Consider the following 135,812-nt stretch of genomic DNA (forward strand, 5'->3'; position numbering starts at 1 on the left):
GTTCGGTTCTGGGTTTACCCGACCTTCACCAAATCAACGGAATTTATTCACAACAGTTTCCCTCCTTGTGTTTGAATGTTTGGTTTTTTTTTTCTTGAGATAGAATAACTTTCTGTTTCCAGCCTATCATGGATGGGAAAAGCAGAGCACAAAAGTCTGTAATGAGCTGATGAATATGACTTTGTGGGGGCGTTATACATGAGGCATATTTAAGGGTTTTAAGGTGGGTCGGTTCTCGGTTCGGTTCTCGGTTCCGGGATCCCAAACCCAGAACCGAACCGAATTTCCATCGGTTCCAGGTTTTTAGAACTGGAACCAAACCATATAACTATGGAACCGAACCGAACCGAACCATATGTGCCGGTTCGGTTCGGTTCCTCAGTTCGAACCGGAACCATGTCCACCCCTAATACATACTGAGTATGAGTACGTTAACCACTATCAATACACTCATAATCACTTATAAAGTGTATGAAAGTCTATTTACACTCTTGGAACCACTACTTACACAATTGGAACCACTAAATTTTGGTTCCAAGGTCTACATAATGGTTCCGATTGTATAAATTGATTGTGTACATAAAGCAACCAAATAGGATTGATAATGGGATTGATAATGGGTTTGATATTGGATTTACAAACATTGAACGATTTAAAAACTTTACAACCATGGAACCATTGAGAGAGAGAAAGAGAGAGGTCAAAAGATTCATCTAAAACCTAAGCAAGAGAGGATGAGAATAAACCAAAAAATCACACAACATGAAAACAACATCTTTAACCTAATCAAGAGATGACCTACCGGCACACACGAAGAAATCTCACGTTTGGGGAAGAAGAGGGTGTTCACAATGGAGGTTTTTATCAAAAGCCAATGGAAATGGAGCTTAGAACGTTTGGCAATGGCAAGCTTCCATGGGGTTTCATGGAGTTTCTTACGTTTGGGGAAGAAGAGGGTGAAAAGGAGGAGGGAAAAGGTGATAGGGTAGGTGAAAATGCATAGGGAAGTGAGCTAAAACGGTGAAGGGAAAAAGAGGAGGGAGAGTATTCTTGTCCTTTGGGATTTCTAGAAGCACCTGACAGCCCTTATTTCACAAAAAAAGAGAACGTACCCTTACTTGACAATTTAACCAAAACTTTGCATTTTTCTAACAAATTTTCCAAGCTATTACAATTCTCAAAAGCTCTCCGTAGCCGATTAAAAAGAATAGAAACGACTCGGCGAGTTCGACCCATTGTCAAAACATGGTAGTACAAATATTAATAGCCTTATTTAAAGGGAAATGATAAATGCGCCCCTTCTCATCACTTGGGGCACCCGGCTGCATTGTACGTGGCAATCAGGTCACTTCATTCCTTCAAATGTGAAGTACATCAGCCCCTTTGCTGTCATAGATACATTGTAGCCGGGTGTCCCAAGTGATGAAAAGAGGCGCATTTATCATTTCCCTATTTAAATTGTAAAGATAAAATTGTTCATCTAACCACAATTCCTCATTTGAAATCATAATTTGCTAGTTTTAATGAATTATGTTCCTAATCAGTCTGCAATACAATTTGGTGCTAAGCAAATGAGGGAACCAAGAAATGTAACCGTAGGTATCATCACTATATTATTCTTAGATCATCCTTCTGGTAAGAGGCTGGCCCAGACAGGGGTATTATTGTCATATTAGTAAACGCCCGTTTCTACGTCCATTTCGATGAGGGGTATTTTAGTCAATTAAATTTCTCTGCCGTCTCTTTCACTCTCTGTGATTTTGACGCCCTGAAAAAGAGGACTCTCTGAATTCCTTGTTCCGGGCCCACATTTCATAATCACGTGGGGACACTTAAACGTGGCTAACTACAATTGGCTAAAAATTTAATGAGCCACGTGACGAGAGTGCCCCCATCTAAACACGCACGTCATTAGTGTGTCAAGATATTGACGTCTATCGCTTTCGCTTTCCCTTTTCTTGCCGGAAAAAGGAATCTCGCTTTGGAACGTACCCCTCTCAAATTGAGAGAGAGAAAGAGAGAGGTCAAAAGATTCATCTAAAACCTAAGCAAGAGATGATGAGAATAAACCAAAAAATCACACAACATGAAAACAACATCTTTTTTGGTTAAATATGTTGTTTTCATGAAAACAACATCCTCTCTTGATTAGGTTAAAGATGTTGTTTTCATGTTGTGTGATTTTTTGGTTTATTCTCATCCTCTCTTGCTTAGGTTTTAGATGAATCTTTTGACCTCTCTCTTTCTCTCTCTCAATTTGAGAGGGGTACGTTCCAAAGCGAGATTCCTTTTTCCGGCAAGAAAAGGGAAAGCGAAAGCGATAGGCGTCAATATCTTGACACACTAATGACGTGTTTAGGTGGGGGCACTCTCGTCACGTGGCTCGTTAAATTTTCAGCCAATTGTAGTTAGCCACGTTTAAGTGTCCCCACGTGATTATGAAATGTGGGCCCGGAACAAGGAATTCAGAGAGTCCTCTTTTTCAGGGCGTCAAAATCACAGAGAGTGAAAGAGACGGCAGAGAAATTTAATTGACTAAAATACCCCTCATCGAAATGGAGGTAGAAACGGGCGTTTACTAATATGACAATAATATCCCTGTCTGGGCCAGCCTCTTACCAGAAGGATGATCCAAGAATAATATAGTGATGATACCTACGGTTACATTTCTTGGTTCCCTCATTTGCTTAGCACCAAATTGTATTGGAGACTGATTAGGAACATAATTCATTAAAACTAGCAAATTATGATTTCAAATGAGGAATTGTGGTTAGATGAACAATTTTATCTTTACAATTTAGATAGGGAAATGATAAATGCGCCTCTTTTCATCACTTGGGACACCCGGCTACAATGTATCTATGACAGCAAAGGGGCTGATGTACTTCACATTTGAAGGAATGAAGTGACCTGATTGCCACGTACAATGCAGCTGGGTGCCCCAAGTGATGAGAAGGGGCGCATTTATCATTTTCCTTTAAATAAGGCTGTTAATATTTGTACTACCATGTTTTGACAATGGGTCGAACTCGCCGAGTCGTTTCTATTCTTTTTAATCGGCTACGGTGAGCTTTTGGGAATTGTAATAGCTTGGAAAATTTGTTAGAAAAATGCAAAGTTTTGGTTAAATTGTCAAGTAAGGGTACGTTCTCTTTTTTTGTGAAATAAGGGCTGTCAGGTGCTTCTAGAAATCCCAAAGGACAAGAATATTCTCCCTCCTCTTTTTCCCTTCACCTTTTTAGCTCACTTTCCTATGCATTTTCACCTACCCTATCACCTTTTCCTTCCACCTTTTCACCCTCTTCTTCCCCAAACGTAAGAAACTCCATGAAACCCCATGGAAGCTTGCCATTGCCAAACGTTCTAAGCTCCATTTCCATTGGCTTTTGATAAAAACCTCCATTGTGAACACCCTCTTCTTCCCCAAATGTGAGATTTCTTCGTGTGTGCCGGTAGATCCTTTCTTGATTAGGTTAAAGATGTTGTTTTCATGTTGTGTCATTTTTTGGTTTATTCTCATCCTCTCTTGCCTAGGTTTTAGATGAATCTTTTGACCTCTCTCTTTCTCTCTCTCAATTTGAGAGGGGTACGTTCCAAAGCGAGATTCCTTTTTCCGGCAAGAAAAGGGAAAGCGAAAGCGATAGACGTCAATATCTTGACACACTAATGACGTGTTTAGGTGGGGGCACTCTCGTCACGTGGCTTATTAAATTTTCAGCCAATTGTAGTTTGCCACGTTTAAGTGTCCCCACGTGATTATGAAATGTGGGCCCGGAACAAGGAATTCAGAGAGTCCTCTTTTTCAGGGCGTCAAAATCACAGAGAGTGAAAGAGAAGGCAGAGAAATTAAATTGACTAAAATACCCCTCATCGAAATGGACGTAGAAACGGGCGTTTACTAATATGACAATAATACCCCTGTCTGGGCCAGCCTCTTACCAGAAGGATGATCTAAGAATAATATAGTGATGATACCTACGGTTACATTTCTTGGTTCCCTCATTTGCTTAGCACCAAATTGTATTGCAGACTGATTAGGAACATAATTCATTAAAACTAGCAAATTATGATTTCAAATGAGGAATTGTGGTTAGATGAACAATTTTATCTTTACAATTTAAATAGGGAAATGATAAATGCGCCTCTTTTCATCACTTGGGACACCCGGCTACAATGTATCTATGACAGCAAAGGGGCTGATGTACTGCACATTTGAAGGAATGAAGTGACCTGATTGCCACGTACAATGCAGCCGGGTGCCCCAAGTGATGAGAAGGGGCGCATTTATCATTTCCCTTTAAATAAGGCTATTAATATTTGTACTACCATGTTTTGACAATGGGTCGAACTCGCCGAGTCGTTTCTATTCTTTTTAATCGGCTACGGAGAGCTTTTGAGAATTGTAATAGCTTGGAAATTTTGTTAGAAAAATTCAAAGTTTTGGTTAAATTGTCAAGTAAGGGTACGTTCTCGTTTTTTTTGAAATAAGGGCTGTCAGGTGCTTCTAGAAATCCCAAAGGACAAGAATACTCTCCCTCCTCTTTTTTCCTTCACCTTTTTAGCTCACTTCCCTATGCATTTTCACCTACCCTATCACCTTTTCCCTCCACCTTTTCACCCTGTTCTTCCCCAAACGTAAGAAACTCCATGAATCCCCATGGAAGCTTGCCATTGCCAAATGTTCTAAGCTCCATTTCCATTGGCTTTTGATAAAAACCTCCATTGTGAACACCCTCTTCTTCCCCAAACGTGAGATTTATTCGTGTGTGCCGGTAGGTCATCTCTTGATTAGGTTAAAGATGTTGTTTTCATGTTGTGTGATTTTTTAGTTTATTCTCATCCTCTCTTGCTTAGGTTTTAGATGAATCTTTTGACCTCTCTCTTTCTCTCTCTCAATGGTTCCATGGTTGTAAAGTTTTTAAATGGTTCAATGTTTGTAAATCCAATATCAAACCCATTATCAATCCTATTTGGTTGCTTTATGTACACAACCAATTTATACAATTGGAACCATTATGTAGACCTTGGAACCACAATTTAGTGGTTCCAAGAGTGTAAGTAGTGGTTCCAAGAGTGTAAATAGACTTTCATACACTTTATAAGTGATTATTAGTGTATTGATAGTGGTTAAGGTACTCATACTCAGTATCTATATAATCGGAACCATTATGAACACCTCCGAACCACAATTTATTGGTTCCAAGAGTGTAAATAGTGCTTCCAAGAGTCCGACTCGGAAGTCCGAACAAAGCTTCGGACTTCCGAATGGAGTCCAGTAAGATGGCCATTCTACTGGACTTCATTCGGAAGTCCGAAATTTGTTTCGGACTTCCGACTCGGACTTCCGACCAATGTTCAGTAAAATGGCCATTGTACTGGACTTCATTCGGAAGTCCGAAATTTTTTTCGCCCTTCCGACTCGGACTTCCGAACAAGGATTCGGACTTTCGAATGGAGTCCAGTACAATGCCCAGTGTGCTGGACTCTATTCGAAAATTTGAATCTTCGTTCGGACTTCCGAGTAGGGCTACATACACATTGTTGTCCACAGATGGAAGGGTTACGATGATCCGATGGAGCTGATTTTTTGGGCACACCCTATATATGTGAGGGCCCATCAAATGAACGCTTTGGATGATCCAAACAATGTGGGCCCACTGAGTTTTAGGTAGTGTTTAGATTCGGAGGGGTGTATGGAGTCTTCATTATTGATTGTGTTTCAAAGAGGGGGCCTACCTTATACAAATTAAAGCTACAATAATTTAACTCTTCGAACCCCAATGATATTAGAATGTCCCAAACACAACTTCCACTCTTGGAACCAATTTCATACTATTAAAGAGAGAGAGAGAGAGAGAGAGAGAGAGGGAGAGAGAGAGAGAGGTAAACATAAAATCAATGTACAATTCCGACCAAATAGTGGCTACAATAGCGTTTAATTTCTACCAATTCCGTGTGAGTAAGTATCATGTGCAGTAACAAGTGTCCCAAAATCAATGCCACTTTGTAGAAAAAACCAACAACTCTATTCCCAAGCAAAGAAAGGAGGTGCGAAGGACACACCAGACCTACAAGAGAAACTTGCAACAATCAATAAAATAATGGGTTTTATACCCCGGAACCAGTACGGAACCACATTTTATACCTTGGAACCACTACGGATCCACATTCTACACCCCGGAACCACTCGAGAACCACATTTTATACCCCGGAACCACTATGGAAGCACCATTTATACCTCAGAACCACTAGGGAACCCCATTTACACCCCGGAACCACCAGGGAATCACATTTTATACCTCGGAACCACTAGGGAACCACATTTTATTCCCCGGAACCACTAGGGAACCACATTTTATACCCCGGAACCACTACGGAACCACATTTTATACCCCAGAACCACTACGGAACCACATTTTATACCCCAGAACCACTACGGAACCACATTTTCTACCACAGAACCACTAGGGAACCACATTTTATACCTCGGAACCACTAGGGAACCACAATTTCTACTCCGGAACCACTTGGGAACCACATTTTATACTAGGGAACCACTAGGGAACCACATTTTATACCTCGGAACCACTAGGGAACCACATTTTATACCCTTGAACCACTATAGAACCACCATTTATACCTCGGAACCACTAGGGAACCCCATTTACACCCCGGAACCACGAGGGAATCACATTTTATACCTTGGAACCACTAGGGAACCACATTTTATACCCCGGAAACACTAGGGAACCACATTTTATACCTCGGAACCACTAGGGAACTACATTTTATACCCCGGAACAACTACGGAACCACATTTTCTACCACGGAACCACTAGGGAACCACATTTTATATCTCGGAATCATTAGGGAAGTGAGCTAAAAAGGTGATAGCGTAGGTGAAAATGCATAGGGAAGTGAGCTAAAAAGGTGAAGGGAAAAAGAGAAGGGAGGGTATTCTTGTCCTTTGGGATTTCTAGAAGCACTGACAGCCCCTATTTCACAAAAAAAAAGAACGTACCCTTACTTGATAATTTAACCAAAACTTTGCATTTTTCTAACAACTTTTCCTTTTTTTTTTTCAATAAAACTTTATTGTTTGAGACATATAGAAACTCCCCATCGGCTCATTTTTTTAAAAACTGATTAAAAAGAACTTTGGAGTAGGCTGGTGTCTAGGGGTGTCAATGGACCTAGACGGTCTGATGGATAGTCCAAATCCGAACCTTAGTAGACAGGATCTAGGCACATTAGAAGGATCCATGGACATATTTTGGATCCTCTTTGTAAGATCCGAAAAAATCCGGATCGTGATCATGGCATGGTAAAAAAATCCGATGGATAGTCATGATCCGAAGACCTTTTACTAAAATACCCTCAAAATATTTCTTATATTAAGTCGTAAAGGAGGGGTATTTTCATAAAAATATGAACTAAATATTGCTTAGCTTAGGACTTTCAACTCCCCCTCCTCTTCAAGACATCTTTTTCTCTTCCTTTTATCAATCGGTTTTCCTTCATGTAAACTTGCCACTCACCCTCAACAAGGATTAGTTACTAGCTAGAAAGTTTCATTGTCACGCAGCCTTGAACATTGGAGTTCTTTTCAACAAAAAAATCATATTCTTCATCAAAATCATGGGTCGTGACTAATTCTTTTATGAATTGATGAACTTTTGGAGTTCATTTCAAATGAAGAAAGCTAAGATTTTTTGTTGTTTTGTAAGTACCACCAACTAGGATACTCCAATGGACGGACCAATTTGAAATGGATCTTGACCGGGACACAAGAAGTAGGATGTGAAGAGCACTGCGAATCCGATCCGACCGATAAGGGATTTGAATGGATCATGACTAAGACATAGGTGGATCCGATCCGAAGTTGATCCGTTGACACCCCTACTAGTATCTCTCTACTTAAGACATATTTTCTTCTCTTTTTGCTCTTTTGCTTTTGCTGGACCTCTTCCGATTGATGAAATTCAATAAGATCAAGAGAGGGAGGAGTTTCGTAAACTCGCGTAAAGGCCTTGAAGACATGTTTGGCAACCATAATTTTTTTTTTCATTGAACGTTAGCTTACAAAGTGTTGAGAGAAGCGTAATGAGAATGGGAGAGGGAGAGAATTATAGAAGTCAATTTTTGGGTCCTAACTGGGACTTTAGTCGCGTGGGGTATGTTTCTGAAGTCAAGCATCACTAGGCAACTCACATGGTCTGGTCCCATCTCGAATGGACATCCATGCGACTCCGAGTCGCTTTGAAAAATCTCGTTGTTTGGGCATACTTTGGCGTTAAGTCAAAACATGAGAAATGAGTTTTAGTTAGATTGAACTTTTTTTCATCTCCGCAATGGAAAATTCACATAAGTAGGGCTGCAAATGAACCGAGCAGGCTCGCGAACATGTTTGGGTTCGGCTCGTTAAAAGCTCGGCTCGGCTTGTTCGTTTACTAAACGAGCTGAACCCGAGCCCAATAATTAGGCTCGTCAAATAAATGAGCCGAACTTGAGCTTTGTATAGTTCGGCTAGGAAAAGCTCGTGAGCTTTTAGGCTCAGTTCATAAAGCCGAGCTTAGCTCTAAAGCTCGGATTATGTTCGTTATATATATATATATATATATATATATATATATATTACTTAATGGTATTTATTTTATTTTTTAGGCTCGGGTCATTAAAAGCTCGGCTCGTGCTCGTGCTCGTTTCGTTTACTAAACGAGCCGAGCCGAGCCGAGCTTGAGCTTTGTGGAATTTTGGCGAGCCGAACATGAGCCGAAAAAAAAAAAAAGCTCGTCACGAGCCTCGCCTCAAATTTAACGAGCCGAGAGCCCGAACACCCCAAAGCTCGGCTCGGCTCGTTTGCAACCCTACACATAAGTCATTCAATGAATGGTTGAGGGATGTATAACTACGGATTACAAAAATCAAAAGTTTAAGTTTTCTTTGTAGAACCCGGCCTAAACAAGGCTCCATGGATCAAGGGTCAAGGATTATCTGATCAAAGTGTTCTCAATAGAATTTGGCTGGACTTATATGTTAACCCTTTAGATCAAAGGATGTAATCACGTAAAATCAGCATATAATCAATGAATAATACTAAAAATGTCACTTCTAACCACCACTGTTCCAGCGTATTTCACGGAAAAGATAAACGTTCACTTTCGTGACTCACGACTTGCCTCTTCAAAAAAGCAAGTGAGGTCTTTTGTAGAGTGTCCTCTATATATTACCCTAACAACAAGAGTCTCAATGTGCCAAAGCTTGAGATATTTCTGAGTTAAGAGACTTTAAGAGAGTGAAAAGAAGTGGAGGAAGATGGAACAATCCGCCCTTGCATTGGCTTACATATGTGTCATGGGTCTAGCCCTGGTCCAAGTTTGTAGAGCCCAAAACTCCCCACAAAACTACCTAGACGCCCATAACGCGGCTAGGTCACAGGTTGGTGTGGGCCCTATGACATGGGACAGCACCGTGGCGGCCTACGCCGAGAACTATGCCAACCAGAGGAGCGGCGACTGTGGGCTCGCCCATTCTGGCGGACCCTATGGCGAGAACCTCTTTGGCGGGTCCGGATGATTGGAGTGCGGCCGATGCCGTGAACGCGTGGGTCAGCGAGGGTCAGTACTTTGACTACAACACAAACACTTGTGCAGGTGGGGAGGTCTGTGGACACTACACCCAGGTCGTGTGGCGTGACTCGGTCCGGCTCGGGTGTGCCCGTGTCACATGCAGTAATGGTGCTATATTTATCACGTGCAACTATGACCCACCAGGCAACTACCTGGGTCAGCGCCCTTACTAGAGGTCTTAATAGGGCTATTGGTATTTAATTAAGCAACTCTTCTATAGACTACTAGTACTAAGTAAGTTCTTGAGAGGAAATGATGCTGATCAGGAAAAAGATAAGAACAGTGTAGGAGTTGATTGCTATTAGTTTGTGAGCTTAATGTGTGTGTGTGTTTCTTTTAATGGTCATATGTGTTGTCGTTTCTTTACTTTGAGTTGTGAGCTTGATGTTTTTCTCTTTGTTCTCCTATATATCTGAACTTAGCTCTTTTTTAATTTATTTTTTTGAAATAACAATCTCGAACATTAGAACATTTTTAATCTGAATGTACTAATTTTAAGAGAATGTTCTATCTTAAAAGAAAAATTTGTTGAGCAATCATTGCTTTTTAAAGCTTGGAGAGAATCTCTCTCAATGTAAAATGGGCGTAAAACAGATTTTACACCCATTTTAAGTGGAACAATGGGTGTAAATTTTTTTAACCCCATTTTACTGTGAAAGAAATGAAAAGAAACAGAGTCCCAAGGAAAACAATCATGCTGGGAAAGTTGGCTTGTTTCCCAGCCGGCTATGTTGGGAGGCAAAAATAGAAACAGAAACATTTTTAGGCTTTTGGAAAAAGGCCTAGCTATAAAGTCTCTGTAACCTTGTGTGAATGGTGTTACGGCAAAGGGAGGCTTGGGCGGAGAGGCTCTTTGTGTGCGCAGAGAGGGGGGCAGGGGGTTCTCTGGTTCCTCTTGGGTCTTCTCTTGGGGTTTTCTCTCAGGTTACTCTCGGTACGTGTACGGTCTTGGATGAGAGGAGCAAAGAAAGGGTTGCGGGTTTGTCGGTTTGGGTTTAATCCATTGTAATTGAAATACCCCAAGCGTATTTTCGTTTTTAATGAGGGTATTTACATAAATTTCCTAAAATTTTGTATTAGGGTTGTTTAAAATTAGTATAAATACTGGAGCAAACCAAGAACGGCCGGAGTTGTTCCCACCATCGGAATAAGGCAAATCGAGGTAAGAATAAGTTTTGTTGGTAGTTTCGTATTGGATCTGTAGGAGTTTATGTTCTTGTGCCAATTAGGGTTTGTGGAGAGTTTTTTTTTTTTTTTTTTTTTTTTTTTTCTTCGTTCGGCGAAATTGCAGCCAGTATCCGAAGAGTTTCTTGGGGTCTTTGTTAACCTTTTGTCACAAGCTTTCCAACGGATCCAATCTTGCTTGATTTCGAAGAGAAACGGAGAAGTTATGGCCATTTTAGATTTGGTGTAAATCGGGTAAAAATCGCCCTAAAAAGAAAATTTTCTGTTCGACGATTCGGACGCCCTAACATTCTTCGGACGTCCGAAAGGGTACCTTCGGGCATCCGACTGAATGGACTGATAGAAATCAGCTCTCTAGTTCCAAGAGTCCAGAATGATTAAGGCACCCGAGGGGTTCCATCCGGACATTTGAACCATGTCGCTTGGGCGTCCGAAGGGGACCCCGTCGGACATCGGAACTTGAAGATTATGGGGCTTTAATAAATAATTTTGTCTTCTATGTCAGCTCCCTTAATGTATCTATAGAGTTCATGCAGTCTAAGGATTCTCTTAAATCTCTTATATCCTGTTAGGCCTAAAATCGGTAACAGGTACAACAGTGGCGTAAGAGCTGAGCTGAAGGATCAAAGTAGCTAGGTTCTGAGAGACCGAAGTGAGAGCGAGGGAGGTGGTGGAGAGTGAGTCCTGCACAAAGCAAGCGAGGTCAGAAGACCGGACCGGGTTTTACTCCGGACAGGCCCTTCGACACTCAAGTCAGTATGAGCAAGAGTGAAGGGGAGAAGTCTAAGAGTTTTTAGGGAGGAGAGAGGATTTTTCACATTACCCCTTGGTCTGAGCTCTGATTCCCTATTTATAGGGAAAAACTGGTGAGGTGTCCAGGACAGGTGGCGGCCTGTGAGAGGCTGCAGCTCACCTACCCTGGGACAGGTGTCAGCCTGTGAGTGGCGACAGGTGTCAGCCAGTGAGTGGCTGGTGTTTTCACACCCTATCAGTTTGCCCCCCAGTTTTCCAAGTCATTGAGGGACTTGGGAAAGTGCGATCAGTCGGTCTTCTGGATGAGCAGATGTTGTTCGGAGGTGAATCGAAGAATTGAGTATGGAGTTCGGAGATCGCAGTCCGGAGTACGCAGTCCGGCGTTCGCAGTCCGGAGTCCGGCTCAAACCGGACTGGCTTCTGATGGAGAGTACGCCACATCCAGTTCGCAGTCCGGAGTCCGGAGTTCGCAGTCCGGAGTCCGGCTCAAACCGCACTGGCTTCTGATAGAGAATACGCCATATCCAGTTCGCAGTCCGGAGTCCGGAGTTCGCAGTCCGGAGTCCGGCTCAAACCGGACTGGCTTCTGATGGAGAATAGACTGCGTCATATTCAGTTCGCAGTCCGGAGTTCGCAGTCCGGAGTCCGGCTCCAACCGGACTGGCTTCTGATGGAGAATACGCCATATCCAGTTCGCAGTCCGGAGTGCGGCTTCAACCGGACTGATTTTTGTCGTTTTATGAGACGCGTTATATCCAGTTCGGCTTTTTCCGGACTGATTTTTGTCGTCTTGTGGGCAGTCCGGTTCGTCCCGAACTGATTTTTGTCGTTTTGCGGGCAGTCCGGTTCGGACCGGACTGATTTTTGTCGTTTTGCGAGAACGCGTTATATCCAGTTCGGCTTTTTCCGGACTGATTTTTGTCGTCTTGCGGGCAGTCCGGTTCGGACCGGACTGATTTTTGTCGTTTTGCGAGAACGCGTTATATCCAGTTCGGCTTTTTCCGGACTGATTTTTGTCGTCTTGTGGGCAGTCCGGTTCGTCCCGAACTGATTTTTGTTGTTTTGTGAAGAACGCGTTATATCCAGTTCGGCTTTTGGAAATCCAGTGCGGAGTACGGAGTGCGGAGTGCGGAGTGCGGAGATCTGTTCCGGAGACGTGAGTGTCCACGCGCGTAGGGGCATGCGCGTGCTTGATCGTACATGAGTGGGAGAATGTGTCCGTCATAAATAAAGGACACGTGGCGCCATCCAGGTGCTCTCGAGATGCGAGCGTCGTATTTATTACCCAACCGTCTCAGAAAAACTATAAAAGGAGGTTTACCCCTTCTCATTTTTTACTTTTCACTTTTTATCTTCTTTTCTGTTTTTGCTCGGGGAGTGTGACTTCCCAGTTCTCAGTTCGCAGGTCGCAGTCTCGTGCAAAGGTCTTTGCGAGCTCCACACACCGATATTCCTCTCAGCCCTTCTTTTTACTATGTCTGGTAGTTCTTCCGATTCCGAGTCCAGTACGGGGTCCTCCACTAGCAGTAGTTCAGAGTTTAGGCCGCCTCAGGAGCCTATAGTGGCTAGGACGTCCGCTAGGATAGATCTTGTAGATAGCGACGACGGAGGGGACAGGGATGAAGTGTTTTTGGACCTGAATGCCACTCCACCCCTGACTGGCAGTATCCCCCGAGCAGAAGGGAGTGTTGGGAGCGACGCTGCTGAAGCGTCCACAACATTCCTTCCTGGCCGGGCGGTGGAGGTGATCGCTAGAGCGCGGATGGATGCCAATCCAAAATACAACCTGCGAGCTCTAGTCGAGGAGAATTACCTCTCCAGGTCCATGCTGGGAGACATCAGGGACAAATACTGTGTGCCCCCAAGGTTTGAACTGCGGGCGGCTATAGAAGGAGATAGAGCCTGTAACGAGAGTCAGGATCTCTGTATTTACGAGGAGTCACTGAGGGCGGGACTCCGATTTCCTTTGCATCCCTTTTTCACAGCGGTGCTTCGATACTACGGACTTGCCCCAGCCCAGGTAGCTCCGAACTCTTGGAGACTACTGACTGGGTTCTTGTATCTCGTCCACGGCCGGTTAGAGAGGAGCGTGACTTTGTCGCTGTTCCGTGCTTGTGCACATCTGAAGAAACATAAAGAAGGGGGCTGGATCTACATTAGCCAGCGCCCTGAAGGAAAGATAATCACTGGCATCCCGTCGTCGATTCACTCGTGGAAGAATAGATTCTTCTACATCATGGATCAGGAGACCAGTGAGCCCTGGCCTGTCCCTCTAGTGTGGGACACTCCAGATACTTCAAAGCTAAGCCGAAAGCCGCTCCTCGAAGGTGAGGATGCGGTAACATTCGCCTTGATGCGGAAGGAGATTGAGCAGTCTGGCCTCATCCGCTGTAAGGAATTTTCAGAAGAGGAGATTCTGGTCGGGCTGGGCGTGAGTGCCCCGACCCCAGAACGTATGTAGCTAGACTTATCTTTGCAATCTGTTCGCTTTTGTATACTTGTTTCTGACTGCTTGCTTATTTTTGCAGAGATGAAGAAACAGTCACTCGTAGAAAAAATAAGACAAGAGGCCCAGCCGAGGGCAGAAGAAGGTGCTAAACAGGCACAGCAAGAGCGCCAAAAAAGAAAGGCGAGTGACCTGGCCAGTCCGGCTCCATCTGAAGGTACTGCTCCGCCCCTAGCTCCGAGGGCGAAGACTACGGTGAAGCTTGTAGGGCCCTTCTCTCAGGGCGTCGGCTCTTCAAAGTCCGGTGGTGCCTCCACTGGTACTGGTTCTGGAGGCCGTCCCCCAGTGGGCTTGAGTGATAATGTTTTCCGGCCTAATTGGGCCGTTATGAGGGATGACACTGCTCTGGGCGAGAGCCGAGTAGCTGGAGAAATCATGAGTAAGTGCCTGTTGCGAAGGGACAAGCAACAGATTCTCCGTGAGCCGCCAGCTACAGGAGAGGAGGCGGTGCGTTCTTCTCTCTACCAGGTAAGGAAAGAATTTAAGTTGCTGGCTTCCTGTCCCCCCTTTTTTTTTTGTCCAAATATTGCTGATATTGGCTCCTTTCTGCAGATCGCTTTGTACTACGACGATCTCCTGGCGAAAAGCAGGAAATTCTCTGAAACCATTACTAAGTCCGAGGAGGTGAACGGGAAGCTAGCTCTTGAGGCCCAGGAGCTTCAAACAAACATTGGGAAGGTACAGGAGGAGAAAAAGCTGCTCATGGAGGACCTGGCCTTGGAGAAGCAGAGATCAGCCAAGGCTGCGGAGGCTCAGAGAAAGAGGGCCAGAGAAAGGCAAGAGGCTGCGGTGAAGGAGGCAGCGACAGAGGCCGCAGAGGCGAAGGAGGCTGAGCTCTGCAGTCTTTCTAGTGAGGCGTATAGCCTAGGATACTATGACTGCCTTCAGGAGCTTCAGGCATGCAATCTTAACCTAGTGATGGAGAAGATGAGTCTTCCTGCCAGGCCGAAAATTGGTGATGAGGAGCCAGCCCCTATTGCTGATGCTTCTGTTGTTACCCCCTCTCTTCCGAATGTTTAGTTTCCTGAATCTTTTTATCCCATTTTGTAATGGTCCTTGAGACCCCACAGCTCTTTTAGAGTACATTTTGTAATGGCCTTCGAGGCCCCAAGCTTCTGATTAATGAAATCGCATTTGTCTTTCTGTCTCTGGTATCTCTTAACTGAGTTGTTTACTTGTCTTATCTTTTAGTTTTGATATTTGATAACCTAGAATGGAGTTTGTTGAGAGCCGGGTCGTGACGAGCTGGGATTTCAGTGAGTACCCAAGTTTGGGAACTGGGTTTCCAATGAGTGCCCAAGTTTAAGAACTGGGTTTCCAGTGAGTACCCAAGTTTTGTGAACTGGGTTTCCAATGAGTACCCAAGTTTTGTGAACTGGGTTTCCAATGAGTACCCAAGTTTTGTGAACTGGGTTTCCAGTGAGTACCCAAGTTTTGTGAACTGGGTTTCCAATGAGTACCCAAGTTTAAGAACTGGGTTTCCAGTGAGTACCCAAGTTTTGCGAACTGGGTTTCCAATGAGTACCCTAGTTTTGTGAACTGGGTTTCCAGTATAAGAGTGAAACTGAATCTGCAAAAAGGTTATTTATTCATAACAACAAATATACAAACTTAGTCACCTTTTTATGCCGGATATCTTGACTACTGATAATAGTTCCTGAGATTTTTAGAGTTCCAGGCGTGAGATAATAAGTGCTCCTCCAGTGTCTCTAGCTTGTAGCTTCCTGGCCGGATAACTTCTTTCACTCGATATGGCCCCTCCCAAGTTGGAGAGAGTTTCCCGACTTTTGTCGGTTGGGAGACGGCTGCCCTTCTCAGGACCAAATCTCCAGTCTTGAATTCTCTGGGGCGAATCTTGGAGTTGTGATAATTTGATACCTTCTGCTTATAAGCGGCGACCCGAATTCGGGATTCCTCCCGGATTTCTTCTAGTAAGTCGAGATTGGCACGGAGTCCGTCGCTGTTAAGCTGCTCGTTGAAACTAGTGATTCTGGGAGATGGGGTGCCTATATCAACTGGTATCACAGCCTCAGTTCCAAAGGAGAGGTTGAATGGTGATTCACCAGTTGTCGTGCGAGGAGTGGTGCGGTAAGCCCACAGAACATGATAGAGCTCATCTGCCCATCGGCCAGCTTTTTCATCCAGCCTCTTCTTTATCCCTTGAAGCAGGATTCTATTAGTCACTTCCGTTTGCCCATTGGTCTGGGGGTGAGCAACCGAAGTGAATCTCTGTTCAATCTTTAAGTCAGAGCAGAACTTCCGAAAGTTCCGGCAGTCGAACTGTTTGCCGTTATCTGTGATTAAGGCACGGGGAATCCCAAATCTGCAGACCACTGCCTTCCAGAAGAAATTCTGTATATTCTGCTCAGTGATCTGGGCTAGAGGTTCTGCCTCCACCCACTTGGTGAAGTAGTCGATTGCCACTACTACGAATATGCGCTTTCCGGAAGCCGGTGGAAAAGGGCCCAAGATGTCCATCCCCCATACTGCAAAAGGAAGTGGACTGATAATTGGGGCCATCGCCACAGCAGGCTGGTGGATGGTGGGGGAGAATTTCTGGCACCTCTCGCACTTTTTAACCAGGTTCAGCGCGTCTTGTCGTATGGTGGGCCAGTACAATCCTCTGAGGAGTACCTTGATCGCCAGGGCTTTGCCCCCCAGATGTTCTCCACAGATTCCTTCATGAGTCTCTTGCAATGCGTACGCGGCGTCGCTTTGTCCCAGACACTTCAGGTACGGGAGAGTGTAGGACCTTTTATACAAAATGTCACTGCTGAGGGAGAATCGGGCGGCTCTCTGTATCACCTTACGGGCTTCCTTCTTATCTTCGGGAAGTTTCTCGTCCCGTAAGTAATGAATGATCTCATCCATCCAGCACGGATCGTTCTCCACCTGCATTATTTCTGCGGCTTCTCTTTCGATGCTAGATCTTTGTAGGAATTCCATACGTATGCTTCCAAGAGTGGTGTATCCAGAGGCAGCCAGCTTCGACAGTACATCTGCTTTGGCATTTTCTGTTCGTGGTACTCTGATGACCTCGAAACTGGCAAACCGGCTGGAGAGTTGATGAACCTTGGCAAGATACTTAACCATACGCTCATCTCGTGCTTCGTAGACCCCTTGGATTTGGTTTGCTACCAGCTGTGAGTCGCAGTATGCTTTTAATTTCCGGGCGCCGGTCTGAATTGCTAGGTTCATTCCGGCAAGGAGGGCTTCATATTCTGCCTCATTGTTGGATGCACGGAATCCGAATCTCAGAGCATAATCCGCAGTGAACCCCTCAGGCCCAGTGAGGATGAGGCCTGCTCCACAGCCGTTTTTATTTGAAGATCCGTCGACATATACTTCCCAAATTGGTGTGCTGGTCATGGAGTCCTGCTCTGCCGGCGGTTGCAAGATTTCTGTCTGAGTTTCTGCTATGCATTCTTCAGGAACCGCTTTCTCTGCAACTGGGAGTTGTACCGTTTCAGGGTCGGCGACTTGCTGGGGGATGGTGCACTCTGCTACGAAATCTGCCAGTACTTGGGCCTTGATGGCTGGCCTTGGAGCGTACTGGATGTCGAACTCGCTCAGCTCTACGGCCCATTTCACAAGTCGTCCGGAGATATCTGGTCGATGGAGTACTTGCCGAAGCGGCTGGTCAGTCAAGACCTTTACAGTGTGAGCTTGAAAGTACGGTCTTAATTTTCTTGCAGCCATTACCAGCGCGTAAGCCAATTTCTCGACCCGCTGGTACCTTGTTTCTGCGTCGTGAAGAACCTTGCTGACAGAATAGATTGGTTTTTGCTGGCGGTGCTCTTCGCGGACGAGGACAGCTGCCAGTGCCGTGGAGCTAACGGAGAGATATAGAAATAACTCCTCACCTGGCTCCGGCTTTGTTAATAATGGCGGGGAGGACAGATACCTTTTCAGCTCGTCGAAGGCAATCTGGCATTCTTCCGTCCAGGGCGCAGTTTTGAGGCCCTTAACCGCACTGAAAAATGGCTGGCATCTCTCCGCTGATTTGGAGATGAAGATACCCAGCGCCGCTATCATTCCCATGAGCCGCTGAACTTCTCTGATGGTTTTTGGGGCGGTAAGCTCCATCACGGCTCTGATCTTTTCTGGGTTTGCTTCTATCCCTCGCTGGCTCACCATGAATCCTAAGAACTTCCCCGAACTGACACCAAAAGTGCACTTGGTGGGGTTGAGTTTCATGTTGTGCTTCTTTAGGACCTGAAATGTTTCTCTGAGATCAGACACGTGGTCTTGTGCACTTCGACTTTTGACCAGCATATCGTCCACATAAACTTCCATGTTTCGGCCGATCTGGTTCTGAAAAAGTCTGTTCACCAGCCTTTGGTAAGTAGCTCCAGCGTTTTTGAGGCCAAAGGGCATAACTCGGTAGCAATAAGTCCCTTGGTCTGTGACGAAGGAGGTCTTTGGTATATCCGACTCGAACATCCTGATTTGATTATATCCGGAGAAGGCGTCCATGAAGCTCAGCAGCTCATGACCTGCTGTGGCGTCAATGAGCTGGTCTATCTTCGGGAGTGGATAGCTGTCTTTTGGACAGGCCTTATTCAGATCGGTGAAATCGACGCAGGTTCTCCATTTTCCGTTGGTCTTTTTGACCAGGACTACGTTTGCTAACCAGTCCGGGTATCGAATCTCGCGAATGAAGTCAGCCTTCAGAAGCCTCTCCACTTCTTCTTTTATTGCCTGTCGTCTTTCGAAAGCAAAATGTCGCCTCTTCTGCTTCACCGGTCTACAGGTTGAATCAACACCAAGCCTGTGTATGCTGACCTCTGGATTAATGCCGGGCATATCGGCCGGAACCCATGCAAAGACATCTGCATTGGCGTGGAGAAACTCGGTGAGCTGGTGCTGAATGCTGCTGCTAAGGGAAGAACCAATCAAGGCGACTTTCTCACTGTCCTCAGGGCACAGTGGGATGGAGAGGAGGTCTTCAGCAGGTTGAGTCCCTCTGAGCTCGTCCCTAACATCGAGCAGTTCAATTGGTAGTGATTCCACTGCGTTTTTGCCTTTCAGTGCCATTGCATAGCACTCTCGGGATTGAGGCTGATCTCCTCGGACTTCCCCCACACCATTGGGGGTTATGAACTTCATCTTTTGGTGGTAAGCTGAGGCCACCGCACGGATTAGGTTCTGGCCAGGCCGTCCCAAGATAGCATTATAGACCGAGGTGGCCCTTACTACCAGGAAGTTAACCATGGCGAATGCTTGACAAGGTGCGTCCCCGACAAGAACGGGGAGCTCGATCTGCCCCACTACTTTTACGACTTCCCCGGAGAAGCCAAATAAATCTGAGTTCGCCGGCTTCAATCGGTCGTCGCCAATCATCATTTTCTCGAAGGCGTGGTAGTATAGAATGTCCGCTGAACTCCCGTTATCTACGAGAATTTTCTTCACCTCCCAGTTGGCAACGAGCATGGTTAAAACCAGTGCATCGTCGTGGGGTAGGATCAGGTTGTCCAGATCTGCGTCTGAGAAGGAGATCTCATTCTCCGTTCTCGACTTCTTGCTGGTTGTGTGCACGGCGTTAACTCGCCGTGCATAAGCTTTGCGAGCGGTAGAGGAGGTGCCCCCAGCGGCAGGCCCACCCATAATTGTACTGATGACCCCCCTTGGCTGAGATCGGGGTGCCTCAGGCTGTACATTGGACGGTTGAGGGGTCTTGTCCCGAGCAGGGGGCTGTTGTGATCTCCGAGGGCTTCGGCCCCGAGGGCTTCGGCCCTCGGGGCTCTTGCCCTTGCGCTCTTGCTTGCGGCTGTCGGTTCGGATATACTTTTTCAAATAACCCCGGCTGATAAGCTGCTCAATTTCTTCCTTGAGCTGCCAACAATCATCTGTGTCGTGGCCGTGGTCCTTGTGGAACCGGCAGTACTTTGAAGGATCTCTCCTGTTTCCTTTGGAGATCATTCTAGCAGGCCACTTTATGAACTCCTCTTCACTGATCGCTGCCAGTATATGTTTTCTGGAGGTGTTGAGAGGCGTGAAGTTTTCTTCTCTTCTCTGAGGAGGCGGAGACTTCTCTTTTCGGGGAGGTTTATCCTCCCTGCGCTGCTTGGGGAGATTCTTCTCTTCAGAGGTTATCCTCCGATTTGAATTAAGAGCAGCCAACGTTTCCTCCACCGTTATATACTCTTCTGCCCCTGTCATAAGATCCGCTAACGAGTGCGGATTTTGTCGAGCCACCGCTCGACGGAAATCATTAGACCTGGCGCCGGCGAGAAGCGCGTTCATTGCTGCTGAGGGATCTAGATTTGGCACTTGAAGTGCCTCCCTGTTGAATCGGCGGACGAACACCTTGAGAGGTTCATTATCCTCCTGTCGTAGAGCCATCAGTGATGCTGTTGTTTTCTTTGGCCTGCGGCTGCTCATGAAGTGGCGGACCAGATCCTCTCCAAAGTCATCGAAATTGCTGATGGAGTTCGGTTTGATCCTGGAGTACCAGTCTCTCGCCGCGCCGGTGAGCGTCGTTGGGAAGGCTCTGCAAATGAAGCCATCAGAGGCGCCGTGGAGGAGCATCATTGTTCTGAATGTCTCCAAGTGGTCCACAGGATCGGTAGTGCCGTCATACTGAGGAACGGCGGGCATTTTGAATCCTCTGGGTGCTGGAGCACCTAGAACATCATCGGTGAACGGCGTTCTACTTGAGAACACCCTGGAGGTAGGCCGGCTCTGGTCCTTCGCCAGCTCCTCTATTTTATGGTTCATGTCCTCCATTCTTTGTAGTAACGGATCCGCCCTGTGGCCTAAGGACCTCATTCTTCCCACAGATTGGCTCGCCGCGGAGCCGGACTGACTCTCCGGACTCCTACGACGAGGTCGAAGTTTTTCTGGTGGCGCACGATCTTCATGAGCTCGGCGCCTCTGTGTGGAGCGAGACCGTGACCTTTCACGGCGGTGAGGCTCTGTTTGGGCGTGCCTCGTTGTGGGGTAATGAACTTGTCTAGCGGAGTGATGAGTTCTGCCATCTCCATGGCGTGATGACTCTCCCCTATGGACTCCTTGGGCAGATCGCGGGGCCTCTGGAGGAGGTGGAGGGGGTGCTTGAAGTAGTTGTTGGTACTGACCAACAAGGGCCGTCATCTGCTGGAAGAGAGCTTGGACTTGCTCCGAGGTGGGCACGGGATTGTGGTGCTCCGAGCGAGGAAGGCTTTGCTCGGCTGTAGCAGAGGCTGCCACTACCATCGAGGCGATTCTCCCGCTCCGGGTCCGACGAGGTAGCGCGGCTTGGTTGGTCTGCGCGGAAGCTATCCGCGCACTTTTGCGCCCTGCCATTTTTGTGTGAGATGTCTGAGAACAGGCTTTAGTTCTAGGGTCCCACGGATGGCGCCAATCTGTTAGGCCTAAAATCGGTAACAAGTACAGCAGTGGCGTAAGAGCTGAGCTGAAGGATCAAAGTAGCTAGGTTCTGAGAGACCGAAGTGAGAGCGAGGGAGGTGGTGGAGAGTGAGTCCTGCACAAAGCAAGCGAGGTCAGAAGACCGGACCGGGTTTTACTCCGGACAGGCCCTTCGACACTCAAGTCAGTATGAGCAAGAGTGAAGGGGAGAAGTCTAAGAGTTTTTAGGGAGGAGAGAGGATTTTTCACATTACCCCTTGGTCTGAGCTCTGATTCCCTATTTATAGGGAAAAACTGGTGAGGTGTCCTGGACAGGTGTCCAGGACAGGTGGCGGCCTGTGAGAGGCTGCAGCTCACCTACCCTGGGACAGGTGTCAGCCTGTGAGTGGCGACAGGTGTCAGCCAGTGAGTGGCTGGTGTTTTCACACCCTATCATATCCTATTGCTCAAGATCTATTGTTGTGCGATAATTTATACTCACTGATTTCTAATACTAAATGAGAGGATTTAGTGACATAAGATATAAGAGAATGCGGGAAACATTGTTCAAAGTTGATACAACTAAACAATAAACATGTTCAAAGTATATATTGTATGTAGGTATATCGGAAACATCTTTTAGTCTCCTTAGTAGAATTTGTTTTACGCAGTCGCAATGGCAAATAGACTCTAGCGTGGTAGTGGAAGGAACACCAATGACGATGTAAGCAAGGTGGCAACACCAAACTCCTCCTTATCATTTTGTCAAGAATAATAACATAGATACACTACTAAATCCAACGTCGGTTTGTTTAGATCTTGGGTAAAAAATTCTTGGAAAAAAGTTTACCTAAAATTAATTTTTAATTTTTATAGAAATCCCAAATGTTGGCCGTGTAAAACATCATTAGGCGACCCACATGGTCTTGATCCTATCCCTAATTGACATCATGCACGGCATAGAGGGCTACAAAACCACACAGTTTAGCATTTCTCGGTGGGACACTAAGGTCATGTTTGTTTGGATTTTGAGAACTGATTGTCAACCCAATACTGATTATTGGATTGACTTACAATCAGTTCTCAAAATCCAAAATAAACATGTCCCAAATGTAGAATTGAGTCCAATATTCAGTTTTTGACTCGCAATCAGTTCTCAAAATCCAATACAAACAGAGCCTAAATGAAGCTTGATGAATAAAGGCCTAGAATTATATCCGACTAAGGTGTTCTCAATGGCATTTGGCTGGACATATGGTTGTTGTTCGGTTCAATGGATAGGCCAAGTACCTGAAAGTCTGGTAGCAGCCAGTAACCAGGAGTAAACCGAATAAGGCTTTGTCCTTGATTGGTGATTCAAACCGAGGCACAAGTAGGGCTCAATAAATGTCTTTCAGGAAGGAGCCTAAGAACCCCGGGTCTTCTTCTTTTTTTTTTCTCATTTTCCGTACAAACTAGTTGGAGACCTGTGCGATGCACAGGGCAGCCCAAAAAAGAAAGCTTTATAATATTTTTTTAAATAAAGATTTTCCCAAATTTATGGTAGATATTCTTTAGTATGCAACTTTGTGAATGATTGTCATCTGTGTTAGTATTTTGAGTCCAAAACTGAATATTGGACTCTCAATCGGTTCTTAAACTCCGAAACAAAAAGGGCATTGGTGAATCAATGTCAAGAACTGAACATGTTAATAGCAAAGCAAACTCCTTGATGGAACCAGACAACAAACCTGGAAACTATGGCCTAAACAAATTCTTATAAAATAATGAAAACATAGTATAACTAAGTAGCGAAACATAGAACATGACATAAACTAACTATTTCATGTTTGAATTGGATATAGAGGCTACAATCATTCTAGGAAATTATGGTCATTTGTGTCAGCTAACTTCCCATCTCCTTTAGCTGTTGGTTTTGGCCCAAGCATCTCCAAGTGATGCATCCGGATGGTTTTAGGATGATGATCATGCCTCGCAGGGATAAGGAATTGTTGAAGTTCTTTTTATTTTTTTTGCAAGTGTCTTGAATAGCATGGTACTTTTGTAAGAAAATTCTTTTTATTTTTGGAAAGGGATATCACATGACGATTTTAGGTATCTACCCTTCATGACGATTTCAGTTTCACTGGATTATTCTCGAGTGGCTTAAAGGCCTACTTTTACATTACATAAATCATCATCAATGTACTGCATGATTATATTTCTGGAGTAGATGAAGCAACAATGAGGGCAATTAGAAACTTCACAACAACAAAAGATGGACAAAGTGACCATCCTGCTGGCCAATATTTCCAGGCACCATAGAAACCTTAACTCTGCATGCTCTTCTAATGGAAAAGTCTTTTAGAAGACTGTGCTTCAGGGACAGAGCTCGACCTGTAATACATACCTTATATGCATCTCTGCTATTTAAAAACAACAGGCTTGCTGCCATTGTTCTCAAGTATTATATGGCAATCGACATCACCAGGAGATGTTGCAATCGGCATGGAGTCCAACTACAAAATTCGGGTGGGATCAGGAAGATGAAAAGGCATCAATAATCACTATAACATGAAAAGACACAACAAAAATGAGTCGATAAGTTGTATTTTTCTAAAAAGGAATGCTAAGGGATATTTGCAACCCATGTAATTAATTCAAAAAACTTTGAATTGATATTTGATAAATTCATCCTCCTCTTTCCCAGTTGCCAAGCCTGCTCATCCCAGAACACATAGAAGATATTTAAAAATGATATACAATTTTAAGGTTTAAATAAAAGTCATGACACATTAAAATTGGGAAGAAAAAAGCTGAGAAGAAAAGGAAAAATAAACAAGTCCTGAAAAAGACCCAAAAAACTTGCATGATCGCCATCACAGGAAAAATACCACCTTAAGAAACCTTGAACATTAAGAGTGTTAAAGGAAAAAAAAAGAAAGGTCCCAAACTCACAGAACCTTGGAGACAAATTTTACAAAATAATTACACTCAGCTAATTTATAACTAACTATATAAATTTCTTTGCCTTTACCTGAAAGAAAGAGAAACCGTTGGAAGTCCTGTATAATCTTCTTGCTTCGAGGAGCTGCTCCATATAACATCAGCTTCAAACATTAGGAAAAAATCAAGAGAAATTAATAGAACATAGAGGTTTCAAACATGATCACATGATCAGAGAAAAAAGAAAATGTGAAATCATTTGCGATGTCATAAATGGGTTTCAACATAAGGTGCAGAGAGAAAATATATGGAAATATAGAAATTTTTGAATAGAAATATGTGAAATACCTTTGGGAAAAAATCAGCTACTTTTTTTTTTTTCTTGATTGTGAATCCTAAGGAAAGGAACTAATAGAGAGTTTTACATTTGTGGAGGAGGAGTGCCACCTGGCGCAACCACGTTTCTTAACACGTTTTTAAATTTCGTTATTAAGGTTACGTGTGATAGAGGAATACATGTGAAACGGTGTGCCACATCCCTTAATGCGTTATTAAATTTCGGAATGCAGTGGGGGTGACATGTGGCGCAGCCTCAGCTTCCCACATTCAGCTTTACTTATATATATATATATATATATATATATATATATAGATAAGGGTAACATTTTTTCCTTTCTTCTCTCAGAGAACTTGGTAAACCATAGTCACTAAATTGGGTTTACTTGAGATAAGTTTACCAGATTGGGTTTACTTGAGATTTGTTTGAAAGCTTGTTAATGATACTATTCTGTGCTTATATATACAAACACGAAATTGTCAATAACTCTCAGGCACAACCGATTGTGGGCCCCAAACCGATTATTTTACTTGGTGAACTCATTTTCCGTTGTTTTTTTTTTTTTTTTTTTTCTGTCAGAATTAAAAAATTTCCATTTTTCAAGTGAAGTACAAACGTACTAGACCATGAACTTATGCTTTCCATGGAATAATTTTTCATTGCTATTTTCTATAATTTTCTTTTCCCTAGATCCAAATGTCCCTGTTATGTTGATATGGGTCTCGTTCTTTTCCTTTTAAAACGTTATTTCCTATTGTGGCTGTTCACTACAGTGATCGAAATCCTTGGATAAGTTGTTCTTGAGACTAGCTATTTTGCTTAAGATATGTTTCTCTTGAAATTATTTTGTTTTTTGTTCACTAATTTTGTTCTTATGAGAATATTTTATCTAGGAAAAAAGGTTGAAGTGAAAGACATCAAGCTTGTACAAGGATAAAATAAAACTTGGCTAGCTATCCCTCGGCGAACAACCCCAATATATAAAACAAATAAGGAGAGTCGTTCGGACCTTAAGATTGTTTCTCAGTTCCCTTAGTCTAGAGTAAAGTAGGGAACCTAGTGCAATATGTATAGTAACTCCACTTAGGATATGTCGTAAGTTTTGTGAAATGGCATGCTTAGTTGTATTTGGTGACACATAATATCCCTTCATTTCACTTGTAGTCTTACCACGACTCCTTAATTAATTATATGATCAGTTTCGTCATTGTTTGAAACTTCTGATACGATTCATGATTCAGTAATATTGTTTGAAGTTCTCCATGTAATGAAAGTAGTATTCTTTTTCTTGATAAGATTACTAATAATAACGCAACCCTGGCCATGTATGGCAGAGCCCAGGGGTGCAACTTGGGTCGGGGTCAACCCGAAACCGACAGGTTCAACCAAAATTTGGCTCGGGTCGAGTTGGAAAATCTAACCTGATTTAATTTTGGGTTGAGGCCCTGGGCAACCTGACCCGACCTGTTCCCGACCTCTCCCCTCTAATTTTATCGCGATTTTCAAATTTTTAGGGTTATGTTTTTTCTTCGGTATTTTTTTTAATTTTTTTTCCTAGCCTAACCAGAACCCAACCCGATCTAGGAAAAAACGGCTGAGGTCAGGGTTGAAAGATTTAGAGGCTAGTTGGGTTAGGGTTGACCATCCTCAAACCAAGCCTCCGTTTGGGTTGGGTTAGTGTTGTGGGAATGCTACCTTGGGTTGTCATAGGGTTGTCATAGTGTTGTGGGAATGCTACCTTGCCTTCATCAGGTAACACGAACTTATGCAAATAAATGCACTATACTCGTGGTGCACGAGAAGTGTTCCACAAATGGTTTTGTGTTCACACATATTTCAGCCCTTTCTTCCTTTTTTATATACTCAGTCTTAAAGAGCATCAGCCCATGTTCGAGTGTTAGTATTGGTTTTTTCTCTTTTTCTAGGATGCAGTCACTGGCCCCACCACGTGTTCATGTCGCGTTATTTATGCAAAACTCATAAGAAAGCTCGAAAAATTGTCATTTGAATTTTTCAAAGAAAACTCTGTGCTGGATCTAAATGAATTTTGAAAGAGTTTCACAAAGTCAGTCGTTCTCTCTGTTTTATTATTATTATTTTTTTTACAAAAGATACGTTTTAAATTCGTCTTTATTGTCCGAAAATGTATTATTGACGTTTTTTTTTTCAATAAAACTTTATTGTTTTGAGACATATGGAAACTCCCCATCGGCTCATTTTTTTAAAAACTGATTAAAAAGAACTTTGGAGTAGGCTGGTGTCTAGGGGTGTCAATGGACCCAGACGGTCCAATGGATAGTCCGAATCTGAACCTTAGTAGACAGGATCTAGCCACATTAGAAGGATCCATGGACATATTTTGGATCCTCTTCGTAAGATCGGAAAAAATCCGGATCGTGATCATGGCATGGCAAAAAAATCCGATGGATAGTCATGATCCGAAGACCTTTTACTAAAATACCTCAAAATATTTCTTATATTAAGTCGTAAAGGAGGGGAACTAAAAATTGCTTAGCTTACGGCTTTCAACTCCCCCTCCTCTTCCAGACATCTTTTTCTCTTCCTTTCATCAATCGGTTTTCCTTCTTGTAAACTTGCCACTCACCCTCAACAAGGATTAGTTACTAGCTAGAAAGTTTCATTGTCACGCAGCCTTGAACATTGGAGTTCTTTTCAACAAAAAAATCATATTCTTCATCAAAATCATGGGTCGTTATTAGATATAGTGACTAATTCTTTTATGAATTGATGAACTTTTGGAGTTCATTTCAAATGAAAAAAGCTGAGATTTGTTGTTGTTTTGTAAGTAGGACCAACTAGGATACTCCAATTGACGGACCGATTTGAAATGGATCGTGACCGGGACACAAGAAGTAGGATGTGAAGAGCACTGCGAATCCGATCCGACCGATAAGGGATTTGAATGGATCATGACTAAGACATAGGTGGATCCGATCCGAAGTTGATCCGTTGACACCCCTACTAGTATCTCTCTTCTTAAGACATATTTTCTTCTCTTTTTGCTCTTTTGCTTTTGCTCGACCTCTTCCGATTGATGAAATTCAATAAGATCAAGAGAGAGAGAGAGAGAGAGAGAGAGAGAGAGAGAGAGGAGTTTCTTAAACTCGCGTAAAGGCCTTGAAGACATGTTTGGCAACCATAATTTTGTTTTCATTGACCATTAGCTTACCAAGTGTTGAGAGAAGCGTAGTGAGAATGGGAGAGGGAGAGAATTGAGAGGGTTGGGTGAAAAATAAATAAATAAAAACTCTATTTTGGGTAGAGTTTTTCTTTTCTCTATTTTTCAGCCTGGCTGAAAATAAGGTAAAAAAAACACTCTATTCTGTATAGAGTTTTTCTTTTCCCTGTTTTCCAGCAACTTCTCCCCCTCATGTAAGATAACATTCGCAGAACTTTCATGGCTGCCAAACATGGCCAAAAGTGAATTTTTAGATGCGTAGAACTGAGATCTAGAAGTGTTGATGTACATAAAAATATTGTTTAATTATCTAAATGGATATACGCTTATGAATAATCTAATTCTTTTACGGGGAAGGCCATGTAGAAAGACACTTTTATGATCAATTATAGAAGTCAATTTTTGGGTCCTAACAGGGACTTTAGGCAACTCACATGGTCTGGTCCCATCTCGAATAGACATCCCACCCGACTCCGAGTCGCTTTGAAAAATCTCATTTTTTCTACATACTTTGGCCTTAATTTAAGCCAGAATATGAGCAATGAGTTTTGGTTAGATTCTAATTTTTTTCATCTCCGCAATAGAAAATCCGCATAAGTCATTCAATGAATGGTTGAGGAATGTATAACTACGGATTACAAAAATCAAAAGTTTAAGTTTTCTTTGTAGAACCCGGCCTAAACAAGGCTCCATGGATCAAGGGTCAAGGATTATCTGATCAAAGTGTTCTCAATAGAATTTGGCTGGACTTATATGTTAACCCTTTAGATCAAAGGATGTAATCACGTAAAATCAGCATATAATCAATGAATAATACTAAAAATGTCACTTCTAACCACCACTGTTCCAGCGTATTTCACGGAAAAGATAAACGTTCACTTTCGTGACTCACGACTTGCCTCTTCAAAAAAGCAAGTGAGGTCTTTTGTAGAGTGTCCTCTATATATTACCCTAACAACAAGAGTCTCAATGTGCCAAAGCTTGAGATATTTCTGAGTTAAGAGACTTTAAGAGAGTGAAAAGAAGTGGAGGAAGATGGAACAATCCGCCCTTGCATTGGCTTACATATGTGTCATGGGTCTAGCCCTGGTCCAAGTTTGTAGAGCCCAAAACTCCCCACAAAACTACCTAGACGCCCATAACGCGGCTAGGTCACAGGTTGGTGTGGGCCCTATGACATGGGACAGCACCGTGGCGGCCTACGCCGAGAACTATGCCAACCAGAGGAGCGGCGACTGTGGGCTCGCCCATTCTGGCGGACCCTATGGCGAGAACCTCTTTGGCGGGTCCGGATGATTGGAGTGCGGCCGATGCCGTGAACGCGTGGGTCAGCGAGGGTCAGTACTTTGACTACAACACAAACACTTGTGCAGGTGGGGAGGTCTGTGGACACTACACCCAGGTCGTGTGGCGTGACTCGGTCCGGCTCGGGTGTGCCCGTGTCACATGCAGTAATGGTGCTATATTTATCACGTGCAACTATGACCCACCAGGCAACTACCTGGGTCAGCGCCCTTACTAGAGGTCTTAATAGGGCTATTGGTATTTAATTAAGCAACTCTTCTATAGACTACTAGTACTAAGTAAGTTCTTGAGAGGAAATGATGCTGATCAGGAAAAAGATAAGAACAGTGTAGGAGTTGATTGCTATTAGTTTGTGAGCTTGATGTGTGTGTGTGTTTCTTTTAATGGTCATATGTGTTGTCGTTTCTTTACTTTGAGTTGTGAGCTTGATGTTTTTCTCTTTGTTCTCCTATATATCTGAACTTAGCTCTTTTTTAATTTATTTTTTTGAAATAACAATCTCGAACATTAGAACATTTTTAATCTGAATGTACTAATTTTAAGAGAATGTTCTATCTTAAAAGAAAAATTTGTTGAGCAATCATTGCTTTTTAAAGCTTGGAGAGAATCTCTCTCAATGTAAAATGGGCGTAAAACAGATTTTACACCCATTTTAAGTGGAACAATGGGTGTAAATTTTTTTAACCCCATTTTACTGTGAAAGAAATGAAAAGAAACAGAGTCCCAAGGAAAACAATCATGCTGGGAAAGTTGGCTTGTTTCCCAGCCGGCTATGTTGGGAGGCAAAAATAGAAACAGAAACATTTTTAGGCTTTTGGAAAAAGGCCTAGCTATAAAGTCTCTGTAACCTTGTGTGAATGGTGTTACGGCAAAGGGAGGCTTGGGCGGAGAGGCTCTTTGTGTGTGCAGAGAGGGGGGCAGGTGGTTCTCGGGTTCCTCTTGGGTCTTCTCTTGGGGTTTTCTCTCAGGTTACTCTCGGTACGTGTATGGTCTTGGGTGAGAGAAGCAAAGAAAGGGTTTCGGATTTGTCGGTTTGGGTTTAATCCATTATAATTGAAATACCCCAAGCGTATTTTCGTTTTTAATGGAGGAATTTACATAAACTTCCTAAAATTCTGTATTAGGGTTGTTTAAAATTAGTATAAATACTGGAGCAAACCAAGAACGGCCGGAGTTGTTCCCACCATTGGAAGAAGGCAAATCAAGGTAAGTATAAGTTTTGATGGTAGTTTCGTATTGGATCTGAAGGAGTTTATGTTCTTGTGCCAATTAGGGTTTGTGGAGAGTTTTCTTTATCTTTTTTTTCTTCATTTGGCGAAATTACAACGAGTATCCGAAGAGTTTGTTGGGGTCTTTGGAAACCTTTTGTCACAAGCTTTCCAACGGATCTAATCTCGCTGGATTTCGACAAGAAACGAAGAAGTTATGGCCATTTTAGATTTGGTGAAAATCGGGTAAAAATCGCACTAAAAAGAAAAATTTATGTTCGACGATTCGGACGCCCTAGCCTTCTTCGAACGTCCGAAAGGGTACCTTCGGGCATCCGACTGAATGGACTGATAAAAATCAGCTCTCTAGTTCCGAGAGTCCAGAATGATTAAGGCGCCCGAGGGGTTCCCTTTGGACGTTTGAACCATGTCGCTTGGGCGACCGAACTTGAAGATTATGGGGCTTTTAGTTTCAAGATCCGAGCGACCCAACCCTCAGACGAACCATGTCGCTTGGGCGACCAAACTTGAAGATTATGGGGCTTTTAGTTTCAAGATCCGAGCGACCCAACACTCAGGCACCCGAACCCCTTTAGTAAAGGCTCTTATACGCCGTGTTAGTGATGTTTATGGTTTTGTATACCCCGGTTTCACCCAACCTTGGATTGGCCCCTTCTCAATGGCATCTTAGGTATACTTTGTAAGATTAATATTAATGGTGGGGTTGATTGGGAACACTTGCACAATTGATTGTAGGTGACTGAAGTATAATGTGACCAAGATATTGAACTTCAATCGTGAGGTGAGTAATAAGGAATTTCTCTAGTAGCTTTTGATCAAACTCCTATGCTATCGTATTGATTCTGTGCCTTTATGTATACACAACCTGAACTGTGCCCTTCATTGACAATCCTTGGGTCTAGCTGCACCTGTTTGCCCATGATTCATAATGTTTACTTTGTAAGATTTGGCCTACCACTTGGGGATTTGCTCAGTTGATTTATGAGATTTTAGATCGAGAGCCAAGATCATCCATCTCCTCTCAGCATGTTTGAAGGTCGGCTAATAGTGAGGCCTATTGGCTAGTTAGGGAGGGAGCTTGCAGGGAGTCATTAAAATCTCAACAACCTTCCCTCTTAATAGGTCTTGGATTGGAACTTTCTTAAAACAACAATAACAAGAAAGACAAATCTCAGGGAGGAAGGAAGTCAAACCACTCCAACTCCAACCCCCTAACCCCACTTCTAGCCAAGGAGTCCGCCTCCCCATTAGCAGATCGCCGAACATGATTGAAAACAATAGATGAGCCCGCAATTAAATCATCTATTTCATCAAAAATAGAAGAAAATCTCCAAGGAGGCGAGACCAACCCCTTCAACCATTTAATCACATTCAAAGAATCTCCCTCCACAATAGTGATATCCATGCTATCTCTCTCAAGCCTTTTTATGCCATGATAAACCGCCCTCACCTCGGCCTCCGAGGCATCACAAACTCCAAGAGGGCCGGCAAAAGCCCAAATAACTTCACCACAAGCATCCCGACACAACCCACCAACACCGGCCGGGCCCGGGTTCCCAATACTCGACCCATCAAAGTTAATTTTGAACATTTCAATAGGCGGAGCCTCCCATCTCTGAACAATCGGATGCCAGATCTTCCTACTAAAGCAAACAATCCTCCAACCCTCCCATAAGTCAAAGGCCGATACAAAACGGAAAGCCGGTAAACTTCTCGCCCATGAAATAGTGAGCGCAATAATTTTCATATATATCCAATACAGAGATTTTGCAACCCCTTCAAAGACACGGGAGTTTCTCTCACCATGTTGCAAGAAGACACAAATTCCACAATACTTTGCCCTTCTTCTTCCATGGCACAAAGGTCCAAAGGAGAATCAACTCTGGAATAGAAAATGGAAAAATCCAACATATGCCAAATCTCAGAAATATCAAACTCCATACCTGACGCGTAAAGGAGCAATGCATGAAGAGATGATCCACAGATTCACCATCTTTCAAGCAGAGGGGGCAATGGTCAACAAGCATCATACCGCGCTTCCGGAGGAAGTTAATCGTTTGAATCCGATCACGACATACCGCCCATCCAAAGAAACCAACTCTAGGCGGGCAATGAAATTTCCATACCTCGGCTGAAATGGAGGATACACTGCAAGGCAACAAGCTGAAATAGAAAGATTTGACAGAGAAAAAACCAGACGATTCCGCAGTCCATACTCTTTTATCCATACCGCTTCTCTTAATGTAGCAACCATCTAAAAGCTTAAGAAATTGGGCAACCGACTCTCGCTCCCGATCAAAGAAGTTCCTTCTAAACCTAGGGGACCAAACTAAACTACCCCCATCTCGAGCAAAGCATTCAGAAACAAAACTCTCTTTCTCAGCAGCTACACGATATAAAGTTGGGAATAAACTCATAAGAGGCTCATCAGCACACCACACATCCCTCCAAAATTTTATTCGATCCCCCGAATACACTCTAAATCTAACCCTCAAAAGAAAAGCAAATGACATTTTCAAAATGTCACGCCACACAGTCAAACCTTGTTTCTTGAAATGGTTTTTAGATTCCCACTTCCCCGGCTTGCACCCATATTTACTCCCAATTACCCTAACCCACAACTGAGAATTTTCCTCCCCGAACCTCCATAACCATTTTCCTAACAAGGCATGATTAAATTCTTTCACTCTCCTAATACCCAAACCACCATTCCTAACAGGTAAGCACACACTCTTCCAACTGACCAAAGAAATACCCTTTTTCTTTTCATTGCCTCCCCATAAAAATCTACGTTGGATTTGTTCAATACGCGAAACAACACTGACCGGGCATTTAAACAAAGACAAAAAATATATGGGAATATTGGCCAACACCGCCTTAACCAACACAAGCCTTCCCCCTCTAGAAACAAGATTTCTTTTCCATGATTCCAACCTCCTTTCAATTCTCTCTACAACAGGATCCCACAAAGATTTTTTTGGTCTCCCCACCCCCAGTGGGCTCACATTGTTTGGATGATCCAAAGCATTCATTTGATGGGCCATATCATAGATAGGGTGTGCCCAAAAATCAGCTCCATTGGATTATCCTAACCCTTCAATCTGTGGACGAACCGTCAACTGAGGGGGTCTACCTTACACAAATTGCAACCACAGGGGGTCTAAGTGTATTTTTCCCTTTGTTTTTTGTTCTTTTTCTCTTTGCTTCACCTTATTTTTTGGGAAGTGATAAATAGACTCCCCAAATTAATGAATCGACTCCCCAGGTGTCTTTCTCTCTCCTTCGATTTATCACTGCCCTATTTTTTTTTTATCAGCTATATCACCAGGTTGTTGCTATGTTTCATTATTTTTTAATATAATTTTTTGCCATTCCAAAAAGAAAAGAAAAGACAAAAAGGGAGAGTGGGAGATGCTGAAAAAGGAGTGGAAATATCAATCCCTTGATAAGATTCAGATAATAAAATATGGGGTGCATGAAATCTCATGCAAAATATACAAGAGGCATACGACCCTCATCTTCACAAAAAAACATCAAAAAACAAAAGCCAAAATCTAAGAGAAAATGTCCCAAGGAGACCCTTAACTCATCTTCATAGAACTAGATCCCAAAATTAGATCCAATTGAGATCTTATTTATCATAAATGTCTTAAATAAGGCGTATGTAAGAGATTAACAAGAATTCTAACCAAGACATAGGGATGCAACTCGGGGTCAATTTCAACCTGACCCGACCCAAGTTGCATTCCGACTAAGAAATCTAATACGGTTTCGCCCCGATGTAGTTGCCAGGAGGGCTATAGTTGCATGTTATGAATGTGTTACCATTGCCACAAATGACATGAGCGCACCCTAAATGAGTCGAATCACGCCACACCACTTGAGTGTAGTGCCGGCATTCTTGCCCGCTTGTGCAAGTGTTAGAACCATAATCATAGTATTTTTTCTCCCCGACCCACATATCCACGGCCGCTTTCGCAGTGGTGTACCCATCTCCATAACCCCAATAGAGGTTCTCGCCGTAGGGTCCACCCGAGTGCTGAAGTTGGCAATCGACGGCTCTCTCCGTGGCGTACCTTTGTGCATAAGCCTCTACGGTTTTGTCCCATGACAGGGGCCCAACTCCTACTTCAGCACGAGCTGCATTGTGAAGGTCAAGGAAGTCCTTAGGCGTGTTTTGGGCCAGGCCAACATGGACCATGGCTAGACCCACGACATAGAATATGGCTAAGGCTAGGCTAGAAGACTTCATTTTTCTCTCTATTTCTTCTCTCTTCCTCTTCTCCTTTTTCTTCTTCTTTTCTCTTACAATACTTTGTAAGGATCTGTTGGTTGAAGAGAGCTTTAATATTGGGTAGTAATGGCATCAAACTCGCAGAAAATGGCGAGAGATTTGAGTTGAATGAAGGGAAAAAACAGAAGAAAACGAACTTTGAGTGTTGAAAGTTTCTCTTTACTAAGAATATACTAGGACCGTTGCGCTTTATATAGAAAGAGGTCAAAAATAACATCAATGTTTTTACATCTTCAAAATGCATGTCGTTGTAAAGGACACTGATATATTCGCCCCTTTTATTTACTTGGGACATTCCCTTCTAGTCTATTAATGACTACTCTTTTACACTAGAGGTGGCTGTCCTAAGTAAAAATAGGGAGCCAATATATCATTTCCCATTGTAAATGGTAATGCCACCCGTAAGTTTAGGCACTTTCGCCTGTGTCGGTTTCTTATTTAACGCAAATATATACTACGGTATAAGACAATCCAACATGAATGGATCGAAGTGCCTTCAATTTTAAGGGTGGCAAGTAGCCTTGCTAGCTAATCCAATTAGGCCATGTGTCCCGGCTTCATATGACACCCTTAGAATGCTAAAATGTATAAGAAGAATGATAAGCTTAAGGGCTCCCTTGCAAAAAACCAGCTACAAGGCGCCCCCATGGGTCCATCCCATCTATCTATCTATATCTCTCTCTCTCTCTCTCTCTCTGACCCAATAGCGACAGGAAGTGGTTACAAAAAGACCATTAGTGACTGTTTATGTGGTAATCCATCACGATACATTATTCCGTTACTCGTTAGTGACTGTTTATGTGGTACTCCGTCATTATAGACATGTAAATACCTGGGACTCTCGAGTATAGGAGGTGTTCTTAGAGATGAAAATAGCATCATAAAATGAGCTTTCTCAGGCCTGATAAGAATAAAAGATTCTAATGAAGCGGCATGAGAGCAATCCTCGAGGGCATTAGATTTATGTCGGAAAGAGAGACGGACAATAGTATAGTGGAGAGTGATTCCCTAGCTAAATGTCATTACAAAGATGGTTGGAAGGACATTAGTGGAGGGTGATTCCCTCCACACAATCAAAGATATCATCAATAAACTCTGAAAATATCTAAGGATGTGAGATCTCCCATCTAGCCATCTAATAACCACTATGAGGTTGTCCATGTCTCTGCCTCCAAACATTCCTATATACAGCCATCTAATAGTGGGACATCTTTAAATATAATTACTAAAAAGCTCTAAAGCTAGAGAGCTTGTGTTCATTGTATTCTATGCTTTCCCAACCTTAAGTTAAGCCTGAAATTGTCTTAAACTCCTTCCATGTTGCCTAACGACAAAGGCATTGACCTATGTTGATTTTTGTACTGCCTATTTACGGTGTGGCCCATCAAATGAATGGTCTGGATCATCCTAGGAAGTGGGCCCCACTGTACAGTATGAAAAATACTGGACTACACGCACACATCACATAAAATCTGCAAAATTCTAAAGATGATTATTAGTCTAGTTGAACTCATTTTCTTAAATACAAGTTATTTCTGCAAAAGAAAAATAGAATAATTAGCTTTTTATAAGAAACAAATTAAAAATCTTTTTGCTTATAAAAGCTCTAAAGCTTAGGGCCGCAACTCGAGCCGGGATTTACCCGACCCGCATCGACCCGACTCGAAAATAGCCTGGGTTGGGTTCAGGTTTTATGGGTTTCGGGTCGAGCCGGGTTGAGCATTCAAAAGCCCGCATGAATCTCGGGTCGAGCCGGGTTTGAAGGGGCCCAACCCGAGTTACATAAGTTATAGTATGTACATTTTTTTCTATTGTTAGTTAAAAGTTAAAAGTGAAAACCCACGCACCCACTGTTATTGTATGTGAGTGTAATTTCTGCTTCTATGAGTTGAGTTGATTCAAGTGTTTGATTCAGCATTGTTTGATTGTAATTACAACATTGTTTGATTCAAGTGTAATGTGAGTGTAATTACATCATTGTTTGATTCAAGTGTAATGTGAGTGTAATTTCTACTTCTATGAGTTGAGTTGCCTTGCCAAACAAGAATTTTCCTTAAAAAATTGTGTCAACGTGAAAAAACCCAACCCGACCCGAGATTTATCATGGGTAGGGCCGGGTTTGGGAATCGTGGGTTTTCCGGAAAAAAACCCGACCCGACCCACCCAAGATATTTCTCGGGTAGGGTTGGGTTCTCCAAAACCCGACCCGCTCGACCCGAGTTGCAGCCCTACTAAAGCTAGAAGGATTGTGTTCATTGTATTCATGGCTTTCCCATCCTCAAGATACGCTATAATAATCTTAGACTTCTTCCATGTTGCCTAAAGGCAAGGCATTGGCTTATGTTGATTGAGGATTTGCTGCAATTTTATCGTATATGGTATGGTGCCATACATGGTAATTTGTTTCACTGAAATAGAAACTTTATATAAAGTTTAAGATTTCACTCAGATTTTATCCAACACAAATCCATGGCATATGATCGAGAGACACTACTCCTATAAATACCCACACAACATAGCTCCATTTCATCAACAGAGAGACAGAGAGAGATGGGATCATGGAGTCTTGCATTAGCATTCCTATGCATCAGTGGCCTAGCCCTGGCCCACATTGGCCAAGCCCAAAACTCGCCTCAAGACTACCTTGATGCCCATAACGTGGCCCGTGGGCTCGTGGGTGTGGCCAAAATGACGTGGAATAGCACGGTAGCCACATACGCACAAAACTACGCCAATCGACGAATCATCGATTGCCAGCTCATCCACTCTGGTGGACCCTACGGTGAGAACATCTTTTGGGGCTACGGGCTCGAATACATGGCCACAGATGCCGTGAATTTGTGGGTCGACGAGAAGCAAGACTACAACTATAACACCAACACGTGTGTGATTGGGAAGGTGTGTGGGCACTACACTCAGGTTGTTTGGCGCAATTCGGTCCACCTTGGTTGCGCCCGTGTCAAGTGCAACAGCGGCGCCACCTTCATCACTTGCAACTATGATCCCCCAGGCAACTATGTGGGGCAACGCCCTTACTAGAATCTAAGCACTCTTTTTTTCAGAAGCTCTTAATGCTAAATAAGCCATATATATCATATGTCAATGATTCATGTTTGGTAGGATATATTTTGTCGAGGTTAATGAATTCAAGGGGAAGTGAGGTACTGATATTCGTTGTTTATATTTGTGTAAACAAAATCGTCTTACACAATGTACACTTAGTGTTATGGTGATGGGATCACAAACACAGAAACTGGAATGTACATTGACTGAAATGAGCCAGATCGATAGTAGGATTTGGGCCCTAGTGTTTTCTCAGTCAAATCACTATTTTGGTAGCTATGAATTCGGGTATCAAGTCAAATAGAAGGAACCCATCCTACGGCTTATCTTTTCCTAGTAGAAATTTTGGAGACTTCTTGTTCCAACAAGAGTTCAGGCTGTTTATGTTATGTACCCAAGATTAGCTAGAAGATCTTGATTTCCTTAATTCTTGCTATAGCTAGGATATTCTCCTTAATATTAGTTTCCTTTTATTTTTATCTTGTTTCCTAAGTATCCCTTAGGATTTGGGAAGTTTGGATTGTTTCCTAAATGGTAGAAATGCTAATTTCTTGCTATAGCTAGGATATTCTCCTTAATATTAGTTTCCTTTTATTTTTATCTTGTTTCCTAAGTATCCCTTAGGATTTGGGAAGTTTGGATTGTTTCATAAATAGTAGAAATGCTAATTTTATAAGAATGTAATCTCTTTCTTTTTAATGTGTGAATGAAAAAGCAAGGACTGTTTTAGGAGATTTGGCCATCTCGAATAGGCCTACGTTGTTTCTTTCTCTTTTATTTTTACTTTTATCCAAGGGGTCGTATCAGTTTATTGGATGTGGATAGCTCTAAATAGAATGATTTCTGCCTCCAAGTTGAGGACTTCCCTTGCTTTTCTCATTTCATTTCTATATTGAAAAGAAAGAGATTATGTTTAGATTTGTCATTAGGTTGTTTTGTCAATTAATAAAGAAAAGGTGTCAAACAAGTTCTGTAATAGATTTTTAAGGGATTTGAGTGAGATATATTGATGAAAAATAAGAAATATATTAGGAAAGAATTTAAGGGAGGGATTTTAGGCTTTTATTACAACGATATCAAGTGACTCGTAGGTAGCAATCTAAGATACAAGGAAATCTTTGAATTTGTCACCAAGTTCGTTTTTGGGGAAAGAAAATATATGATGGGTGGCCATCCAAATCAGTATTTTAAAAAAAAGTAGGGTATGACCCACTCCATAAGATGATCCAAACCGTCCATTTGTTGAGCCACAACATAAATCTGTTGTGCCTCAAAAATCATTTCCATAGGATGATCCACTTAGGTTACTCTCTCTTTTCGGGCTAATACGGCACTCACATAAAGGGCACATAACACTTTATGGATAGACGGCCACCTATATATTTCAAGATTTACATTTCAATCACGATAAGGATCAAAACCATTCCATATATAAGGTATTTTCAAAATATTAAAGATATATAGGGATATTAATGTAATCTTTATAGACGTTACGGGGCGGGGCGGACCCAGAGCCGTCCCCGTCCCCGCTTAAATTGAAGAATTCCCGCTCCGCACAGGACGGGGCAGGGCGGATCCTTGTTTTCACGAGTAGATACAACGGACAGAGTGGGGATATGATAAGAAAAGGCTGAAAAAACAAGGAAACAAAAAACTCCATCCAAAATATGATTGATGTTTTCCTTGTTTTTAGCCACTTCTCACTCTCCCGCCATTCGTGCCTTCTCAAGTCTCTCTTTGCACCCGACCTAGCCTCTCTCACCACTTGGAGAAACTAATTTATTATGAAAAAAAAAAATCATGGTTGCCAAACATGGCCAAAGTCATACTTGCTATGCAAATTGGAAAAAATATCAAGCACAATCAAGCATAATGATAAGTGGTAAAAGAAAGAGTAATGCTAGGGAAACCTCTAATGGATCTGTCCCAGATCTGTGGCTGCTCTCACATAGTCACATGCAACAGCCCATCTGCGAAATGTCTTCTGCGATGGAAGCTAGCAAATCCCATTTAAAGGAATTGTCTATGTAGTTGTTTAAATTAATTCCTTATAAAGGGCCAGGAGTTTAGGACTGAAGAATCAAAATTCAATGTGGGACTAATATTGACAGTAAAATTCAAATTTACTTTGTAAATATTGAGGTTTTATTTGGGTGATCGTAAAGCCCCAAAATCCTTGTATTAGGTTTGTACCATATAAATATATAATGCAAACTTGTACGAGATTCTGGAAGGCTAAACCTTAGTTTTGAGATTCCTTCGAATATGGCTGATTTAGATAGTAACCCCTTTGTAAAAATGCTCTGAAATATTTTATAAAAACTTCAGTTTAAGCTTAATGTTTTACTAATGTAAAATAGTTAGAAAGAGATTTTGAAAAGTCAGTATGTAAAAGTTAGTATAATTTTGAAAACAATTGCATCTCATAAATAAAACCACTTCATCAATGACTTTTGAGAGCATAATGTTAGTACAAAGTTGGGTATCTAGCTACAATATCATATGATCAGTGAAGGAAGCTCATACTTATCATGTTTTTGGCACTAATCTCTATGTTTTAAACTCTTTTCTTATGACACCAATTACCACTTGTTTTCCACAACTTGTCACCTAAAAAAAAAAAAAAAAGCCCTATATAAGGGTGCAATAGGCACGTTTCTCTTTATTTTACACGTTACTCATTGGACTGTATGATTCCTAACAAGCTAAAGAAATCCTATTAGATAAAGTTCAAAAATAAAGAACTAGTAAGCCCTAAAAACTATTTGTAACGTGGGCGACTAGTGAGAAGCAGTCTTAATACGTAATGTAGAAAAAGACTTGGCCCATGAGTCTTCCTTGGATTGAGTTTGAGATAAGAATAGAGACTAATGGCCTCCTTTTATGCGAATATACTTCTACATTTTCAAACCATGTGAAACGTGGGCCACTAGTTAGGACCAGTCTTGTACTAACATAGGAAAAACTAGCCACATGAATGTTCCTTACGCTTAAGTTAAAGATAAGATGAGAGACAAGTCTCCTCACTTTACACAAATTTCTGTTAACTGTCCTCAAGTCTTCCAAAACTAAGGGCCATTATTCCTCCCTTATTTTTCTTTCCACCACTAAGAACCAAGGTGAGAAAGATTCTAGGTTTCTAGTTTCAGTCTTAAGGAAGGATGCCCAACTTATCTAAACCTGCAAACGTGCAAATAATCAAGTATACCCCAATATTCACGTTAACAGACTAACTGTAACATCTAAAATGATATTTCCACCACTTTCCCAGAATTTCTACCCTTTTTTTTTTAATCTTTTCCTACAAATACTTAAAAAGACAAACAAAAAGAATGAAAATACTCAGAGTATTGAAACTCCCCAGCAGCATCGCCTACTTGCCCGAGTCAACGCCCTTTTACCTTGGCCGAGTTCTTCTCGAATATGGGTTTTGCACTATATAGTAAAAAAGGCACGCTCCTTTTGACTCTCCCGAGTTATTTCTGTGTCTGCCTAGTACTCAGCCATGTCAATTGAGTACTCACTTGAGCCGCATCGAGTTGAATATGATTTGCTTTGGCTGGCATTCACATTTTAAAACTATAGAAATATTGTCGGTTTTATGAAAAGAAAACAAATAAGAGACAGAAATTAATGCTAAAAAAGTGGGTGGAAATATCATTTCCCTTGTAAGATAACTATGCATGCTCTTAATTAAGTCTATGTGAATACATAGAATTAGGTGCACTATAGTATCCAAGAAATTCTTTAGTAGAGCACTACTACATAGTGGGTCCCACCTTCGATTGATCTGAACCGGCCATTTGATAGGCCTTGTTAACTGACCAACTTCTCCAAAAGCTTAAGCTGTTGGAGAAAGGATTTATTTGTTATTTATCTTTTATACTTTAACACTCCCCTGCACGTGTGGTCCACTCGGCAAACACGTGGCACATGTAGTCCCACTTCGGGCCGACCATCGCATGTGGATTTTTGCTATCTGGGAGGTTTGAACACGAGACCTTTGCCTCTGATACCATGTTAACTAACCAACTTCTCCAAAAGCTTAAGCTATTGGAGAAAGGCGTTATTTATCTTTTATACTTTAACAGGCCTCTCTTTAAATCTCTTGTGGCCCAAAACTTATGACAATCATGCACTCATAGGATTTAATAATTTCTTATATTTAGTTTTTGGCCATCCAATTTCACCAAAAAAATCACATGTATTTCATGTTAGGATTGGATGATTGGTGTTATTTTTCGGTAATAGGAGATCCAAAGCAATTCCTATCAACTGGAGCATTCAGATCAATCAAAGATGGTAACAACTATGCATAGTGGTGCTCATTGTGTTACAACGGGTTTAAGCCCTACGCAAGCATTCTTCATAGTCATTCCTTTCTTTGTTTTAAAATCCCTTTATAAATTGGCTTATGTTGATTAAGATAATTTGGACATATTAATTTTCAAAGTATGGAAAGAAATAACTTGAAAGTTCAAACATTGACTTTTGAATTTTCCATCGCAGGTACGTGATGAAATTTCTTTCTAGGTTATTGGTATAAATACCCCATCATTAAGCCTCTTTTCATCAACAAGCCATATAACATAGAAGAAGAGAAGGAAAATAAGTAGAAAGAAAGATGGGGTGCTCAAGCATTGTATTAGCCTTCATGTGTGTCATGGGCCTAGCCATGGCCCATTTTTGCCAAGCCCAAAACTCCCCTCAGGACTATCTTAACCCCCACAACGCCGCTCGGGCCCAGGTGGGCGTTGGTCCTATGACATGGGACAACACGGTAGCGGCCTATGCCCAAAACTATGCGAACCAAAGGATCGGAGATTGTCAATTGGTGCACTCGGGTGGACCTTATGGAGAGAACATCTTTTGGGGGTCCGGACGTGACTTTACAGCCGTCGATGCTGTGAACTCGTGGGTGAACGAGAGGGGGGACTATAATTACGCGGCCAACACTTGTGCGAGTGGGAAACAATGTGGACACTATACACAAGTAGTGTGGCGCAACTCGGTTCGCCTTGGTTGTGCTCGAGTGAGGTGCAACAGTGGTGCCATCTTCATCACATGCAACTATGACCCACCAGGCAACTTTGTGGGCCAACGCCCCTACTAGATCTTCCTATTAGTTTTGGTGCACCCTTAGCTAGTTTGAAATTACTACTAAAATAAGCACTTAAGAACATGTTAAATAAGCATTTTGTGATCCATGTTAATAAATTCTAAGGGGAAGGTAAGTGTTACTTTGTGTTTTTGAATGGTTATTGTTTTTCATTAAGAACTTGGGTTTTGACTAGTACTTTTTTTTACCCCAGAACTTGACTGGGTCCCGGTAGAGCCTTTAAATTTTATTAATGAGATATAAGAAATTATACAATTGGAACATAGCCTGCCTTGTCTCGTACCCAAATAAAAGCTGAACGTGAAGAAAGAACTTTCTTTCTTTTGTGTTTGTGTTTATGGTGTTCCTTTTTATTTTATGGGTCCTGTATTGAAAAAGAAAAAGGAGAAATGCTTATAACCATTCTCCTTCCATCTTCTCTTGCTTATGTTTGTACAGAGGAGACTGCTTCTAGAGTGGATAAAAGATATGCTTGAGGCATACTTTACACTTTCAACAAGAATGGCGGAACCATATAAAGTCAATAAAAACTTTCTTGTTTGATGAAAAGCTTGCTGCAGAAGCTAAGTTCTTCTTGTTTTATACACCCTTCCTGCGAGAAATTAAACATAGCCCATCGGGCATGCTCGTGTAAGGGGGAGGTACCGATGATATTTGATCCAACAGCAATCCCTTTCAAAGATGAAAAAGGGGCTGCTGTTGGATCAAATATCAAGGGCACGCGCATGCCCGATAGGGCACCATATAAAATCTCCCTTCCCTTCATATTTCCTCTTAATTAAGAGTATGTTTCTATTTATGTGATTATTTTTCCTAAAAGAGTATTTTTTTTCCTTCTGATAATGTTAAATTAGCAGCATATTTTAAAAAAAGGGAATGATATTGGCACTTTCATGGTTTTATAATTGTACTAACTCAAGTTGATTTCTATTATATAAATAGCTATCAAAGGTTATTATAGTTTCCAAAAAAGAAGTCCGAAGCCGATTAAAATTGGCACTACCGAGCTGAATTTGTGCAATTATTAAAACCAGGTAGTGCCAATGTCACTAGCCTTAATAAATATATTTAGAACCTTAAAAGTCATCTTAATTCTCAATTGAAGCTTACCCATCAAAAATATTTGAAATAGAAGTTGTATGAATCTTTTTATACTTTGGCAATCTTCAAGGGTGTTTCCAAATTTTAAAGAGTCCGATTGAATGGGCAGTCATGATCGGGTTCAATCCTAACAGTCTCTTTAGCTTTTCTTTATGAAACCCTAACCCTAATCGAGGCTTAGATGAATCAAAGGGCTAAGATCATCCCATCAAGATGGAGCCTAAGGTAATGGGCTGGACTTGTGATCACTGAGGATCTATTCATTTTGGATTTTGAGAATTGAATTTGAGTCAAAAAATGATTATTGAACCGCTAAAAGAATTCGGTTGGCCGTTCCATCTAGACCTGGCAATCGGGTGGGTCGGGCCGGGTCAACCCGCAGGTGATGCGGGTGCGGGTCACACGGGTCGGGTCAGGAGATGACCCTCATTTTTGCGGGTCAGAATTTATGTGACACGCGCGGCCCGCGGGTGGGCCGGGTCAACCTGCAGGTCACCCGCAAATTCACACAGTTGTTTATTTTTGAAAATGTTATCACTGGATTTTGATGAGGGGGGTATGGCCGGCACCGTGGGATGATCCAAACCGTCCATTACATGGCCCACAGCCTAAATAGGTTGTGCCCCAAAAATCATTTCAATAGGTTGATCCTAACCCTCTGATCTATAGAGGGTTAGGATCAAGTGATCAACCCTCTAACATTCAAAACGGAGGGTTGGGATCAACCTATGGTGCTAGCCACAACCTATTTATATTCTATGGTGCCAGCCATAACCTATTTAGGCATCAAACCCTTAAAAAATAGATTAGCATGACAAAATCACAATCCTTTACATTAGAAAAAAAAAGCCATCTAACTAGATTAGCATAACAAAATCACCACCCTTTAAATAGCCAAGTGACTTGCGGGTGGGTTGACCCGACCCGTGTTTTTGCGGGTTGGGTCACCCGAGGGTTAGGGTCGCTTTTGTCAGGTCTAGTTCCATCCATAGACTTGTATGGAGAGAAAAGTCAAATCACAAGAAAATCACCAATAAACAATTTAAAATGTGGGCTTAGTCAAAACACATGGGAGTTAGGATGGATTCTGTTGGAGAAATAGAAGAAAAAGCATTTATTATGATTTATCTACTACACCTCGCTTCATTGTTCTGATTAGCTAGTAAAGTTGTCAAAAAACTGCAGGACCCAATTAAACAAAAAGGCTACTTATATTGGCACCACCATATTTTGATAACTACGCTAACTAACCTCGTCCTTTTCTTTTTTAATTGGCTTCTTAGAGCTTTTACGGGAATTGAGACAAATTTGTCAACAGATTAGATGGTAATAGACAAGGCGAGTTAGTGCAATTATCAAAATACGATATTGCAAATATCATTAGCGAATGAAGAAAGGGTGTCATTATCAAAATAAAAGAGTGCAGTTATCATCTTCTTATCATCATTTTTCTATAAATAAAGGGCAATTAACACCTCTCTCCCTCCTCCCTAGATCAGAGAGAGAGAGAGAAGAAAATATGTGCTATGCGGTGAGGTGTTCTACATGTGGAAAGACCACATGGAATGGGTGTGGGAGACACGTGGCGTCCGTTTACCGGAAGATCGAGCAGGGTCAGCACTGCCTCTGCCGGGAGTGGCCCGGTGTGAACGTTTCCGGCCAAACTTCCGGTGAAGATGTCGCGGCCACCTCTGATCAACAGTCCTCTTTTGGCTGTTCCATCCTTTGATACTTATGTAATCTATTTGACAGAGTCTAGTTGCACCCCTTGTTTCGATATTTTTAAGCCTTTTAATTTTCAATGTTTCCTATTCCTATTGCAAGCTTCGGATGAAAGATTCACGGTTGATTGTAAAAGTCTTTCTGATTGAATCGATGGGTTTGCTTTATCATTAGTAGCATTATTTATGTGTAATTGTTGTGGAAAAACCCCAAATAGCAATATTTGATTTCAATGGTAAAGTAGAACGAAAGAATAAACACAAGCAATTACACAAAGACACAAAGATTTACATGGTTCGGCAAAATCCTGCTGAGGCGACGACAAAATCCCTCCATCAACTCTCCATTAGTTTAACCCAACGGAATGGCCCAAACTAACCTAGGTTAAGATTTTGAGGACAGAAATACCCTCACTAGTTTTAAGCCATTTGCAGAGGGATTAAGGTTATGTCATTTCCTTCGTCACGGCCGCCGTCGCAGTCTCCGGCACAACCCATTTACGTTTTGGCATGGTTAATCTCAACCTGATCTAGTTCTAAGAGATGCTTTCCAACGAATTCATACAATTTCTCTTCCTTGTTCCATGACTCCCAATTAAAACCTTGAAAGCAAAAAGGTCATGAACCTTAAAAAAACCAGGAAATAAGAAACAGGGATAAAGGCAAATGAATGGGCTTTTTTATATACCTGAAATAAGATCTGTGATAGTGTGAAGGAATCAAAATGGGTTTCGAAGTTGGGTGGCTGCGAAGGTGGGTTCTAGCGGCTATTGATTTGGATTTCTGGATGGGCGAATTGGGCTCCGAGAGATGTATTTCAAGAGGGATGGGATATTGAACCTGGGTTTGAATGGGTTTGGCACTGAATCTGGGCATGAATAGATTTGGAAATGAGATGGGTGTGGTATTGAGTCTGGGTTGGAATGGGTATAGAAATGAGATGGATATGGTATTGAATATGGATTTGAATGGTTTTGAAGATGAGTGAAGTGGGGTTGGAGCTGGTTCAAAGTGGATTTTGGGCCTGCACATTTGGAGCATATTTTTAGGTGTCCAGGTTGAAGATGAGTGAAGTGGGCTTGGAGCTGGTTCAAAGTGGATTTTGGACCTGCACATTTGGAGCATATTTTTAGGTGTCCAGGTTGAAGATGAGATGGGTTTCATGTTTTTGAGATAGGGATTTTCAACAATTCGTTGAAGTGTTTTGGTGATTCAAGTTACGTTGGATTTAGATCCAAGTTACTGTATTTTGATTTCAGTTCGCCTATTAAGGCTCAACAGATCCAAGATTCAATACCCAACTTCGCAGTCACCATATCCATCTCATTTTCAGTTGGGGAAGACGAGGACATTTTGGTCATTTCCACCTCGCCGCCTACTCCGTCATCTAAAAAAACCCATTGTAACTTAAGGGTATAGTTGTCATGCTTTGAAAGTCAGGGCTAAAAGTGTATGTGTCAGAAACTAGAGTGGGGTGTAAATGTATTTTTCCCTTTCTAACTGTCCTCAAGACTTTCAAAACTAAGGACCATTATTTCTCCCTTATTTTTCTCTCCACCACTAATAGCCAAGGTGAGAAAGTTTCAGTCTTAAAGAAGGATGCAACGTGTCTAAACTTGCAGCCGTGCAACTAGTCAAGAACACCCTTGCTTATGCTCAACACATGCCACTATCACCCGGAAGGGTGTGGCTCTTTGGCGTAAAGTCATGGGTTTGCTCCCCAGTGACAAGCGTCAGTATCCCCCCTTGCTTACCCAATGCGCGTGGTTTCCGGGTGATTGCGTGCATCCATAGGGAAATAGTCCTACCCCCGAAGGGGGTGGGGACACCCTTCGTTAACAAAAAAAAAAAAACACATGCCACTATTCCCCAATATTCACCTGCAGTCTAATTTTAACATTGAAAATGATATTTCCACCCCTTTTCATTTATCTTTTCCAACAAATGCTGAAAAATATAAACAAAATAATGAAAATGCTCATAGTTTCAAAACTCCCCTTCTTAGTCATCGTTGCCTTAGTCGATGTCTTCTCCAAGTACTGGTTTTGCACTATGTAGTCAATAAAAACTCCTTTGCCTCTCCTGAGTTATTACCATGTCGACCTAGGTACTCTACCGCGTTAAGTCAGTACTCGATTGAGTGGCACCAAGTTGATTAAGATTTGCTTTGGCCACATTTTGACCGGCATTCACATTTTGAAACACTAGAAATATTGTCGGTTTTAAGAAAACAAAACAAAGCAAAAGGGGCATAAATTAATGCTGAAAAAGTGGGTGGAAACATCATTTACCTTGTAACAAAACTATGCATGCTATTAAGCCATGTTAATACATACAATTAGGAGTAGTGTAGCATCCAAGAAATTCTTTAGTAGACCACCACTACATAGTATGTCCCACCTTTGATCGATCTGAACCGCCCATTTGATAGGCCTCTCTTTGAATCTTTTGCACATTTCCCCAATCATAACATTCAATAATTTCATATATGTAGTTTTTGGCCATCCAATTTCAACAAAAAAAATCTTATTAGGATTGGATGATCGGAGGAGAAATTCTTATAACCATTCTCCTTCCATCTTCTCTTGCTTATGTTTGTACAGAGGAGACTGCTTCTAGAGTGGATGAAAGATATGCTTGAGGCATACTTTACACTTTCAACAAGAATGGCGGAACCATATAAAGTCAATAAAAACTTTATTGTTTGATGAAAAGCTTGCTTCATAAGCTAAGTTCTTCTTGTTTTATACAGCCTTCCTGCAAGAAATTAAACGGAGCCCACCGGGCATGCTCGTGTAAGGGGGAGCTACCGATGATATTTGATCCAACAGCAATCTGATGGAGCTAACCCTAATCGAGGCTTTGATGAATCAAAGGGCTAAGATCATCCCATCAAGATGGAGCCTAAGGAAATGGGCTGGACTTGTGATCACTGAGGCCCTATTCATTTTGGATTTTGAGAATTGAATTTGAGTCAAAAAATGATTATTGGACCGCTAAAAGATTTCGGTTGGCCTTTCCATCCATTGATATGTATGGAGAGAAAAGTCAGATCACAAGAAAATCACCAATAAACAATTTAAAATGTGGGCTTAGTCAAAACACATGGGACTTAGGATGGATTCTGTTGGGGAAATAGAAGCAAAAGCATTTATCATGATTTGTCTACTGCAGCTCGCTTCATTGTTCTGATTAGCTAGTACAGTTATCAAAAAACTGCAGGACCCAATTAAACAAAAAGGCTACTTATATTGGCACCACCATATTTTGATAACTACGCTAACTAACCTAGTCCTTTTCTTTTTTAATTGGCTTCTTAGAGCTTTTACGGGAATTGAGACAAATTTGTCAACAGATTAGATGGTAATAGACAAGGCGAGTTAGTGCAATTATCAAAATACGATACTGCAAATATCATTAGCGAATGAAGAAAGGGTGTCATTATCAAAATAAAAGAGTGCAGTTATCATCTTCTTATCATCATTTTTCTATAAATAAAGGGCAATTAACACCTCTCTCCCTCCTCCCTAGATCAGAGAGAGAGAGAGAGAGAGAGAGAGAAGAAAATATGTGCTATGCGGTGAGGTGTTCTACATGTGGAAAGACCACATGGGATGGGTGTGGGAGACACGTGGCGTCCGTTTACCGGAAGATCGAGCAGGGTCAGCACTGCCTCTGCCGGGAGTGGCCCGGTGTGAACGTTTCCGGCAAAACTTCCGGTGAAGATGTCGCGGCCACCTCTGATCAACAGTCCTCTTTTGGCTGTTCCATCCTTTGATACTTATGTAATCTATTTGACAGAGTCTAGTTGCACCCCTTGTTTTGATATTTTTAAGCCTTTTAATTTTCAATGTTTCCTATTCCTATTGCAAGCTTCGGATGAAAGATTCACGGTTGATTGTAAAAGTCTTTCTGATTGAATCGATGGGTTTGCTTTATCATTACTAGCATTATTTATGTGTAATTGTTGTGGAAAAACCCCAAATAGCAATATTTGATTTCAATGGTAAAGTAGAACGAAAGAATAAACACAAGCAATTACACAAAGACACAAAGATTTACATGGTTCGGCAAAAGCCTGCTGAGGCGACGACAAAATCCCTCCATCAACTCTCCATTAGTTTAACCCAATGGAATGGCCCAAACTAACCTGGGTTAAGATTTTGAGGACAGAAATACCCTCACTAGTTTTAAGCCATTTGCAGAGGGATTAAGGTTATGTCATTTCCTTCATCACGGCCGCCGTCGCAATCTCCGGCACAACCCATTTACGTTGTGGCATGGTTAATCTCAACCTGATCTAGTTCTAAGAGATGCTTTCCAACGAATTCATACAATTTCTCTTCCTTGTTCCATGACTCCCAATTAAAACCCTGAAAGCAAAAAGGTCATGAACCTTAAAAAACCAGGAAATAAGAAACAGGGATAAAGGCAAATGAATGGGCTTTTTTATATACCTGAAATAAGATCTGTGATAGTGTGAAGGAATCAAAATGGGTTTCGAAGTTGGGTGGCTGCGAAGGTGGGTTCTAGCGGCTATTGATTTGGATTTCTGGATGGGCGAATTGGGCTCCGAGAGATGTATTTCAAGAGGGATGGGATATTGAACCTGGGTTTGAATGGGTTTGGCACTGAATCTGGGCATGAATAGATTTGGAAATGAGATGGGTGTGGTATTGAGTCTGGGTTGGAATGGGTATAGAAATGAGATGGATATGGTATTGAATATGGATTTGAATGGTTTTGAAGATGAGTGAAGTGGGGTTGGAGCTGGTTCAAAGTGGATTTTGGGCCTGCACATTTGGAGCATATTTTTAGGTGTCCAGGTTGAAGATGAGTGAAGTGGGCTTGGAGCTGGTTCAAAGTGGATTTTGGACCTGCACATTTGGAGCATATTTTTAGGTGTCCAGGTTGAAGATGAGATGGGTTTCATGTTTTTGAGATAGGGATTTTCAACAATTCGTTGAAGTGTTTTGGTGATTCAAGTTACGTTGGATTTAGATCCAAGTTACTGTATTTTGATTTCAGTTCGCGTATTAAGGCTCAACAGATCCAAGATTCAATACCCAACTTCGCAGTCACCATATCCATCTCATTTTCAGTTGGGGAAGACGAGGACATTTTGGTCATTTCCACCTCGCCGCCTACTCCGTCATCTAAAAAAACCCACTGTAACTTAGGGGTATAGTTGTCATGCTTTGAAAGTCAGGGTTAAAAGTGTATGTGTCAGAAACTAGAGTGGGGTGTAAATGTATTTTTCCCTTTCTAACTGTCCTCAAGACTTTCAAAACTAAGGACCATTATTTCTCCCTTATTTTTCTTTCCACCACTAATAGCCAAGGTGAGAAAGTTTCAGTCTTAAAGAAGGATGCAACGTGTCTAAACTTGCAGCCGTGCAACTAGTCAAGAACACCCTTGCTTATGCTCAACACATGCCACTATCGCCCGGAAGGGTGTGGCTCTTTGGCGTAAAGTCATGGGTTTGCTCCCCAGTGACAAGCGTCAGTATCCCCCCTTGTTTACCCAATGCGCGTGGTTTCCGGGTGATTGCGTGCATCCGTAGGGAAATAGTCCTACCCCCGAAGGGGATGGGGACACCCTTCGTTACCAAAAAAACAAAAACACATGCCACTATTCCCCAATATTCACGTCTGCAGTCTAATTTTAACATTGAAAATGATATTTCCACCCCTTTTCATTTATCTTTTCCAACAAATGCTGAAAAATATAAACAAAATAATGAAAATGCTCATAGTTTCAAAACTCCCCTTCTTAGTCATCGTTGCCTTAGTCGATGTCTTCTCCAAGTACTGGTTTTGCACTATGTAGTCAATAAAAACTCCTTTGCCTCTCCTGAGTTATTACCATGTCGACCTAGGTACTCTACCGCGTTAAGTCAGTACTCGATTGAGTGGCACCAAGTTGATTAAGATTTGCTTTGGCCACATTTTGACCGGCATTCACATTTTGAAACACTAGAAATATTGTCGGTTTTAAGAAAACAAAACAAAGCAAAAGGGGCATAAATTAATGCTGAAAAAGTGGGTGGAAATATCATTTACCTTGTAACAAAACTATGCATGCTATTAAGCCATGTTAATACATACAATTAGGAGTAGTGTAGCATCCAAGAAATTCTTTAGTAGACCACCACTACATAGTATGTCCCACCTTTGATCGATCTGAACCGCCCATTTGATAGGCCTCTCTTTGAATCTTTTGCACATTTCCCCAATCATAACATTCAATAATTTCTTATATGTAGTTTTTGGCCATCCAATTTCAACAAAAGAAATCTTATTAGGATTGGATGATTGGAGGAGAAATGCTTATAACCATTCTCCTTCCATCTTCTCTTGCTTATGTTTGTACAGAGGAGACTGCTTCTAGAGTGGATGAAAGATATGCTTGAGGCATACTTTACACTTTCAACAAGAATGGCGGAACCATATAAAGTCAATAAAAACTTTATTGTTTGATGAAAAGCTTGCTTCATAAGCTAAGTTCTTCTTGTTTTATACAGCCTTCCTGCGAGAAATTAAACGGAGCCCACCGGGCATGCTCGTGTAAGGGGGAGCTACCGATGATATTTGATCCAACAGCAATCTGATGGAGCTAACCCTAATCGAGGCTTAGATGAATCAAAGGGCTAAGATCATCCCATCAAGATGGAGCCTAAGGAAATGGGCTGGACTTGTGATCACTGAGGCCCTCTTCATTTTGGATTTTGAGAATTGAATTTGAGTCAAAAAATGATTATTGGACCGCTAAAAGATTTCGGTTGGCCTTTCCATCCATTGATATGTATGGAGAGAAAAGTCAGATCACAAGAAAATCACCAATAAACAATTTAAAATGTGGGCTTAGTCAAAACACATGGGACTTAGGATGGATTCTGTTGGGGAAATAGAAGCAAAAGCATTTATTATGATTTGTCTACTGCAGCTCGCTTCATTGTTCTGATTAGCTAGTACAGTTATCAAACAACTGCAGGACCCAATTAAACAAAAAGGCTACTTATATTGGCACCACCATATTTTGATAACTACGCTAACTAACCTCGTCCTTTTCTTTTTTAATTGGCTTCTTAGCGCTTTTACGGGAATTGAGACAAATTTGTCAACAGATTAGATGGTAATAGACAAGGCTAGTTAGTGCAGTTATCATCTTCTTATCATCATTTTTCTATAAATAAAGGGCAATTAACACCTCTCTCCCTCCTCCCTAGATCAAAGCATATGAGAGGAGAGAGAGTGAGAGAGAGGAGAAGAAAATATGTGCTATGCAGTGAGGTGTTCTACATGTGGAAAGACCACATGGAATGGGTGCGGGAGACACGTGGCGTCCGTTTACCGGAAGATCGAGCAGGGTCAGCACTGCCTCTGCCGGGAGTGGCCCGGTGTGAACGTTTCCGGCCAAACTTCCGGTGAAGATGTCGCGGCCACCTCTGATCAACAGTCCTCTTTTGGCTGTTCCATCCTTTGATACTTATGTAATCTATTTGACAGAGTCTAGTTGCACCCCTTGTTTTGATATTTTTAAGCCTTTTAATTTTCAATGTTTCCTATTCCTACTGCAAGCTTCGGATGAAAGATTCACGGTTGATTGTAAAAGTCTTTCTGATTGAATCGATGGGTTTGCTTTATCATTACTAGCATTATTTATGTGTAATTGTTGTGGAAAAACCCCAAATAGCAATATTTGATTTCAATGGTAAAGTAGAACGAAAGAATAAACACAAGCAATTACACAAAGACACAAAGATTTACGTGGTTCGGCAAAAGCCTACTCCACGGCAGAGGTGATGAGAAAATCCACTATAAGATTCAGAGATTACAAGAGAAGAGCAGTCTCTCTCTCACCAGACCCACTAGAAACCCTAACACACCCTTTTCCCCTTTCTTTTGAGCTCACAACCTTCATTACAAGACTTGCTCTCTCAAATAAGCCCTAAAAGCCCCTTCATATAAAGTGACCAATCGGTGGCTTTTTAAGCCACTTGTGCGCAGGGAGCTCCCTGCTCACGTGCGCAGAAACACTTTTCTCTATCAAGATTTTTAATTTATTTTAATATAATTGTAGATGTGTTAGATTAGGGTTGCAACTCGGGTCGGGTGGGTCAGGTTTTGGAGAACCCAACCCTACCCGAGAAATATCTCGGGTCGGATCGGGTCGGGTTTTTTTTCGGAAAACCCACGATTCCCAAACCCGGCCCTACCCATGATAAATCTCGGGTCGGTTCGGGTCGGGTCGGGTTTTTTCACGTTGACGCAAATTTTTAAGGAAAATTCTTGTTTGGCAAGGCAACTCAACTCATAGAAGCAGAAATTACACTCACATTACACTTGAATCAAACAATGATGTAATTACACTCACATCACACTTGAATCAAACAATGCTGTAATCAAACAATGTTGTAATTACAATCAAACAATGCTGAATCAAACACTTGAATCAACTCAACTCATAGAAGCAGAAATTACACTCATATACAGTAACAGTGGGTGCGTGGGTTTTCACTTTTAACTTTGGGATAATTACATTTACACCCCCTCTAGTTTCTGACACATCCACTTCCACCCCTATAGTTTAAAACGTGAGAAATACACCCCTGTAGTTTCAATTTGTTTAAGGTTTGCCCCCTCAGCTGAAGGTTCGTCTATAGATTGAAGGGTTAGGATGATCCGATGGAGCTGATTTTTTGGGCACACCATATCTATGTCAGGTCCCATCAAATGAACGCTTTGGATCATCCAAATAATGTGGGCCCCTACCCGAATCCAAACACTACCAAAAAATCATCCAAATAATGTGGGCCCACATTGTTTGGATGATCCAAAGCGTTCATTTGATGGGTCCTGACATAGATAGGGTGTGCCCAAAAAATCAGCTCCATCGGATCATCCTAACCCTTCAATCTATGGACGAACCTTCAGCTGAGGGGGCCTACCTTAAACAAATTGAAACTACAAGGGTGTATTTGTCACGTTTTAAACTATAGGGGTGGAAGTGGATGTGTCAGAAACTAGAGGGGGTGTAAATGTAATTATCCCTTTAACTTTTAACTAACAATAGAAAAAAATGTACATACTATAACTTATGTAACTCGGGTCGGGTCGGGTCGGGTCGGGTCGGGCCCCTTCAAACCCGGCTCGACCCGAGATTCATGCGGGTTTTTGAATGTTGAACCCGGCTTGACCCGAAACCCATGAAACCTGAACCCGACCCAGGCTATTTTCGGGTCGGGTCGATGCGGGTCGGGTAAAACCCGGCTCGAGTTGCAGCCCTATGTTAGATTAGTATTAAATTTTATGTTGAAGATGGAAGAAGAAGAAGAAATATTTTGCGCAATTGGAGGCTTTGTCTGGAGAAAGATCTTTGTTGCTTTGTTCCATTCAATTGAACAATTTTCCATTCAATTGAACAATTTTGTGGGAATGATTATCTATGGTTCTAATATATTAAATTAAGATTTTACATAAACCCTATACCTCAAGAAATTTCACTAGTAAGGCTTGGTAATCTCCCAATCTTTAATCTAAAAGACATGAAAAACCCAATTTTCACGTGTAATCAAATTTCAAAAAAATTGGGTCTATTTTATTTTTTTTGGAAAGGGAAATGATATCAGGACTGCCATGTTTTCATATTTACGTGAAAGCTTCATGAAAAACCCCGGTAGCCGTACCTAATAAATATACCAGGCTCCCTTGTTTTAATGTATTGGCATGTTTCTCTTTATTTTTACACGTTACTCATCAGAAAAAGTTCAAAAATAAAGGAATGCCAATATCAAAACTAGTTAGTCCTAAAAACTATTTGTAACTTGGGCGACTAGTGAGAAGGAGTCTTAATACGTAATGTAGAAAAAGACTTGGCACATGAACCTTCGTGGTCATAAGTTTAAGATAAGATGAGAGACTAATGGTCTCCTTTTATGCGAATATACTTTTACATTTTAAAATTATGTGAAACGTGGGCCACTAGTTAGGACCATTCTTATACTAACATAGAAAAAACTAGCCACATGAACGCTCCTTACCCTTGAGTTTAAGATGAGAGACAAGTCTTTTCACTTTACACAAATTTCTTTTAGGCTCTGTTCACTTCTTTTCCTTGGTGTTGTTTTTCTTGGAAAACAGTCATTTTTTTCCCTGACAAGACCTTGACAAGATGGAATTTCTGTGTTTACTTCTTTTCTAGGGAAAAATATTCTCAGATATGGAATTTCTTATTTAAAAGCTGAAAATGACATGGAAATTGACTTTTTCCCCATTACTTTGGTTTCCGATTAAATATATCAGAAAGAGGCTTTCCAAGGAAAACGAAACATTTTCCTTGACAGTTTCCCTGGATTCCTTTTCCTTCTGCCATGTGTAGACACCCCATTTTGACAAGGCCCTAAAATCCCCAAAGTCGAATAAAAACTCATGAAGTTGAATAAAATTTTGAGAAAGTTGGTCCAAATGAAGAGAGAACCTGAATTTTTACCAATCCATTGTATTCCTTAGTTGGTGCAAAACTCCCAAAAGATTGTCATAACCCCAAGGAATGCGCCCGCAAAATTTTGCGGAAATCGAGTGAGAAATGGCAAACAAGACGAGCTAAATTGGTGTGAATATCAAAATCTGGTGTGTTGATATCATGTTCCTTCTTCAGGGCGAAAAGGGGATTTGCTATCTTTACAAGGGTAATTTTGTAAGTCTGGTATTACTTTGGGTGTAAGCAACCCTCAGCAGCCATTGGATCTAATTAGAGAGTTAGGATCAGTTGAAGAGAAGAGAATTTTCGCCCTGTTTTCTACTTGCCCCCCCCCTCCCCCTAGGTTAAAAAATTATCACAAATACACTAGGTGGTGGCTGTCCATGGAAGATGGAGGGAGGAAAAATTTATCATTTCCCTCTATATGTATCGATTTAGGGTTTTCTAAAAAAGGAGGAGGGGGTCTCATTTTCGTTGAAAAATAAAACAGAGAGAGAGAAGCTCTGAAGAGAGAAAGCCTACCCCATCTCCATCTTCTCCGGCAAGCTTGCCGGAATCCGGCAAGCCTATACCATCTCCATCTACAGATTTCTTCTCCACTCATCTACATCACCTCCATCCAACCCTCTCTCAGCCACACTCAAAACCCACCCCATTTCTCCATTTTTTTCCACCTCCGGCCGGCCTCTTCCCATCCACACCTCTTCATCTTCGCCTCTCCCCATCCACAACCTCCATTAATCAAGCCACTACCACCATTCCAAAAAAAAAAAAAAAAAGATCGAGAGAGCAGAGGAGAGAAAAGGAAAAAAGAAGAAGAAAAAGCTCCGGCCGTGCCTCCCCCTTTGCCTCCACCAGCCACCATCCATTAGCGCCACTGTCATCATCTCTACCCATCTCCACCCAAAACCCATTTCGTAACCCACCCCAAAACCCATTTTCAAGACCAAACCCTCTTCCATCAGCAGCCGGCTCCACCAACCCCCAACGGCCATCCTCTCCGACCACGACCTCTGCATCTCCTCCCTCATCTCCATTGGCCATCGTCACCACCATTCCCGACCACCTCCACCATTGCAGCCACCCAAAACCCTCGAATCCGACCACCACCTGATTCTTCCTCTCCCACTCCTACTCCCCTTGAAACCCATCCCCAAGTCCATCATCTCTGCAACTTCCGACCACCATCCCTATCTCCTCCACAACCACCCATTTTTTTTCATTTTTTTCCACCTTCACCTCTCAAAACCCATTTCGATTTTCATTTCAAAACTCATTTTAAAAACCATCTCAGCCACCATACCCTGTATTCTCTTCCTACCCTAAATCCATCTCCATTAAACACCTTCTTCTTCTCCTTTCATCTCTGCAACTCCCAACCTCCAGTCGTTCCTCCTCCTCCGGCAACCTTGCCGGATTCCGGCCAAGATCCGGTCACCATCATATTCTCCTCTCAATGTCCAGATCTTCTACTCCATTTTCATGTATTTTCCAAATTAAATCACCTCCAATCAACCATCAGATCTTCACTTTCGTTCTATTCAAACCCTCTTCATTTTTCTTAGTTTAGGCTACGGAACAGAGAGAGAGAGAGAGAGAGAGAGAGAGAGAGAGAGAGAGAGAAGGGTAAGTGGTTCATCTTCGTCTGGTCACCAACCGGATTTTTACTTTGCAAGTCATGCCTTCGACGTTGCAGGAATTGGTTTTCTGTTAAAGAACTCCGGCAAAGGCGATCCAAGGTCGTTCCTACTCGGTAATCTCTTTCCTTGTCCTCTAATTTCATTGGTAAAATGCTTTGATTTCTAGTTAAAAGGCGTAAACTCAGCTTGTTTCCTCTGTTCCAAGTGATTTCCTGTCTGGACATTTATAGAAACTGTGATACTCTTTGAGGGAAATGCTAATAATGTTAATGTCATTGGTTAATTGCATAGGCAAAGGCATCAAAATCTTAATACCCCCTTCACATTCTTGATTTCTTGCACTGCTTGAGTTAAATGGTTGTACAGGATCTGTTATGCATCTTATGACCAATTGTATTGCCTGTGGACTTTGGAAGCAAAATACGCGAGCTATTAATTCAAGGTATTATTGCAAGGGATAATTTGTTGGCCTCCATTTCCTTATAACAAGGCTTTTACTTGTATTGTGGTTGGAATCGGAAGGTGCCCTGTTTGGATTTGCCAATTCGAAAATTCACTGTTTGGGCTCATTTGGGTTAGCGGAATTCAGGAGCATTTCGCTTTAGCGAAGGGTATAATAATGTATGCGTGCCAAGTGCTGTTGAGACGTGCGTGAAGGCCCTATGCGTATGTCAAGTGTTTTGATTGAATGTGCATTTATAGCTCGAATGCTTGTGTCAGGAAGTTCTTCATGTTGAAGTGGAATTGCACTTCTCTTATTTGATGGAAATGCTATATTGATTTACAGCATGTAGCGTATGACTTTGCTTAAACTCTGCACTCATTAGATCTGAGTTATCTTCCCTCAGACAATCCATTAGTTATTCCATTGCTGGCTATTTATTCTACTGCAAGTTTCCAGTATCGAAGCGTATGACATATAGGGATTTTGGATGTAGTCCCTTGTTGTAGCTTTTCATCTTGATTTGTGTTCCTCAATGTGAATATTCGAACGATGCAGACTTGGGGTATTTCCTTGGGATACTCTTTGCATCTCGACATCCTGTCAATTTTGGGAACGCCTCACCGGGTCAAGGCTATGACGGAACGTATCTTGAGCCAACCCCTTCCCTTCCTGCCTTAGAGTTTTCGCAAGTTAAGGGATTTCTTCCTCTTTAGAGTCAGTCATAGAGAGTTTAGGAGTGTGTCCTACCCTTGTAGAGTTTAGGATTCTGTCCTATCCCTTCAAAAGTTTAGGATTCCCTTCCATCTTTCAGAGTCAGTCTTCAGCATAGGAGTCAATCCTTCAGTGTCAGGAGTCTGTCCTATCATCATAGGGGTTAGGATTCTGTCCATCCTCTCATCAAGTCATGTGATTTTTATCCGCTCTTGCAAGGTATAGGATGCTGTCCAACCCTTGCAGAGTCGTGATTCTGTCCAATTCCCCCGCAAAGCATAGGATGTCGTCCAACCTTTGCGGGATATGAGGAGTCTGTCCTACCCTTATGATGATAGGATTCTGTCCTCTTGTGTCAAAAATAACAAAAAACATCTGAAAAACCAAAAATCTCAAAAATCTTGAGTCATTAAGAGTGTAGTTAGGAAAATTTAGGCCGAACTACGGATGGCTTGATCCCTAGCTGAGGGGTACCTACGCAGCTCAGGCGTGCAGCTGGCATCCTGAGTTCAGTCACAACTTCAAAAACTTCCACAACTTTCACAATTTCAAAAACTTCTATAAGTTTCAAAACCTTTCAAACCTTCCAAAACTACAAAAATTCTTCAAAATAACCTCACCAACAATTTTCAAAAGATCCTCCCATAGAGTTAAGAGTCTGTCCTAGGCGTTTGGGGTGTCTTAGAGTTAGGAGTCTGTCCTGCTTTTGTGGATTTGCCACGTCTGGTTGTGTGAGTGTCCCTGGAGTTAGGAGGCCTCAAGTCGTGGTCGGTTGGACACCTAGTCGATCCGATGGCTAGACTAGAATGCGCTTAGATAGCCCGTGATTTTTCTTAGGACACACAGCCTAGTCACACATAGGGTGTAGGGCCCACCTGTATTAGTTAGGGCATATAGGGAGTCATAAAAATCACCATTCACTTGAACTTAAGCAATGGCGCAAGAAGCTTTAAAAACTAGTCAGGTCTAGTTGATCGAGTCTATGATAGCGGTCCTAGAGGGTTAGGCATTGTAATTTAGCATAGGTCGCCGAACTACGTTGACTCTGATTCTTCCCGAGGCCGGGATACATAGTGCAGCCAGGATGGGTGGCCATCTTGGTCCGAGTCAAGTCTTGCATTAGAGTCTTAGGATTTGTCTTGTCTAGTCGTGTATAAAGCTGAGTTATGTTGTGTCTTTTGCTGTATTTTCTTACTTTCATGTGCAGATCCTATACCTTTAGCTGTAGCATGCGTGTGTTTGTCCACCAGAACTTAGACACCAATTAGGCATGTCATTCATAACCTAGCTATTCTTAGGTGCCATGTCTTTCATTTCTTTTGTGTGTGCCTCTTATTCATCTCCGAGACATGCATGATTAGCTAGACGTTATCTCGGAGATATTCGTTCCCATTTCGCATGATTTTCGCCCAAAACTCTTCAAAGTTAATAATAAATGGCATAAGAGACTAGGTGCTTGCACTTGGACGAATTGGGGGTGCCTAACCCCTTCCCCATTCGTCATCAGGCACGGACCTTTTGTATCTCTGGTTATCTGTTGTGACAGAGCACAGCATGGGATCCATGGCCCATTTTCTTGGATGGCGACTCTTTCTTTGTTTAAGGTACGCCTCGAATCCAGGCTAGTCCCCGAATCGAGAGGTATCTCACTTTGCATCGCCACTCATGCTGTGAGGGGCACTCTTTCGAGAGTTCCTTGATGGAGCTCTCCTTTACGTGGATGATCTAGATACTTCCTGGGGGGGCCGTCCCCCCGCCTCTCTCGGATCGGGGTCCACACCATGTCACCTGGAAAGGAAAGGAAAACAAAATCATTTCCTTTCGTTTCTTGGGAAAAGAAGTGAACAGAGCCTTAGGGAAAAATACATTTACACCTCCTCTAGTTTCTGACACATACGCTTCTAACCCTGATTTTCAAAACGTGACAACTACACCCCCTGAGATTGCATTTTGTTATAAGAATACCCCCTCCGTCAACTGTCCGTTAGTTTAACCCGACGGAATGGCCCAAACTAACCTGGGTTAAGATTTTGAGGACAGAAATACCCTCACTGGTTTTAAGCCATTTGCAGAGGGATTAGGGTTATGCCATTTCCTTCATCACGGCCGCCGCCGCAATCTCCGGCACAACCCATTTACGTTGTGGCATCGTTAATCTCAACCTGATCTAGTTCTGAGAGATGCTTTCCAAGGAATTCATACAATTTCTCTTCCTTGTTCCATGACTCCCAATTAAAACCCTAAAAGCAAAAGGTCATGAAACTTAAAAAAAACAGGAAATAAGAAACAGGGATAAAGGCAAATGAATGGGCTTTTTTATATATGTGAAATAAGATCTATGATAGTGTGAAGGAATCAAAATGGGTTTCGAAGTTGGGTGGCTGCGAAGGTGGGTTCTAGCCTGGATGGGCGAATTGGGCTCCGAGAGATGTATTTCAAGAAGGGTGGGATATTGAACCTGGGTGTGAATGGGTTTGGCACTGAATCTGGGCATGAATAGATTTAGAAATGAGATGGGTTTGGTATTGAATCTGGGTTGGAATGGGTATAGAAATGAGATGGATATGGTATTGAATCTAGATTTGAATGGTTTTGAAGATGAGTGAATTGGGCTTGGAGCTGGTTCAAAGTGGATTTTGGGCCTGCACATTTGGAGCATATTTTTAGGTGTCCAGGTTGAAGATGAGATGGGTTTCATGTTTTTGAGATAGGGGTTTTGAACAATTCATTGAAGTGTTTTGGTAATTCAAGTTACGTTGTATTAAGGCTCAATAGATCCAAGATTCAATACCCACCTTCGCAGTCAGCATATCCATCTCATTTTCAGTTGGGGAAGACGAGGGCATTTTGGTCATTTCCGCCTCGCCGTCTACTCCTTCACGTGAAAAAAAAAACCATTGTAACTTCATGGGGTATAGTTGTCACGCTTTGAAAGTCAGGGTTAAAAGTGTATGTGTCAGAAACTAGATGGGGTGTAAATGTATTTTTCCCTTTCTTTTAACTGTCCTCAAGACTTCCAAAAGTAAGGACCATTATTTCTCCCTTATTTTTCTTTCCACCATTAAGAGCCAAGGTGAGAAAGTCTCAGTCTTAAAGAAGGATTCAACGTGTCTAAACTTGCAGCCGCGCAACTAGACCTGGCAAACTCAACCCGTGCCCGCGGGTCGACCCGACCCACCCGCAAATTTGCGGGCACGGGTCTGAGTTTTAGTGACCCGTCAAAACTAACCTGCTGGTGACCCAACCCGCAAAAACACGGGTCGGGTCGGGTCAACCCGCGAAAAAGACAGGGGGTCATCACAACCGGATATAACAGGTTAAACATGGATAAGAAACACGGTATAAAGGGTTATTTTCAGTTTCTGCTGCTCATATTTCAGAAGAAGCCCTGTCTAGCTGCTCATATTTCAGAAGAAGCCCACTCGTAGACAGATAGAGAGAGATTCGAGTTGTTTAAGAGTTGAAGAAAAGAGAAGAAAGGGAACGTTAGAAAGGATCCGTTCAACGTACGATGATTTCCTCCGCCCTTTGTCTCCCCTTATCTACAGGTCTGTGATCATTTCTCCTTATTCATATACCAAACAGAAGAGAAGAATAAAATGATTTCTCTCTCTCTTCCTATTCCTCTTCCTTCTCTTAAATTCATGTTGATCGTCTGCAACACACATCGATAAAATAAAAAACACAATAAACCCACCAAACCCACACCCTAAAATTAAGAAAAGGCGTAAAAATCAAAACCCATAGTTTGTTCAAAGATGGTGTCTCGATCGTGTGCAAATCTGTTAGATTTGGTCTCCGGTGAGGATTTCCCCAATCTGGGCCGGACCATAAACCGTCTCCCTAGAGTCATGACCGTACCCGGAATCTATAGATCGGAGGGTTAGGATCAACCTATTGAAATGATTTTTTGGGGCAGCACCTATTTAGCCTGTGGACCATCTAATGGACGGTTTGGATCATTCCACGGTGCCGGCCATACCGCCCGCATCATCCAGTGATAACATTTCCCAAAATAAGAAACTGTTTGAATTTGCGGGTGACCCGCGGTTAATCCGGCCCACCCGCGGGCCGCGCGGGTCACCTAAATTCTGACCCGCAAAAATGCAGGTCATTTCCTCACCCGACCCGTGTGACCCGCACCCGCATCACCCGCGGGTTGACCGGCCCGACCCACCTGTTTGCCAGGTCTACGTGCAACTAGTCAAGAACACCCTTGCTTATGCACGACACATGCCACTATTCCCCAATATTCACGTCTGCAGTATAATTTTAACATTGAAAATGAAATTTCCACCCCTTTTCATTTATCTTTTCCAACAAATGCCGAAAAATATAAACAAAAGAATGAAAATGCTCATAGTTTCAAAACTCCCCTTCTTAGTCATCGTTGCCTTAGTCGATGTCTTCTCCGAATACTGGTTTTGCACTATATAGTCAATAAAAACTCTTTTGACTCTCCTGAGTTATAACCATGTCGACCCAACATTAACTCCGTACTCGATTGAGTCGCACCAAGTTGATCATGATTTGCTTTTGCCACATTTTGACCCGCATTCACATTTTGAAACACTAGAAATATTGTCGGTTTTAAGAAAACAAAACAAAAGGGGCATAAATTAATGCTGAAAAAGTTACTTGGGTGGGAAAATCATTTACCTTGTAACAAAACTATGCATGCTATTAAGCCATGTGAATACATACAATTAGGAGTAGTGTAGCATCCAAGAAATTCTTTAGTAGACCACCACTACATAGTGTGCCCCACCTTTGATCGATCTGAACCGCCCATTTGATAGGCCTCTCTTTGAATCTTTTGCACATATCCCCAATCATAACATTCAATAATTTCTTATATGTAGTTTTTGGCCATCCAATTTCAACAAAAAAAATCTTACTAGGAATGGATGATTGGTGTGATTTTTCGGTATTAGGAAATCCAAAGCAATGCCTATCAAATGGACCATTCAGATCAATCAGAGAATGGGACCCAGTGTGCATGGTGGTGCCATTGTATTACAACGGGGGTTTATTCCCTACACAAGCATTCCCTCGTAGCCATTCCTTTTTTTGCTCTAAAATCCCTTTAAATTGGCTTATGTTGATTAAGATAATTTGAAGATATTTTCAAAGTATTGTGGTGACGTTTCTATGGAAAGAAATAACTTGAAAGTTCAAACATAAACTTTTGAATTTTCCAACTCAGGCGATGGAATTTCCTCCTAGGTTATTGCTATAAATACTCCATCATTAAGCCTCTTTTCATCAACAGGCCATATACAATAGAAGAAGAGAAGGAAAACAAGTAGAAAGGAAGATGGGGTACTCAACCATTGTATTAGCCTTCATGTGTGTCATGAGCCTAGCCATGGCCCATTTTTGCCAAGCCCAAAACTCTCCTCAGGACTATCTTAACCCCCACAACACCGCTCGGGCCCAGGTGGACGTTGGTCCTATGACATGGGACAACACGGTAGCGGCCTATGCCCAAAACTATGCGAACCAAAGGATCGGAGATTGTCAATTGGTGCACTCGGGTGGACCTTATGGAGAGAACATCTTTTGGGGGTCCGGAAATAACTTTACAGCCGTTGATGCTGTGAACATGTGGGTGAACGAGAGGGGGGACTATAATTACGCGGCCAACACTTGTGCGAGTGGGAAACAATGTGGACACTATACACAAGTAGTGTGGCACAACTCGGTTCGACTTGGTTGCGCTCGAGTCACGTGCAACAGTGGTGCCATCTTCATCACATGCAACTATGACCCACCAGGCAACTTTGTGGGCCAACGTCCTTACTTTAAGCCTCTTAATTCTCAATGTTTCCTATTCCTATCGTAAGCTTCGGATGAAATATTTATTGTTTATTGTCTGAGTCTTTGTGATTGAATTGATGGGTTTGCTTTATTATTACTAGCTTTATTTATGTGTAATTGTTGTGAAAAACCCCAGATAGCAATATGTGATTTCAATGGCAAATAGAACGAAAGAATAAACACAAGCAATTACACAAAGACACAAAGATTCACGTGGTTCCGACAAAAGCCTACTCTACGGCAGAGGCGACGAAAAAATTCACAATAAGATTCAAAGATTACAAGAGAAGATCAGTCTCTCTCTCACCAAACCCACTAGAAACCCTAGCACACCCTTTTCCCCTTTCTTTTGAGCTCTCAACCCTCATTATAAGACTTGCTCTCCCAAATAAGCCCTAATACTCTGTTTGGTTGCTGGTAGATGTGGGGAGGATTTGGAGAAGAAGTCAAAGGGAGATCAAAAGGAAATCAAATCAGTGCAGTCAACCGGTGGATTAGCAGGAGATTTAAAATTCATTGTTTGGTTGCGTTGAAGATGGGTGGGAGATCTCTGAAATTAAGCCAGAGATTTGATCTCCCGAGAATTTCTCCACAAATTTTTTTGATTTGGTGAAATTTCTCAAGTAGATCTGGAGAGCACCACGTCAGCCCACAAGACTCTTACAAAGGCAGTGGTCAAAGTTCCCTAATTTGCTAAAAAGGCAACCAAACAAGCTTCGGCATTTCAAGAGATCATCCCCAGCTATTCTCCTCAAAAATAGGTAACCAAACAGAGCATTAAAGCCCCTTTATATAAAGCGGGCCATAAGTTAGTCTTATCGGGCCGAAAAACACATAAAACAGGCCGGGCCAAGCGGCCGGGGCTTCTCTCCCGGACCCCCAAATAAACGGGCCTAATCCGGATCGTAGACAATATTTCAGACCCTAAACGGGTTTGAATTCAAGACACCCAACTCAACAGTAATCTAAACCGTTCATCTCGTGGGCCACCTTGCCATGTGGTCTTGGCCACATGCTGAACAAAATTCTCATCCCTCATGATGTGGCATACCAGCAGCCCAAAGTCATAAACTCGAAAAATTCACCACTTTGGTAATTATCACTCTAATAATGCATTGTCGCCGCAGTGTGCAATAAATAATAAAACTTTTTTTTTCCGAAATTTTCAAAATACGTTTCAAAAATTTCCTACCATTGCTGGATATTTGTCTCGCTCAATTATTCCCAAATTAGAACTTTGCAACTATGACTATAAGGAGTTTCTGTGTGGGGGACGGATATGCAGGCATGTGTAGTGGGCTTGGAGCTGGTTCAAAGTGGATTTTGGATAAACATTTGGAGCATATTTTTAGGTATCCAGGTTGAAGATGAGATGGGTTTTATGTTTTTGAGATAAGGGTTTTGAACAATTCGTTGAAGTGTTATGGTGATTCAAGTTTCGTTGGATTTAGATCCAAGTTACTGTTTTTTTTATTTCAGTTCACGTATCAAGGCTCAACAGATCCAAGATTCAATACCCACCTTCGCAGTCATCATAACCATGTCATTTTCAGTTGGGGAAGACGAGGGCATTTTGGTCATTTCCGCCTCACCGTCTACTCCGTCAGTCCGTCACGTTAAAAAAACCTATTGTAACTTCCGGGTTATAGTTGTCACGTTTTGAAAGTCAAGGTTAGAAGTGTATGTGTCAAAAACTAGAGATTTTTCCCTTTCTTTAACTGTCATCAAGACTTCGAAAACTAAGGACCATTATTTCTCCCTTATTTTTCTTTCCGCCACTAAGAGCCCAGGTGAGAAAGTTTCAGTCTTAAAGAAGGATGCAACGTGTCTAAACTTGCAGCCGTGCAACTGGTCAAGAACACCCTTGCTTATGCACAGCACATGCCACTATTCCCCGATATTCACGTCTGCAGTCTAATTTTTACATTGAAAATGATATTTCCACCCCTTTTCATTTATCTTTTCCAACAAATGCCGAAAAATATAAACAAAAGAGTGAAAATGCTCAGAGTTTCAAAACTCCCCTTCTTAGTCATTGTTGCCTTAGTCGATGTCTTCTCCGAGTACTACTGGTTTTGCACTATATAGTCAATAAAAACTCTTTTGACTCTCCTGAGTTATTACCATGTCGACCTATGTACTCTGCCGCATTAACTCAGTACTCGATTGAGTTGCACCAAGTTGATTAAGATTTGCTTTGGCCACATTTTGGCCGGCATTCACATTTTGAAACACTATAAATATTGTCGGTTTTAAGAAAACAAAACAAAACAAAAGGGGCATAAATTAATGCTGAAAAAGTGGGTGGAAATATCATTTACTTGTAACAAAACTATGCATGCTATTAAGCCATGTGAACACATACAATTAGGAGTAGTAGGGCTGCAATAGGGACGGGTTGGGTCGGGTTTTTCAAAACCCTAGCCCAACCCTGGATCCCATTATCTCGGCCTTGACCCGCCCTGATCTTGAGTCAGGGCCGAAAAACCTCAACCCATTACCCGTCCTACAGGGTATTGTGATGGCCCTGGCCCGCCCTGATTGGCCCTGATTGGGCCGGGCCGGCCCTAATTGACCCTAGTGCAAATACCTGTTAAGAGTGCCAAAAATAAAGTAACCACTTATCATATAGAACAAAATGATCAATAAACAGAGAAAGGGAACAAAATAAGACAATATGAATTCAACAACATGACGGGCAATAGAGACAATTAATAATAATAATCTAAAAAACAACAATCCAAGATAATAGAAAACATTAGCAAAAGAAACATGCACAGATGGTTCAATTCTATAATAGAAAACTCAGGGTCGGGCCGGGTCAGGGTACCCGAGGCATTAACCCAAAACCCGCCTGACCTGAGTCAGGGTCTAAAAAAATGAACCCTCACCCGCCCTCAGGGTTAGAAAATCCAGTCCTGACCCTGTTCGAGCTCAACGCGGGTCAGGGCTGACCGGGCCAAACTTGCACCCCTAAGGAGTAGTGTAGCATCCAAGAAATTATTTAGTAGACCACCACTACATAGTGTGCCCCACCTTTGATCGGTCTGAACCGCCCATTTGATAGGCCTCTCTTTGAATCTTTTGCACATATCCCTCTCATATTTGAAAAGCCTTGGTTCCCCTTCTCGCTTGTTCTGAGTTAGGGTTGGTTTTCGCTCTTAATGTATCATCTTTTCTATTTCTAATAAATCGGTAGGGGTTCCGTTAAACCTCAGCCTACGCATCAAAAAAAAATATCCCCAATCATAAAATTTCTTATATGTAGTTTTTGGCCATCTAATTTCAACAACAAAAATCTTATTAGGATAGGATGATTGGAGTGATTTTTCAGTATTAGGAAATCCAAAGCAATGCCTATCAAGTGGACCATTCAGATCAATCAGAGAATGGGACCCACTATGCATAGTGGTCCCATTGTACTACAACGGGGGTTTATTCCCTACGCAAGCATTCCCTCGTAGTCATTCCTTTTTTTGCTCTAAAATCCCTTTAAATTGGCTTATGGTGATTAAGATAATTTGGAGATATTTTCAAAGTATTGAGGTGACGTTTCTATGGAAAGAAATAACTTGAAAGTTCAAACATAAACTTTTGAATTTTCCATCGCAGGCGATGGAATTTCCACCTAGGCTATTGCTATAAATACTCCATCATTAAGCCTCTTTTCATCAACAAGCCATATACAATAGAAGAAGAGAACGAAAACAAGTAGAAAGGAAGATGGGGTACTCAACCATTGTATTAGCCTTCATGTGTGTCATGGGCCTAGCCATGGCCCATTTTTGCCAAGCCCAAAACTCTCCTCAGGACTATCTTAACCCCCACAACGCCGCTCGGGCCCAGGTGGGCGTTGGTCCTATGACATGGGACAACACGGTAGCGGCCTATGCCCAAAACTATGCGAACCAAAGGATCGGAGATTGCCAATTGATGCACTCGGGTGGACCTTATGGAGAGAACATCTTTTGGGGGTCCGGAGGTGACTTTACAGCCGTTGATGCTGTGAACGCGTGGGTGAACGAGAGGGGGGACTATAATTACGCGGCCAACGCTTGTGCGAGTGGGAAACAGTGTGGACACTATACACAAGTAGTGTGGCGCAACTCGGTTCGACTTGGTTGCGCTCGAGTGAGGTGCAACAGTGGTGCCATCTTCATCACATGCAACTATGACCCACCAGGCAACTTTGTGGGCCAACGCCCTTACTAGCTCTTCCTATTAGTTTTGGTGCACCCTTAGCTACTTTGAAATTACTACTAAAATAAGCACTTAAGAACATGTTAAACAAGCTTTTTGTGATCCATGTTAATAAATTCTAAGGGGAAGGTAAGTGTTACTTTGTGTTTTTGAATGGTTATTGTTTTTCATTGAGAACTTGGGTTTTTACTACTACTTTTTTTTACCCCAGAACTTGACTGGGTCCCGGTAGAGCCCTTAAATTTTATTAATGAGATATAAGAAATTATACAATTGGAACATAGCCTGCCTTGTCTCGAACCCAAATAAAAGCTGAACGTGAAGAAAGAACTTTCTTTCTTATGTGTTTGTGTTTATGGTGTTTTTTAATTCGGTTGGCCGTTCCATCCATAGACATGTATGGAGAGAAAAGGCAAAGGAAACTTCTTCTTGTGCTTTGTCCCACGACAAATCAACTTCTTCTTGTGCTTTGTCCCACGACAAATCAACTTCTTCTTGTGCTTTGTCCCACGACAAATCACAAGAAAATCACCAATAAACAATTTAAAATGTAGGCTTAGTCAAAACACATGGGACGTAGGATGGATTCTGTCGGGGAAATAGTAGAAAAAGCATTTACTATGAGTTACTTATATTGGCACCACCATATTTTGATAACTACGCTGACTAACCTTGTCTTCTTCTTTTTTAATTGGCTTCTTAGAGCTTTTACGGGAATTGAGACAAATTTGACAATAGATTAGATAGTAATAGACAAGGCGAGTTAGTGGAATTATCAAAATACGATAGTGCGAATATCATTAGCAAATGAAGAAAGGGGTGTCATTATCGAAACAAAAGAGTGCAGTTATCATCTTCTTATCATCATTTTTCTATAAATAAAGGGCAATTAACACCTCTCTCTCTCCCCCTAGATCAAAGCAACTGAGAGGAGAGAGAGAGAGAGAGAGAAGAAAATATGTGCTATGCAGTGAGGTGTTCTACATGTGGAAAGACCACATGGAATGGGTGCGGGAGACACGTGGCGTCCGTTTACCGGAAGATCGAGCAGGGTCAGCACTGCCTCTGCCGGGAGTGGCCCGGTGTGAACGTTTCCGGCCAAACTTCCGGCGAAAATGTCGCGGCCGCCTCTGATCAACAGTCCTCTTTTGGCTGTTCCATCCTTTGATACTTATGTAATCTATTTGAGAGAGTCTAGTTGAACTTCTTGTGTTGATATTTTTAAGCCTTTTAATTTTCAATGTTTCCTATTCCTACTGCAAGCTTCGGATGAAAGATTCACGGTTGATTGTAAAAGTCTTTGTGATTGAATTGATGGGTTTGCTTTATCATTACGAGCATTATTTATATGTAATTGTTGTGAAAAACCCCAAATATCAATATGTGATTTCAAGGGCAAAGTAAAACGAAAGAATAAACACAAGTAATTACACAAAGACACAAAGATTCACGTGGTTCCGGCAAAACCCTACTCTACGGCAGAGGCGACGAGAAAATCCACTATAAGATTCAGAGATTACAAGAGAAGATCAAGCTCTCTCTCACCAAACCCACTAGAAACCCTAGCACACCCTTTTCCCCTTCTTTTTTTTTGAGCTCTCAACCCCCCTCTATATAAAGCGGGCCATAAGTTAGTCTTATCAGGCCAAAAAACACATAAAACAGGCCAGACCAAGCGGCCGGGGCTTTGCCCCCGGACCCCCAAATAAACGGGCCTAATCGGGATTGTAGACAATATTTGGGACCCTAAACAGGTTTGAATTCAAGACACACAACTCAATAGTAATCTAAACTGTTCATCTCGTGGGCCACCACGCCATGTGGTCTTGGCCACATGCTGAAGAAAATTCTCATCCCTCATGATGTGGCATACAAAAGCAACCCTCTAGCAAAACCCAAGCAAAAATCCACCAAAAATGTGTTTTTTACTAGGCTTGTAAAGGTTTGTGTATATAGGAAGTCATAAGCTTGAAAAATTCACCACTCTACTAATAATCACTCTAATAATGCATTGTCGCTGCAGTGTGCAATAAATAGTAAAACACATGATATCTTTTCCAAAATTTTCCTACAATTTCTGGATATTTGTCACACTAAATTATTCCCAAATTAGAACTTTGTAACTATGATTATAAGGAGCTTCTGTATGGAGGACGGATATGCAGGCATGTGTAGCAAAAAAATCCACTGGGCCCACTGCCCATATCATTGGGCATTTGGTGATCTAAACCTTTTGTAACGACCCGATTTCCGACGAGTCGCTACGAGCAAAAGAAAGCAAAACTCATGTAACTATTTTTTTTTTTTTATACAAGCATCAACCACGATAGAATCTTATTACAACTGAAAGATGTCTTATCATAACAAAGTATTGATAGACATGGTAAATGACGCAAGGCGTCAAAATGTAAAAACTCAGGAACAAACTCTCTGATAACACAGTCCCTTATCCCATGGTTCCTTCATTTGCAAATGCTCCACCATCTAATGCCTCAACTCCTGTGGTGGAGGAATCAACGTCAGAGCAGGGTCATCCAGAGACCGAGCAAAGTAAAAGAGACAATAATAACAGTGCATACAATATAATCCACATCCTCAATAATGTCTAGAAACAATATAATAAAGATTACAATGCCCATGGCAATATAAATAAAAGGAATGACAATAATTTCAATGTATGCTATGCATGCAATAATTATGAGACAGCACATTCCCCAGGTACATCCGGCTTTTCCCCCATTTATTTTTCTGTCAGTTCTTTTCTGACTTTTTCATTTTATTTTATTTTTTTCTGCCGGTGTCCTTGCCGCACGGCTACCCACTACCCCTGTCTGAAGGTAGTGACGTTATGGACTTGGATTACGGTCTCGCATTTGCCGAGCCGGGGATACTATCCCTCGGGGATACTTTCCCTTTTTGGTTGGTTTGCCAACGAAAGGCAGTACACGCTTCTCGCGTTGGCCTTTGGACCTTAGGTCCCAGGATGATTCCACCACACCCTTAAGTTCCCCTTCACTTTCCCCATGTATGCAACATGTATGCAATTACTTACCTTTGCCTTTCTTCCTGCATTCATTTCAATTCATTTGATTCCAGGCAAGCGAGTATAAATTCACTAAGCAGGTATTTATCAGGCAATTTATAAGCAGAGCTACATTGCATAGACAATTATATTGAATACCATTACAAGACAAGGTCTAGCTGTCACCTGCTTACATTGCATAGACAATTATATTGAACACCATTACAAGACAAGGTCTAGCTGTCACCTGCCTTTTTAATTTCTGAGTGAAGATAGTAACCGAAAAGTCCCAACAAGAATAGGAATGATTAACCTGTAAATAATTCTAAGTTTTATCAAATTCATGTCCTTTCTGTCCAGTATGCACTATTTATGTGGGCCCCGCATATTACTATGCATGTGGGCCTCGCATGTTACTATTCATGTGGGCCCCGCATGTTACTATTCATGTGGGCCCCGTATGTTACTATTCATGTGGGCCCCGCATGTTACTCCTTCATGTGGGCCCGCATATTACTTCATGTGGGCCCCGCATGTTACTATTCATGTGGGCCACCATTCTTTGGCTACTATGCTCAGCAGTTCGCCTTTTTTCGCCTTTCTTTCCTTACAGTTTACTTTACGGTTACTATGCGAGCATTTCACCGTTCAAATATGATGATAAAGTTTGCATAATCGATAGCGAGTTATCGCCTCATATGCAAGCTTTATCCATAGGTGGTAGAACCAACCATATCACCGATATTTCACTGTTTAAATAAATAACTATTGACCTTCGCCTTTCTTTCTTTACAGTTTACTTTACGGTTACTATGCGAGCATTTCACCGTTCAAATATGATGATAAAGTTTGCATAATCGATAGCGAGTTATCGCCTCATATGCACGCTTTATCCATAGGTGGTAGAACCAACCATATCACCGATATTTCACTGTGTAAATAAATAACTATTGACAGACTTACCTTCTCCTCTCTCAGATTTCCTTTTCCTTCTCCTCTCTCAGATTTCCTTTTCCTTCTTCTATCTGATTTCCTTTTCCTTCTTCTCTCTCAGATTTCCTTTTCCTTCTCCTCTCTCAGATTTCTTTTTTTCTTTTTCTTCTTCTTCTCTTCCTCTCTCTTTCTCTTTTTTTTTCCTTCTCCTCGTCTGCGAGCCTCTATTTATAGCCTTAACCTGAATTATTATATTATTATTTTATTTATTATTTTATTTGCATGAATAGTAACTTGAATTATTATATTATTAGTTTATTTGCTTGAATAGTAACTTGAATTATTGTGTGGGACTTACTTGTTGTGGGACCTACTGTTGGTAGGACCCGCTGATGTGGGACCCGCTTGTGTGGGACCTACTTGTGTGGGGCCCGCTGATGTGGGACCCGCTTGTGTGGGACCTACTTGTGTGGGGCCCGCTGATGTGGGACCTACTGATGGTGGGACCCGTTTGTAAATAGTACTCGGTGGGTCCTACTGTGAATAATACTTTTAAATAGTGTATCTCAATAGTGAACTTGCATAGTATTTCTGCATAGTAATCTCGCATAGTGACTATTGTGAATAGTAATTGTGAATAGTGACTATTGGAAATTTTTAACATATATATATATCTATTCCGTTTTTGTTGACATCTGGGGCGGTGGCTTAGTGGTAGGAAGCCGTTCAATCTTAGCTTAGACTTGGGTTCGAATCGTGTACGCCCCATTATGCCAGATGTCCTCATGCCCGATTAACTTGGGGAAAATGAGTAATGGCCGATGATTACCCACCTATGAGGCAATTTTTATATTTATATATATATATATATATATATATATATATATATATATATATATATATATATATATATCTATTTTACCGGTTCTTACACCTTTCATTTGTTGGCCCCAACATAGATTGGCTTAAACGCTGGAAGTGGGCTTCCAATATCCACATGTGTAACACATTGAGGTAAAATACAAAAGAAGGTGATCTAAATCTAACCCACTCACTAGCGGCCTGTACCCAAATTGATAGGAAAGGAACCTAACTTGGACACAAACCACGTTTTCCGTGTGATACCATATGATGTGTTATTAACCGTTGGATTTCAACCATGTTGGACTAGAGATTGAGCATCTATCATCACTTCATAGATAAATTAACCCCTTGCATTGCATCTATCATCACTTCATTCACTACATTGCATTGCATCATCTTCTCTATGTGGATTTTCATCCCATAGATTTTATTTTTCTTCTTCTTCTTCTTCTTATTCCATGGTGGAAACAGCTTTGTGGGGGAACCCGGAGATCATTTTCCTGATCTGGGTTCAATGGCATTTGACAAGAAGTGGTGCAACTTGTGCAATATCTTAGAAAAAATGGTTGTTTCTACAAATTGCTCTCTCATACCTCTGTCAAACTAAGCCTTTAGTTTAGTATCATGTTATTTATCTTTACTTTTCTTTTTGTTGCCCTTGTTTATGGCTGTTGGATTGGATGCAAGAAGTTACTCAATGGGTTCTTTTAAGTATGTTGTTAGTGATTCCAATATGAAATTGCTTTATGCAGAAATGAAGTTGATGATAGAAGGAAGTACCAAGATGATAAAATGGAAAATTGAATTTTCAATTGATCAGAGAGCTACTATCTTTTTCCTGTTTTAATATGGATTTTCAATGGCTTGAGTCATATAAAAAGTCAGTTTCCATGCATTTCTTGATTGATTAATAGCTTCTTGTTGTGCTCTCTGTTTTTCTTTTCCCTTTTTAATATGGGGTATTAACCTATAACTCTATAAGTCTGTCCTTTGGAAAGTATATTCCAATTATTTATTAATAATCGTGACTAAGACAAAAGGTTAAAACTTTTTACAAAATATTTCCATCAAGTATCTAAATAATAATTGTGTAACACTTACTATAAGCTTTAACTTTTTTTAAAAAATAGCCTTTTAAGTCTAAAAACACCATATTGTTTGCCCATAAACATGTTATATTCTTATGAAAACTTCAATATTTTAATGAGAAACACAGCCTAAAAAGGTTTTACACAAAGCTTAACATGATTTTAGAATGGGTTGAAGGTAGGGGTGGCAACGGTTCGGTTTGACCCCCAAGCCGAACCAAACCGAAATTTGAATCGGTTTGGTTCTACCGAACTGAAACCAAACTGAAATTTGATTTTTCGGTTCGGTTCGGCCAATTTCGCCACCCCTTACTCATAATCATTGGAAATCGGGAGCAACGGTTCGGTTTCAATTTTGATTTGAAATTTGAATCGGTTTGGTTCTACCAAACCAAAATTTCAATCGGTTTGGTTTTACCAAACTGAAACCGAATTTTCGGTTCGGTATCGGTTCGGTTTCGGTTCGGTTGGATTGCCACCCCCAATTGAAAGGCATTTGGTAACAATACTTGGAATATCATTCAAAAAGTTAGAGCACATTTTGGCAACCATTCTAGTGCGCAAAATCCAGAATCTCGAAAATCTTCCTGCAGAGCACAGAATCACAAGAGCAAAAACATTTTGCTTTGAAAAACTCCCCTAAATATGCTTTCAAAATTAAAAGCCAAGATGCATATTTTTACCAGATGCCAATCCTTTAATTTTCCATCATCTGGAGCGATATAATAAAAAGAATCAATCGAAAAAAGGTTACAATACGAACCCATAGCTTCTTTTTTTTACCATTGCTTTGGGTGTGTGTGCACGCATGGGATGGGCTAGAAAACAGGAAAAACAATAACCCTATTTAGACAGTAACTTTTTTTATTTATTTACCAACCCCATCACATGCTCTACTTGCTCACGGCTCTCCCAACCCATCTCCCATCTTGTGTAAACAGGTATTCCATGAATTTTATTTTTCTTTATTTACCAACCCCATCACATGCTCTCTTTGCTCCCTTCTCAAACCTTTGGTAAACAAAATATTCATGAAATTTATTTTTTCATGGTTGCCAATCATGCCCTTCATGCTTTCTATTTTTATGTTGAGGATATTATTGTTTCTTTAAGCAAGAGTTCTAATTTAGCACACATACCTCATTCATTCTATTTCTATATCCACTTTTTTATGTTTTCCAAGCCTAAAAGCTTGAAATTTGTAGCTTATGGCCGACTTCGTGAACTTTTTGATAGAATTAGTATTTTCAGATGACCTTGGTTTTGCCTCATACCCACTGTTAGAACAAAACTGATTACTGAACTAATCAATTCTCAAAATCGAAAAATACAGAACGAAAACAGCCATAGATTTAAGTAATCAGTTTTGTAATGAGGCCTAAATTCATTTATCTCTTGGAGTTCTTAAAATGATCTTCCACCCTTTTTACTTTGGAGCAACCAATGGGACCTAAACCAAAACAAATCTATGCACAAATGATAAGAATAACTCAAACCCAGATAGCACTAATTAATCTAGAAGAAAAGAGGGCAAAAATAGCTTTTCTATGTCTGTAAAAATAGAACTCTACAAGAGGGATCTAACTAAATTTTCTTTGTTCTAATGACCAAAATCCCATAACATTCAAAAACTTTGGAAATAAACAATATACAGTTTCATAGAACCCCTTCGTTTAACACCTTAATGCTTAAAATTTTGAAGCTGAACAAAAATCCGTTTTGTTCCATCCCTTAGCCATGTAGCCCTCGGGGGTTCAAGCTTCATCCTTATCTACGAAATCACTTCAAAAAATATGGTTCATTTACACATAAGATGAACAAACACATTCTAAGGAACAGGGACTAAGCTATGCTCATTCACAAAAATCACTTGGTAAATTTATACAGAATCTACCAGAACTTCGAAAAGCAATTCTTTCACACAAGCTTCTCTAGAAAGCATGCCCAATGCAATATCTATGGGGTTGAACATGAATTTTTATTCAGTTGAAATTTAAGATACGTCAAAAGTTTCAGATGAAGCCATGTCCAACGATCCCACGATATCCTACATTTTCGGAACATGAACTATTTCAACAGTAAATCAAAATTGTGTATCACCAATTACTTTAAGCAAGAAAAATTTGAAGAAACATCAATCGAATATGAAATATGTGTTTTACCGCGCATGGCCTGTTTCAGCAAGAAGAATCACTCTAGTCCTCCATTGTTTTATGTTATTGCAAGGGAGCATAAGAAAAGAACAACAGGAAACGCTTGAACTGTTCAGCTCATCACTTTGGAAACCACCCCTGCACCAACAGTCCTCCCTCCTTCCCTAAGAGCAAATCTTTGCCCTGTCAAAACCATCTAAATATTAAGAACTCCTAGCTCTTGAACTACAAAACAATAATAGTAGACACCTGAATTATCAGAAAATAACTGAAAAATGTACTCGAGAGCATGTAAAATTCAATGAATGCTGAACCTAGATAAAGTAGGGACTAGAGATATAGGTGCCAAACTCCTCCAAGCAAAGCGGATAGTAAAATTAAAAATAATAACTAAAAGCTTTATATAATCAAATTCCATGACAAAGTAGAAGTAATTAGTGCAAAAAAAAAGAACAAAAAATCATAATTTTACTTCACATCTACATACGAGTCGTAAACAAGAGTTGTTCTTTCTGAAAATGCATCTAGACCATTGAAAAATGTTGAAACGGGAGAAACAAAATTAAAAAATGATTCCCCATGAACTAAAGGAAAATCACAACAGAACAATGTCTATAAGTCAGAACAATGTCTATAAGCCAACAGGCAAGGAACCCAACATTTTTGAAACAAATGCATTAGCTTTTTCTCCATTAGCAGTAATAATGACCCAGCAAGAATCTCATGAAATGTCATTCACAGTTTGTTTATTACAAAGACGGCAAATAGTACCTGATTCAAGAGGGACAGGTGAGATAAGCTCAAAAACTGCCGTCACATTATCACCAGGCATAACCATTTTGACATTTTCGGGCAATTCCACTTTCCCAGTAATATCTGCAGTCCGCAGGTAAAACTGAGGTCTGTAATTTGAGAAAAAGGCGGTATGGCGACCACCTTCATCCTTTGTGAGCACATATATCTCTGCCTCAAATCTCTTAAATGTTTTCAGAGAACCTAGCTTACAAACTACCTGCAACCATACAACAATGTCCAAGAAAATACCGAATGAAAAAAATTTATCAAACCTCTATTAATCATAATATCAGGATGAGGAGAAAAAAATGGAGTTTCCCAATATTATGAACAATGGTAGGCATGGGCTGCATGGCCCTAGCGAAGGCGAACCAAACATTGAAGTAAACTTTTTGCTTAGGAAATCTTCAGGTTCAAATTTGAAGACCAATGCGATAATAGTAAGTCATCTTGCTAACTTGGTATTCCATAATTTGCCCCAGAATGAAAACTAAGAAAAAGCAGGAGTAGCAACATATCAATAGGTTCTTTTTTTAGTGAAAAGGGAAACTTAATCAAAGTATTGATCGCTTGCATGGGTCATAGTTGATTTTTTTAATGGAAGATTCACCTGTCCTCTCTGTACATCATCCCGCTTTAAACCACGTAGAAGAAGCCCCACATTATCGCCAGCCTATGTCACGGACCATGTCAAAACCTCATCAGTAATTTAGTAGCTTCGTGTACAGAAATCATGGTTTGGAGAAGGCTAAAAACAAGTAGTTCACCTGCCCATGATCTAATATCTTCTTAAACATCTCCACCCCAGTTATAGTAGTCTTCAAAGGACCACCCTGACAGAAATATAAAGACAAGAAATTAGGTACCTTAACCTTCTACCATTAGTTGTAACGACACTGTCATGCGTGAAAATAGGTACAAAACCGATGTCATAAATCATCTAATATTGCAGGATTCAAGATATGGGTTCTTACGTGCAAGGACTAAATGATCATACTGAATAATCATGAACAAAATGAACAAGCATGCTTCACAATAGAGAAAATAACCGACAATTGGATTTGACTTGCACCTGCATTAATCCTAAAATCTCTACATCTTCGCCAACTTTGATAGTCCCTTGTTCCACACGGCCAGTGACGACAGTTCCACGTCCCTGCAGAAACCATTAGAACCTTTAAAAGAATAATTATGCATTAAATCCTCCTAGTTATACTTGATATCCTAGCAATGAGAAATATTTGCTCAAGCCTTCTGTATGAACACACTTAGATGAAATAGAGATGAAATAAGTTCAGCTTTTAATCAGTGCCGTGCAATTTAACTTGATCGACAATTATACCTGTCGATCCAAACATACATGCAATCGATATTCAGGGGAAAAGGCCTCCAAAATAAGTATTACAATTATAAAACAGCACTATTAGTAATTCATAGCTCATAGTGATTCTTGCATGTTTATTTTTAGGACATAATTGAATTGAAATAAAAGAACCTCTCTTACAACATGCAAGTAAGTTCTTGATGCGATTCAAAAATCGTCAAGGCAGGCCCAAAAAAAAAAGGAAACTGGGTACTAAAATTAAGCAAGAAGCTGGATTGTTAGAATAAAAAAAACTCCTATCAGTTACCAATATTTTAGAATTTTTAGTAATCTTTGCAAGATTTTATAGCGGATGCTTTGTCTCTTTAAAATTTTCAGAAGAAATTCAGAAAGCGTAAATATTAACATACTATTTAAAAGTATTTTTTTTCTGTTTAATTCATTTATCTAATTAAGGGTTGAGAAGTAAGATTGAGGAAAGATTTCAACGCGCGTGCGCGTGTGTGTTGATTTTTCTTTATCCGTTAAATGTATTCCATCCTACAACCATCTTCGTTTTGCATTATTTGTTACTAGATAAAGTTTTAATCCTCAGAGTATTTTAATTTGGATACTTGATGACTACTTCGAGGGGAAGACCGATTACACAAAATGTAGTGAATCCGGACAAAGAAATTCAGGGCCTCCAAGAACAAACAGACTATATTACTGGTAAGTTGGAGCTCATGAGACTTCTGACTTCCAAACAGACTATATTACTGGTAAGTTGGAGCTCATGAGACTTCTGACTTCCAGAGTGTGATGATGATGGTTGTGCTCCCCAAGAGCGAGAGAGAGAGAGAGAGAGAGAGAGAGAGGAGTGACTCACCTACAATTTGTTGATGATACTCTTCTATTTTGTTCTCCAAAGGCATCTCATATCCTCAATTTGAAGGCTACCCTTAGATGCTATGAGTTAATAACGGGGCAGAAAACCAATTTTCATAAGTCGAGAATGTTTGCTCTAAACATTCCGAATCACAGGGCTCTTGCGTTTGCTAAGATTGTGGGATGCCAACTGGATTCTCTTCCGTCTTCGTACTTAGGTTTACCGCTAGGGGTGAGTAGACTTAAGAAGATTTTGTGGGATCCTATAGTGGAGAGGATTGGAAGAAGGCTACAAACGTGGAAAAGAAATCTTGTATCTAGCGGTGGGAGATTAGTTTTGGTGAAGGCAGTGTTGGCAAATATTCCTATCTACTTTTTGTCTCTCTTTAGATGTCCGATTAGTGTGGTGTTTTCAATGTAGATTCTTATGGGTGTGTGTGTGTGTGTGTGTGTGGGGGGGGGGGGGAGAGAAGGATTGAGTGATAAAAAGGGTATCTCACTTGTGAAATGGGAGAAGGTATGCTTACCGATCAAGAATGGTGGTCTTGGGATCAGACAAATTCGAGAATTTAACCATGCCTTATTAGGTAAGTGGTTATGGAGAAATGGGATGAAGCGTGATATGTTATGGGTTAAGGTGTTGAGTAGTAAGAATGGATCCAAGTCAGGCAATTGAGAGTCAGATGATCAGTTTAGTAGGAAAGGCTTGACTGTTTGGCGTGATATATTGAAGTTATCCCAAGTTTTTAGTGAGGGTATCCAATTCAAAGTATACTCGGGGGATCATATTAGATTTTGGTATTGCTCACTCGCCCCCTTATGTACATATATCCAGAGTTATTTGTTGTTGCTTCGTCGAAGGAAGCCTTGGTTCGGGACTGCTTTGTTCGTGAGGGGGGAGGGGTGGTATGGATGCCGACTCTCAGGAGAAATTTCTTTGATAGAGAGTTGGAATCTTTTTCACAGTTTATCGAGTTGCTAGAATCTTGCTACATTAAGAGGACTGGGTCGGACAAAAGAGTTTGGAAATTGGACTCATCTGGTTTTTTTTCTGTTAAATCTTTTTACTTGCATTTAGTTCCTTGTATCGGACACTCTATCTCAGCAAAGGTGTGGAAATTCCATTGTCCACCTAGAGTGTGTATATTTGGGTGGGCGGCAAGCAGGGATAGGATTCAAACGATTAATTTCCTTTGCAAGCGGGGTATGTGGTTGGTGGACCATTGCCCCTTATGCCTGCAAGATGAAGAGGTCCACCTAGAGTGTGTATATTTGGGTGGGCGGCAAGCAAGGATAGGATTCAAACGATTAATTTCCTTTGCAAGCGGGGTATGTGGTTGGTGGACCATTGCCCCTTATGCCTGGAAGATGAAGAGTCGGCTTGCCATCTTTTTATCCATTAGCGAGATTTGGTATTTGTTGGGTGTTCCCCTTCTCTATCCCGGATGTGATTCTGTGTTGGGAATTGGTGCCAATGAAGAAAAAGCGTAAGATGCTTTGGAAAATTTGCCTTCTTGCTACATGGTGGGTGTTATGGAAGGAGCGAAATTCACGGGTATTTGAGGGATCCAGTAGATCGCCTTATCAGCTATACATTAAGACCATAGCTCTTACCATCTCTTGGGCGAAGAGCTTACCTACCATTCGCTTTGTCTCTGCTTTTGATTTGTGGGAGGCATGGAATGTTTCAGTGGAGAGAGCCGATCAAAGATTGTACAAAAGTGGGAAGCTCCTCCTTCTGGCTTGATGAAAATCAATTTTGATGGTTTGAGCTTGGGAAATCTGGGGCCGGGTATTGATGGCCTTTGCCGCGATCATAGAGGGGAGACCGTTTGGGCCTACTAGGGGCCAATTGGGGTGTGTGATTCAAATGAGGCAGAAGTTAGAGCGGCATACCAGGGGATTAAACGGATTCACAGAGTGCTTCTTGACTCTACTGTTGTGGAGGGGGATTCACAAAATGTGGTCAGATGGCTTTGTGCATCAGTGGTACCACCATGGAGGATTTTAGTCATTATTTGATGAAATTTCTGATTTAGTTGAGGGATCCTCCATTGTCTTCAACCATGTTCGCCGAACTACTAATAGTGAGGCGGATTCGTTGGCTAGATCTAGGGTTGAGAGGTTGGGATTGGAGTGGTTTGATTTTTTGCCTCCATGAGGTTCTTGTAATTTTTTATCCTTATTTGTATTTTTCCTTTCTTGTTCTTTGTAGGGTGACTTACTCGGTCTTCCCTATCTTATTAATACAATTGGCTTACCATTTCAAAAAGAGAGAGAGAGTTATATATATATATATATATATATATATATATATATATATATAGAGAGAGAGAGAGAGAGGGGGTGGGGGGGGGGGGGGGGGGGGGGGGGGTGGTGGCAGCATAATGACATGAAGTAACATGGGTTTATTTCGGTTCCTTAATCGAGATAATGGCATGAAGTAACATGGGTTTATCGAGATAATGACATGAAATAACATGGGTTTATCAAAGTTTTATGCTCCGGATCTAATGAATCACTACTAAAATTCTTTGGAAATCCTAATTTTAACGACTATGACAACAATAAGGAGGATCTAGGTTTCATTCTAGTTTGAAATCATAAAAGATGATATTTCAAAACCTGCGACAATATATGGTGTGCACTGTGCGCCACTTGTTGATAAAATGCAAGAGGAAGGATTTCCTATTTACTGTTCTATTCTTAGTAGTTATATGAATCACAATCATATTGAAGGAGCATAGGAACAATTCAATAAGATCTGAATCTTTACACAAACTCAAAAAAATCTAGACCACTATTAAGTGCTTGGTTTAATCCAAAGTCTAGGTCGAGCCAAGCCTGAAACAAGAGTAAGAATTCAAATTTGGGAAAAAAGAGGTTGGATAATTGGAAAAAAATAAATAAGAATTTTTAGTAAAATTAAAAAATATATATAGTGAAATTCAAGAATTTCAGTGTTTTTTACGAGGACGTTTTGACCTATTAAAAAATTGCTCAACAAAATCTAAGAAAAATGTGATTAGTAACTTGCCAACTTTAGAAGTTCATATTTTCGGTTCTCTGTCTCCTGAAGTCATTAGGATGCGCTTGTTAGGCTCTAATTAAAAACTGAGACTAGTCTAGTCTAGGGTGGATGGTTAAGTTTAAAAGTAAGATTCAGGGTTGATTTTCTGGGAATTTTAAAGGAAATAGTGGATGTTTTGTGATGATTATGCAGATTAGAAAGGATGTGCTCTATAGTCATATAAATCGTATTTTTACTGATTGTTATTGATCTTTTACGTTACTTCGAGTTTACATGTGTACATCAAAGTATGAAAAAGAGTTTCTTTAAAAGCATTACAAAAGGAATGGAACTAATTAAGTAAACCTGAGAGCAACCAACCAGAGCAACTCTTTATCTGACAAACTGCACACCATAAAGACGACAAAATGCATTCGCAATACCTGAATTGAGAATACATCTTCAATAGGCATTAGGAAAGGTTTGTCAAGCTGGCGAACGGGTTCAGGTATGTAAGTATCAACAGCCTCCATTAACTTCAAAATAGCTTTTTTCCCTATTTCTTCATTCGTGCCCTGTAAGGCAGACAATGCCGAACCCCGGATAATCGGAATTTCATCACCGGGGAACTTGTAGAAGCTAAGCAGCTCTGCCAAGAAAAAATTGCCCATGTGAAGTTCTATCACTGGAATCAAGACAATGATAAATTATGCACAACAACATAAAAACAGTCAACTAAAGCAACAACATACCACGGAGCTCCATCTCCACAAGTTCGAGAAGCTCTGGATCATCAACAGCATCAACCTTGTTTAAAAAGCACACCAATGATGGCACTCCTACCTTCATCACAACAAAATGAGCATGTTATCTTTCAAAGAGTCATAACCACACAATGACCATGTCTAGAATTTTGGAACACAGGAGCTGAGGGTGAGAGCTTAGCCGGGCATGCATTTCTTAAGTGGTTTATATTTCTAATGCCCTTGTTTGCACAATCACGAAATAAGGTCTGATCATATAGGGATTCGGTACATATCCCATTCCAAAATTTTAAAGTTTGAAACAAGAGGGACTTTTTAGGATTGGATTAAGGTTTTGGGATTGGATCGCTTGAATAGTGAGTTTGTAAGAATCATGAAGACTACCCGAGGAGATCATGGAGACTACCCGAGGAGAGACGGAACGAACGGCAAAGAGCGAAAGTGGAGATTGGATAGCAGGAGCGAACGTGGAGACTACTCGAGAAGAACCGGAAGGAACATTGAGATTCTCCCGGGCGATTGGATGTCATAGATGTGAGTATCAAAACTTTCGAAGAAGAGACCGATGCCGCAGATGCGATAACAGAAAAGAGAAAAATCAACCTCGGAGGAAAAACGCTGGTGAAGATGCAGCTCCGGCTATGAAACTCTGGCCGGAAAATGGAACCATTGATGTACGGGAGGACGGTGAAAACCCGACTGTGGTGATTACTGGAAAGGAAGTGGAGGAAAGACGTGCACTATTAAGAACTTGTCTCATTGGGAGAATGAAGATGGAAACCTGGACCTTGGATAGAATCTGAGAATGTGCAAAATGGTTCCGGGAGCTTCCGACACTTCCAAAGCCTTTTACACTCAACCGGAAGGAAGTCCTGTTTGGCTTCAAATCGGAAATTGGTTCCGGGAGCTTCCGACACTTCCAAAGCCTTTTACACTCAACCGGAAGGAAGTCCTGTTTGACTTCAAATCGGAAACCAGGCCAATAATATTTTCAAGAAGGGTGCTCAATATTATGGCAACTATCTCCTCTCATTATGTCCATGGAATCCGATGCACAAAACGGGGCCAAAGCCGTCTGGATCCGATTTTATGGCATTCCATTACATGCAGAGGCATCATCTACTGTGGAAGCTCTGGGTGGTTTATTTGGGACTGTTTTGGAAATAAAAATGGAGGGCGAAAATGAGTAGTATATGGAGTATGCACAAGCAAAGGTATTCATTCGTTCGTATGTTAGGTTGAAAGTGGAGGACCGGTGGTTCTTCATCGGGGTAGTGGGCGAACACAACGATGATCAAAATCTTGATGAGATGGAACATAATGTGAATCAGGAGTACTACCCATTCAACGATGTGAAATGAGCCGGAAAAAGACGAGAAAATGGCGAGAAAGAAACGGAGTTTCGGCGCTCAACTTCCCGGTGGCAGTTGTGTTCACTGAAGAGACCAATTTCCAATCAGCTGTCAACAGACCATGAAAGGAGGAGGAAGGAGATAGATCCACCGTTGATTAGCTGAAGGAATCCTATCAAGGATACGAATAGAACGCTGGATTCTCATTGTGTCATGGAACGGAATAGAAAGGGCAAGCCTGTAGTCGTTGATAATAGTCCCAAGGAAGGTGCGCTTGATCGGACCGTCCATTCGAATTTCGCAATGTTTACAGAAAAGGCGGATAGCGCGAGAATTACAAGTTTTCAACGGGGCAGAGGGACATGTGGCAACGTGGGGGTGGATGTAACTGGAAGCTGGCCGCTGTTAAACAAAAGCCTTCCGAACCAAGTTGTGATACGTGTAAATAACATGTTGCATCAAGGAGACAGGTGGCATGCATCTACGGAGAACAGATTGCTTGAAGGACACGGAATTGATTGTGGTAACAACTATATCAGGGGTGGAGCCAGGAATTTGCTCCAGGGGGGGCAGAGAATGGTTCTTATAACATGCTGGGGCCTGCCATTTTACACATCATATTTTGCTAGGTGGACCCACCATCTCCCCCTAACCCGTGCAGCATATGGAGCCCACAATTTACATATCATATTTTGTTGTAGTGAGGGCTACTATTAATATCTCATGTTCTGATGGATGGGGCCCACTATCCTACACCCATATACAGGATGAAAAAAGATCCCCTTTTGCTTTTAAAAACCCCATAATTCCTAAGATTTTATATGTTGTTCGCACGTGAAGACAATGAAGTCTAGTATTTTTCAAAAAATACTTTGGGCCCACATCATAGGATGATCCAAACCGTTCATTTGTTGGGCGTAAATGGGCTACACCGCGTAATAGAAATGAGATTGCCCGTTTTAGAAACCTCTACATTTTGAAATCTTTGGAGGGTTAGGATTATCCTATGGAGATGATTTACAGGGTGCAACTATTTATTTGTGGCCCTACATAAACAATTTGGATCAACCTATAAAGTATGACTCACAGTACCCTTTTTTAAAAATACTGGATGTCACATGCACACAGCATATAAAATCTCATAGGGGGAAGTGTGCGCGCGAGCATGTGTGTGTGTGTGTGTGTGTGTGTGTGTGAGAGAGAGAGAGAGAGAGAGAGAGAGAGAGAGAGAGAATGGGGGGCAAGGTGTCGCCTAGAAAGGGGCCCGGAGCAAATGTTGTCAGAGAGGGTGGAGGGGGCAAATACCTTCTTATACAGAAAATTCTGAATTTCCAAGGGGGCAATTGGCCCCCCAGTCCCCCCCCCCCCCCCCTCCCAATTGACCCCCCTTGGCTAGTCCCACCTTCGAAGAAGAATTCGCATGCCGGCCACGTGTCGGATCATGGACACAGCTGGCCTCATCACACGGTGGATCTCGAGGATGAGGTGGATCTCGAGAATGGCAGAGACAGTCAGGCGGAATGGTGGCCAAAATCTGGGCGCGACCGACTGCATGCTAAACACGTCAAGATGGCCCGTTACCAGCAATCGAAGAAGGATTATAATTTTATAATGACTCACCGGTCGAAGAGGCGTTTAAAACTGGACGAGACCCTTGCCCTAGCGGAACGGACAAAAGCGAGAACCACAGACGAGATTTCACCCTCTCGAGAGGAAGTTGTACAAGCATTCCTCAAGCTGAAGTGGCAAAAGTGGAAAGGGATGGGTACTAATGAGAAGGAGGAAGTCAAACCTCGGATAATGGGGTCCGATAATCGTCTTCCGAAGGCGGGAGAGATGGAAAACATTAACATGGAGGACCCGCAAAGTTCAGATGAGGAAGATTGTAAGGGTGGTGGAGGATGCAATCCTACAGATATTGTTCTGGAAACTCCTATACAACGCATTTCAACTGCGTGCTATGATTGCAAAAAGGACCAAGGGTGCATCGACAATGGATCAAGAGAAGGGGCTGAAGAATCTCAACCATCACTGGTGGGGAATTCAAGTGATGGGAAACTGAGACCGAGCAGGACTCCTTGGAAGATGAAATACGTGAGAAAATAAAGAATGCACTGAATAAGGAAGCTTTGTTGGGTACGGAGACGGAAGGGGACCACACGATACAAATCTCGGATCAGGAGAAGGAAGAAATGGCGAAAATGAGAAAAGACATAGGGATTGAATTCGAAGAATATGAAACAGTAACTTGGAGGATACTTCAGGAAACCGAGGGGGGAGATGGAGCCAGCAAGACCAGAAAGAGACAGACCCGCAAGGGAGTAAGGGGTATCTGTGGTTTGTTGTAAGCCATGGGTTGGGAGCATGGCAGTGGAAATTTAAGTTATCATCATGAAGATCGAAATATGGAATATAAGGGGCTTGGGACGGACGGATAGAAAAAGGCAAACAGTGAAGTATCTGTTCATAACAGAAAGCTGGATTTAGTTGCTATTGTGGAATAGAAAATAATGGGTGTGACGGAGTCAATAAGTAACAAAGTGTGGGGAAGAAATAACAGGCTACGGACGGAAAAGGAAGCGGTTGGCACAACTGGAGGAATTATCGTAATTTGGAAGGAGAACTTCTTCCGCATGGAGGAGGTAAGTATCAAGCAATTCTCCGTTTCCATTCTGTTTACGTCTAGTAACTGGAATGAAAGATGGAAGCTCACAATTGTATACGGACCGGCAAAGGCAAGGGAAAGGGGGCATTATGGTCTGAACTCAGGGGAATTCAGGAACAGTGGCAGGGGCCATGGATTGTTGGCGGCGACTTCAATGCAATCCGATTCCTGTCTGAAAAAAGCCGGCCAGGGAGGATTACTACAAGTATGAGACACCTTTCTAATCTTATTCAAGATTATGAACTGATGGATTTACCTTTGGAGGGTGGAAAATTCACATGGACAAACAATCAAGATAACCTGGTCATGAGTAGAATTGACTGAATCTTGTTATCGAAGGAGTGGGAAGAGGCTTTTCCTCGCATTCATCAAAGGGTTCTATCTAGATTAATATCGGACCACAACGCACTTCTCCTAAAGGTGTCGGAGTTCTCGAGTGGGCCGAGACCCTTCAGGTTTGATTTGGCTTTAAGTGAAATCCCGGGTTTTGATGATATAGTGGACAAATGGTGGAAGGAGCTATCCGCGGAGGGGTGGAAAGGTTTCGTCTTCTACATGAAGCTGAAAGCTATGAAGACAAAGATTAAGGAATGGCAAAAAAGGGAGGAGGAAACAAAAACATACAGAAAGGAGGTAATACTGCACACTCTTGATAATCTTCAAAGAAAAGAAGAGGATGGTCAATTGGAGACTGATGACAAGATGGAGAGACTTGAGCTCATGGAAGAATATGAAGAAATCCTCAGGAGAGAGGAAATTTGTTGGAGGCAGAAATCGCGGGCTCTGTGGCTAAAAGAAGGCGATTGAAACTCAAAATTTTTTCATACAATGGCTAATGCTCGGCGGAGACTCAGTGCTATCAACTGCATCAGGAAGGGGGATACGTTAGTGGAAGATAAGCACAGGTTAAAGGACATCATCATCAGTTTTTACTCTACCCTATACACCCAAGAGTACGAATGGCGACCAAAGTTGAGTGGGCTTGGTTTTTTACTCTCAAGCTCAGATGTAACACTTGGAATAGAGCTTCTCGGAGGAGGAGGTTCGGTGTGCAATCTTCTCCATGACAAAAGACAAAGCACATGGACCGGACGGATTCCCCATGGCATTTTATCAGAACTATTGGGGGACTATCAAGGATGATTTTATGACATTTATTAACGAGTTTCATGAGCATGGTATTATCAATCGAGAAATCAACACAACTTTCATCACGTTGATTCCTAAAAAGGAGGGGTAACCGGTATCAAAGACTATCGCCCGATTAGCCTAGTTCACAGCATGTATAAAATTGTGGCGAAAATCATGGCACAACAGTTGAAGAGTGTTATGGGAGATATAATATCAAAATTTCAAGGTGCCTTTGTTGAAAAAAGACAGATTCTTGATGGTATCTTAATTGCGAATGAGATCCTTGATGCTTCTAAGAGGGCAGGGGTGAGAGGGTTGTTAGTGAAGGTTGATATTGAAAAAGCTTACGACCACATCGATTGGAAGGGGTTGGATTTCATTCAACAAAAGATGGGTTTCGGATCCAAATGGGGGGCTTGGATAAGAGCATGTATATCAACTGCATCTTTCTCCATACTTCTCAACGGAACGGCGGAAGGCTATTTTCAAAGTTCGAGAGGTTTAAGGCAGGGGGATCCACTATCACCTCACCTCTTCATCATGATGGTAGAGGCCCTCGGCTTGATGATATCAAAAGCTGAACAAAAAGGATATATCAGGGGACTGAAACCAAGTAGAAATTCTGAACCGGTGACCCACGTACAATATGCATATGACATACATGTGTTTGTTGAAGACAACGCAAAATCAGTGGAGAATCTTAAGAGGATCTTTCGATGGTTTGAAATTACCTCGGGGCTGAAAATCAACTTCTCAAAGAGTACGATGGCTGGTATAAATGTGGAGCAAGAGTTAATGACGAGACATGCACAAAGTATCGGTTGTAGGGAGGATAGACTTCCAATAACATATCTTGGACTCTCTCTTGGCTACGGGGTACCCACTGCAGCGCAATGGGATCCGGTGATAGAGAGAATTGGGCGAAAGTTGGCGACATGGAAGAGAAAATATATCTCCCTTGGCGGAAGAGTCACCTAAATCAAGGCAGCCCTAGCCGACATGCCGGTGTACTTTATGTCATTGTATAAAGTACCAGCAAAGATCGCGCAGAGAATTGAAAAACTATAGAGAGACTTCCTTTGGGAGGGAGATGGAAAAACAAAAAGATTGAAGCACTTGATTAACTGGAAGAAGGTATCAAGATTGAAGAAACACTGAGGACTTGGAATCGGAAACATAAAAGTGTGAAATCGAGCGTTATTGGGCAAGTGGTTGTGGCGCTACGGTGAAGAAAAAAACGCAATGTGGCACAAAGTTATTGGGGAACAACAGCGATGAGCGCATGGGAGATGAAGAGAAGCTCAACAGGGGGTTTTTCTCTCCAGAGAAGCTCAACACTTAGGGCTAAGAACAAGGCCCAAAAGCTTCACGGAGCTTCTCAATCCTTACTGGTATCAATCCTTGTTAACAAGGAAATCAAAGGTTTTCTTTCCTCGAAATGGTTATAAAATCTCTAGAAATGAGACAGAATCGAGAGGGAAGAGGAGCAGGAGGACCGCCAATGTCCTCCAGCTGTCGGATTAGAAATGCCCTAGCTGTGGTTATAGGAACTTTGGGACTCGAAGTCGCTGTAGGAGGTGTTGGACTTGAGCAAGGAAGGAGTGAAGGCAACATCCGGTGGGATTTGCAGATCCACCCCAGATATCCGGTAAGACCAAAATGGTCCGCCCGAGATTAGCATTCCATCCAAGCAGACCGAAGAGCGATCATTGGCCCTAAGGAAATGCTTGGTAGGATTAATGAAGAACAATAAATGGAGTCTGGAAGAAATATGGGCTAGTGCCAAAAGCCTATGGAATATGCCTCAACTACCTAAACCTTTCCTGATTGGGCCATCATTAGTCATGTTCAGTTTAGACTCAGAATCCCTAGTCGAGGGTCTCCTACAACAAGGAATAGAAGCCTTTGATGCCTTCCTTTCCTCTCTAAAACCCTGGAACCTATCAATAACCTCTTCAATAAAGCTAGATGGATCAGATTCCATGATATTCCGCTTCATGCCTGGTCCTCATCAACAGTTGAAGCTTTACGGAAATGCTTTGGGCAAGTGATTGAAGTTCAATTGACAGGTAGCCATAATCATTGTATGAGATATGCCTCAGCTAAAGTCTTATCTAACAAATGGAAATATCATATTCCTTTTATTCGTCTCAAAGCTAGCTCAAGTAGCTTCTTGATATATGCAGAAGAGGTTGAAGAAAGAGTGCAAGCTAGTGAATCTCTATCAAACAAGGAAGGCTCTTCCAGTACATCTCAGGAGGTGGAAGGCAAAAAAGGTAACATGCCACAACCGAAAACAAACCCATCTGGTGTAAGCAAAGGAAATTTTTTTCATAGGAAAGGCTCAAGGGAGAAAAAAGAACCGTTAGGAAAATGTTTGAATTTGAATCACGCAAGGGACTCAGGACCGAAGTGCAATACCCAGGTTAGCGTATGTCTGGAAAAAGGAAGGAAAGAAAAAGGACGAAAAGGTGAGAAATAAAGGAAAACCCATTTGTATGGATTCCCAATCTGCATTAATTGCTAGCCCAGACAGCCCCCAATTGATGGCTTCTAGGCAAGTCTCAAGGAGAGGTATCGAAATATCCTCAAGATTGTTGAAAGTTTCAAGAAAATCTAATGAAAGCTTTGAAAACCCAGGTGGCGAACATATTTGGGATAAGAAGGACAAGCGTCACCCACGGGGACATTGTGGCCCGTCGGTATGGAATTCGCAGAGGTTCCGTAACAGAGAAGGTTCCATATTGAGAAGAGGCGGTAAATCCAAGAGAGGTAATCATCACTACACTCTTCTATCGATGCGGGCTCTCAAAGGTGGGTTATCACTATATAAGAAAAAGCCTCTGAATCGTTTCAAAGCACAAAAAATTAATGAGATAAAAAGTTCTCATCCTCTCAGAACCTAATGGAAAACTCTTCGGCTCTGTTTGGTTTGCTAGGATTTTAGTGGAAGTAGTAGTCAACAAGGAGGTGACAAGGATGGGAGATGTGTAGAGTTGTCTAGAGGAGATTAGGAGGAGATTAGAGGAAGAGTGGTAGTGTGTTTGGTTGGATGTCAAAGCATGTGGAGAATGTAGGGGTGTCATTAACAAAATAAATAGTGCAAGAGAGAGAAAGAGAGAGAAAAGTAATGATTACACAAGACAAGACATATTCTACTCATCTCCCTTCTAAAATCCACCAAAATTGAGGTTTTGCATTGGAAGATTGGTAGAGGGGACAATCCCGCCACATAGGCGCCACCTAAGAAAAAAGCTAATAATGATGTCTCCTCCATGTCTAGTAGTCCAATGGAATTTGTGCTAAAATTTGACAACCAAACAACATTTGGTGTTTCATATTCCGGAAAATGCCCAGCCGTCTTCCATGTTTTTTGCAACCAAACAGGGCCTTCCGGAAAAGGAAATGTGGATGATAGGGAAGGGAAAAAGAAGGTTGAATGGGAGGAGCCTTCTGTAGAAAAAAAAAAACCAGCCAAAGATCAAAGAGACAAGGCCTTACGAAGGGCCCCCGACACCAAAAGAGCAAGAGATGGAGATTCTAAAAAAGGAGTGGAAACAATTCAAGGCGGAGACAACAAAAGATATAGAGGAATTCTTCACTCTAACAGGAACGAGAGACATTAAGAAACGTTGTGTCCCAAAATACAAACTCCCCTTCTTCCAGAAAGCCCTCGCAGAAGAAAGAGAGGCACGGTGACTAAAATGGCGTCCTTGCAAAGAGCGAGAGCAAGACTTCAGTTACCTCCATTTGAGGGACCGCTGCTTGGTCGAATAGATGAGCACGCCTCCGAAGCGGAGGATGTGAACAGCTTCCTAGCGATAGGGGATGTTTTTGAAACAGGGGCAGAGGATCAATCACCAAAGGACAAAGAGGAGATAAAGGACGAAATCGAGAATCAGAGCAGGAAAAGGACGGGTCTCTGGATCCTAGTACCTAGAAAGCTCCCCTTGCCACCTCTTTTGTAATTTTTTGGGGTAGGTTTTTGTGTTCCTCATCCTCTTTTCCTGGTTTTAATAGTTTTTGTGAAGAGTACCTGAGAGATTTTGAAGAATGTCTAATTTTTGGAAGCTAAGTCCCTGATTGATAGTTTGTGGTGGAGTTGTAGTTTTGAAAGAACACTCAGGCTAAGGATTTGTTAAAAGTTGGACTTGTTGCTAGAGGCAAGGCCCGATCAGGGTTTTCTTCAACAAAAATGCTAAATGGAAGATAGCAAAAGCACATCAAAGTGGGCTTGAGGAATAAGGTTCTTCGCTGCTTGAGATGTATTTTCCTCTTTGTTCTGAAGAACAAGACGTGTGTATGAAACGATGTAGCTGCTCAGCTATTTTGAGCCATTTATAAGCTTGTCTATGCTGAAGGGTGCCGTTTGGTAATCTCACTTGATATGGAAGAAATTGAAGGAATTTGGGTTGTCTGGGAAGGGTCTAGAACGGGGAAATATTAAGATGTAGAAGTTTTCAAGATCCCTGGTGAGGATCGCAAATTGAAGGTTATCTCTGGAGATGAGCATGGGTTACCAAAGTAAGGTTAAGGATGTGCCTGGCGGCGTTTCTTTTTGTTGTTGTTCCTTTTTTTTTTTGGTTGATTGGAGAATACTCCTTTGATTGTCCATGATGTATGTAATGGGGTGGGACTACTTGTTCCCGATCTTTGTGCATGTTGTCATTATTAATATAACTGCCATTTTTCAAAAAAAAAATATATATATATATATGGAGCAGAATGGGGCGAATGGAATGCAAAATGCCCGACAGGGGGGAAGGATCGGCCGCTTGGAAATCGACTTGCACATTGCGTTCTATGTTCAAAGTTGTGTGAGATACAAAGCAGGAAAGAGAAATGAGGTTCGTTTTTGGAGAGACCTATGGGAGGGAGATACTACTTTAACCCTTAAGTACGCTGCAATTTTCAGGCTTGCAATAAATTAAGAGGCTAGAGTCTCAGACTATGTGAAGAGAGGTGGAACCCACGACACAGTATTTTGGGACATCAGATTGAGAAGAGACCTCAAGGAAGAAGAGATTGATAGTTTCACGTCCCTTCTCGCATCTCTAAATTCTCAATATTGTTCGCCATTTCAAGAGGATGAAAGAGTATGGACACCGAACCCGGGCAGGTGTTTCACTGTCAGATCTTTTTTTTGCGGCTCTAAATAATGGGGACAAGAAAGCATCATGCAAGGCATGTATATGGAAGACGGCAGCGCCTCCTAGGATGACGGCTTTCGCATGGACTGTTATTCATAAAGGCATTAACACGTGCGACCGTTTAAAGAGAAGAAAAATTCAGTTGGCAAGTCTATGTGTCTTGTGCAAGGCAGAAGAGGAATCATTAGATCATTTATTGCTCCACCGCCCTACATCTTATTACTTATGGAACTATATCTTGCATGCCTTCGGAGTGCCATGGGTATTTCCAAACAGTATATCAGAGGTGTTATTGAATTGGAGTGGACCCTTCGGAAATGTTGGCCAAGCCATGTGGAAGATCATCCCATATGTTATTATATGGAACATATGGAAGGAAAGAAATGGTTGAATCTTCAAAGAAAAATGAAATAATCTGAACCGTATAAAGCTAGAAATCAAAATTGATTTGATCTCGTGGATAAAAGATAGAATGGGAACTACCTATAGTAGCGGTGAGATACTAAGGAACTGGAATGCCGTGATTTGGGAAAGGAAGATTAAGGAAAACATAAAACCTAAGTGGAAGGCTCCGCCCATGGGATGGCTTAAGCTAAATTTCGACGGTAGTTAGATTGGAAACCCTGGGAAGGCTGGTATCGGGGTGTGATTCGAAACAGCAAAGAAAAGGTGCTAATGTCGTACTCGGGACCGGTGGGCATCTGTGATGCAAATGAGGCGGAGGTAAGGGATCTCCTCTTCAGCATTAAATGCAAACGAGGCGCGAACTGCTTATCATTGAAGGAGATTCATCAAACACAAATATGTGGGCCACAAGTGCTTCAACCGGACCATGGAGACTACAACAATTCATCACTGAGATACGAGATATGGTATGTGTTATAAAACCTAACATTGAGCAAAGGACGTCGGCGAACGAGATGGCGGACTGCCTGGCTAAGGAAGGAGTTGTGCTGCCATCGATGAGCATTCACATAGCCCCCGAGGAAGAATGGAATGACAATAATGTGGATGAATGGCAAATTTGTATTTGTTTTACTTTTAATGATGTAATCTGGGGTCATTGTACCTTGTACGTTTTTGGGGACAGCTTGTCCCCTGTATATACTTTCTTCGCTTTTGGGTAATAAAGTCAGCTTTTGAAAAAAAAAAAAAAAGAGCTTAGCCATGTTGAATGAGCCAAAAATAGGTTACCCACCTGGCGTGCAAGCAGAATATGTTCCTTTGTCTGGGGCATGGGTCCATCCGGAGCAGACACAACAAGAATGCCCCCATCCATTTGAGCAGCTCCAGTAATCATATTCTGCAGTTCAACCAAATTCATGAGGTTGCAGTCTAAGAAATCAGAGAACTGTTACCACCCAACGAAGATAACAGCATGCATATAAATTATAGGATTTACTTTGAACCATTGTCATTCATACTTATGCAAGAGAAACATGTTACAATGGAAAGAAGGAATCAATATTTGGAACTGGATGGAAAAATCAAACCGCCTAGAGGATAGCTGTTCTAGGAACATTTCAAGATCTGATTAAACAAGAAAATCATCTTTAATGTTATTCAATCATTATGTACCAAATGAATTTATGGACATGAAACTATGGAAATCAGTGTTCAAGATTCAAACGTTTCGTCCCTATCACCTTGCAGAGGCACAAGCAGAACAAAATTCACTGACCTTTTAATAGAAATGGAAATTCCCCTTTTTACGAAAACAACCAAATAAACAATTCAAAAATATAAATGAATGAACCTAATAAACAGCACCAACCATAAAGAATATTATTATTAATATTAACCTTCCAACCAAGAGATCACCTTACAATAAAATGGTTGCCTAAAGAATATGTTGCAGGAACTGTATATGTATGCATTGTTGTGCAAGAAAGTGTATGGGTACTAGAGTGTATTCACATAGAAAACGACAACAAGTTAACAGAGAAATAGCAGCGCTACCAAAAGTTTGTAACTCAGTAAAGATCAATAAAAGGTATTGAATAATAAATATTGCAACTCAATAAATCTCAGTCAAAGCTATGGAATAATTAAATTGAATTTGAGGAAGTACAAGCAGATGATCTTCTCGGCCACTTGCAGTGTATGACAGACCACCACTTACCCACCATCTATCTATGAGGTGCGCTGGCTACCCCCCATGCAAAAGGATTTTGTTGCATGAAAATTGTCGGTAAATGGAATACATGCCATACATTAAAAAGAAAGGAGCTTTGACTCTCTAACAGATGCATCATGAGTAAGAAGACGAAAGAATCCTTGAACCACATCTTCGCTCATTGTGGGATAGTGGCGAGGAACATCTTCAAGTGTTTCAATATTCTTGGGTACTCAAGCAATGTTAATAAGTTGATTGTGGTAGAAAAGGCTACATGAGAGTATTTTAATCATTTGTAACAAAAAATATGTATGTCATCATTTTTTTTTTGAATGGCAATATGTATGTCATCATACTCAAAGATTTCGAGCGAATAGAATCATACTTTCTCCCTCACATTTTGTCATCTTCCTGTACCATGTCTCCAACTTTACTGCTTATCTTTTACTCTATTCTTCACCTCTTCTCCTGTGCACCTCTTCTTTAAACAACTCTCTCCTTCATTTCATCATTGTAGAACTTAGATTTATCAATTTTGCTTCTCCTAAACCCTAGATATCACCCTCAACCCTAGATCACACCGACAACCGTCGACTTCAACACTACAAATTTTCTCTAGGTGCATGTTAGCATCATCAACTCCCTCCCCCCCCCCCCCCCCCCCCCCCACGCCCGCCGGGAAAGTCATCAGAGAAGACATCTTCCATCCATTCAATTTTGAAAACAAATTCCAAGCCTATTCAATCCAGAAATCTCCATCCCTCCCCTCCATCATCTCATCCCATCATGGTTTCACTTCCTTCCCTCTTCCAAAACCTCTACTTTCTCATATTTCCTATGACATCCATTCCCACTTTCCTTGCTCAAATATGAGCACTCCACTCACTATCTTAGCTCTTGAACCCAATGAGTATGTGAAGAAAGGTGGAGATAGCACTATAGGTAAAACGTATGCATATCATTGGGAGGGAGACAAATCTAGAATATGAGGCATGGCTCACAAAGGATCAATATGTCATTGCAAAGGTTTTAAATTTCGGTTTCGGTTTTGGTCGCCACGAAAACAGAAATGTTTCAGTTTAAGTTGGAAATGTTGGTGGAAATCATATTAAATCAAGGAAACATATTGAAACACATGCAAATGATAGTATTTAAAGATGAAACCTCGGGAAATGCTAGAATAAGCAGAAATCCACATTTAGAAACTATCACATAAGCAAAACAACCATCCATACTCAACTCAACCCAACAAAGCCTTTGTCCCAAGCTAGTTGGGGTCGGCTATATGAATCCTTTAGAAAAAAATCATGAAGAAGGTAAAAGGAATCTACCCGGCTCTAATCCTGGTTCTAGTTTGGTTCTTCTGCGTGGATCATTTTCTTCCATTCTATCATATCCAAGGTCAAGTTCTCTGTTATGTTCCTAGCTATCAAGTCTTTCCTCAATGTTTCTACCCAAGTTGTTTTCGGTCTGCCCCTACCTCTTTTTAATCCATCAATTTGGCACGAGTTGCCTCCTCTCATCGGAGCATCCAAATGCCTACGTTGGATATGTCCAAACTATCTTAAGCGGTGCTCTCTCATCTTCTCCTCAATTGGAGCCCTCCCAACTTTTTACGAATGTCTTCATTTTTAAATCTATCTAGCCTTGTGTGGCCGCACATCCATCTAAGCATTCGCATCTCCGCTACACTCATCTTATGCACATGCTGCTTCTTGGTGGCCCAACATTCTGAGCCGTACAGCATGGCTGGCCTCACAGTTGTCTTATAAAACGTTCCCTTCAACTTGGTAGGGATTTACGATCACACAGAACATCTTAAGCAAGCTTCCACTTCAACCAACCTGCTCTTATTCTATGGTTAACATCCTCTTCAATCTCTCCTTCCTTATGGAGAATTGAATCAAGATAGCGAAAGATATCCCTCTTAGGTACCTCCCGTCCAGTCATATATACTACATCCTCGTCCCGCCTCCTTACATTACTAAAGTTGCATTCCATATATTCTGTCTTAGTCCTACTCAGTCTAAAACCTTTAGATTCCAAACTAGTTCTCCATAACTCTAATTTAACATTTACTCATGCTTTGGTTTGGGCGATTAATACTATGTCATCTGCAAATAACATACACCACGGCACCTCATCCTGGATACCCTCTGTAAGCTCATCCATAACTAGCGTAAAAAGATAAGGACTTAGAGCTGATCCTTAGTGCAGTTCTATTGTAATTGGAAACTCACTAGACGTTCCGTAGTTCTGACACTAGTTACTGCTCCATCGTACATATCCTTAATCACATGATTCACATCAACATATTTAGAAGGCATTTTTTTTCTTTCAAGGATCCACGACATAACACTTCTGGGAACTAGGGTTCCAACTTGGGCAGATCGGGTCGGGTTTTTTTTTTTTTTGGAAAACTCGGGATTCTTAAACCCAGCCCTACCCAAGGTAGTTTCTCGGGCCAGGTCGAGTTTTTTCCCATCGTTGCCTTTTTTTTGGCTTCGTGAAAAACTAAATTATTGAAGACGGCAATCCACTTAAACCTGCCTCTATAAAGACATCGATTCACTAATTGCAAGTCCACTTAAACTTGCAGTAATCTGTGTTTTGACTATAGGAATAGCATGGAACCTGAGCCAGGAAGATGTAGGAGAACAGATGGGAAAAATGGCATTGCTCCCAAAATACAAGCACACAAATACCACATCAAGGTGGGTTCAATCCGTTCAATCCCAGCAATGTTGCACATCTCTGCACACCCATAACGAACAGACTTTGGTTGATTCGTGTAGTGATAACACTCATACAATAACCAAAAATTAGGGGTGTAAACGAGCCGAGCCGAGCTTGGCCAGGCTCGGCTCGGCTCGTTAAGTTCAAAGGCTCGGCTCGAGCTTGGCTCGGGCTCGAACCAGGCTCGGCTCGGCTCGGTCAGGCTCGGCTAGGCTCGCGAGCCTTATCGAGCTTGGGTTATATTAAATTCAGTACAACATTTTTGGAAAAATTCTGGACTATACGTGACCTATCAAATGGACGGTTTGGATTATCCTAGTGAAAGTGTCCTCGTAAGAAAACAGTAGTTGATAACATTTCTTTCTTCTTCTTTTTTTATAGGAATTTGCTAGCAAACTTCTCCTATGCCACTTCTCGGCATGTGACCATCCTTGGTGCAAAGATTCGCACATGGCAAAGGTGGCTAGCAAAAGCAAAAATAAGAAAAAAAAAGTAATCATTACAAATAAAGTAAAATAGCCGAAGGAATAAAGTTTTAAATGAAAAATTACCAACAAAAGGTAAAAAGTTATGACAATTACCAAAAAAATACCAACAAAAAGTAGAAAGTTATGACAATTACGGAAAAAATTAATTTCTCAAGAGAATTAACCGTTTGATACGCACTGCATTCCGAGAAAGACAAAACCTCATGATGTTGACAAAACAGATGTTGACAACACCAACCTCATGATGATGATTATGCCTCCAGCTGTTTACTACTGTATTATATTTAGGACTATTCTTTTATACGGGTTTTCTTAACGAGCTTTAAGAAGCTGAGTCGAGCCTGGCCTAACTCGGGCTCGGCTCGTTAAGCTTAACGAGCCTGGCCAGCCGGCTCGGCTCGGCTCGTTAAGGATTCGAGCCAAGCTCGAGCGAGCTTCCGAGCCCGAGCTAAAATTGACACCCCTACCAAAAATACATTCTCCCACAAACTGTGTTAATTTGCATTTGTCATTCCAACAATAAATCCTAACCGGTGTGTATCTTGAATTCTTGATGTAATTTTCACGAGATTCTTTTTCCAAAAATTTCAAGTGGTTGTCAAACAAGGTTTTCTTAACTTGCAGTGTTGAAACCCAGAAAGGAAAAAAAGGGTGGCAAGGAGAAAAAACCAAAAAAAATACGCAGCTGGAAGGAGAGAAGCCGGCTGTGAAAGCTTCGTCAGAGAAAGGGAGGAAAGTAGAAACCCTAGCACCACTCGTAGAAGAGCTGTTGAAGAAAGTAGAAAGTTAGAAACCCTAGTTCCACGAGTGGAGAGAGTTTTCTTTTTCTTTTTCTTTTGGGTTTTTTACTCTCAAGCGTTCATGTTGGGCCCACCGTCAAAGAAATAAAATTTTGACTTGAGCGATACATGCGGATGCGGGTAAGTCGGGCGGGTCGGGTTTTCCTACTTTAAAACCGGCCCGACCTGAGTTTCACTCGGGTTTTGATATTGAAACTCGGCCCAACTTTTTACCTGGCCAAACAGTAGCCGACCCACCCCTTTTTCAGGTCGGATTGACGCGGGTCGGATTTTACCCGACCCAAGTTGCAACCCTACTGGAAACCCTATCATACGCTTTCTCCAAATCAATGAAAAACATATGAAGGTCCTTATTTTCTCTAAATCTCTCCATTAACCGCCTAATCAAGAAGATAGCTTCCATAGTCGATCGTCCGGACATGATGCCAAACTGATTCTCTAACACCTTAGTCTCTTTTCTTAGTCTATGCTCAATTACCCTTTCCCAAAGCTTCATGGTGTGACTCATTAGCTTAATTCCCCGGTAATTGGTGCAACTCGGAATATCCCCTTAATTCGTACTAATGTACTCTTCCTCCACTCATCAGGAATCTTCTTAGTCTTCAGAATATTGTTAAATAATCTAGTTAACCAAACCAAATTCACATCACCCAAGCATCTCTAAGTCTCAATAGGAATATCGGCAAGCCCCCTAGCCTTACCTAATTTCATATTTTTCATAACTACTCTTACCTCTGATGTTCGGATTCTACGAACAAACCTCCGATTTGTATCATCAAAAGCGTTATCAAGTTCTCCCAAATTCGCTACAGGCAAAGCAACCATCCATAATAGTTTAAAAACATCTAACACCTAGCAACATGCATTGTCGCACATGTTTAAAAATTTAGTACATACTAAATTTCACATGTAAATCACATAAATATTTGTATATAATACATAAATATAATACATGTACCATGTTTCACATGCAATTCATATAAATATAATTATGCAATACATACTGATATGGTACACCATTATTGCACTTACGATTTTGGTTTATGCATTTCGGTCATTTTGGTTTCGGTTTAGGTGGGGATGGAAACAGAGTCATTTTGATGGTTTCGTGCCGATTTCAATGGAAATTTAAAACCATGGTCATAGGTTGGCTAAACTGCATTCTTCATTTTGATCGTTTCGAGCCGATTTCAATGGAAATTTAAAACCATGGTCATAGGTTGGCTAAACTGCATTCTTTCTCCAAAGGTTTTAGCTCAAGTTCAGACATTGCATCTGCATGTGACCTATGGAAGCCTTTGAAGACTCCTCAACAATCAGAAGTAAGCCTTTGAAGACTCCTTAACATTCAGAAGCTCATGTCTTGCAGCTTCGAACAGAGATTAAGAATTGTGGAGAAAAAATCCATGTCCATTCAGAAATGTTTATCTTCAGATGAAAAATATGTTTGATAATTTTCAGCGATCAAATTCAATGAGCATGGAACATGTGACCTATGAAAAGCCGTGAAGACTCCTTAACTCAACAATCATAAGCTCATGTTGTCAGCTTCCAACAGAGATTAAGAATTGCAGAGAAAAAATCAATGTCCATTCATGAATTTTTATTGAAGAAGAAAAATGTGTTTGATACTTTTTTCTTTCTGCAATCAAACTCGACGAGCATGGTAATGTTCTTCACAGATTAAATGAACTTGGCAAAGACTCATTTTCAGCACCTCGATGCTGGCCAGGTGAACATTCCCATCCTTTCCTTACTTACAAATCTTGCTCCAATACGATGGCCTTCTCCAGTCCACGATGGCCTTGCTATATAGACCCATCATGTGTGAGTAGATGAAAGAATCCTTGAACCCCCTCATCATTCATTGTGGTGTGATAGCGAGGAACATCTTCAAGTGTTCCAATATTCATGAGTACTCAAGCAATGTTGATTGTGGTAGAAAAAGGCTACATGCGATCATTTGTAACATACAATATTTAAGACACCATGCTCAAAGATTTTTGACTGAATAGAATCTTACTTTCTCACTCACATTTTGTCTTCTTCCCAATTCTCCTTCTTCTCCGCATCTAACGCAATATTTTGACATGGTATTAGAGCATGTGATCATCCAGATTTAATATTAAAGGCCAGGATCTAATACCATCTCTTCTCCTTTGCGCCTCTTCTTTAACAAACTTCCTCCTCCACTTTTTTATCAATTTTGCTTCTCCTAATCCCTAGATCTCACCCTCAACCCTAGATCACACCAAGCACCACCGACTTCAACCCTACAAATTTTCTCTATGTTTCTCTTTACTTTACTTATTATTCCTCTTCATATTGCTAACATGCACGTCATTTAAGTAAAGACTCATATTAGCATTTGACTTAGGCGAGTAGCATATAAACATACACAATCCCTATCTTCTTTTAGATAGGGGCATTTTAGCAACCAACTTAAAAGAAAGGTGCATGTTAGCACCCTAAATAAGCCAGATGAAGTAGGATTGTGGGAGAAGCGGTAGTCCAAATTTTATTAAAATCAATCATGCTAAGAGGGGTTCTCGATAAGAAAAGCCTCCTTGAAAATGCCAATAAACTTCAACAAATTAGATAATAGAGATCTTGCTTTGTAGAAAAACTGGAATGCAAAAGAGGATGGTACACCGAATCTGTCATTCTGAAGCACAGAAAGAAATATGTTAAGATTTTATTTTTATCTATTTTTTATTTTTTTGGGTAGGTAAGCTAGGATTGAACCTCCGACCTCTAGGTCGAAGAACAAAGCCTTGACCATTGAGCTAGAGGCTCAATACCAAGGAATATGTTAAGATGATCTGATGCAAGATAATTCTTGCCGTTATAGGTTGGGGTGATCAATTGTGAAATGGCAATCCGAATAAGGAAATCAGAGAACTACTTAAATTGTGTCAATAAGTTCAGGTTTCTGAACTAGTGTAGAATGGACTGTCAGTTGGTAAGAATCCTCTTCCAATCAGGGTCAAATCCTTCTTCAAAACTGAGATATATTTGCTCCAACTAAAAGTGAGTGTCTGAGAAAGAGGATCACTGGAAACTCGATTCAAATTTAAATGGATGAGCAGCTATTAGGTGAATGGTTCTGAGACTGGTTTCTGGAACCAGTTAGGTAGGTCTTTAGGCCTGGGAGTGATCTCGGATGGGAGAATATCTTCATTCACAGATCGTCCCAAAGGCTGATAAGTCTCACACAACTAGTACTTGGAATTATGGCTGGAGTTTCCTTAATCAAATACAGCTTCCAAGAATGCTAACCAAGTGATTGTACATGCTAAAGAACAGCTATTCTCTTGGCCTTGAATCAAGTCTAGGCTGAAAAAAAAAGGTCTCAGCACTAATTCCTCAACTTGAAATCTGTTGCTAATGGAGTTACTAGACAGTTTGTAGGCAGTTATTACGTTCTCAAAATGCCAACATTCAATCAAAATGAAACTCGAAGACAACCAGCAGATCCATGCATGCTCAGATACTAATCAAAATTCTGCTCTTCAAGATGTGAAGCTCGAAACCTTAGGGACAGTTCAGCAACGAGCTGTTCCGAATTCAATCATTTCACTTGGGAATTGTGAACTTGGTTAAATCCAAACCCCACAAGAGGAAAAAATATCATTCTTTTGCCTTGGAATCTTGCAACGAATTGATCAAACTATGGATCCAGCGACGGGACGCCAAATCTGGTAAAGCTGTTCAAGATCCCTGCCAAATACAAGGTAAATCAGCAGCAAGGTGGAAGAACTTGGAACTCAAGTTAAGTTCCCCAGGGCCTTGGACGAATTCCAGCAGTAATAGAGTTTTCTACAGGTAGAAGATGACTCTCCAATTTCAGATCCCCATTCCAATATGAAAAGCTAGCAAACGTTAAAATTCAAAATGGAGGGAAGGTTTTTATATGGCCCCTTTTACAATCAAATTTCACATACAATTGAAATTTACAAGACTACGCCGAAGCACATGTGCACTTATTCAGACTACTAATGACCAACTAAGCAAAGAAATTTTGTTTATTTTTCAAGAGAAACTCACTCCCAGTCATTGGATCAGCTAGGTTGCCCAAAGGCATTGAATTTCGGTTTTGGAGTCAGTTTTTGCCACCGCCGAAATTGAAATATTTCGGTTTCAGTGGAAATTTCAGCCAAAATCATGTAAATTTTGGTTACAATATCGGTGGAAATTTTGGCAATTTTGGTGGAAATCTTTAAATTTCGGTGAAAATCTTTAATTTTTTTGTGAGAATCTTCTAATAAGCGAGAAAATGAAATTTCGGTTGAAATTTAAGAGAAATTTCAAAATTTTGGCGAAATCTTGTAAAAAACCGATTCATTGTGTATTTCGTTTCAGTCTTGGCCGAAACCGAAATATTTCTGCCGAAATTATGTGTTTCGGCCAAAATTTTAAACTATGGGTTGGCCCACCATGCTTAGATTGGAAGAGGAGATGCTACATCCAACTGCATCATGATCCGCATAACGATTCAACCTTTTCTTCTTATCAGTTCCACAATTAAAATGTCTCCATGATTTTTGAATTTTGATCGATTTGCATCGACAGTTATCGTCCATATCTACTTAACATTCAATTGAAACTATCACATAGAATTTAGATTAGAAGACGCCAAGTAAGTTGAACGGCATGGACCTCATGCACGACCACTGAAAGTAGATATGTTCGCTAGTAAAAATAGGCAACTGGAATTTAGAAAATTACTTCAAATTGTGCTAAGCAGATGCCCAATAGTCTTCCAGTTTTGGAAAACTTAGTTTCATCAAACCATAGCAAGAAGTTTGCGGTACAAGAACTAATCATTTAATTGGGTTCCAATCTCTAGATTCATAAAGAACTAAAACCTTGCAGAAAACACTGAAAAATATTTTAAGCAAACCCAAGATTTTCTAGATAAAGTGGTTTACAAATCCAAATATGAGAAATTGCCTACCCTCCCCACAAAGCTGGAGCTTACTTATAGTTACCATTTTTTCTAACATAATAGTAAGGTGGAATCCTTGATATGTTTAGACTGAGCAGTTGGGAACGTTTTGATAGCTCCTTGTAGAGAGTTAATCTGGGGGATTTTTATTTTTTTTTGGAATGGTAGAGTTAATGGAATATAGAGTTAAAGTGGTTTTTTGTTTTGAACGGTAGAGTTAAAGTGGGTTTTTTGTTTTGAATGGTAGAGTTAAAGGAGTATTTTGGATGAACATCAAGTGAACTGTTTGTATCTTGTCACAATCATAGTGAGGCCAATGATAGTGTCAATGCTTTTCCTTCTGGTTGAGTTTTTATCCTGGAGGCCCACACTTTGAAGCCATTCCCCTTCCATTTTCTTGTTTTGCTTCCTTGAAAGGAGTTTCATTCACTAATAAAGGGGCAGAATATTCAATCCATAATGACGTATTTCAAATAGACTGTGTCTTCACAACAACTTGACAGAAATTTCAATGTTGAAATGAGCTAGACACCATTCAGCATCCTACATTCATAGATACGAATATACACCAGATATGTTACCAATCATGGGAGCTAAGCTTACAAATCTTTATTTGATTGATCTTCTTTTCCAGTGTAATATTTAGTTTTCCTGCATATTTAGTTCCACTTTTTCCTTTTTCTGAATAACTTTTTCCCATAGTAAATTCATCTATGTAACTCGCCATTAAATATAAGGACATATCTAATGTCGAAACTACCAAAATAGAACAAGATTAAAAAATTCATCACTTACTTTAACATAATCTGCATGTCCTGGGCAATCTACATGTGCATAGTGCCGCTTAGAAGTCTCATATTCCACATGAGCCTGCAAAATCATATTTTACTTGGGCTCAAAAATGGAATAATTGTAAGCATTAAAGAAAGTGCAAAACAATTCTATGAGAAGCACTTTCTGCGAGAAATAATCTCATTGATTGCTTCAAACGAGTCATGTGAATTTGGTAATCCCTTATTTGTGATTAAAAATGGATTCAGGAGAGTTCTTTGAATCAGCCAATTAGATCGATTCCCATTTTCTTCTCGCATAAGTGCTTCGCATGGTTTCATTACCCAAATATACCTACGCATATATTTGAAAAAAGGGACGCAATTATTGCAACAAGAATAATTCCAATGCATGCAATAAAGATAAGGATATCCTAACCGTTGCAATGGTAATTCCTCTCTTTTTCTCCTCTGGTGCATTGTCAATCTCATCAAAAGCAACAGCCTTAGCTTTACCTTCGTCTGCTAGTACCTGAAAAAAAAAAGTTCATGCTCACTAAAAGCACTTAAAATAGATCAAAACTTAATCATGAATGCATAAGAATAAAAAATTTCCAAGTTCATATCGATATAGCGAATGTTTTTTCTATCTCTACAGAAACCCAATATCCTGAGAGAGGAAAACAAGAACAATCTATTGAAGATCCAATACATCAACTATGACTCTACCCTTGTGATTGCCGCTGTGAGTGTAGTTTTTCCATGATCAACGTGTCCAATGGTCCCAACATTTACATGAGGCTTCCTGTAGCAACAAATGCAACAAAAAAAGATATGAGAAAACAACTTACAATTATACTTGGAAGGAAGTAGTTTGAAATGCTTTACACCATATGCAATAATAACTGAACACAACCTACAATCATACTTGAATGAAGTAGTTTGAAATGCTTTACAGCATGTTCAATAATAATCCAATTATACATAAAAGAATGTTGTAATCTGCCCTTCAAAAAAATTAAATCTAGCTTCCCTAACATATACAATGTATTATAGAACGGAAGACTAACAGTAATCATAGTTTAATCGAATGGGGGAGAGCCAGACATTTCATTGATTTGAGACAAGCATAAGAAACAATAACACGAGTAAAATACAAATTCCAAAACTTTCTGATGTAGGATCAACTATGGGATGGATTTTTCAGAAAATTGCAGAAAATGAACTTAGGAGAGCAATGGTCATGGCAAAGGTTTGAATTGATAAACCAGTCAAGATTTGATCTAAAATTTCTGAACAGCACCAAAGGCTTGCATGGGACTATCAATAAGCAAGAAAACAGAAAATGCGGGGATTAAAATGATCATAGGGTTTGAAACTGATCTCAAACAGCTTGTGGGCTTGAAAATAGAACTAAACACACCTAAATAAAGGACAGATAGTGAAAAACTAGAAATCTATTTGAGAACTAAGGATTGGAAGTATAATAATGCAAGAAGTAAGCAGGTAACAGATCCCAATACCTTAGATAATTTGGATAGATTGGACAGTTGTGACGGAGTCACCCAACATGTGGGTGAATAGGATTGTGAATAGGAAACCCTAACTTAAACAAACTACTTACCCATCCCAACGATACAAATGGCATCACACCAATGGTTTCCTAGGGCACCTGTAACACCTGGCCCCATCAAGGGTCGGGAAAATTAACAATTTTAATGTAAATCTTGGCCGTAGATCCCCGATAAAAGATCAACGGTTTAGATCTTTGATTGGAGCCTTTCGGACCGTTGGATCGATTACCAGATCCCTCAGACCGTCGATCAAGCTTAAATGGATGACAAATCACGTCATTTGAGTATCAGCGGCTCCTAATGTATTTCCGTCATTTTATTTATAGTTTGATTTTAGGGCATCAAATCTTGTCCGTTTGACTTGATTTTGGGCTTATTGAATGAGTTTTCGATTATCTATCCAGCGGGCCCAAGATTTTGCGATTTGGACGTGATTTGGCGCAGTTAAGTGCCTTTTTCCGTTAAGGTGGGGCTTTATGACGGGATTTGTCATATTAGGGCACTTATTAATTTAAAAACTCTTAAAAGCTTTAGTTAGTTTCTAAATTTGATAAATAAAAACCTTAAAGTGTTATAATCAAGTTGGACTCTTGCTGTTAGTGAGAGACTTAGATTAGAAAACCTATTATATGTTAGAAATAAACAAGGAAATACAAAGTAAAAGAGAGAAAAAATATATTGCGTGAGCTATCCATTCACGCCCACTTGCGCACGCTCAAAACCGTGGGAAAAAAGAGAGGAAGAGAGGAGAAGAAAAGAGAAAAAGAAAAGAAGAAGAAAGGGTTCGATCTTCAATTCGATTTTCGCTTTCGAGTAAGTGCCCGAAAAATCCGTTTTTCGTATTTCTTGTTCGAATTTGGTGTGTTTGCTTTTATTTGTTCTTGATTTGATCTCATTAGGATTCTAGTTATAGTTGCTTGTCGATTTTGGGTTCTTTTGGATCAAGAAATATGTTTTAGATTTTCTTTTTAAGATTTTATTATTTAAATTTTTTTATGATTTAAATCAAAGTACAAATCATATTTACTCATTGAAAAATATTATGGGTGTAATCTAAATTGCTTAAGGGATTGTTTTTTAAGGAATACCTAAGGCCATGCGTGTGATCTTTATGGGTTTAATCACTATTTTACATAAAAACTCAGCACACACACAGTGAGCTTATGGGCTGTTTTGCAAAAGATTTCATTATATATTAATATTATATAGATTTCATTAAAGATTTCCATCTCTATGTATTTTGTGAACCTTCTTGGTTCCCTTCTTCAATCTATTAATATTTCAAAAAAAAAGATTTCATTATATATTCGTTATATAATTAACGGATGTTGTTTTCTTTGATGTAATTGATATGTATATATGTTATATAAGTCCCGAAGGACTGATTTCTATTTAAAACAGCACCTAAATACGTTGTCTATTAATTATTTTCAAAACTAGATTTATTATTTATATAAGTGGAATAAACACAATAAATCAACTGTTTTGTGGAAAATCAGCACTATGTGTTCGTTTTTAAAACAATATATATCAATTGTTTTTAATAAAAACAGCCCCTTACATGTATCATTATAATAAAAGGAAAACGCTTTCACGGGGAAAACATCACTTGTAGATGTTTTCTATGTAATATATCAACTATTTTCATAAAAACAGCCCTCTTTAGTGAAGTTTTGATTCTTTAACTTAAATCCTCTTCAAAAATTAGCACTTATATGTAATATATATTATATATAGAATATATGAGATGTGAAGACCCTAATTACATATAATAAACAAGACCTGCAATGACTATTTTTGTAAGAAATAAATCATGCATGTGACATGGATGGATTTTTGTGTATGATCTTTAAAAAATCAGCACTTAAAAATTTATAATCCAAAGTCTTGATGAGTTTTATAAGGAAAAGCCATAAATACGATATAGTTATGAAAGGTGATTTTTAGGGTGATAGGTTATACATAGGCTCTTACATAGTGGAAATGAATCTTATGGTGAAAACTATTCAGTTGAGAGGTATAAAATAGTTTATAGAAGAATTATTAACACTTGAACAAATGGTTTGACACACTTGACATGTACTCTTTACAAGTTTACTCTCTGATTGATACATAGAGATTCTCATCTTATTCTACACTCAAACATTTAGGCGAGTGATAGTGACTTGTACCATAATGGCTTCAAAAATGGTTCTGTGATCTTATTTCGTATGATTAGTCTCTTTGCCTCCTACTTGTTTCTTTGGAACTGTTAAATTGATAGCAAGTTTTATTTTGATAAACTGTTGACATAATAGGGTGGCAATATCAAGTACTAATCATGCAGGTGAAAGGAAAAAGGAAAAACCACTCATGAAAGAGAGGAAAGAGGTGCGTATAAATTTATGCATGCATTGCATTGCAAATTGTGGGAACGCGGCCAGGGAGTCCCCCTTTGAGCCAACCTTGGGCGAGATGCCAAAAGCCACCCGGAGGAGAGCGTACAACATTGGGCTGGTGATGCATTCAGGTGGACCTGGTAGACAGAATGACTGAGAAAATCCTACCTAGGTTGTACCCAAATATGGGTGGGGGCCTTGATGGTCAAGTTCAACTGCCGGCATATAAATGCCATTAAATGAGGATTAAAGGAAAAAGAAAATGAATGAAAGGAGGTTTCAAATGCCGTATGGTCTTGAAGTAGTCATGCATTTTCTTTCGCATGCATTTATCTTTGCACTTTTAGTTTCTATTTCTATTTCTATTTATATTTATATTTCTACTTCCAGTTTTGTTTCTACCTTTATATTAACGAATAGTTGTTTTGCTTATACTAACCCTTTAATCATAAGAAATGATTTTATAATGCAAACCTCATTTAGTGGCTCTTATTATGCAAGCTACAATGGGATCTTGTTCAGCTCGTTCTGACTCAGTTACTACAGTTTTTGCCGGTTTACATGATGACATGAACACAAAATAAGAGAGCTTAAAGGGGTTGAGGGAAGAGTTTTTGGCCAGAGGGCCTTGTTGGTTTGACTAGTTATCCTTGTTAGGCAATTTGCCTTAGTCTGTTTTATTCAGTGGGTTGGTTTCAACTTATGTTATGAGACTTCTTGATTTTTGTGTTGGTAGTTTGTAAATTCAAAAAGAAATGCAATTAGTATTTTATAGTTGAGAGTCAGCTTGTTTTCTCTTTTGGGGTAGCGATTTGGATTTTGGGAAAAAGGGAAAAAAAATCATGTCAAAAAAAATTTGCCCCAATCCTGGTCGTTACAGCACCACACCGAAGAAGATCAAGATAGTTGTGTTGGAGGACATCTAGAAGAGTTCAAAACAAGTTAAAACACCAACATATGGGCTCTCTTTAAATTAAACGGGTAAAACCCTAATTCTAGAAGTTTCTCACTTAAAACTCGTGAGAATAAAAAAAGCTAATAACAAAACACTAACATGTGGGTGAATAGTGTTATGAATAGGAAACCCTAACTTAAACAAACTGCTTACCCATACCAAAAAAAAGGGCGGCCCGGTGCATGAGGTTGCCGCCATTGTGGGCTCTCGGGAGGGCTAGATGTACGCAGCCTTACCCCTGCTTTGCAGAGAGGCTGTTTCTATGACTCGAGCCCATGACCACCAGGTCACAATGAAGCAACCTTACTGTTGCGCCAAGGCTCGCATCCCAATATACTACGTACCCATCCCAATTATATTAAAATGAAAAATCCTAATACGGCCAATCTGCCACTACAACAATAAGAACCAAAAAACCTAAAACACTTCTAACAAACCCCACCATCACATTTAGCCTCTTATAATTTTCATGAAGGCCGGTCCTCATCATTCTCCTTGCTTGAAAAGAACTCGACTCCGTCGAGTGAAGAATTTGGTCTATCTCCATTAATGCCATGAGAACTCTGAATAGTTCATCCCATTGAGCCATTACTAACCTTCTTGTAGAGATCTGTCTGTGACGCCACCTAAACCAAAGTTCTAATCCCAAACTAATGTATAACCAACTATGGAAGGGATTTTTCAAAAAAATTTAGAAACTGAAATTAGAAGAAAGCTTGTCATGGGCAAAGGTTTGGACTTTGGACAGATCTAACAGTGAAAATTTGATCTAAAATTTGAGAACAGCCTTGCGCGGATTATCAATAAGATGGAAAACAGAAACTCTAGGGATTGAACAAATCATAGGGTTTGAAACTGATATCAAACAACTCGTGGGATTGGAAATAGAAATAAGCAAGCCTTGATGAAGGGAAGATGAAAAAAAACTGGAAATCTATTGGAGAACTATAGATTTGAAGCAAATGAATGCTAGAACTACGCAGGCAATAGATCTAATTAATTTGGATAGATAGGATAGTTGTGTTGGACTCACACCGACGAGACCAAAGGCAACACACCAATGGTTTCCTAGGGAATCGCACCAAAGGAGATCAAGATAGCTGTCTTGGAATCACACCAACAAGAACAAGGGCATCATACCAAGGGTTTCCTGGGGAATCACGCCAAAGGATATCAAGGTCTCATATCTCCAAAGTAGACATCACATCCACGAATTACATAGAATTGCAAAAAATTGTATTTTTTTTAATCATATCATCATGTAGTCGATGGCCCTATGCATTACATTCTGTAGAACTTGTCCCGTGACTCCTAGAAGGCTCCTAAACAACTTCCATTGAAAAAAGATAACCTAAACAACTTAAAACCCTAACAGTCTATATTTAGTCAAAAATTTCAAAACATAAGGGAATGTAGGGGAATATCAATAGGCAAGAAAATAAAAAATGCAGGGATTGAACTGATCGTAGGGTTTGAAACTGATCACAAACAGTTTTCAGGGATGGAAATATAAATAAACATGCCTTGATGAAGGGACAATGAAACAAAAAGGTGGAAATCTATTGGAAAGGATTGGAAGCAAAGTAATGCAAGAACTATGCAGGCAACAGATCTAAAAACCTTAGATAATTTAAATAAATAGGATAATGTGTTGGGTCATGCCAATGAGACCAAAAGCATCACACCAATAGTTTCATAGAGCATCACACCGAAGACGATCAAGATAGTCACGTTAGAATCACGCCAACAAGACCTAAGTCATCACACTGAAGGAAAGATAGTCGTGTTGGAATCACACCAACATGACCCAAGGCATCACACAAAGGGTTTTCTAGAGCTTCACACCGAAGGAAAAAAAGGTCATACACCTAGAATGTAGACATCACAACCACGAATTGCATAGAACTGTGAAAATCGTATTTTTCATCCTTATCATCATGAAGTTCATGGCCCTAGCCCTAGGTTTACATTATACAGAACTTGTCACACGACTTCTAATTCTAGATGTTTCTCACTTAAAATTCACAAAAATTAAAACTAGTAGCAAAACACCAACATGTTGGTGAATAGTGACGTGAATAGTAAACTCTAACTAAAATAGTGTTAAACCCACCCCAATTATATTAAAAATAAAAATCTCAATATGACCAACACTTCCCTATGAAAACAAAGAAAAACAAAAAACAAAAACACTTTTAAAGGACAGCCAGCCCACTTTTTATTTTCATGAAGGATGGTTACCATCACTTTCCAAGTGTAAAATTAACAAACTTTCATGGATTTGAGGGATAATACAAGAACTACAAAACAACTAAGATATATGCAATTAAAACACCATCACACATGGCAAGGATTTCTTTTTTGAAATGTTATAAATATGAAGTATGCTTACTTTTAATTTTTTGGGTGAAATTTTATTAGAAGAAAGCAAAAATTCAATTGAAAAGGGCCAGAAAGAAACAAAGCATACAAGAATTACAAAACCAGCATATGTAAAATGTCCTCAAACAACAATAAACATCTTCAAAATTTGGCATAGTATTTAGTAAACTCTTAGCCTCCCTAATGTAAAAACCATAAAATTCCAGCAAAATATAGAACTGAGTACTGAACCCAGAATCATAATATCTTCCATTCAAATTATCAATGTAACCATAAAATTACAGCAATTTCAACTAATCAAAATTTAGCAAACCTCTCTCAATCAAATCACAAGAGAAATGCAACTGCAAATTTTCAGTAGATCTCTAGCAGTTGATTATTACAAACCAGTCTATATTCTATACTAACATCAAAGGCAATTAATATTGTGATTTCAAATGTGAAAGAGACAGTAAGAGGGATTTGTCATCCCTTCTATATAATATTGGCTATGTGTATATGAGTATATATGTATATATGATGGGCAGTCATGTAATGTTGTCCAAATAAAGTCATGAGTGAAACAGAAAGGGGGTGATTCGAATTCAATAGTATAATACTATAATTAGATCGAGAATAATAAGATTTTGTACAATTAAAATAAAAATAAATAGTGAAGGTGATAAAAACACTGTTTAAAAAATCTTGAGTTAATATTGGCTCGACCAAGTTGTCTTAAATTTTACCTTGGTCAAGTTCTCGTCCAAGTCCAAGTTTGGACCTACAATTTAGTATCTAGAGGGGGCAGACTTACACTCATAAAGGCGGTTTTGGCAAACATCCTTGTATATCAATTATCCATTTTCAAATGTCCTATAAGCGTAACCAAGAAAATAGAACAAATCCGGAGGAGATTTCTATGGGGGAGGGGGGTCCGAGGCTAAACGAGGGATTCCATTGGTCAAATGGGAGGAGGTCTGCAAACCTGTTAAGGTGAGTGGGAGGCCTTGGCATTAGGAGAATAAAAGAAGTCAACAAAGCCTCGTTGGGAAAGTGGCTATGGCGCTTTGGGGAGGAGGAATCACAATTGCGGGCTAAGATCATAAAAAGTAAATATGGATCAGTGAGGGTAAATATGGATCAGTGAGGGGACATTAGGAGTCAGAAGACAGATTTAACAAACCTAGAAGGATAGTGTGGCGTGACATTTTGATGTTCAATCAAAAATTCTCAGACGGGGTTCAATCAAAGTCTATTCAGGAACAGGAAAGTGTTGCTCCTCCATCTGCCTAAAGGAGATGTTCCCCAAGCTTTTTCCTCCTAGCTTTGGCCAAGGAAGGATTTGTAAGTGATTCTTTTTAGCGCAGAGATAATAGGGTGGTATGGATGCTGACTTTCAGAAGGAACTTTTTTGATAGAGAAATCGAGTCAGTAGGGAGGTTGATGGAGATTCTTGAAGGTTGCTACATCAAGTCTTCGGGTGTAGACAAAAGGGTTTGGATCTGGAACTCGGCCGGATAATTCTCAGTTAAGTCCTTTTATCATCTGCTTGTAGCTTGCACTGCAAGAGGGCAAGCCTTGGCGCAATGGTAAGGTTGCTCCATTGTGACCTGGTGGTCACGGGTTCGAGACACGGAAACAGCCTCTCTGCAAAGCAGGGGTAAGGCTGCGTACATCTAGCACTCCTAAGACCCCACAATGGAGGGAGCCTCGTGCACTGGGCCGCCCTTTTTTTTGTAGCTTGCATTGCACCTTCAGAGTATCCAAAGTTTGGAACATACAAGCTCCCACAAGGGTATCTATATTTGGGTGGGTGGGCTGCTTAGATAGAATACAGAAAGTGGACTTCCAAAGATCTCAAGAGATGCTAATCATAGATCATTGCACACTTTGAATAGAGGAAGAGGAAACAGTGGACCATTTATTCATTCATTGCAGGATGGCGAGAGAGTTTTGGAGCAGGATCTTGTCCAGGTTTGGAATATCTTGGCTCTTGGGTATTCCCAGCTAAGCTCCTGGATTTTATTGGAAAGCTGGGCCAATCTGCCTTGGAGGAAAAAACAAGGTTGCCAGAGCGGGACTCAAAAAAGGAATCGAAAGCGGGAATCGAAGGCTCTCGGGATGGTCGGAAGCGGGAATCGTGAAGTCACCGGAGAGTCGCCGAGAAATTGTCAGGGAATCGCCGAGGAATTGTCGGGGAATCGCAGGGAAGTTGGGCATCGCAAGGGAATCTCCGGGAAATCGCAGGGAAATCGTGTTTCACATAACATTAAACCGCGGTTCCCAAAAGTAGGAATCGGGTTTCCGAGGAATCATAAACCGCGATTCCCAAAAGTGGGAATCGGGTTTCCGGCGAATCCGAACCGGGCGGGATTCCCAGTTTTTGGGGATTCGAGAAGATTCACGTTTCAGATTCGAGAACCCAGGAATCAAGGTTCCCCACTCCCAGGGAAGAATCCTGCTTCCTTGGGAAAAAAGGGAAGATACTCTGGAACGTGGCCTTCTTAGCCACTATCTGGGCATTGTGGAAGGAGAGGAATTCACGCGTCTTCAAAGGTTACTCAAAAAGGTCTCTTTATCTCTATAATAGAGTAATAGCTATCATAATATCCTAGGTAAAGACACTCCCATCTTTTAGATTTGCAATGGCATATGATTTATGGCATAGATGGAAGGAAACCCCCTAGGTTTGTACAAGATTGGGTTCCACCTCATTCAGTTTTTGAAGTTGAATTTTGACAGCTCTAGTATGGGGAACCGAGGTCCAACTAGTATAGGTGGGGTACTAAGGGATGAACATGGAGCATTGAGATGGGCCTTCACAGATCCCATCGGGCATGGAAGCGAAGGGTTCATGCAGTTCACCAAGGAATAAAGTTCCTTGAGAATCAAGATTTGGATCCGGTGATAGTAGAGGGGAACTCCCTTAATGTGATCAAATGGCTCTCAGGCTCTCACCCCTTCCCTTGAAGGTTTGCTACCTTCTTCGACGAAATTAAAGATGGTGTGGGTGCCTCGGATATATCTTTCATGTATGTTAGGCGATCTGCCAATAGTGTGGCTGATAGATTAGCTAGAGAGGGGATTCCCAAAGAAAAGGGCTGATCTTTTTATTTTCGTCCCCCCTAGTTTGTTCCTTTGATCCGCCCCACATGGGTCTCTTATTGTATTCTTCCTTTTTCTTCCTTTGTATCAACCTCCACAGCCTCTGTTTTGTTTTTCAATGAAATCGTTTTCCATTCAAATATATATATATATGTGTGTGTGTGTGTGTGTGTGTAATACATACACCACGTTTCACATGCAATTTATATAAATATAGATATGTAACACATACTGATATAGTATATCACTAATACACTTACGATTTTGGTTTCAGTATATTTTTCAATTTCGGTATACGTTTCAGTGGGGATGGAAATGGTAACATTTCAATTGTCTCATGTGAGTTTCGGTGGAAATTTAGAAACACGGGTCCAACCCCGATAATTCCCATTAAACAGTTCTACCCGGAAAAATAGAGCTTGCAGAAAACCACCTGATGAATAAACTTGGATACAAAATGTAGAGGAAAATGAATGACCGAGCAGAGTGGAGATATATCTTCCCTTTCTACACATGATATGGGTCACATTACTGTATCATTTTGCACCCTTTCCATGTCATAACTGTAAATAAATTTAATAAACCGGCCAACTTCCCATTTTGTATTAATGGGCTTCCTTGTATAATCACCACTTTCCTTGTCAAAAATATCGAGAAGTTCATTGTACAAGATCTCTATTTAGACCCCGAAAAACAGGAAGAAATTTAGGGCCAAAGAAGACAAAAAAAAAAGTTCTTTAAAAATGTATTTTGAATCACCATGGAACAAAATTGCATATAGTTTATCACAAACAGCTAGAATATCAGCAAAACAAGGACAACCCATTTCATACAAAGTCCATATCTTTAAGATCAAACAAGAACTCCAAACGAAATACCAGCAAAATAAATGAATAGATCATCAATCCAAATACAAGAAAAAAAACCAAAATAAGCACATAAATTCAACTCTATTATCTACTTACGTGCGCGTAAATGTCGCCATCGATTTCCTCCACAAGAACCCGCCATTAAGGTCAGCCCCATTTACATAAAGAGATTCAGAGAGAGAAAAGGGACTCGAAATCGCTCCACGGCAGGATGAATAGAGGCGAGAGGAGGACCCAAAAATGCGCTTCAAATTAGGGTTTCTGAGAGCAGATGAGGCCATGGAAGAGAACCCAGAAAGACAACAGAAGTAATCCCAGAAAGACAACAGAAGGAATCCTAGAAAGACAAGGGGAGAGAGAGAGAGAGGGAGGGAGGAGGGGCTTTGAAATGTTTTTCTGACCTAAATGACAATGGTTTGGGGAAGATTCTTGTTTTAGGGTTTCCAGGCAATGGAAGGAGAGATGAGGGGTTTTTGAAGGGTTTTGTGGCTTGGGTGAGATGAAATAGAGAAGGGTTTTTAGGGTTCTACTTGGGCTACTGATATTGTTTGGGGTGATGATAAATTCGCACCCCCGGTGTTAAAAGTCCGCCGCGATTCACGTTATAGGGAAGCGGATTATCCTACAGGGGGTGCGAATTTATCCTCTCCATGTTGGTTTATCCACTAGGAGTTTTAATTTTACACTTGACTCCTTGCGACGGGGTTGGGTTCACCTCTGTTGGTTCAGCACAAACTTCACATGATTGACCAACCAAATGCTTAATACAAGGGCCTGCATACTTCTATGTTCAATATTTTATTTTTATTTGTTGGAAATTGATAGCATCCATCGCAAAAGGCATTTCGCGGCTGGGCTAGTCTATCGCATGTCAGACCGGCCACCTCGTGGATTTGCTAGCGTCCATCTCAAAAGGCATTTCGCGCCTAGTATATCGCATGTCATACCAGTCACCTCGTGAATGTGGACAACAATTAGCAAATCCACGAGGTGGCTGGTCTGACATGCGATAGACCAGCCGCGAAATGACTTTTGTGATGGACCCTAGCAAATCCCTTATTTGTTTGTCCAGAATTCTAATGTGTTCTTTTTTATGGAGGGATAATAATTTTCCAAGGAAAACATTGTCAGAAATGTTCTTCTTGGAATTTCTTTTTTTCCACAGAAGCGGGTGTCCTGGGGATGACAAGGGGGTGAAAATATCATTTCCCTATAAATATAAGAACAAATTAAATATTTTTCAAAATTACCTGGTCTCATATTGTTCAAAAGATAATACATCTAGAAATTCTGTCTCTTGCTTGGGACATAGGTGGCAGTTAATCCGCCAAAGCAGACACTTACTATGTATCAAAGACTGGATAAGTTTTTTTTTTTTTTTTTTTATGATGTAGGATGTCCCCATCCCCTTCGGGAGAAGGACTAGTCCCTACGGATACACGCAACGACCCACTCACCACGGGTATCAGCTAAGTCGGGGGCGGGATTCGAACACTCGTCAATAGAGAGCAAACCCATGACTTTATGCCGAAGAGCCAACGCCTCAGTGGGTTAGTTTACTTGTGGTATGGTTGAATCCACCTATGCAAAAAAATTTAAACTCAAGCCCAACCTTTGTCAAGGATTACAAACTCATAAGTGTATCCAACCCAATAGAAAGAATAAATGTGTTCAAGTACTCAAATTAAGTTCTCATGGTAACTAAATTTGGATCACCTCTTCTCTGTCTATTCTCCAAAAGAAAAGAGAAATCGAAGGGCAAAAACAAGAGAGAGAGAGAGAGTTTCCCAAGATTTTTGTTGGGTTAATTGCAAGAATGGGTGTAGACGACCACACTGAAAACCTCTAGTCTGAGGACGAAATGAATGTCCAATTTTTTCGGAATAGGGAGAACACTTATTTATCAAAAATAATTATATAGTCTTCACCTAGAATCCAAGATTCACTAATTCTATAGAAAGTTGGTTAACGATCCCAGGTAGGTGATAGGCAGATTACAGGGTTAGAAGGTATTAGGCAACAACCCCATACAGCAAACAAGTCTCTAGTACTGGAGGGTTTAAGCATTCAAAGTAGAAATTTATCATAAGAATAAAATTACTCTAAAAATATGAAAAAGAGATCTTAAGTGCATTTGGATTGGTGTGGAATTGGGATCTGATTCCAATTCCGCTGATATTGGCATTTAGTTAAAAAAGAAGAAGGAATCAATGGGTTGGAATTGACCCTGGGGCAGAATTAGAATTGTCTGTGTGTGGTGGGGGGAGCGCAGAATCCTTTTTCCCAACCTAAGAGGTGGTATTCTGATTCCATGCCAATTGGAATGGAATTTTTATTATAATTGTTGTGAAATAAATTTTTTTTTTTTTATTTCTTCACATTATTTTAAAGGAGAATTGAGATAGGATTCTGATTCTGATTCTGATTCTGATTCTTGCTTTCGGCAATCCAAACGCAGCATAACTGGAAAGAAATGTATATTAGCATGGATTGGAGAAGTACTGCATATATTGGAACCTACGATTGTATTATTACAAGGGAATAGCATTGCATAATCCTGAGATGACACAGCTGTATATTGGTTGCAACGATCGTGCGCCCCTACATTTCATAAATGTCATATTATTGAATTGATCTCCAATTAAGAAATGGTAACTAAAGGTATACATTTACAAGCCTCCCAAAATTACAAAGGGGGATTGTTGCGTAGGGTCTTCCAATCTCAATAGGTTGATTATTTTGCTCCTGTATCTTCCGAAGGGGAAAAAGATCTTTGAGAGTTGTTTCATGAATCGGAAAGAGAGTACTTCAGTTGCTCATTGCCCTCAGAGGGGATTAGTTGACGAAGAAAGATAATGGTCACTACATCTTCACCAAGTAGGAGATGCCCTCTCTCACCACCAGGTTGGTTGCACTAGCCAAGACAGTTCCAGCGTATCGAGATATAAAATTTTGCCTTCCTCACCCAGCCACAAGCCATATAAGTTGGCCCATTGATGCTCACCCAAAACACAACATGGTGTACATATCATCTCACCCGAGACTTCAGGAAAAGTTTAAAAAATACTTTTCTTTTTTCACTTGATTCATTACGAATTTCATCACAACGAAAGACTAGTAGAAAGAAAAATGAGATGTCTGTCCACTTCAAAGTTTGAAGTGGACAGACGTCAACTTATTCAGAGAAAAAATGCACCGGGACTGAACCAAGTAATTGAGTCTGGGTCAAGATTCAATATTACGACTTACCAGGTGAAGATTCTAATACGGATCCTAGTGGGATGGAAATACTACTAGTTGTAATGTTGTAACCTAACTAATTTGGATTTGGATCCTTCATCCAACCTAAAAGGCAAAAATAAAATTTGAATCTTCATTATATAATTTTTGGCATAAAATTATGTACAAAAATCAAAATGGGCTCAGACCATTGGATTTGTTATGCCAGTCTTGTAGGTGTTAATGCATTTAGAACACCATGGTATATGGATCTTGGCGGTCCATCTTTGAGAAAATCACAATCTACATTATCATTTTTTATGTTTTCAATATATACGGAAGTGAGTTCTCTAGGTACGAAACGGTTTCCTCTTTTCCCTTCCCAAACTCTCCCATCTTGCCAGTGCAGACTGTAGAGAAGGTTCGATTTTCTAGTGCTATGGATCGTTTGGATTTCGCTCCTCCACTCTCTCATGCCTCCTTCATTTTGGATTCTGAGATTTGTTTTCGAGTCCAAAACTGATTATTGGACTCAAGATTAAATACAATTTCAAGTGCACATTGGTTTTGGACTCAAAATCAATTTACAAAATCCAAAACTCAAGAAGAAAGGATGGGAAACTTTTCAAAAAAGAAGAAGGAATGAATGAGAGTATTTTTCAAGTTAAAGTTACAAATAGGGGCTTAGATGCAATTTCCAATTTAAAGGGATCTAAGTGGCAATTTAATTTAAAGGGATTTCAGTGGCACGTCTTTTTTTGTACTACTGAAGAGGTTTTGTATCGTCTCGCCCCTCAACTTCGGGTTTGTACCACTTTATTATTGTTGGCAATTTTTTAAGACAAACGGGCTTCTATGACTATGTTTGGAAAATGATAATTGCGCCCCTTTTCATCACTTGGCACACCCAGCTGCACAGGTCACTTCATTCCTTCATATGTAAACTCCATCAGCACCTTTTCAGTCATAGATAGACCTGGCAAATGGGTGGATCGGGCGGGGTCAATCCGTGGGTGATGCGGGTGCGGGTCCACGGGTCGGGTGAGGAAATGACCTGCATTTTTGCGGGTCAAAATTTCGGTGACCCGCGCCCCCCGGGTGGGCCGGTTCAACCCGCGGGTCACCCGCAAATATGCTGCAAATATGGGGATTGTAATAATTATTCTGATTTGACATCATCTGTTTTTCCGTAATTGTCATAACCTTCTATATTTTATTGGTATTTTTTCATAATTTTACAATTTTATAACCATTTTTAGGTAATTTTTCATTTAAAACTTTATAACTTTAGCTTTTTTATGATTACTTTTTTTCGTTTGCTAGCAGCATTGCCATGTGCCTATCTTTGCGCACCACGATGCCACTTGCCGAGAAATTGCCATAGGAGAAACTTGGTAGCAAATTCTTATAAAATAAAAAACAGATGGAAATGTTATCAACACTACTGTTTCTTATGAGCGCACTCTCACTTTATTAAAAGTATGGTATGGCCCACACCATAGGATGATCCAAACCGTCCATTAGATGGGCTATAGCCTAAATAGGTTATGCTCCAAAAATCATTTCCATAGGATGATCCTAACCCTCCAATCTGAATGTTAGAGGGTTGATCCTAACCCTCTATAGATCGGAGGGTTAGAATCAACCAATGGAAATAATTTTGGGGTATAACCTATTTAGGCTATGGCCCATCCACTGGACGGTTTGGATAATCCTATGGTGCAGGGCATACCGTACTTTTTATAAAGTGAGGAGTTCCCTCATAAAAAACAGTAGTGATGATAACATTCTCAAAAAAATTAAAAAATACTGTAAAAATGCGGGTGCCCGCGGGTTGACCCGACCCGACCCATGTTTTTGCGGGTTGGGTCACCCGCGGGTTGACCCGACCCGTGTTTTTGCGGGTTGGGTCACCCGTGGGTTAGTTTTTGACGGGTCACTAAAACTTAGACCCGTGCCCGCAAATTTGCGGGTGGGTCGGGTCGACCCGCGGGCACGGGTCGCTTTTGCCAGGTCTAGTCATAGATACGCTGTAGCTGGGTGTCCCTAGTAATGAAATTGGCGCATTTATCATTTCCCCTATATTTTTATGAGGTAAAAATAGAATGGTATTTAATAGTTATAGAGAAAATTACATCTACAAGGTATTCAATAGCTATAGATAAAATTACATATATAAGATATGGGAAATGATATCGCCCCCCCCCCCCCCCCCCCCCCCAACATTATTTGCTTAGTTTTAAAGGCAAAGAAAAGCGTTAAAGTGGGTGAATTTATCCTCAAGTAGTGAACCATTCTCACAGAAACCATTAAAGGGTGGGATCTTATCCGTCAGAGGCGGTGGGGATATAATTTCCTTAAGATATTTAATTAGTTATAAACAAAATTATATCTTTACATAATTGATAGTCACATTAAAATTTACTTTTATAAGGTTTTAAATAACCTTGAGTACCTCAGAAGTTTTGAGTACCTCAGTTGTTCCATCATATATTCAAGCAAAAAAGCATATGCTTTTATGAGTTGTTATGACTAGGGAAATGATATATTCGCCCCTTTCTTCACGTGGTACAGCCCACTCTAGTGCAAAAGATTAGTCATAAATACACTAGAGGGGGTTGTCTCATGTAAAAAATATATCACTCCCTTATAACTAGGAAGAGATATTGTCCCCCCCCCCTAATGGATATCCTAACGATATCTGTTAAGAGGGCCGGGGGTGTTGAAATATCCATCAGAAGAGGGGGTATATCACTGCCTATAACTATTGCTTTTGTGGGACCCAATATTATCATCTTGGGTCCCACATAGCACATGTGTCTGGCCACATGAGTTGATGTGCGTGGTGTTGAAAAAAATTGAGGGTACTGTTGTTGATAGAAAACATAAACTTGTTGCTTCAAGGCGTGATATCATTTTCCTTAAGACAAGATTCGCCCCCACTAGTAGTGTGCAAAGGGGATCCGCGAATTGCCTCCAAGATACAATGAAGCCTAGTAGGGAAGCCCTACTAATGTTTGATGACGCGTAGCACTAGCGGAATCAAACCCGAAATGCCCTTCCGAAATTTCAAGTCTTAGAGAAATTTCTAGATAATGTTTCTGCAGAAAAACAGTATCTAGAACAGTAAACAAAAGAAAAACAGTATGTAGAAATACTTGGGGATTTTGTAGGAGTGTAGAAGAGAGTGTAAAGTCTATCAGAATTTCCAATTCGTTTTTCTATATGAAATGGCCGAATTCTGCACATTTTGTAGACCACCTGGTGTCTTTTCAGTGTGAAAAACACCTCTACAGGGCACCTTTCCAGAATGTTTGAAATCTGACCGTTAGATCGCACCCATTGATATTGAACGGTCCTGATCGATCCTAGATGTGACTGTTGGTTTGAGTAAAACCTCTCTCCAACCCAGTCATCGTTAGATCAACCATCTATGGTGTGGATCGCACCCCCTTGGCACATGACCGTTGGGGGAAGGGACACAACCCATTTGAAGTGCAAAGTGCGCCTAAAAAAGCGCCAATAAAGCGCCACTATGCGCCCTATAGCCCATTGCCCACGCCGCTCGCGCGCGTGTACGAACGGTGCGTTGCACCGTCCCGCGGGTCCAACCATGGGTTCAACCCAATGTGCAATCAAACAAGTAATAGAAAAGTGTAGTGCTTTATAAGCCCTTCTCTTTCTTTTCTCCCATCCGGTACGGGACTATCTTTTCAACTACACTTCTACATCCTTTTGTAAAAGCAAATCTTTTCAAGAAAACATTTTCGTTTTCCCAAACGTTTTTTATAAAACATTTTCCAAAACACTAATACATGATTTTGAAAATCCAAAATCACTAACAATCCCTCACCATTTTCAAAATCAAAGAAAATTTTCTCATCAGGCTTGGAAATCTTATGCATAGATGAAGGTATCTCTCGATTTGAACCTTCACTTAGTGAGGACACATCAAAGTTAACCAGAATTGCATAGTAGACGTATCTTTGAACTAGCTATTCTATTTGGTTAACCGGATAAGTCTCACACAAAAGATTTCACTTCTTTGGGCAATTTCTAAAACCGACACATGTACTGGCCTTGTGTCTATATCTTGGTTTCATGAGCGCTCTAGAGACTAGCCAGGTCTCATAGGAAGCGGCACTACTCCCACACTCACATAGGTAGGCTTATCAAGAGTGCCCATGTAACTAAAACACTCCAACAATATGTTATAAGCCTATTAAGAGTTTAAATACTCAGCCTTCTCCTTTTAAACATTACAGGTACCAAGCACTTTACCTTGGGATGGCAAATAATACAGATTATAGTGCTTGCAATAACTCCATATGATGTATTTAGACTCATTGAACTCAAGACTTGATGTTTATTCAAGTGTTGAGTTGAGGTTCCATCATTGGTGACTATTGGTTAATGGCTTTAACCCCATCCCTAATGATGTTTTACACACCAGATCTCTTGCAAGAGCTTTAGTGAATGGATCAGCTAAGTTTTGGCTCGATCTCACAAAATTAATAGTTACTACTCCATTAGTAAGTAACTCTCTTATAGGACTATGTCTAAGTCCTATATGTCTGAACTTACCATTATAAACATGATTATATGCCCTTGATAGTGTGGCCTGACTATTACAATTGACATAAATCGATGGCATTGGTTTAGACCATAACAGAATTTCCAATAACAAATTCCGAAGCCATTCCACCTCTTTACAGCATGCTGCCAGAGCTATAAACTCTGCTTCCATAGTTGAAGTTGTTATGCATGTCTGTTTCTTAGAGGCCCAGGAGACTGCTCCCCCACCAAGGGTGAAATCCACCCACTGGTTGATAAATGGTCTATACGCTCAGTTATCCAACTAGCATCAGTGTATCCTTCTATTACAGTTGGATACCCACTATAACATAAACCATAGTCTATAGTTTTCTTTAAATATTTTAAAACTCTATAGACTGCATTCCAATGAGAAAAACTAGGATTACTGGTAAACCTACTAAGTTTACCTACAGCAAATGCTATGTCTGGCCTAGTACAAGTCATAGCATACATAAGACTACCAATTACACTAGCATACCCTAGTTGAGAAATAGTCCTGCTAGTATTAAGATACAACTTTATATCTGGGTCAAAAGGTATTGAAATGGGTGAACATTCAAAATGGTTAAACTTTTTGAGAACTTTCTCAATATAATGTGATTGTGTTAGAATAAGACAATTACCTAAAATCACATCACCTTCACCCATATCTTTCATATCAAAGTTTTGAGAAAGAAATAATTTAGTACTTTGAATGCTTTCAATATCAGTACTAAAAATTAACATGTCATCAACATATAAACAAATAACAACACCTTTGCCACCCTTAAATTTACTGTATATACATTTATCTGACTGATGTATCTTATAACCATTTGACACTAAGACTTTAGCAAATCTTTCATGCCATTGTTTAGGGGCTTGCTTAAGCCCATACAAAGATTTGATAAGCTTACATACTTTATGCTCTTGGCCTGGCAGAATAAATCCCTCAGGTTGTTCCATATACACTTCTTCATCAAGTTCACCATTTAAGAATGCAGTTTTAACATCCATCTGGTGAATGTGAAGTTTGTATATGGAAGCAAGGGCAATCAACACTCTAATGATAGAAATTCTAGCAACAGGTGCATATGTGTCAAAGTAATCAATACCGGGTTTTTGAGTAAACCCTTTGGCAACTAACATTGCCTTAAACTTTTCTATGGTCCCATCTACTTTGATCTTCTTCTTGAAGATCCATTTACATCCTATAGGTTTAGACCCAGGTGGTAGATCAACCAAAATCCAAGTTTTATTACCCATGATAGAATCCATTTCGTCATTAATCGCTTCTTTCCAAAAGGCAGTATCTTGTGACTTTATGGCTTCTCCATAGGTTTGAGGGTCACTTTCTATGCTTAAGTTTAACAAGACAGAACCTTGGAGTTTTTCTCTTGTCCCTTCTACCAGGTAGGTTACAAAGTCAGGGCCAAAACTCCTATCCCTTCTATCTCTTGAACTTCTTCTTATTTTGCTAGGTTGTACACTAGGTTCACCAACTTCTGTTTGTGATTCTAAAGGATGATCTACAGAAGTTGTAGGTTCAATTTCTTTAGGAATTGAAGTGAACCTATTTTCATAGAAAAATGCATCTCTAGACTCAATTATGGTATTGACATCTATGAAATCATTAGGTTCTATAACTAAGAACCTATAGGCCTTACTGTGACTAGCATATCCCAAAAAGATACACTCAATACCCTTTTCACCTAATTTCCTTAACTTAGGTTTAGGGACTTTAACTATAGATCTACAACCCCAAACTTTAAGGTAACTTAAGTTTGGTTTTCTTTTCTTCCACAATTCATAAGGGGTTATATTAGATTTCTTACTAGGTACCCTATTCAAAATGTGACTAGCCGTAAGTAAGGCTTCACCCCCAAAACTCTTATTTAAACCTAAATTAACAAGCATAGCATTAATCATTTCAGTAAGTGTCATATTCTTCCTTTCTGCTACACCATTTTGTTGTGGTGTATAAGGGGCAGAAGTTTCATGGACTATGCCTACTGATTCACAGAAATGAGGAAAGTGATATTCACCACCTCTATCTGATCTGAGATATTTAATGCTTGTTATATATTGATTTTCGACTTCAGTTTTATAAATCTTAAGATTGTTGAAAAAAATTGAGGGTACTGTTGTTGATAGAAAACATAAACTTGTTGCTTCAAGGCGTGATATCACTTTCCTTAAGACAAGATTCGCCCCCACTAGTAGTGTGCAAAGGGGATCCGCGAATTGCTTCCAAGATACAATGAAGCCTAGTAGGGAAGCCCTACTAATGTTTGATGACGCGTAGCACTAGCGGAATCAAACCCGAAATGCCCTTCCGAAATTTCAAGCCTTAGAGAAATTTCTAGATAATGTTTCTGCAGAAAACAGTATCTAGAACAGTAAACAAAAGAAAAACAGTATGTAGAAATACTTGGGGATTTTGTAGGAGTGTAGAAGAGAGTGTAAAGTCTATCAGAATTTCCAATTCGTTTTTCTATATGAAATGACCGAATTCTGCACATTTTGTAGACCACATGGTGTCTTTTCAGTATGAAAAACACCTCTACAGGGCACATTTCCAGAATGTTTGAAATCTGACCGTTAGATCCCACCCATTGATATTGAACGGTCCTGATCGATCCTAGATGTGACTGTTGGTTTGAGTAAAAATTGCATTTGATTTTGAGTCAAATAATCAATATTGGATTCAGAATCAATTCTCAAAATCCAAAACAAATATGGTATCCGCACTAAAAGATTCATCATTTATCATTTTATCAAGTAATAGAGGCACTACTATCATAAGCATTCTATTAATTATGTATCAATCGTTCCAACAACCATGTGTGTACCAATATAGATAAAAAACCTCAAGGTGGAGTTTTATGTATAACAAAGCTTTTCTGACTTGAACCCATGACCTTTAATATAGAAAATCAAATTACTTATCAATATACACAAATGTCTTTTTATAAAAAAATAAGGAATACTATTAGAGGGTTTCTAGACTCACAGGCGCCCTTGCAGAGAAGGGGGTAAAGGGCGGTCCCATTGGTCAATTCCCGGGGGGTGCCCTTTACTCCTTTTTATGCAAGGGCACCTGTGAATCTAGCATTACTCATACTAATAATTTTAAAATGTTTTCTATTTTTTTGAGAAATATCTTAACAGGTTTAGCAGGGTAAATGCATTTCTATAAAGGTGCGCACACTCGTGCATATCTAGATAGAAAATCTTGAGAAAATATAATCGAGCATGCATCTGGACTCATATTTTATCGCGTGCACAAGACTTGCGAGTTCTGATCGGTTTCCTCTGCATTGTACTCGACATACTAATAAAAACAATGAATTCGAGTCATTGGAGTCAATTTGTAGTTTTCTAATGAAAATATGTAGCTACCATTTAAAAAAAATGAAAATATTTAGCAAACATGGAAAATTTTATAAAACTTTTGTTTCTCAAAAGAAAAGCCCCTCCAGCTTTTTTCAAGTATTGACTGAGTAGGTTGAGTTGATTCGACTTGGCTCACTTTCCAGTCTAATCTAGTTTCCAAGGGCATGTTTGGCAATCATGAGAGATTATTCTATAAAATGTGCATGGACCCAATTGCGAAAGAAGGAGGAAAGGGGAGAAACTTGAGAGGGTGGAGTGGAGAGAGAATGAGAAATCCTTAAAAACCAGCAAAGAAAAGAAAATCTACTAATAAAAATTCATTTTGTTCCCTCTCACTCCTCATCCTCTTAAGTTTCTCCCTCACTGCCAATCTCTCACAACCATAGTTGGCAAAATGTCGTTTTAAACGCAAATTTTTTAAAACGCATTTTATCGATTTGCCGTTTTAATATTCCGTTCAATATTTTTGCAGTAAAAACTTTTAGGAAAATGTTTTTAAAAAATTAAACACATTTTTTTTTCCAACTTTCCAACCTTAGCCCCATTATATTTTGTAAATGACAAAATTTTAACCGCAGTTTTTTGTGTTTCCATTTTTTTTACTATATTTTTTTTAACCATTGCCATATTGAAGTCAAAATTTTCCTGTTCCGTTTTTTCGCCAAATCATGTTTTGCCAACTATGCTCCCACCTGGCCCCACTAATTTTCTATGGAATAATTTTTAATGGTTGCCAAACATGCCCTAAGTCTTTACCCTATGCCTAGGATGATTTATCCTTCCACTGTAGCCAAATGTGGTAGCTTGATGCTCTAAAATTCCTTTCTTAATTTTATCACAGAACCATTACATCTGATCAATGGAATCTTTTTTTATGGTTGCCAAACATGCCCTAAGTCTTTACCCTGTGCCTAGGATGATCTATCCTTCCAGTGTAGCCAAAAGTGGTAGCTTGATGCTCTAAATTCCCTTCTTAATTTTATCACAGACCCATTACATCTGACCTAACTTTCATCACATTGATCATAGGGAAACTGAACGAGTTCGTTGTACAAAACAATAATATTCTCTTGGGTTGCTTTCCACTAGAAGAAGCCAAATAATGATGCAAATTGATGAAGAATCCCACATGATACAGTGCATTAGATACCCCTTTTTAGTTGAAAAAGGATAATATTCCAAGCATTTAATGTATAGCCTCCTTGGCATAAGCATCTCATTTCTTCTCACAGGAAACTATACCATGATTTTGGTTGACTAGCTATGGAGATGGGCCTTGTATGAAATGAAAAGAAGGTACGGAAAGAGAGAATAAAATATAACTTGTTTGAAGAACTTAGCCCACCATGATTTTGGGATTTTTTAGTATTATGGGAAATGATTCAGATGCCATGTGATTGGTATGGTATCCACTTCTTTCACTGAATATTATCTATACAAAGGGGATAATTTTTTTTACAAGAACATGTCCTTACATTGAATGACCTTCTCACTTTTTAGAGATTTAAGGGTTTAATTTTTTATATATTGACCAAAAATATAATAAACAAATGTGCAACTTTCCAAGAGGGAAATATTTATAGGATGATCTTAATCATCTCATCTGTGGAGGTCCATTTACCGCATCGTCTACTTTAAACCTCCACAGATCGGAAGGTTATTACTTATTATCATCCTATGGAGATAATTTTTGAGGCACGGACTATTCACGTCGATCGGGACCAAACAAATGAATGGTTTGGATAATCCAATAATGTGTGTTGCTATATTTTTTGGTGTACACAGTATAAAAAACTTCATTAAACATCTTTGGAAGCCGTGAACTATATCATTTTTAAAATTATTATAAACATTATTTATAAATAATTACATTGAATTTCAAAACTATTTTCATATAGACTTATATGCAAATAATTTTATTGGATTATAATAGTAGGTATCCAAAGTGGCCCTAAAGACTAGAGTTACTTCACCAAAAAATAAATATCAGTTTGATAATAATGGCAATACTCTGTCTAAACTTCCCTCATTGGTTGTTGACAGCTCGTTGAGAATTGTAATATCCAATATGAGGAATGCTTTACTCCTTTAAAAAAACCCACAAGCAATGCTTCACTAGGGCACCATCTTCTTGCAACACAAAGAAGTGCACTCACGATGACATAGTAGGCCCCACTTTGATTGATCCGTATCCAAACGCCGATTTTAGTTTGAAAACAGTGTAAAAGAGGATTCATGATCAAGCTGCTGCCGCTGTCGTGGCAGCGTTTCATGGATTTTAAGAGAGAAAGTCAGGTTGTAAAAATCTCTCCTGCATCCTAAGATTTCTAAAACCTGAAAATATGGGAGGATATGCTTCTCTCTTGGTGACGGGAAGAAGGGCAAGAAGTCAAAAACAAGTCAAAAACGACAGCTGGTCTGCTCCTTCTCTTGTCTCTTAGCTACAATTTTAAAGAAATCCCGAATTCTAAAATCCGCGTATCCAAACGGCCCCTTATTGTCTATATGAACAATGTTGCGATTATGTGCCGATCCTCCAATGATGCCCCGATTTTGGCTCGACGGATCACTTTAAAGTGCATATACTCTTTGATTATAAAATTTATCTTTTGCAAATTGACCAGTTAGGGAAATTTATCACAACTTAGCTTACTCCTTCGTTCATCAGATATTGAGTACATTAGATCTCATTCTCCTACACACATGAGCAAAATGGCACGACCGAAAGGAAGCATCATCATCAATGCCTCTCTATCATAATTATCAAGTAATTTCATTATCTAATCTACATAGATTATATCATTCTTAACCAAGAATGATAAGAGATCCCCTGACCAGCCATCTATTTTAGCGTCTTGCTCTTGAATTCTCCATTATAGATTTAGGATCTCCAAGCTTCTTTCTTGTTGTGTGAAGGTCTATTACTTTCCCAAAGCACACTACTTTCCCAAAGTAGGTATATATAGCTAATATATTTTTAAACAGCGACAAAGGTGCAAAACCTTGGCCCACTCAAATGGCTTATAAACTTCCTTTTTCTCATCTATACGGATGATTAGTGGGTTGTTGTAAAGTCTATCTACCTTACTTATAAGACATTATAAAATGTAGACTAGCTCTTACTTTGGTGCTCCAACCATTTTCTTACTAAAGTCTTTTTCTGATGCTGATTGAGCTGAATACCCTGATGATAAGAAATATAAAGGAAGGTATTGCCTAATCTCATTTCCCGAAGCCCTCACAAACAACCCACAATTACTCGATTGAGCACTAAGTCCAGATACAAAGGATTAGCCAACACGGCAATTAAAATTAATTTGTTAAGCAGTCACTCCTTCGTGAACCGGGGGCCTCTATTTTTGGCATCCTCCAACTTTATAGTGTGATAACATTGGAGCAATCTATCTGCTAACATGATTTTTCATGCTTGTACCAAACATGTTGAAGTAGACTTCTACTTTTGTTTATGAGATAAACTAGCCTACGAAGATTTTGATGCTCAACTCATTCCCCACTTAGATCAACTGGCCGATGTCTTAACCAAATAGTGTATTTTTTAAAATTGTACCTAGGTCCCGCTTCATAGGATGATCAAAACCGTTCATTTGTTGGGTCACGGTGTAAATAGGTTTTAACCTGTAGATCATCGATCCATAAGACCTTAGATCTTTAGGGTTTTCCATAATGGGCAGTCTCTCTACATATCAAAGGTTTAGGATCATCCATTGGAATGATCAACAGGGTACACATATCACAAATGAACGGTTCGGATCATCCTATGAATTGGGCAAGTGAGCCCCACTGTACCTTTTGAAAAATACTCGACTGTTTTTATATGGAAAAAAATAACTACTAGACTTTATCCCACCATTTTACTATCTAACGTTGTTTTTTTAAGCAAAAGGATACAATGTCATCATCAATCACATCAAAAAGATCTTGATATCTCTTTAACTCTCTATGTATATCAATCTTCTATTTTCGATCGATCTTGGATTACCCCAGGATGAGAAATTCTTTTTGTATACAGTAACTTCTCAATACCAAAAGTAATTGAGAGAAGTTGACTGATACTCTTTTTAATTCGATCCTTTTCTCTATCATCAGTCAACAGTCATCATGTAATGGGGTGATAGTCTCAGGCACAACTTTTACACAGAAGCATGATGCCCCATGAGAGAAGGCGTGAAGTGGGGGCAAGTGTTGCTTTTTAGAAAGTCGGTGTGTCGATGATGCAAGAAGAAGAAAGATATGATATTCTCATTAGACTTTGATTGTCCAATGTGATAAAGGATTCGGTTCTTCTAATCAGAGGAGAGATGGCTAAAAGAAAAAGTAGAAAAAAAGTGATGTGGAAGGGATAATAGAAAGAAAATATAGCATTATCATATCGTATCCTATCATGCATCTTTCATAGTAAAAAGATAATGGGGGTGTTTTTGCAGAGAAATTATATGATGCCCGACCGTCAAACAACAAGGGTGGAGAGAGAAAACTCCCGCCCTTGATTTCCGATAAAGAGGGCTTTTGCTGGATTAAAAATCAAGGGTGGAGGGGTTCTCTCTCTCTCTCTCCGCCTTTGTTGTTTGACGGTCGGGCACCATATAGAATCTCATTTTTGCAAAAGAAGTCTTCTCCTTTGCTTTATTTGCAAAACAGTTTTCAAGTTTGACAACTTACAAAGGGGAGTGATAAATTGACCCCCATATATCTTAAATCGGAGATTTTATATGGTGCCTGACCGTCAAACAAGAAGGGCGGAGAGAGAGAGAGAGAACCCCTCCACCCTTGATTTCTGATCCAGTAAAAGCCCTTTTTTTTGACTTTTTGCTGGATCGGAAATCAAGGGCGGGAGTTTTCTCTCCCTCCGCCCTTGATGTTTGACGGTCGGACATCATATAATTTCTCCTTAAATCAACCCCATGTGTCTATCTCTCTCCTCTTTCTCTCTCTAACCCAGAGAGAGAGAGAGAGAGAGAGAGAGAGAAAGACACACAGGCAGTCGATTTAAGATATTTGGGGGTCGATTTATCACTGCCCATTACAAATAGTCTTCAAATTTGAGTGAATTTTACAAATTGGGTCATGCCATCAATTTGCAACTCGTAAAAGGATAAAGATGTCCTTATATAAAAGAAAAAAAAAAAAACCTTGTAAAGTGACCAAAATATCCATGACGCTCAGTGATATGTTTTGATAGTGTGGGCCCACTAACTCAATTCAAACCGTAGGTCGGATGGAGCCCACCAATTTACCTCCAATTTTGATGGGGTAGGTCCCACGAACTCCACCCAAGTCCATGCATAGGGTGGGCTCAACAAAACATGAGGTGTAGAATTTTGTGCATGGGCTCAGGTGGAGATCATGGGGCTTTTGGTCTTCTAACATGGTAATTTTCATTCTTTTCACATGTGAGGACATTTTGGTCACAAATTGATGGCATTACCTGATTTGCAAAATTTACTCCACTGTGATGAACTTGATGATGATGACCCTCGACTCTTTTTGTAAATTGTCAAACTAGAATAGTATATTTGCAAATAAGGCAAATTAGAAGACTTAGCAAAGATAATTTATATAAAAAGAAAGACATAGAAAATGAGAAATAAAGTGATGATGAATTCCTATGACTGTATTTGAGAATGCAGACAAGTCTCTCTACTTCCTTGATTTGAACGGTTGGTATGGGGGCGAAGAAAAGCCAAACAAAGACAACATGTCGTAGCAAAATGGTCGGCTGACATGAAATCTTATCCCCCACCCTTCTCTTTCCACTCCATGATTGTAATCTTCTACTCTCCAAATTCTCCCACCAAAGAATCAAATACCCATCATACAAAATCATTGGTGGGCCATTCCTGCCTAACTTCTGCCTCCTTACATCATCCTCTCCACGTGTCATCACCTATCAATGACATGTGGACTCCTCTAAAGAATCTACGGTCCACATGCTGTGTCTTTGTGTTGCATTATCCACTAGAGGGTGTGACGAAACAAAGAATCCCCACTTGTGTGTCAATATTCTAATGTGCTTTCATAGTTAGACAAGATTATTATAGTTTGATTAATGGAGCAATTAAATCTATTATAATTATTCTCAATCATGTATCAAGTTGAGTTGGGGGGGGGATCCCCACTTATGATCTCCATTTCTCCACTCTGTGAGAAGGTCAATGTCTATCTATTATTGATACTTCTCAACAGAGATTACTACTATATGAATTGCTTAAGGCGTACATTTTATTCTATTTTAAGACTCATGCGGGCGTGTATGTAAGTTGCATACCCTACAGGCTCACACACATCCATGCATGTATATACTTTTTTTAGTAGTGAGTGGGGCATGAAGTAAGGCATACCATCACTCAGCTAGTTGGGTGCATTTATAAAAAGGAAAATGGTAAAAAGAAGGTTATTTTTTAAGCGGATTGCTAAAAAACAATTAGCCTCTGTTCGGATGCTTAAGCATTCTTTAGGGAAGTAAGGTCTGTTGTCTTGGGCTTGGGGCGGGGGGTGGCGCATAAAGCATGTGAAATCCTTACAATAGGGTTAAAAAAATAATAGAGAGTGAGACTGATGGGAGAGATCAACAATGAGGATGTGCCATGTGTGGGTGATGATAAAATCACACCCCTCTAAGATAATTCGCACTCTTTTTAACGTGACGTCAAAAAGCGTGCGTTGAAGTCTGACCACAATTCACATTAAAAGGGGTGCGAATTATCCAACAGGGGGATGCGAATTTGTGATTGCCCTTTTTAGTATTATTTTTCTAAACCAAAGGAATGGTTGTACATCACTTGTGATGTGGTGGCAACAATTCATTTGTTCAGTTTCCTTCTCGGTTGTAAAATCGGTTTCCCTAGCATTACTCAATAAAATACGCTAATTAAGTTTTGTTTTTTTAGGGACTTTCATGCTCCCCTCGTACTCACACTCTCAAGTCTATCCCACATCTATGTCAAAACTGACCCCACAAACATTTCGTAGACCATTTTTCGGGAAGTGATGATATATTGGCCACCTTTTCTTTCCCTAGCCACCACACTAATGTAATGACTAATGACTACTCATTTTACACTACAAGGGAGTGACCCAATGAACAAAAGGAGACGAATACATCATTTCCTTATTTTTTTGGTTGCCAAACATGCCCTTATAGTGTCAAGTAGTGCCCAGAAAAGCCAAACTGTTAGTTTTTGTAGTCATTTATGGACTAAGAATGTGAGATTTACCTCCCAATTATTTCTACCCACTTCCAATTTTTTCACCATTTTGCTACCCACAAAAAGGGTTGTATACATTGAATTTCCACCTAGTGCACATCTCTTTCGCATATTCCGACCACCTAAACACACAAATAAAAGCAAACCAACAAGCCAACAACAGCAACCCATGTTTAATAGGAGCA

General features: G+C 40.6%; 5 protein-coding genes and 4 pseudogenes across 7 annotated transcripts; 7 read left to right on the top strand and 2 right to left on the bottom strand.

Annotated features, from left to right (window-relative positions):
* Positions 1-9,225: 9,225 nt before the first annotated feature.
* On the top strand, positions 9,226-10,062 carry LOC143875771 (basic form of pathogenesis-related protein 1-like; annotated as a pseudogene).
* Positions 10,063-14,077: 4,015 nt separating this feature from the next.
* On the top strand, positions 14,078-15,133 carry LOC143875772 (uncharacterized). The gene is made up of 2 exons (XM_077377377.1): positions 14,078-14,541; positions 14,626-15,133. Exons 1-2 carry the CDS (start codon positions 14,098-14,100, stop codon positions 15,091-15,093), a joined length of 912 nt encoding a protein of 303 aa, XP_077233492.1. The 5' UTR covers positions 14,078-14,097; the 3' UTR covers positions 15,094-15,133.
* Positions 15,134-28,808: 13,675 nt separating this feature from the next.
* On the top strand, positions 28,809-29,652 carry LOC143875773 (basic form of pathogenesis-related protein 1-like; annotated as a pseudogene).
* Positions 29,653-33,973: 4,321 nt separating this feature from the next.
* Positions 33,974-34,733, bottom strand: LOC143875774 (pathogenesis-related protein 1 pseudogene; annotated as a pseudogene).
* Positions 34,734-37,241: 2,508 nt separating this feature from the next.
* Positions 37,242-37,769, top strand: LOC143875776 (pathogenesis-related protein PRB1-2 pseudogene; annotated as a pseudogene).
* A 4,549-nt stretch (positions 37,770-42,318) lies between these two features.
* On the top strand, positions 42,319-43,009 carry LOC143876161 (pathogenesis-related protein PRB1-2-like). The gene has a single exon (XM_077377847.1). The coding sequence runs from the start codon at positions 42,379-42,381 to the stop codon at positions 42,865-42,867; it is 489 nt and encodes a 162-aa protein (XP_077233962.1). The 5' UTR covers positions 42,319-42,378; the 3' UTR covers positions 42,868-43,009.
* A 19,311-nt stretch (positions 43,010-62,320) lies between these two features.
* LOC143876162 (pathogenesis-related protein PRB1-3-like) lies at positions 62,321-64,887 on the top strand. 2 transcript variants are annotated; one of them, XM_077377849.1, is made up of 2 exons: positions 62,321-62,521; positions 64,180-64,887. In XM_077377849.1, exon 2 carries the CDS (start codon positions 64,291-64,293, stop codon positions 64,816-64,818), a length of 528 nt encoding a protein of 175 aa, XP_077233964.1. In that variant the 5' UTR covers positions 62,321-62,521; positions 64,180-64,290; the 3' UTR covers positions 64,819-64,887. The 2 variants fall into 2 exon arrangements, with proteins under 2 accessions (XP_077233964.1, XP_077233963.1); XM_077377848.1 differs by having other exon boundaries at positions 62,326-62,521; positions 64,246-64,887.
* A 3,598-nt stretch (positions 64,888-68,485) lies between these two features.
* LOC143875777 (pathogenesis-related protein PRB1-2-like) lies at positions 68,486-69,341 on the top strand. The gene has a single exon (XM_077377378.1). It carries the CDS (start codon positions 68,517-68,519, stop codon positions 69,003-69,005), a length of 489 nt encoding a protein of 162 aa, XP_077233493.1. The 5' UTR covers positions 68,486-68,516; the 3' UTR covers positions 69,006-69,341.
* Positions 69,342-76,733: 7,392 nt separating this feature from the next.
* Positions 76,734-117,755, bottom strand: LOC143876164 (GTP binding Elongation factor Tu family protein). Of its 2 annotated transcripts, XR_013250317.1 has the most exons (13): positions 117,308-117,754; positions 106,699-106,774; positions 106,409-106,501; positions 105,995-106,069; positions 95,310-95,414; positions 83,802-83,892; positions 83,493-83,698; positions 78,921-79,004; positions 78,616-78,681; positions 78,459-78,521; positions 77,825-78,065; positions 77,063-77,236; positions 76,734-76,947 (listed from the first exon to the last, which is right to left on the bottom strand). XR_013250317.1 is itself a non-coding variant. In XM_077377850.1 (12 exons), the coding sequence occupies exons 1-12, from the start codon at positions 117,490-117,492 to the stop codon at positions 77,166-77,168; spliced, it is 1,356 nt and encodes a 451-aa protein (XP_077233965.1). In that variant the 5' UTR covers positions 117,493-117,755; the 3' UTR covers positions 76,734-77,165. The 2 variants fall into 2 exon arrangements, 1 of the variants encoding a protein (XP_077233965.1); XM_077377850.1 differs by having other exon boundaries at positions 76,734-77,236; positions 117,308-117,755.
* Positions 117,756-135,812: the final 18,057 nt, after the last annotated feature.

This window comes from Tasmannia lanceolata, unplaced genomic scaffold, assembly GCF_043159265.1.
Source record: "Tasmannia lanceolata isolate RefF3 unplaced genomic scaffold, GAP_Taslan_0.1 ptg000004l, whole genome shotgun sequence".
NCBI lineage: Eukaryota > Viridiplantae > Streptophyta > Magnoliopsida > Canellales > Winteraceae > Tasmannia > Tasmannia lanceolata.

Bases quoted from the DNA above. Each gene is read 5' to 3' on its own strand.
- LOC143876161 (XM_077377847.1), top strand. From the start codon at position 42,379: ATGGGGTGCTCAAGCATTGTATTAGCCTTCATGTGTGTCATGGGCCTA.
- LOC143875777 (XM_077377378.1), top strand. From the start codon at position 68,517: ATGGGGTACTCAACCATTGTATTAGCCTTCATGTGTGTCATGGGCCTA.
- LOC143876164 (XM_077377850.1), bottom strand. From the start codon at position 117,492: ATGGCCTCATCTGCTCTCAGAAACCCTAATTTGAAGCGCATTTTTGGG. The intron at 106,502-106,698 runs GTAGAGTCATAG...TTTTTTTTTCAG, and splicing joins TCACAGCGGCAATCACAAGG to GTACTAGCAGACGAAGGTAA. The intron at 78,682-78,920 runs GTGCAAGTCAAA...TATTTCTGTCAG, and splicing joins AGATTTTAGGATTAATGCAG to GGTGGTCCTTTGAAGACTAC.
- LOC143875772 (XM_077377377.1), top strand. From the start codon at position 14,098: ATGAAGAAACAGTCACTCGTAGAAAAAATAAGACAAGAGGCCCAGCCG. The intron at 14,542-14,625 runs GTAAGGAAAGAA...TCCTTTCTGCAG, and splicing joins TGCGTTCTTCTCTCTACCAG to ATCGCTTTGTACTACGACGA.
- LOC143876162 (XM_077377849.1), top strand. From the start codon at position 64,291: ATGGGGTACTCAACCATTGTATTAGCCTTCATGTGTGTCATGAGCCTA.